General features: G+C 45.5%; 2 protein-coding genes and 1 long non-coding RNA gene across 3 annotated transcripts; 1 reads left to right on the top strand and 2 right to left on the bottom strand.

Moving 5' to 3' along the window:
* Window positions 1-8101: 8101 nt before the first annotated feature.
* Window positions 8102-68279, bottom strand: Osbp (oxysterol binding protein). Its single transcript, XM_075686807.1, has 9 exons — window positions 67842-68279; window positions 67571-67776; window positions 54199-54464; window positions 49011-49652; window positions 36608-36853; window positions 24712-24816; window positions 22030-22415; window positions 15752-15893; window positions 8102-9036 (listed from the first exon to the last, which is right to left on the bottom strand). The coding sequence occupies exons 1-9, from the start codon at window positions 67973-67975 to the stop codon at window positions 8809-8811; spliced, it is 2355 nt and encodes a 784-aa protein (XP_075542922.1). The 5' UTR covers window positions 67976-68279; the 3' UTR covers window positions 8102-8808.
* Window positions 68280-78321: 10042 nt separating this feature from the next.
* Window positions 78322-82810, top strand: LOC142576604 (uncharacterized). Its single transcript, XR_012826882.1, has 3 exons — window positions 78322-78647; window positions 79455-79548; window positions 79743-82810. It is a non-coding gene; the product is annotated as an uncharacterized LOC142576604 (long non-coding RNA).
* Window positions 82811-86503: 3693 nt separating this feature from the next.
* LOC142574405 (meteorin-like protein) lies at window positions 86504-92725 on the bottom strand. The gene is made up of 4 exons (XM_075683496.1): window positions 92451-92725; window positions 90991-91361; window positions 90486-90542; window positions 86504-87006 (listed from the first exon to the last, which is right to left on the bottom strand). The coding sequence occupies exons 1-4, from the start codon at window positions 92600-92602 to the stop codon at window positions 86714-86716; spliced, it is 873 nt and encodes a 290-aa protein (XP_075539611.1). The 5' UTR covers window positions 92603-92725; the 3' UTR covers window positions 86504-86713.
* Window positions 92726-101741: the final 9016 nt, after the last annotated feature.

Raw genomic sequence — 101741 nt, 5'->3', positions numbered from 1 at the left:
TGCTTTCGTAAGCTCAATATGGTTATGCTATACGTGTGCCTTGTGTAGTGATGCAAATTGCTTATGAATGATATATATACCATAAGTTATGCAGGATTTTTAATCTTCTTTATTGATCGTTGTTGGAAACATTGTCTTGTGATTTCTGTACAGCCATAAACACAGATCTCTGTATCGGTAGTATCACTCTCTTCTCCTTCCATGTTGAATGCGCACGCCTGTTCTCTGGCAAGCGGTTATATAGTCGGCTTCCGCGATAAACACGCGCTTGCGGCGAACGTCAAACGACGACGCATAGCGCGCGGCAGTGGCCACCCGCGCCGACTCCGAGCACGCTTACGGAGCCAATTCCTACATACGCCGGCTCGCGCGAAGCGCGGTGTTTACTAGCGAAGCGAAGCTTTTCGTTTCAAAAGCCCAACTCCAGAAAGTGCTTAAAGTGTAGTGGCTATCTGTGTGATGGCACAATAAAGCGCCCTTGGAATTTTTCAAGCTAGAGTTTCATTATCATTTGGTAAAGTGGCGTAAATAAATACGTCAATAACAGAACATTTTTACGATTGTGGCATGCACTGAAATTAAAACCACTCACGTTCTGCCGCGCTCTCAACGGCAAGTCACTTCAGTGAACGTGCCGAATGCAGCAAAGGAACGCGTGGGCCCTGCAAAGCGGTACGTAGTGCGTTCATTGCGTCCGGCTCGGGACTAGCGAAACCTACGGGAGAATGAAGTGCGGGCGCGCTCAGACCGACTAGCGCGGAAAGTGCGCACCAGACCTTATTGGCACCACAGCACTAACCAACGTTTTAGCAGACAATGAGGGGAGAAAAAAAGCTCTAAGGGATTACACTATTTCAATCCTAGCAGCCGCGCGGCCGCGCCTTCAAAGTAGTTTAAAATTTCATTGCACTGCACAGCGAAGATACCAAATATCTGGGGCATGTATCGCATGTATCGACGCGCATTTTTCTAGCCGCACCCTGTCAATAATGTGAAATGCCGAAATGCCGAATTTACTGCAGCTCTGGGAATTTTTACCGTCATCGCCGTACTCCTGAAGGCAGGGCCGGAGCGTTTCGGGCGTTGCTGTGAGAGTGAGCAGTGGCGGCCTCTACCGGCACGCTTGGTCCCTACTCAATGATCACGTGGTATTTCTTCGCCCGCGCGCTGCCGTAGGCGACCACGGGATGCGCAGGTCGCCCTTTATACAGTAGGTCGTGCTCGAAGTCATCGCTCGCAAGTGGTGCAACTTGTAGGCGACAAGCGAACGTGACAGCCATCTCCAGCGTCGCTTGTCGCTGTCGCTTGCAAAATCGCATACATGGGGTTTATACTTAATGCCATGACGGTTTGGTCTATGAACTTGATGCTAGACACTGGCAAGTTCACTGGAACAGGAAAGGGAGCGGTAAGACGCACATTAAAAAAAGGATGGGATGTGGTCATGTTTCTGTTATGAATTTATACACTGGATTACGAACAAGAAGAGGGAATTCGCACGCAGAGAAGTCCGATAAACATAGAGTGCGACGCAACTTGAGAAATAATATTGACATGTCCAAGAACTTAGAAGACAAAATACATTGAATCGTCGCGACGGCATATCACAGTCGCCGTAGGCGTCGAAGTCTCTATAACGTAATTATTTTTGAACAGTTCTGATGGCGTCCACGCAACAATGGTTGCTAGTGTACTGTCAAATGCTCATATGCTGCGGCCTAAAGCTCGGGGCACGGTGCGAAAACGCGCTCACAGCGAAAGCAACGTGCGCGGACATGCCTGCAGACGTGCAGTCGATCGCGTGGACCCGTGTGATTGCTGCAGTGAGGCTTCATTCAGTTATGCTCCTTGTCCGTCTTTCTTGTGTCCGTGGTTTTATTCGCGCTAAGCTACTACTTGAAATATATTATGCTATATTTGGTTATACAGACAACCCACTATAAGAACATATTTACCATGGTTTACTCTCGGCCGTTTACCTACCTTTCATGCCAGAAGTCGGTTCGGGAGACCCCATCGCGCCGACCGCGCGCAGTAGCGTTTAGCTGTACGTATTCGGTTAAGAGATAGCGTCTGTAAATGATTCTGTGCTTTCAGTTTGTCCAAGATTATTATATCGACAGTCAAAAGCTACCCTCGTTTTGAGAGCACTTACATAAATGTCCAGGAGGGCTGCCGCGTGATGTTTTTATTGAGCGCCGTAAGCGAAACCTATCAGCGGGCCGCGTGATCCCTCATACTACTCAAGGGAGGCGCTTCCGACAGATCGCGACTCCGTAACTCCTCGCCGCCAATAGTAAATTGGCAGACAGTTACACTAAGGATCGTAGTTTCATCGGTCGTATAAGCTTGTAATCATTTTCTCACTAAATTACCAACCATTGTGTCGCGCGCACAAGCAAACGTGAACACATCTCACTCGATCACCACGCGCACTCGCTGTCAAAACGCTGGTAGGCGGAAGCACGGCAGCAGCAGCGGGAGAATTGGCTTTCGTGCTGCCTCTCGCTTCAACACGATCTAAGCAGCGAAAACACAGCGCACTCGACGCGTGCACTCTGTCTCCACCGCAGATCGCTTTCATGACAAGATTGCTGCGTCTGGCGCGGCCGCGCCATACGCAGCAGCCGTCAGAGTAGAAGGCCCCATCCTCCTCCCCTCCCCCACTGCCTTGGGCGCGACGGAAGGCTTCGCGCTTTCCTCCTTTGCGCGCGCGAAATTCAGCCGCCATCGTCGGCTCACCCTCGCGCATCCAGCATACGGTGCGCGGCATCGTTATCGTCCTTGGACTTCAACGGAACATCACGGCGACGCCGGCATAAATGCGCCTGGAGTGTCCATATTATTCTTATCACAGTGATAAACCACAGTAGTTCATAACTGGCTTTTCCGTATGGTCTGTTGTTGAAGCGCTTTTCCAGGGTCTTCACCAACACTGTCGAGACATTAAAGAAGAATGTATAAAAAATGTCTTGGGGTACTCTTCGAAATTTCAGACTCCCTGTTGCAGTGCATGCTTTCATGATTGTTGTCACTAATTAAAAACCTACAGGCACTATGATAAAAATTTGCATGCACTAGACGGTTTCAGTATCAGCGTAATCTGCTTCAAAATTCAGCTTAACATGTTGCTCAAGAAAGTTGCAGTACAGCGCTCTTGTTGGTTTATTGTTTTATTGTGGTTTCGAAGTGTACTGCCATATTCCGTGTTCCATTGTACCACCCAAATTCAGATAGGCCTGCTTCAAAATGAAATTTAGTTTGCTCCAAGCTGCTCCAACATAATATTTTGTTTGCTCCAATGTGCTCCAAAATGCAATGTTATTTCCTCCAAGAACTGCTCTAAAATTACTTTGGGCAATCCCACCCCTGCTTTTCAAGTTCTTTTACTGACCGAGGTGCAACTGCAAAATATTAGCTCAACTGAAATGGTCTCATCACTACTCAAAAGTGTCAATGTCAGCCCTGATGACCTTTACCACAAATTGTAATGTACGCAGCACATATATGCTCTATAAATGGCTGACCATACAGCAGCTAGTTGTGTCTATGATCACTGAACTGGTCTCAAATAACTTCGTTAATGCCTAATGTAGTTGTGACATCCTTAGCATAACTCTTGCTACTGTATTTACTCGAATCTAGGCCGACCCCGATTCTAAGCCAACCCCCTAAAGTCAGAAGCCATAAAATATATATATATATATATATATATATATATATATATATATATATATATATATATATATATATATATATATATATATATTATCTCGAATGTAGGCCGAACAAAAAAAAAGCGAGCTCAGCGTTCACAAAATGCAAACAGCATTTATTGAATCTGAACGTGCAGAGCTCATTCAATGTCATCATCGCTGCTACACTCGTTGCTGTGCTCCTTATCAATGTGACCTTCAAACAGTGCACTATCTTCGGTATCGTCAAGTGCATTAGATATGCTGCACTATTTAAAGGCGCGCACGATCAAAGTACCTCGGATGTCGTCTCACGCTGCAGCTACCCAGCCTGCCAGCTGCGATAGCGATGCATGTTTGATGCGGCCCGTTGCTGTTAGCATGTGGTCTTCGTCAGTCAACCAGTCCGTGTAATATTTCTACAGACAATCCTTGAAAGGTTTGTTGATGCAGACATCAAGTGGCTGCAACTGGCCCATCATGCCGCCTGGCATGACAGCGAGGTCTGTGTTCGCTTGGGCGAGCACAGCCTTCACGTTGGCGGTCAAGTGCCCACGGTAAGAGTCGACGACAAGGAGAGAGTTCTTTGTCAAAAGGGCTCCTGGACGCCGTCGCCGCACAATCTTAACTCACTCTTCCCCCATCGCACCCGTCATCCACCTGTTCTCATTTGCCCGCACAATGACATTTCTTGGGAAAGTTTCTCGAGCAGGCAGCGTCTTCCTTTTAAATATCATATGAGGAGGGAGTTTATGTCCATCAGCGGTGCAGCACAGCATCACAGTTGCGCACCGCTTCTCGTAGCCCACAGAGCGCACCTTCACCTCCTTGGCACCCTTGTCATTCACGGTGTACGCCACTGGTATATCAAAATACACAGCTGTCTGGTCGGCGTTGCCGATTTACCCAAGGTTGTAGCCTGCCGCTTCTCTCTTTTGCAGCACGTAGCGCTGAAAAGCTATCAGCTTGTGTTCGAAATCGCTTGGCAGCTTCTGGGTGATTGAAGTGAGACGTCGGAGGCTGAAGCCGAAGCGCTTCATGAATTTCTGAAGCCAGCCCCGGCTGGCTTTGAAATCCATTGGCGTTAGGCCTCGCTCCCTAGCAAATTCCCTAGCTTTCACTTAGAGCACTTCTATTGTCACTGGAAGGGCAGCTGCTCTTTGCGTCCGAACAAAGTCGGCCAAAACTGTCTCCACTTCGTGGTGATGGCCTTTCTTTGGTCCGCTAAATGCCATCCTCGTTGCGGTGCACGCAAGAAGCTGCTGTCGTTGTCCCCTCCAACGACGGACGTTTTTTTTCGTCGACGCCGAAGTCCCGCCCGGCTTGAAGATTCGACGATGCCTCTGCGGCTATCCTAACTTTTCGCTTGAAAGCAGCACTGTAGTGGTATCTCCTGCTTGGTGCCATCCCGATAACACCACACCGATATGGCCGACACGACACAGGTAACAATGGCGACCTCGCTTGTGTACAGTTGGCTACTGACACGGCTAGTAGCGGCTGCGATACTGACTTTTCTAGACTGCGCTAGCTATGCATGATATTTAGCAGTTGCAATGAAAAATTGGCACGTTTTTTTAAGACCCTCGAATCTAAGCCGACCCTAGAGTTTGGAATATGATTATTTGAAAAAAACTATCGGCCTAGATTCGAATAAATACAGTAGTCTGTGTAACTACTAAATATGGCCTACAGGAAGGATCTCATATCTAATAGTGGCTAACATATGTGAACTTTTCAGCTAATTTTGCGTTGATGTGCCTGTGGCCATGGAAGTGAGCTCGCAGCAAGCCTCACGATACTTCTGCAGTGGTCTGAACGCAAGTTTTCTTGCTAGACAAAGTGTATTTGTAAACAGTTGAATTGCTTCACTCTTTCACTGTCCATGGCGCGCCAGAACTTCTAATGGCCGAGCTTGTATGGTGAAACTATTGAGACTTGTTTGCACTGATGTGCTTAACTGAACACTGCTGAGTGCATTTGAAAATTTAACTTGCAATCTTCCTGCAGCTGTTTTATTGAAATAAATGTTGTACATTTAAAGAGATTGTCAAATGATTCAGCAGCCTGCAGAACTTAGTTTGGTAACTTCACTCGTGTTTGCCCAAAGGTTATAGCTTGCATGTCCAGACCGATTATAGTTTATACTGTATGTTCTCATATAATGCATTTTTATCAAGGTCTATGTGATGCATTAGTTTACCATAGCAGAGAATTATGTGAACAGTGCTTAGCTGCACTGCAGCCTTCTTTAGCATGCTTTGAGATGCGGTGCGCTGTATTCCTGGCCCGTCTCCTGGTACTTCAGCTTATGCATGACAAAAATGTTTGGTGGCTTTATTGGAGCGCTGGGATGGATCTTCAAAAGCCATGCAGTTCCTTTTCATACTTCCCCACAAGTCGACACAAAACCAGGCCAAGCTTACTTTGCTAGTGGTATATGGGTAAATACAGCAGGCCTGCTGCACTGCTGAGGTACATTCTGAAGAACGTCCCTATTATGTTAGTTTATAATCAAACTGGAAGTCCTGTGGATGTTCTAAATCCACAGATAAATGTCCTTTGGAAGATTGCAAACACAAAAAGTTCCAGAAGCTTCTCTTACATACTGACACAAATGTCTTTAGGATGCAGTTGGGATTCGTCAGTAAGAATAATCTATATTTAAACATCTACTGGATGTCCCACTATCCCATTACGATGTTCATGGGGAAATTTCTAGGAACATCAATTCGCGTGTATGGGAGGATCCCATAGACATGCAAGGGTGATCAACATTCGAATGTCCCGTTTTGAACATCTGGTAGACATCTGTACGACGTCAGTGGCCTACAAATTTGGTGCCTTTTAGAGACCCGAAGAGAAATTGAAACTTTGAGAGCCGTTTTCGCAAGTTCTTTTTCCTCAGTTGTGGAACTGATTTCTTTGTTACTGTAACATATTTTGACTGCTTTTGCTTTTGTTACATTCCTTGGGCTACAGTGCAGGGCGTGACAGTCTCACTTTTGTATCTCAACTTTTTATAACTGTATGATGTAGCTATTCACTCACCCTGAACGTGTGCTTGTTGTGAAGGTACCATAAAAAAGGACACTAAAAAAATTTGCGATAAAAAAAAAAGAGACAGTCACGCCCTTCAGCACGCATTTGCTATGCAGTCAATACTAAACAAGCCTTCCATCACATTTCTTAAGCTCCTCAGGCCTTCCGAAAAGTTCAAGGTAGAAAAATTCTGCTCAATAAAATGTTCTCAGGGTATCACTCCAAAACTTTTATGGATGCATCAGGAAGACATTATAAGCATTTGTGCCAATTTCAATCCAAATCCATGAAGAAATAAGGAAGTTGATATTAAAAGTAGTGTCCCCCCCAAGTAGAATGAGATACTGGAACTGACAGCTTCATTCATAATATGCACCAAGGAAGCTTGGCTCAACTAGAGGCATGTGATGCAGTTGTGAATACAAACTTGAAAGCAGTTTCAAGATCGCCCTTAAATTTCTCAAATGTTGAAACAGAACATTTAAATGGACTTTTTATCACTATCTACTGAACCATAGGTTGCTTCTGCAGAGCAGGAAGATCAAGCTTATGCAGCATTATCTGGCCCAATGTCTAGAAGGTATGCAAACTGGGATATTCTGTACACTCCAGTATGAACTTGTCTACTTACATGGCTTCAAGCAGGAAAGGCTAGTTGAGTGGTGCAGCAGCAGTGCCCCAACTGATATCACATGCAAAAGGCAGGGCATCACTCAAACTTAAAAAAAAATTCTGGAGCTTTACATGCTCGAATCGCAAAGTGACCATGAGGAATGCTGTAAGGTGGGCCTCCGGATTAATTTCGGACACCTGGAGTTTTTTAACACCCACCTAAATCTAGGCACACAACCTCTTTTGCATTAAAATGCAGCCACCATGGCCAAGGCTGAACCCGTAACCTCAAGCTCAGCAGCACAAGACCCTTAAATTTGTTGAGCCTAGTACCAGAAGTACTTCAAAGTGACAACAGGCAACATTTTCAATTGCACAAGCTTTGAAGTTTTACTATACTGTACAGCTGCAGTCATGTTACTAGCAGCGCTGATTATGCAGAACTAAGTGGGGCAGTCAAACATGTGCTGAAGACTGAAAAACCTTTTTCGCAAGAGCAACAATCTGTACAAGGCTCAGTTGGCACATCGTGACATGCAAAGAGACACGCTGTTGTTCCAATTTTCTGTTAACATTAAACCAGTAATTTTGTGCTGCATGCTAGAAAAGACAGCCGACAAAGCTGATGGACAGCCTTTTCAATGTGCCACATTACAATACACTGTAAATGGACACTAACAGCACACATTTCCAACTGGTAAAAAAATATGGAAGTAATAGATTTGGCTGCAAGCCAACAGAAAGTGCACACATTATAAAACCAAGAATTTTAATTCCCTAAAAAACAAAACATTTAATTTCTCCAAGTGTGTGTTGCAGTTCGTATATGTATGTATACATATATGTATATAGCAGGCTTCTCCAACAACGACCTAAAAAAAAAAGGCATGGAAGCGGTAGCATGTCAACAAGAAGGGGGCCCCCTCCTCTTGCACACTTCCCATCACAACAGTAGTTCGCATCACAGAGCCACCACAGCTCCACAGGCTCACCCGGAAGGCAGGTAGACCACACGTCTCGATCTCTCAGGGGTCTTGCTCCTCCAGTCTATGGCCCGCTCACATCCACGCTGGAGCGGGATATTCAAAACGCATAATTATATAGAAGATTATCTTACTACGTGAACCTCGGCAACCGACATAAGAGACCACGGGCCACCAACTCCTGGCCTGGCCGTACATTTGCTCGTGTGGAGTTGGCTTCATCCCGGGTCTTGCGCGTGAACAATCACCAACAACGCTCGAAAAGTGAACAAGCTGCAGTCTGCACGGTCTGAGTGGGTGGGTGTTTGTCGAGGTGCAGGAAGGGCATGGCTTGCTAGCACCCGAGTGACACCATTCAGTGGAACTTGCCCTTGTCTGATTAGGACACCAGCACTGGCTGGAGGCATGCCGGCTTGCACCAGCCCCAGCAGTCGTGGTACAGGAGGGGAAGGGGGGTAAGCGACATTGCTGGTGGCTCAAGACAGATAGATGGCGGGGCAGCGATCCCACTTGGCCTTCTCCTTGCAGCCCCAGTATTCATTCTGGTAGACGTGGATTGGGTTGCCCGTGACGGGGTCGGTCTCTTTGCGGAACCAGGCCGGCTCGTGGCCTACGTACGGACGACCCTGGGCGGCCGCAGCTTCGGCCTCAGCCTCACGCTGCCGACGTGTTGCACGCTGCTTCTCCTCCAGCTGCAGTTTCACCTGCAAGAACAGACATTTTTTTTTTAAATGCAACTAACAACCTTGGCAATTTTAGACCAGCCTTCTTTCCAACTATGCACAGTGTTTACTCGAATCTAGGCCAGCCCCAATTCTAAGCCGACCCCCAAAAGTCCGACACCAGAAAAAAAAAAAGCTTACCTCGAATGTAGGCTGCACAAAGAAGCAAGAACAGCATTCATGAAATGAAAACAGCATTTATTGAATATGAACATGCCAAGCTCATCCTGCATCATCATCGCTGCTGTGGGCGGTAAATGCCATCCTCGTTGCGGCACATGCAACAAGCATCTTCCATTGCCCCCTCCATGACGGACATTTTTCTCGTCGATGTCGAAGTCCCACGTGGCTTGAATGTTTGACGATACCTTTGCGGCTACCACAACTTTTCATTTCAAAGCGGCACAATAGTGGCATTGCCCGTTTGGTGCCATTTTGATAACGCCACGCCGCATGCTGATATGACACACGTCAAAATGGCGACATTGCTCATATACTTCAGTTGGCTACTGGCTGTGCTAGTAGTGGCTGAGATACTGACTTTTCTAGATGGCGCTACCTGTGCACCATATTAATCAATTTCAATTATAACTGGCCCGTCTTTTTGAACTCCTCGAATCTAAGCCGACCCTAGAGTTTGGCATATGACTATTTGAAAAACAAATACTATCAGCCTAGATTTGAATAAGTACGGCAGCTATCCCACCAAAAGTATCGGCCAAAAAATGTGGCCCAATTCCGAAGATAGTACAATCGAACACCGTTATAACTAAAGTCCAAGACAACGAAATGTTTTTGTAATCCCTGCCGAAGAATGCCCATAGGATTCAATGTATTCCATCTTATGATAGTGAAATGTCACCAAACTGCAATCCCACATTAACAAAATTTGCTGGAGTCCATGTAATACTAACAGAGTACAAAAAGTACACAAATGCATTTACTCTCCAATTGAGTTGTGTAAAATGCTGTCACAGTATGCTTGCCACACCACTACCATTTTTGTTTACAAAGACAGCAAAATGAAGGAAACGATCTGTAGCTCTGGAAGTACATCGAGGCCACCATCACCATCTTGTTTCTTGACCACCCATATCAAATAACACAGCCAGATTGCCGTCGACCTCTAAAGACATACGATGACAACCCTGTGCAGTGAATAATCTGTGGGACAAAACAACATCCTGCAAAAACAAGGAAATCCAGATCCCCGTGAGGTGTACTGCCACGCCTCCGCGTGTGATTGAGATATGAGAATATGAGTCTCCTGCTTCAAGAACGCTGGTTTCGTTGCCACGCAACAGGCACAACATGTGGTTCTGCCGTCGCTGGATGTAGGTTTGCCTGATGGGGTTGCATTCTCGGTTGATCGCTTTCACTGATACAATCACTCTTGCGAGGTTTCACATAACTTGGCACTAGAAGCGTCGACATCTACAAGCAACAGCGTGCACTGGAGGAACGCTGTTGCTAGTAGGGGCTGACCCGTCTGAAATTTCCCAAAAGCAATCAACGCTGTCACCCGTAGATGCCACTGTGTCCGGTGCCAAGTCATTCAAAATCTGGCAAAAGTTACCGCATCAATGCTGTCGCTCGTAGACATCAACATGTCCAGTGTTAAGCTATGCAAAATCTCTGGAAACTGATAGTATCTGCCAAAGCGATAAACCAAGAATATGGCCCCATAGGGCAAATCTTAGTCCGGAACACTTGTTCGGATACACTTAAACCTTCATATAACGAAGTATGTACTTTTTATAACTTTTTGTATACAGTTGAACCCACTTATAACAATATTCAAGTGCCATGAAAATTCCATTGTTATAGCTGATGATTGTTATAACTGGGTTGCATGAAAAAAAGAAATCAGAATTCGAGATCGCATAGCTGTTCGAAGAAAACTACAATGGCGGGGAGGCCAGTTCTCCTCCCTGCCAACTTCCTCCTTCTGGCTCCCGATTGTGTTGACTCGTTCAACTGTAACTCTGCTTCCTGTGTGCTGCGATCGTGTGTTGTTAACAAGCCGCAGCTGTCAGCGTTCAAGAATGGCACTGCCATAACATCTGCAAAGAGGGGTCACGGGCGGTAAGTGACATATGAGCTTCGCCGAGGCGTCGCTTTGGTGGCCCCAAAAGGCGCCTTTTAAATATGCGGGACGGTTGCCGCGGCAGCATGTCAGCTTGAGAAATCCTGAAGAAACGATGGGACGAGATCACCACAAGCATCTCGCCACGTACTTCCCACTGGCTTGCATGAGAAAGCCGCATGTTCGTCAGCCTTGCTTGCTTTACGCGAAGCTTGCCGACATCTTTCTCCAAGGCATCCAGTAGTGCTCCACGTAGTGAAGTGGAAGCTCCCTCATAAAAAAAAACAAGCCCATGAGGGACTTAATCACCTACAGGACTTTCCGTGGGGACAATATTGAGGAAGCCTGGCCTAGCGCATCAGCGCTTCCATCATGGCCGTCACTGTTGCTATCCGATGCAAGCATGTTCACGACGATTGACATTGTAAATTAAAATTAAATTTTTAGTGCCAAAATCACTTCTGATTATGAGGCACACCGTAGTGGGGGACTCCGGAAATTTTGGACCACTTGGGGTAGTTTAACGTGCACGTAAATTCAAGTACACTGGTGTTTTCGCATTTCGCCCCCATCAAAATGCGGCCACCGTGGCCAGGATTCGATCCCACAACCTTGTGCTTAGTATCCCAACACCATAGCCACTAAGCAACCACGACGGGTGATCGACATTGTAGTAAGCGGGTTATTTCTCCATAGAAAACGTACAAAAGTTGACGGTGCAGCAGCTTTTCACTGTTATAACCGATACATTGTTAAAACCAGTATCACTATAAGTAGGTTCGACTGTATAGAACACTGCGCCAATTACGAGATATATTCTGAAAGTTTCGTTTTTTTTTTAAGCTTTTACAAAAGGTGAAACAAACAATCACCGTAAATATCTACGCCCATTGCTAGTTCAACAACACAAGGAGTGTCAGCGGAGGAGCAATGACGCATGCGCAGAAGAGAGAGTAGCAGCAGACTGGCATGCGCAAATCACGATGGCAGCCAGATGTGTGCTGACAACATGGTTGCCAATGGAAGTGAATGCTGTCATCCGGTATGAATGGGCGTCCGTGCCCTGCATTGAAAGCAACACCCTCGGGACGTCACTTTCAAAACAATGCCAAGGTGGAGCAGGCTGTACGACAATTCCTTGCATCGCAGGGCACCGAGTTTTACCAGAGTGGCTTCTTCAAGCTGATTGCACACTATGACAAATGTCTCAATGTCAGTGGCAACTATATGGAAAAATAGTGCTAGATGCATAGTTTATGATGCCATGGTGTATTTTTTTTATTGGAAATAAAGTTTACGTGTGAAAATAAAGGAAACTTATTTTCAGAATGTCCCTCATACAACCTCAATATAATGAAGTGTTTGTACCCGATTTCAATATAATGAAATTTCACGGCTGCCGCGATGAATACCGACATAATAAACCGAAATTTCCACGGAGGCCAATGATGAAGTGCTTTAATTACAAGCAGCTGCTTACGTAAAACAACCACCCAAGCAGAGAAGCATCACATTCCACATAAATCCAAGTGCAATAAGATACTATTGCACCCTGCGCACTGTATGCTTTGGGTGTGAGTGAAACCGTGAGAGGGTGAGTCGAGAACGATGGTGGCTTGAGGAGTGCCGTGTTCCTAGTCAAGCAAAGGGAAAAGGTTGGAGGGGATCGAGCTTGTGGTAAAACTCAAGTGCATGCGAGGGGGAGAACGAGGGTGAGTCGGGGGCAGGTTGGCACACGTCTCCTTTGCTAGCGCGGGCCTGGCTGTGCATGGCTGTCAGCGTGGCTGAGTGCATACGCAGCTTGCGTGCCTTACTTTGGAGGTAATGTGTCGCATGTGCAATGAGCGGGCATGCTGAGATGGCGTAGCATTGTGTGCACAACCTTGCTGCATGTTTAGCACAGGTGGTTGTATTGTCTCGTGTTTCGGAGATGCGTTGAAGCAAGAGGCAGAAAAAGCATTCGCTCCTCCATTGTCAGCGCTCTGCATCATAGTGTCATCCCACTGCGGGCTACACTATCAGCCGAGGAGACAGAGTGGACAGAAAAGTGTGGCTGACTTCGCTTCTTATCGTCCATGTGAAGATATTGACATAGCATGAAACTGCATCTTTCATCACAGACTCTCAAATTCTACAAAACAAATTTTTTTTTTCTCATTCAGATCTGCCTTTTCTGATTGCCCGATAGGTCAGAAAATTTCACAGTCCTTTCGGTGTGAGAAAAATCCATTGGCGAATGTACTTATTCGCATAAAAGGTTAAATTTGAACACAACAAAAATTCCATATAAAGAAGCCAAATTGCTGATCTTATCGACTTCGTTATATAGAGGCTTAACAGTACGCTGACGTGTCTGATGCTCAGTTGCACGAAATCTCACAAAAGTGATCTATCCTTGAAAGTTATCGGGGACACGAGCAGCACACTTTGTGATGTCAGCATCAAAGTGGGCTAACAAAATTTTGACAATAAATCTTCTTTGTTTTGTGCCGCATTACCTGTCTGTGCTGTATCATTTTGCAACAACGAAATTAACATGAAAGCTCACTTTCCCCGCCGGTTTTATTATTGCGGGCTTCAGCTGTAATGCAGCCTAAAATGTGGTCCGTTCACGTGGCTATGTGCCACTCTTCGATGAACCTCTGACGTCAACTTGTGTCACTGGGTGTGGGTCGTTTAGTACGCACAGACCTCACGTTGGCACTGCCAGAAGGCACAGTGTGTTCAGAGGGAAGCGCAAGAGAGGAGCCCAGCAGGACGCACATGCCTCAAAACACGGCACATTTCGGCGACTTGTATACCATAAAAACCCGCGTATAATATGAACCCACATATAGTACGAGGTGAAATATTTGGGATGCAAAATGGAAAAAAAAGTTTTATCCACGTATAATACGAGTTAGGAAAACTCTAGGAAAACATTCATTTAAATTACACTCCACGCTTCAATCACTGTCTTGTCTTCCTCAGCTGCACTCTCTTCGTATAGTTCCTTGTCGGACATATCTTCCCAGAGGTACTCATCCTCTGCGCCATCGAGCGCGTTCGAGATGCCACACTTCTTGAATGCGCAATGCAGACAGTCCTCTGGTATGCTGGCCCATGCGTCCACAACCCACTTGCATAGCGTGGCTGGCGAAGTCCGCTTCAGCCGCCCGGTCAGTGTCACTGCAGGCTCACCTGAGTGCACCCAATCTGCGTAACACCGCTTGACCACGTCCTTGAATGGCTCGTTCACGCAAGCATCTAAAGGCTGCAGCTGAGCCGTCATCCCACCCGGGATCACGATGAGTTCAGTGCCGGATTCGCGCAACAGCCTTTTCACTGAGTCAGCCAAATGGCAACGAAATGCATCCAGCACAAGGATGGACGGGAACGACAACAGTGCGCTGGGCCGCCTACACCAGACGGACTTTATCCAGTCGAGCACAACATTCTCGTTCATCCAGCCTTTCTCATGGCACCTCACGTCCATATTTTTTGGCAGCTCCTCATCTTTAGGCACTGTCTTGCGCTTGAAGACGACATAGGGCGGGAGCTTGCATCCGTCTGCCATGCACCGACAACATGACGTTAACTCGCATGTTCTCGTCGCCAGTGGACTGGACATAAACTTGGTTAAAGCCCTTTCCGTGCACGGTGAGGGGCGATGGCATGTCCAGATAAACCAGCGTTTGGTCAGCATTGCAATTTGCCCTACCTGGAAGTTCTTGGACTTGTGCAGCGAAATAATGTGGCGTAGGAAAGCCACAAGCAGCTCTTCGAACGATTCGGGTAGCTATTGTGAAATTGAAGTTCGGCGGCATAAAGAAAATCGAGCCCGGCACATGTAGCGACAAATCCAGTGCTTGCTCGCTTTCAAGGCGGCGCTCGGTAGCCTTTTTTCTCTTGGAAGCTCCTTAGCTTTTGCCTGCATAAGCTGCATGAGTGTTTCTTCTGGTGTGCTACACACCAGCTAGACAAGCCACAGATTATTAAAACTGATGAGAACTGCCCACAACAGCTTTACACAGCAGGCTACCAGCAGGCTGACCCAAAGGTGTGTTATCATAATGCACAATAACTTTACCACAACTGCACTTGCAATACACGCGTAACTGAAATGAAAGACTCATTACAACTACCATTTCTTTCTCATCTCTGTGAAGATTCATAATATTTATCACTATATCCACATCCTTTACAACAGGCTATAGGTCCCCATCTCCACACATTTCAATGACTACAGTCAGAATTTTGGTACTGTATAATAGCAACCTTTTACCTCAAACAATATTGAATGGAACTTCCTTCCAGGACCCACAGCAGCAAGCGTCAGTCAACATAAGCTACACACTGCTTTAGCGAACATTAGTGACAAAGTCTACCAAGCTTGTCTATTGAGTTTAGCTAAAGCTGGTGTAAATACTGTCATTCACTCTTAGTAAACGATAGACGCAACTGTTGGTTAATGACTGTGTTAATACTGTCATTTATAATTTGGAACACTTGTCTCCACAATGCCTGTAGTGAAAAGACCATTGATAATAAAGAGCTGCTGTTTCCTTTCTGGCTGAGAAGTGGAAGAAGGCAGAAATATCTAAACATGCAAGAATCCAGACGTGAGCTGACCTGGTTGGCCTCGTCCCAATTTCCTTCTTCCATGAGGCGCTGGTCAGGCCGTAGCCGGCTGTCAGTGGGCGCCACACCGTCTTCAGGCTCATTCAGCTGGCAGGCTAGCACCGTAAAGCTGTACATGCGCTCATACTCCTCCCTGCACATGTTATTGAGCAAGGCAATCAAGAGGCCATCCATTTTTAAACACCAAAACATCCCTCTTACAACAACACGCTCAAAACAACCTTCTAGGCAGAGGCAAGCACTGCTTAGAAGATCAGAAAATTGGGCAAGTTGCTTCCAGATGACACTCAGTAAACAGCACTCAACATGCAATATTACTTCTATATTTCAAATGATAATTTTTATAATGTTCTGAAAGCCACTGGATGGTAGGAATCAGGAGCTAAATGAGACGCGCTGGCCACACAAAAGTTTGGCGACAAAACATGAGCTTCAAGACAGTTAATCTAGAAATCCGCCAGGTCATCTGAAGCGAGGAGGACAAAGTGAAGAGGAAACACTACCTCAGCGCCAACTCTCATTTTCCAATTCAAATGCATGGGAAACATTAAAAAGCAGCTGAACAAAGAATGACTTTGAACAAAAAAACTTTTGATGATCAATAGTTTTCAATCACCGGAAACTACCACACAGCTGCTAGTGACTGTCGGATATCTTTGAATGCCAAGCTAAAAGTGAAATACAACAACATTAAGCACTGCGACAAAACCACCGGGGGAGGGGGGGTGAGGCAGAAGACAATAACAGCCTGTTATCAAGTTGCTCGATTACAGAAGCATGGTGTCTAGCAAGTTCATTAATCAGAATTCCCTGACTTTTCCATGTTTTCCACGACTTTTGTAGTAACATTTCAATTACTACAAAAAGAAAACAGACAGCAGCCCTTTTTTCAACATAAATTTTACCCATCCAAGAAATTCAGCAATCCAGAAAAGCAAAACAAGGGGGAAATTTTCAGCTTGCACTGGCAGCAGGGAGAATCTAAGTACAGTAGACTTGCATTAATTTGGTTGTGGTTAAATAAATTTGTCTGGGTTAATTTGATCTTGACTGATGTCCCTGGCCAGCACCCATACAAATTTGTGGGCCCAAACTTTCAGTACCTTAATCCCCAAAATTGGCCTTCGCCGTACAATCCCAACGTGGGCATGCGCATGCCCAACCCTCGTGGTGACCCCAGTCCAAAAGCAGCAGCACGTGCAGTGGCAGCACTTAGGGTGCAGTCAACGTTTCAGGCACACGTCACCTCCAGCCCAAAATGCCCATCTGAGGCCCACATACCTGTGCCAGGCACAAAGACTACAAAATAGGAGCCTTTTGTTTCTAAGTTTCTTCTGTGTGAGTAAGATTATGTGGCTAGCTTATCATTTGCAAAGCCTGTGAACAGATGGTGTCCAATGAGATCAGGAGAAGCCTTGCAGGGCATCCGAAATTTCGCCCATTGTTAAGATTAGATTTATGGGGCGTGTAATCATGTCGTGACAAAATTCGGCTATTAACATGACGGCTGTAGACAAAAAACACTCCTCAAGGAAAAATACCTATTGATGTTGCACAATAGAGCTTCTTCAAAGAAGTCAGCAACCAGTGGCCATAGCACTAACAGCTGAGAACCTGTTTGCCAATTCCAGAGGAAATATTCCTTGTTATTTTTCAGTAAAAGTGCAGAAGGGTTATTTCAAGGCACATGCAACATCCTACAAACTCGACCCACTGCAATTTATAGTTAAGAAGCTGTGGCTAATTACCACACTTAGTGAAGTGCATTGCAAAAATATTTTTGGCAGGAAAAGTTTTTTGTCTAAGTGCAATTACAATTTCACGATGCAAAGCGAAACATTAGCGTGCCAAAAAATTCTTTCCAAAATTATGCCCAATTTCCTGAGTACAGAAATATTTTGTGGGTAATTTAGAGAAGTTGTACTTTCATTCGTGCCCCCTATCATTGGCCATTATATTTTACTTTTGCTGTACATATTGTTGAATCAAGCAGCTTGGGATGGGTCTGAAGTTTATGGAATTTCTACATTCATTTATTATCACTTTATTATCTGATATTGGCAGTCCTAACAAATGATTGGATAAAAATGCACAGTCATGCAATAAACACAATCAGAAGAGAAAAACAAGAGAGCACAACTCTCGTTCCCCTTGGTGCATAGTGTAACTCAGCGTTGTATAAAATTAGAGGAAATGGTACTTTTGCCATGAGTCTTGTTTAAAAGTTCACTTTGCTGTGGGCCATCTAAAAATATCAATGACAGTTCATCGGATGGCAAGACCCGTAATACCTTTTTAAGGGAGTTCAGAGAAAGTATTCTTTTACGCAAGAAAAATAAACGACAATGTTTGGTCCCTACAGTAATCGCTGACTCACAACACATCTGCACTGCAATGCACTCCTTAGTCTGGCGAGCATTGATGTGCTAACAGAGCTTTTTGCTACATGAAAATGCACTGTGCCCTAAGCTGTACCCTTAGCCTAGAAGTTTATGCTGTATAGGGGCATTTCTACAAGAGAATGGACCTTTTTTCAGCAGCAGAAACATACTTCATTGTGGCGGATTTGGTTTGTGACACGTAGCTTCACTATTGAAGACAATGAATACATGTTAATACAAACAAGTTTTAATAGTGCAACAACATGCATCAGTGCAGCCATGACGGCAGCTCTGCTGTTAAGGTCTGTGCTATGTCCAGCCCCTTCCTCCATCTACGGTCTCCGTATGTCATTGCTCCATGTGTGTGACAGCACAACCCACTAGATTTGTTACAGTATTAAAACCTGCCTGTTATAACTGCAAAATTCTACTGGATACAATCCAGCTGCTATGCAGCACGAACTAATCCGTAAAGAAAAATACTACTCCACAGAAAACTAAAGCCTCCGGTTTGTCGTTGGCACATACCCTACGTGCCAGGTTTGCCCATGCCACTATCAATATCCTTTACTGCAACATACAAGATGCTTCCTGCATACGACAAGCCCTGTGTATAAACAATTGTACTGCGGTAGAAGGTCGTGCTGTCTTGGAGGTGTATGCAGGGGCTAAGCATGCGCCTGCACTGAATCAGAAGCCAGTGCCCTGCACGTCATTTTTCACTACTGTAAAATTCTGATCGAGCGCCCCAACCCATACAAGCGCTCCCGATCCACTTTTCCAGAGATTTGAAATTATTGACACAAGCTGCCAAGCAAGCTAGCCTTCCTGTTTTCACCCTGTTTACCACTCGGCTCTCTTTTTACTGTCATTAAATAAATTTCAGGAAACGGTGGAATTTAGTGATGATGAGAAATTTATTGTTTAAGCTAGCACTTCTGGTGAGAAATGTAATGTTTAGCTGCCACTTCTGCTGTGGCCCGGTAATGCCCCCTTCATAACCAAATATTTTTCTGCATTGCTTTTGTCAGTTGCCATTTTCGTCAGATGTATCAGTTGTGGGAGGTGTTGCTTTCCGATGCGGATTTGGTGTGTGGTACTTTGGTGTTACCAGCATTATGCGATGCGACAGCCAGGTGGCACGCATTCCTACAGTGAAAAAAAGAAGCCATTGATGTTGTGGAGTGGCATCGGTGAACCGAGAGTATTGCGCACTGCTGTTGGTGCTGCACAGCCGAAAGATTGTGGGCCCCTTTAGGCCGAGTGCATGGACTCATTTTTGAGTCGATCTCAAAGGAGTCATTTGATGGATCTTCAAGTGATGATGAATAATAAAGGCAGTAAATATACACTAGATAAAGCCTTCGAGTCAAAGGAAGGCTCTGGTTTTTTTGTTGCTGTTGTTGTAATTTCTTCTTGTCATCATCTTTAGCCCTAGAGGGGGCACTTGCTCAGAATTTTATGGTAATTGATGTCTTTTCAAGAACCTGCCTTATGCAACGCGCTGTGCTTTCCGAGTTTCAAAGCTAATAGCGAAGGACCACAAAGACGGAGTCGCATTGCTGACAGTGGCGAATCCTCCCAATTAAAAACACGGCACCGAACGGCAAGAAGCTTAACAGCAAACGTCGAAGCAGCTGGGCCTAGCGCTGCCACGGTGGTGGCTACGGCTGGAAGCGGATCTGCGTGCGAGAGCGCCGCAGCGAGGTAATCAAAATGGCAGCGGTGGTACTTTTTATTAATACCGTTTCAGACCTGTGGTCACGGCAAGAAGTCGGGAAAATTGGACGGTGAATGGTTCTTATGTCCAAAATTTCAGACGTTGACTCAACGGGGTACATGGTGGTGCCACAAAGCTGTCAGAATTATTGGGCGTACGGAAAGTCAGTCGTTGGCTGTACACTGGCACCTCCTCCAGCCGACGACACGGTGTCAAAGTAGATTCGTTACGATTCCTCTTTGTTACTCGAGCCAGCATTACCGCGACTTTTGTTCACTTTCAATAATATTACAGCTAATTTTCCCTGATAGAAGCACGAATTCCCCGAGTTTTTCCTGAGTATTTCCAGACTATTAAAAATCCCTGAAAATTCCCGGTTTTCCCGGTCAGTAGACACCCTGCCACTACTATGTGTGCTGAATGGCTATAAAGAAAAAGTAAGCAAAAAAGTTGTTCCCATGCGCAATTCAATTGGTCGACTGAGCCACATGACCGTAATAGCGCCATGTTATTGGCGGATTTTCACCGTTGTCTGCTCAGGAGTTCGAAACTCGGCAGGGAACGATGTCGAATTCAGTTTTCTACAAACCATGAATTCGGCAAATAGCAGAAGAAAAGAGTTTTAAACTTTTGAAAGTGCACAGTAGCTTTGGAAGATGCTGGCAATAGCAGCACCGGTAATCGGCAAACAAGTTTCCTTTCTTTTTTTCAATAACAAACGTTTCACACTAGGGCATGCACTCGCTAGAGACATACTGGTAACATGTAAATACATACTTCATTATATTCCTGAATAAATCGAGCTGTCTGTTTTTCTCAACACAAACTTTTGCTCAGCCTTCCTGTTTGTGGCAACATCAATACAGCTGTAATTTTTTTCTTCTATATATGAAGTTAAATGCATTAAGCTTGAAGTGCTGCAAGCAGATTACTACGGGGCTTACTAGTCAATTGCGAGTGCAAATATGTAAATACCTTTTGCTGTATATCACTAAGCAATGCCTTGGCATTGCACTGAGCAAAATTTTTCTCAAAACATGGTTTTTCGTCACTTTGCTTGTTCGCTGTATCAATATCTTTGGATCTAGGAGAGCTAGAGCTATTTCTTTTGCAGCACAAAGCTCAATCTATTGAGAATGCAATGCTGAGAGCAGATTTTTTATATTTTCAGCTCCAAAATTTTTTATTTACATTTAAATTTGCTGTTATTATTGACACTGTAAACAAAGAATTTCAATGGGCTGTGAAATGAGAAATAACTGTTAAATTACGAATCTGTTTCCAATGGTACTATCCTTATGCACTCTGGTATCCAACTATATGTTGTGTGCAACTTTCCCTTCAGCAGGTAAATTTTCATTGTTTCAACAAGCAATAGAAGGTAATTATTCATTATCTCAGCAACTACTTTGTAATGCAAAATATAGTTATATATTTAACATAAACACAAAACACTGAACGACCACATGCAGGTTTATCAGATTTGATCAAGAAATAAAGTTATCTCAACACTTTTGGAGACTCTTTTGCTACCACCACTATACATTTGTTCCAAAACAATGATTAGGGGCAGTATTTTGTAAGAGTCCACCTAGTGGACTGTCCATTTCGACCGCAGCTGATTGGCTAGGGCCGCTCGTCTCCTCCTCGCTCGTACAGCTGCAGCCAATCAGCGGCGGCCGAAATGGACAGTCCACTAGGTGGGCTCTTATAGAATACCCCCCCCCCCCCCCAGTTCAAGGTTGACTAGCCATGTTGCCTCACTAACCTGTATTTCAATTCTTTCTGTTTCAAAACACATGCTGACAGGAACTAGCTTCACATGTCCACTGTTTCCATTGTCAATGCCAACAAATTCAGGAACGCTCGTGTTCACTGTTTGTTGTAATGCTACTACACTGCTAAAATGCGTTTTTTTTTTTTTTCCATACCACCCACTCCTTTCTGTAATGTCTCAACCCTGAGAGAAAATAAATGAAATGCAAGCGTTACGTTGTTGTACCTTGTTGGTGCAACATATTTTCTAATGTTTAGAGCAGAAACTTCAAAGAAAATGGACAGCAGACAAGGCACACACAAGCACTCGTGTGTGTCTCATCTGCTGCCCGCCGTGCTTGAAGTTTCCAACCTAAACACTAGAAAATCCAAAATAACATACGCACTCTCACCCAGGCAGGCGACGTTTCCAAACGAGCCTCGGGCTAGCTGACTCAATCACGGGGCGGCTACCCTGGCTGCCTCCGCCGGTGGTAGAAAGGACGCGCGCATACTCCATCTGGCTGTCCCAGGTGCCCTGCAGCACCCAGACCGGGTTGCCATCCGGGTCCGACACAAAGCCCGTCACGCGCCGCGGGGGCTCGCGCGAGAAGTACGAGTACGGCTGGAACTTGAGCCTGGCCACGTGGCCGTGCGTGTGGTTGCGGATCTCCATGTCTCCCTGATGGTCCACCCAGAGCTTGCCCACGATGATGTTGTGCACCACGGTAGTCACCTTGTGCCACGTGAAGTGGCCCCCACGCAGCAGCTCCAAGTGCACCACACCCAGCGGTATCACCTGTGGCCACAACACCATCCAGCCCATCATGCAGGGCACAGTGCAAGCAGGCTAAATTCCCATGCACATCATACTGGCCGCTAGCAAAGACAGGGGAAGAGAACACAAAACGTGCGGTCACGTTGTGTTCTCTTCCCCTGTCTTTATTAGCGGTCAATGTGATGCGCAGTAAATACGAACTAGGCCAAACCGAAGTTCTTCTGAAGCATAAATTTCTACGTGCTGTACCACCAGTGCACTTTTCTGCTTTTTTCTTTTCTTCAGAACACAAGATAAATACATTGTGGCAAAGTTTACAAGAGCTTCTTAGCAAAGATCATCATCCAAAATGGCTATCAGCGCACACAAAGTCACCTGTTCCTCTTACCTGGCTTTACTCTTAGCTCCCTGTGTGACATAGTTGAGTTGCACTCCACAGAAACTCATTCCTGCTCTGCCTTCCAGGGTGCTTTGAGTCCTCATCATCAGAATACGTGCCTTGATACACCGTCAGAGGCAGTAGACATTTTCATGCTACAGGGCACTTTTGACGCTCCTGCCGACACACGCCTTGTTGAATTCCTTCAGTGCGCATATCTGTGTCTGTTCTGCTTACTTTTTAAAATGTAAGAGCATGCCTTTCCTTCCTTATGTGAACTCTTCTTTCAGAATAGGTTCCCTCGGCTTCATATCTCATTTTAATCATTTGTAGCAGCTTGCTAGGCACATAGCTAGGTCAACCTCGCAAATGCAGTCGTTAAGAACTGCTTCACAATTTTCACTATTAAAAATCAAAACTTTCACTCCACATTTGCTACATAATCTCCTACAGATAGTTCTCGTTGGGACATGGTGATCTACTCGCCAATGTCTCAAGATTAGAAAACAAAGCTAAGGCACTTCCAGCCTATCAGTGGATCTGATTTTTCTCATACTTTCATTTTATTATTTCTATTATTTTTATTATATTTGGACAAATAATAACGCAAGCTTTATTTTTAGCAATATTCACGTTCAAGATGTGCCTGCCATAATGTTTGGCTCCTGCACACAAATATAGCTTGCCTCTTCTTCCCCATGCTAACAGAGAGCTCAACCACTAGCCATCTGGCCTATGTAAAAAAAACCAGCCCTACTTCGCCAAGCAACCCAGACAATCACATTGTCCGATGAGACAGGAAACTCAAGTGCAGCATAGCATCACGAACTCACCTTGTCTTCTAAGCTTTAAAAAAATTTACATCCTTTGGGTTGTATTTTGTACCCAAACTATAATCGTCTTCTGTCTTCCAGCATTTCTTTTCTTTAATGCTGCAAGCCCGGTACATCCTAGTTATGAATGGCTTGTGCGTTATCAGCTTGACACAGCATTCTCAACAGGAAAGTAGTGAGCCCCGAGTTTTCAAGAGAGGAAATACAAGCAAGACTGATGACGATTATTGTTCGGGGACAAGATAAGCCCCAAAGGGTGTAAACTTTTTTTAGAGTGTATTGCACTTGTCTTTTATGCATTGTTCGACCTTATTTGGGATGGCAGCTCAGAGCAACGGCGAATAAGAACCCTGAAGTTATTTACCTTTCATGCACAATTTTCAGTTCTTCCGTGACTCTCCAAGTTAAAAAAGACTCATCATTTCTAGTGCGGCCATTTCAACTTTTCTGTTCATTTACTCCCAACCAAGATCCTGGCTGACACCCATACAATTCTATGGGCTAAAGCTTTCATTATCTTTATCCTGAAATTCGCAACTGCCGGATAATCAAAACTTAACTGGTCAACAGCACAAATGTGCCTGACCCTAATGATGACCTTAATCACAACCCCATTGGCTGCAATGTCTGTCTCTGTGGCAAAAGTGAATGCATCAATGTATCTCCCGCCGGAAATTCTGCCATTGATTTAGTTTCCCTCCATAAAGTGAAAATGGCAGCTCAGAAGGTAGAATTACTATATTTACTTAATTCTAAAGCGCATCTATTTCTTTTTCTCAGGAAAATTGGTCCTATATTTGCCTGCAGAGACAGACCAAAACTGGGTACACAAAAGCATCTGGTGTCATAGCAGCATAATTGCAAAAGTAGCTACAGAACAAGTTTTCACACAGCAAGGCGACGACAATGCATCACTTTCAGTCTCCGAGGAAGCCGAACCCTTAGAAACGATAGTGGCCCGAGCCAAGTCTATCACCGTCCCTGTCTCTGGGCACAGTTATGCAGGTTTTACAAAATGTAAATCTTGCATAACAACACACAGAGGCTTGTTCTGGATGGAATCAAGTCAAGACGCAGCACGTCAAAATAACCCAGTACTTCTTACCTGCAGGTACTTGCCACGGAATTTGCTGGACATGGAGAATTCCTGCCAGCATCGCCAGCCTCGCCCCTCGCAGTGTTGGGCCAACATCGGCGGGTGGTGACTCACCTGCGTCACAGCAGGACTCACCTCCATAACTGTGGGACACACAACTGGTGGCACATGGGGGCGTGCCATGCTTCACTTGTGGACAGTCATTGCTTTTCCCCAAGGAGTCTTTTTACTACAGTCAAACCCGGCTATATCGAACTCGCAAAAAAACACCTATCAGCTCGATATGGAGCATAATTCGATATAAGTCTCCTAAATAATCGGATATCACAAAAGCACACACCATTTATAAAATCACTTTATTGATGAACCTAGCTTAGTTTCGCACGAAATAGTCCTGTATATTCCTCTGCTTGGGCAATCTCGCTGCCTGCAACACATGCACTTCACCACATTGTCTAAAGAGTCGGAGCAGCTGAGGCCGCAACCTTTCATATTCGGGCAGAAGCACAGGACTAGCGCGAGTGCACCAATCACTTCGGAGGATGTGCGCAAAGGACCGTCGTTGTTTTCCTCCCTCTGCCCAATTTCACTTACGATGTCAGCAATGTAGTCTTCGTTTTCGGGCCCTCCCGTGGTCGCGAAACCATCATCTGCACTCACAAACTCGTGGACCATTGATTTGTCAACAGCTTCCGAAAATTCTGAAAGCTCGCTCCAAATTTGGTAACACTGGCAACGGCTTCTTCGCATCCATCAGAATTTTACAGTTATCACTGAACACGCGGAAGCCAGCAAGGCTGAAGCAATTTCGAGTGAGCTATTTGTACACAGCCGTGCGTACGCGTCGGGCGCCACGGGCACCGGGTCACGAGTTTGGCCGCTTTAGGCCTAACCTCCCCCTTATTCTTCAAAATTGTGCTGAGAGTGCTCCTCGGAATCTTGCACATTGCGGGCACATCCGACTTCTCAATGCGTTTGACCCGATTTATGATTTCGAGCTTCATGACAAAAGGCAAATTCTGCCGCTTCATCACGGCAACACTGTGGGAGAAGGCCCACAAGACGCAAACACAACAAACCAGAAAAACAGCGAGACAACTTGCACTTGCGCCCGCTTGCGCCACCTTGCACGACGAGGGCACAAGAGCCTCTGATTGGCTGTCTGAGCAAGCGCTGCGGGCGGGTCAGGATAATTTTTTGCAGGGGGGTGTCGACAACTCGCTCGAGGCAGCGCGGTCACGGTAGGGAGAGCGGTTGAATGGAGCCACGCCAACTAGTTTTCCCGCCAACGCAAGGGAAAGCCAACTTCTGGAGGCACTTTTCCGCTGCTTGACATTCAATATATCAGCAGTTGCTGCTATTTTTGTTCAATGTAAGCATAACTTTTGCTATATATACTCAATGTAACTATGCCGTGTTCAGAAATAGTTCGATATATGGGATAATTCGATGTAATCGGGTTCGATATAGTTGGGTTCCAACTGTATATATATTACCAAGAGGGAAAACTGACGCTACGCCACTGTTGTACACATGGGAATGCCGGGATGTGGTGGCTTCCGATTGGTATCGTTCTCAGACAGCCAGGACACCTAAAGGGGGGACGTGGCCCTCAAAAACCGGAAAATCGCCAGAAAGTCGATTTTTAAAAAACAATATTGTTGGGTTGTATGTCTCATAAACTACCTATTCTGTAATTATCAGCCCTTAATTCAACCGTAAAGTACAAAAAAAAAAAAAACACTACTTTTGAGGCCACTGCGGCCCACAAAACACGCTCAAATGCCGAAATTAAGTCAAACTTCGCGCGCGCCGTTCCCGGCCTATGCTGCCTGCTCGTGCCATCTTGGTGTCGTTCTGACCATGAATTCTTTGTCTCTGTTTTGCCGCTTTGCAAAATGGCATCGTCGGCGTGGTTGAGGCACTAATGGCGTTTTCCCGTGATGCGATGCGGAGCGCTGATTGGCCAGAGCAGCGCATTCAAATCCCGCAGGCTAAAGCGAGTCTGCCACTGGCTGCTGTGCGGGCGGCGCGGGCGGCTGCTCCCTTTGATGGCACGCCCTGCGCACTCGCGTCGTTGTTGCCGCTTGTTCCGTTCGCCTCAACAGACGCCTGCTTGCAAGCTGCTCATCACTGTGCGCTATCTTTTAGATTATTGTCTCAGCTTTTTCTTTTTCGCTAGTTCTTTGCTGCACGCAACACCGGCAATGAAGTCCAAGACGCTGCAGATGTTCAGTGCACGGAAGCGCGATATACGACTTGTACGAGCATCGAACTTCCGATCTGACGCAGCGAGTGACGACTGCGTAGACGCTTTCAGCAGCGGAACAGTGCTGTCGGCTGTCGCCAGTCGAAAATCGGACACATTGAGTGTGCCTGGAGCCGCAAGGGCTAATTAGAAGCTCCGCAGGGGCTAATAAAAAACACATGTTCAACTTTAAGGCTCGTTTCCTCAGAATTGATTTTTTCGCTAGTAGTGGTGCTGGAGAAGGCAATATCTCAAGAACTGCTCTTCAGATTTGTGTGCCGTTTTTGTTATTCTGTTCCTGAATGACTTTGCCAGGGGGCAACAGGCTTCTTTTTTTGAAAGCTAGTGCAGTTAATTTAAAATAAGCAATTAATTTTTGATGAATGTGGTTATTATTGGCTACATCAAATTCAAAGTTGTGTTAAAAGTTTTTGGAGGGGAAATTAAAGAAAAGGGCTTTGTAGACCCCTGGGATATCTACCAAGGGATCATCACAGTGAATTTCAGCTTCGTACGATTTACTGGCATTTCTACAGGCTCTTCCTCAGGCATATATATGAACCACCTAGTTATACCTCAATAACTCTGGAACTAATAAACACATCTTCATGAAACTTTGCAGTTTCTCATTGTTCAGTGGTGTGAACATTCCCTGAAAGTTTCATCCGGATACCTTAAAGAATAAGAAAGTTCGGTCTCCAGGGTAGCCTGGCCCCTTAAAGGCAGGTCTGGCAAGCATCATCCCCCATGTTACCCCGGTTTAGTTACCAGTAAAACAGCCCATAAAGGTCTGTTTGTTATTTACTTTTATGCAAAATGGTGTTTTATTCAATCACGAGGACTTGTGCTTTATAGTACAATCACCCCTTTATTTTGCTATATTTAAATTTTGTTATATTGAAATTCTCCCTTTCATGCAAATAAGTACCGTCACCAACGAAATTTTCTTATGGGAAGTAATAATTTCCAGATTATTAGGCAATTAGAAAAACAAATTTCAACGACCAATAAAAGCGTTCATATTTTTTTTTTTTTTTTGTCTGAAAATTGGCGACCAAACATAAGGTTTCATGCCATGTCGCTCGTATTTTGACATTGGTGGTGTAAAGCGAAACTTTTGCATCCACTCCGCCGTCACAGCTGATAGTGTCGCCTGTAGTGGAGCAACGCTATCGGCAGACCGATCTGCACACAGTCCGACCAATGCAGCATCAAAATCTGTCGAACACTGTAAAGAAAGCTTCACTTTAAAATCGTATGAAATCAGGGAATCAGGGTGACAGGCGACAACCCATTGTTGTTTGCAAATTTGTTGTTTGCAAAGTTGTAAATTTGCAACATTGCACATGTGTGTTATGTCCAAGAAATTAAGCAAGATCAGGTATGGTGTTTGAAATTTTGGTAGCTCTTATACATTGTTTCTAATGGTGGTTTGATAAACAAAGAAGCCACAGTTTTGCTTGAAAGGTGAGGCACTAATAATGATAGTGAACTATTCGATAACTAACAAAGGTTCATAGTTTTATTGGCCCTATGAAGTACAGTAAATATTCAGTCACTAATTAAATTAACAAGCATGGCAGCACGTGTACTCAGGAAGACATGAACAAATCTCAGTTGATGACTGGAAACACTCGCTACCACAATGCCGGCGTGACGAGAGCAGGCAGAGGGGAGCGAACGCTTGACCGCATCTCCTTTCTCACTTGACCGCATCTCCAAAACTCAAGATTATGTGACCTCTAGCACATAATGCACGGGAAGACAGCGCAACACCTCCAAGATAGGATGCGGAGGCCATGCCATGTGTAGCGACAGCTGGGTTACAGGAGAGAAGTGTGCTTCCTTGCTCTCCCCCCTTCAACCTCCCCCATCCCTCCCTTCAGCATGCACTTAATCACGTTACCGCACGCTTGCTCACACCCCCCAATCCTGAGTAGGAAGGTGGCGGGTGTTAAGCCACAATCCTTCTCAGCTCACCCTGGCACATTTTCCCTCCCAACACAAAGCATGTTGCATGGGGCACAATAGGGTATTACAGGAAACATCCGCTCATTCAACTCCCGTTAATTCGATTTTTCGGTTAATTCAATCCCGGCCAAAGGTACTGGCCAGTGCCCATGCACTTCTATTGCCCCGAACTTTCGTTATTTTGATCTTACGATTGGCTTTCGCTAAATAATTCGAGCTTGACCAGTCAGCATGCACGTGCCTAATCCGTATGATGACTGCAATAGTGACCCCTTTAGTGGCAGCATCTATCTCGGCAAAGCTTAGCGGACAGTGAATACATTGAACACGCCTCAAATCTCCTGCCAAAAACAACTATTTTCGGCCTGCCCTAGGAAGGTTTCAAGCAATAACCGCAACTCAATGTTTAATCACGGTATTTAACCGATTCTAGCAGGTGCCACTCCTCCGTTCTTTTTTTCAAGAAAATTGGGCCGAAGTTTGCCAGGGAGAATGCGGTCGGACATGATACCAAAGCTGCCTTTACTCCGTTTGTATGCTTTACCGCATAAAGGCCAACCTCAATGGAGCGAAAAGGCGACAAACTTTCGGCGGCCGCCGCTTGGCGACGGCCGCCCACTGCCCAACGTCCAAAAACAGGACGTTTGTCACCAGTCCACCTTTCCCAGATATTCGGCGCCCAGCAAACTGGCGCCACCGAAAGTTGTTGCGTGTAGCGGAGAGCGTGGACCAATCAGACCATAGCACAGCGGTTGGCTTCCGTCGGTCGCCCGTCAGAGGGCGTTTTGGTTGTTGATGACGCTTGGCTACCATTGGTGACCCTTGACTACGATTGCTATGTCCATCGTAACATAAAAAGCTTTCCATTTCCTCGACTGCAGGGCAGGCTCGAAGGCAGATGTAGACAGGAGAAACTCACCTGCTTGCATACAGGGTCATATATGGTCACACAGGGTCACAGACAAGGGGGATAGTATTGGCTAAATACCAACATGTCGCATAGAAAAAAAAAAGAAAAAAAAAGAACATCAACCTAAGTCCCATCTAAAAGCGAACACTTAAGTACACACTTTTTAAAGTCAGTTGTTTTATTTTCGTTATAAAAAACATTGGTTTAGGTCCATTTGTACCTTCTGGTTTCATTTGCAGACGTCGCTCTCGTAATCTAGCTCGTCTGGCCACAATGACTCCTCGCGGGCTGTCGACTGCATGATCGGCAGTGTTAGCCCTCTCTTGGTTGCATGGAGTGTGGTGACAAATATGCAACGGCGCTTTGTGCTGTATTTTTAGCCACGTGAGATTCATCACAAAAATTCGCTCCATGGAAGTTGGCCTTAACACGGATGTATTGCGGCAAATTTAACTTTAAGAAACTGGTACAACCCATTTTAGACCCTTGCCCATTTTTCTTGCTACAAAATTGGGTGCACATTAAATTTATACATTGTTTAGGAACTTTAATTACATTTTTAAATTAGTTTTCTACTTCGGGCACATAAAAAATGGGCACACAGTTTATTTGGGGGCCCTTTAGAGTCAGGAAGATACTGCCAATTTAATCAGTAGTGTGTGTTGACATTCTTTCTGCATCTTGTTTAATTCAACCCGCAGGATAATTTGATAAATTTTGTTTGTCCCATCAGGTCGGAATTAACGGAAGTCGACTGTATTGCACTTAGCCTTTAGACAGAACATGACGGTGAGAGGATCTTGCATTTAGTACCATAGTATGGCTACTCATGTTTACCAGGCACTGCTCCACTTAGGCAGCTCTCTGTCGAGCGGCGAGAAATTTTAGAGGTGCATTCTGAAGCAACTACATGTAACAATTTGACCATGCTTCCCGTGACAGTTTTCATTTGTTGACTTGGTATCCCTTCATGGTGTCAGTGAAATTTAGTTATCTTATAAACACACTTCGTTACATTGGGGTTCAAAATACATGATGTTATATGAAGAATTTCATTATATCTAGGTTTGTTATAGCAAGGTTTAATTGTATATGAAATGCAAAAAGTATCGGTGGGCTGCTATAGTTAAAGGACTGACATTAAGGTCCGCGCTCGCTTCGCAACAGCTTGTCATCTATTTTTACTTTTCATTGCTTGCTGACGCATGGCTGGTGAGTAACCGAGCCTCAGACGTGTGAGAATACAGCTAAACCTTGATAAAACGATGTTGATTGCATTGAAATATAACCTTTTATGCACATAAATACAGTCGCCGATGGATCTTTCTCATATGGAAGGGGCCGCAACGTTTTACGAATTATCAGGCAATTGGAAAAAGCTAATTTCAATGACAAAGAAATCATTTTGGAGTTGGTGACGAAAGAGTTTCATGCCGTGCTGAATAGTATCTTTACATCTGCAGTGCAAAACAAAGCCAGCGACGATTTTGCATCCACTACGACCCCACGCAGGTCATGTGGGCTTTGTGTGCACTATGCCATGCTGTCAACCATGCACCGCCACAGCCATGCTAGAGAAGGAGACGCATGCCAACCTCAGTATTCTTCTGCAGTGGCAGTGAAATTTTGTTATATTGAAATCATGTATACAGTGTAGCCCACTTATAACCATCCGACATATAACGATATATCGGTTATAACGATGAATCAACTTAAGAGCATCAGTTTATGCATTAGGGCTATATATATAAAAAAAAGCATATACAGTCCAAACTTGCGATAACGAAATCCCGCGACAATGAAATATTTTCGCATCCCGGCAAATGCCCATAGGTTTCAATGCATTTCGTACCTGTTGACAACGAAATGTCGCTGTGCGACAATCTTGCATTAATGAAATTTGCCGGAATATAACTTCGCATATTACCTACTCGCACAAGGCAAGCAGGCTCCAAAACTAGTTCAAATGCGATTGCTTTGCCCTAAAATTGCATAAAATACCACCGCATTACACTTGTGTGGGCGCCGACATTTTTGTTTACAAAAACAACCAAGCGCTGGAAGCAATCACATGCGCTGGAAACACATCATGGCCGCCATCTTGTTTAGTGATTGCCCGTATAAAGTGGCATGCATGTTGCTACCGGCATGCGATGACAGTTCTTGCACACCTAGTGTGGTGCGTCATGTGCACTTCGGTGAAAAAAATGCAGCAAAAACAAGGAAATCCACACCCATTGACGTGGAATTGTTTATGGTGCTTGAGATGACGGTTGCAGCATGGAGTGTGATGCATCAGGCAGTGATTGAGCGATCATTCGGGAATACGCATCCCTTGCTTCAAGAACGCTGGTTTTGGTGCCACCCGACATGCATTGCGTGCGGATGCGGCACTGGGCGTAGAGATGCGCAAAGGGGCCGTAATATCGATCGACTGCCTTCGGGTATGCGAGATACCATCAGTTTCGCACTCAGCACCAGATGTGTAGACATCTTCAGGGGACAGCATGCACTGGAGAAATGCTGCTGCATGCTTGGAATACTGTTACTCTGCGTCCGGTGCTGAGTTCCGCAAAATCTCATAGAAGCGTTTGTATCTCCAAAAGCAGATGACCGAGGATACTGCTCCAGGGCAGTGCCAACACTGCTGATTGACACATGCAGCACACTTTGAACTGTCAGAAATGCGGTTCTATATCTTCAAGCAAGCTTGCCAAAGCAGGCTAACGTAATTTTGGCAGTAAAGTTCCATTCTGCGACGAATTACCTGTCTGTGCTTTTATTTTGCACCAAAATTCTTGGAAAGCGAATTTTTTCCCATTGATTGTCAATTTCGTTATTGCAAGGTTCAACTGTATAGTAATATTTTATTCACACCATGTGAGATAAACCAATCAAAATTTTGCCTTCTGGATGCCATTTTCCCAGCAGAATAACCATGACATTTATGTTGCTAAGTTCCCTTTCAACGAATGATGCTGGGATGGGGCAAAAAGTCTGCCTATGCGATTTCGTATATGCCACCCGAACCATGCAGCACGACCCGCCCGCGTGCCAATTGCGAAATCCACAGAGAGCATCACGAGTTGACACAGTACACTTCAAGATGACGCCAGCCATTTTGCATCCGCATTGCCCGCGATCACACTCAACTACGCTATGAAACTATGCTCCATGCATAGAGAGAGAGAAAGAAAAGAAAAAAAATTATGCAGATACCACACACTGTGGGAATCGATGTAAGCGAAGCTTTCTATGCTGATTGTTTTTATTGACAATAATTAGCGGTTATGTTGATGACGAAAGCTTAATTTCCTCAAGGTTTAGTCTAACACGAAAGTGGTGAGTTGATGTTAAACATTACCTTTCATGCACCACTGCTCTTTGTCTGCGTAGTACACAGAACACACAGGGAGAGATGTTTGCTTGAGGCCTTGTTCTGCGTTATTTCATAACTTCCGAGAGGGTTGAGCATTGTCATAGCCTCAACATGGCACATCGCATTGTGGCAGAAGTATTAAACTTGAATTGAATTATGGGGCTGTACATGCCAAAACCACAACTGGATTATGAGACACACAGTAGTGGTGCACTCCGCATTAACTTTGACACCACGATGTTCTTTAAAAGGTCCAAAACTCTAAGTACCGTGCATTTCCTATTTCGCCCCCATCGAAATGCAGCTGCCATGGTCGGGATAAAATCCGCAAGCTCTAGCAATGTCATAGCACAAAGCTACCAAGGTGGGCACAGATGTGGTGATTTGACAGTGGACCGTTTCCGTGGTGTCGCCTAGATCCTTCAGTGCACTTTAATGTGGCTCTGTTTCTGCACGCCCTGCGTAATTTATGCACTCAACATATTTGCATGGTGTTTATTTTTCAGAAATAGCAGGAACGTGTTGTATTGTACCTTGAACTTGGGCATATCCACTTTCCCGCAACAGCTCTTGTATTGTAGTAGGGTTTCCTTGCCTTCTCAAGTCACCTTCCCCTTCCTCCCCCCCCCCTCCCCCGGTATGGGAACTGCCACTTCTCCCCCCTCTTCTCTACAGTTCTATCTACGTCCTCTCTGGACTCGCACGTTAGTAGAAAGGGAAGTACTGCAGCTTCTGCAATGCTTTTGAGGAGAGTCACGGATAATTACAGCTGCCAAGAAGCTGGGAAGCTCCAGAGGGCATTGTGCACATTCGACGCAGTTGGGCCCAAACGAGTTTGCCACATTGCCTTTCCCCTCTGACTCGCTCCTGTCATGTAAACACGCGCTCTGAAACTAGAAGCTAGAAGCGCATACGAGGCGCCCATTTTTCGAATGCCTAAGGCGATATGGTAACGTGGATTTAGGGTCGTACTTGATTCAACCGCACATGCAAATTTTGGATCGGTTTTACTGAAAAGAAGGTGCACATTAGATTCAAGTAAATATGGTAATGATCTTAAAAATCCTTCTGTGCCTTCGTGCTGCTGAAAAAAGTTCACTAGCGTGTTAAAGCAGGCATCTGCGGCCTCACAGGTCATCGGTGCACACTCCATGCTAGCTAAAGCACAAAGGAATGCACTAAGCACGTGGCAAAGCAACGCAACCTAGAGGACAGTCTAGGTGACCTTGACCAAAGTGGGCGAGGAGAGAAACAAGACAAAGCGTCACGGAGTAGGAAGGTAGGTAGAGGCTCGCTGGGTTGACATCCTGTGGCAGTTGCTACAGGTTTCACTTGCGATACGGATGTACCAGGTTCATCTCATGATAACATTGTCCCGTGATAACAAATCCAGAACTTCGAGCTTTTTAACGATACTAGGATGACGCCTTTCGGTGGCAGGAAAAAGACAAGAGGCAACTATGCAAAGTTTGGTGTTATTGTGCTATATTGAGCTCCTTTCTGGCCATCTGCACTGACAAAATAATTTTATTTTGGACACGTGTTGCGCATTTTCAGCTAAATCATCTTGATACACCGCAGATTAGGAATTGCAGATGCAGAAACAAGTGGTTTGCTAAAATCGTTCTTTTTCATGACTTTCGTGACGTCATCATCACTTTCCTCCTTAAATTCATACTGCAATGTAAAAGTCTGTCCAAGTGTATGTTGTGGTAGGATTTGCTTTCGCTGTTAGTGGAATCCTAAACTGCCATTCGCAGAGAGCCCTAGCCTACAAGACAACAACCGCGGCGGTGCAGCATCTCCAGTGCAGCATCCCATGCCCGGCGCCCCTCAGTGAAAAGAGTGACGTCCACACTTTCTTGTGGAACGCATATCGAACTGGGAGGTGTTTCGCGTTCTTTAGGCCCAGTGGTAACTTGCTGTTGCCGATAATGGATGACCAATTTGCACAAGCCATTCATATGCACAGCAAGCACCTGCTCAGGTTTCTTCCATAGCGTTTACTGCTCTTCAGATTCAATCTCACGTTTTACAGCATCTGAAACAACAAATATTTCCGACAGCGCAAAGTAGTGATCATGTCTCCATTAGGAAAAGCACATTTGCAGGGGCACAGCGCCATACTAAATATATGGAATGTGTTGTTGAATGGGAGTTCAACGTATGCATAGTACATTGCTATACTTTAACATGGACTTTTCAAGGGAATTTTACAACTGTTTGATGTCGCGAAGTTTGATATATTCATGATTCATTGTATTGAAGTTCCTTATATCCAGATTTATCTGTACATTCATGTTTCTGACAATAATCTACAGTTTCTATTCTGCACTTGTACCTTTGCCGTCGCTTGTTTGTCGTGCTATTATTCGTCAGTATGGAGTGCCAGCCCGCCCCGCGTTCAGTGCTTCTAAGTATCAAGTCTCACGTCTTGCGCTGCTTCCAGCAAACAAGCTATATTGGTAGCCTTAAAGAATACCGTACTTATTCGAATCTAGGCGGAGAGTCTTTTTCAAATAATCATATACCAAACTCTAGGGTCGGTTTAGATCCGAGGATTTTAATAAAGGCACCAATTTGTAATAAGATATATATGGTGCATAGCTAGTGCCATCTAGAAAAGGGAGTATCGCAGCCACTATTGACCGCGCCAGTAGCCAACTGAAGTACACGAGTGACCTCGCCATTTTGACCTGTGTCGTATCGGCGTGCTGTGTGGCATAATCAGAAAGGCACTAAACAGACGATGTTGCTATAGTGCCGCTTTCAAACGAAAATTTGTGCTAGCCGCAGAGGCATCGTTGAACGTTCAAGCCAGGCAGGACATTAGCATTGATGAGAAAAGCGTCCGTCGTTGGGTGGGGCAACGGAAGACTCTTTTTGCCTGTGCTGCAACGAGGAGATGACAGCAATAAGGAAGATAAGCACGCGATAATGGAGAGGAGCTGTTCACCGTGACTGCACCGAGTTTTTATGCGTATGAGCCATGCCACACTGTCTGCACATGCGTGGGCACACGGATGTGAGCTTGCACGCGTCCGCAATCGCACGAGGCTAGCAGTGATGACAATGTAGAGTGAACTCGGCATGTTCATATTAAATAAATGCTATTTTCATTATGTTAACGCTGTCCTGACTTTTTTGCTCGGCTTACATTCGAGCTAAGTTTTTTATATTTTTGGGGGCTTTGGACATTTGGCAGTGGGCCTAGAATCGGAGCCGTCCTAGGTTCGACTATATACGGTAGCTGCCAGCTGGGTGTGTTGGTAAACATTCATAATGGAAAAGCACTGCTAAAATGGAGACTTAGGAAGAACACAGGACAAAGCACTACTAGCAACTGGAAATTTTTCCATTTGCTAGTAGCACTTTGGGAGAAGAGAAGCCAACTCACTTGCTCGGAGATGGCCCGCCAGCCAAGGTCGTCACGGCGATCACACTCGTAGGTCTCCCCAAGGAGTGGATTGAAAGGCTTGCCAGTACGATTGGATGTGGTCGCATACGACGACACCGCAAAGGCTGCTATGTACACCAGCTGCAAGGAAGGATCATCGCACTGTGCAGCTCGATCCAGCAGGTCTGCATACTCATAGTCCTCTGTCAGCCGCTGTAGCGTTGACAGTGGCTCATTGAAGTTCACCTGCACACACAGCACGACTCAAGTCTCTTACCAATGCCATTCCATGGCTTTAGCAGTATCAAACAAAAGGGTGTCAAGAGGTATTTCTGTGTTGTGGTGAAATTTCTATGGTATGAATTACATGTCATATGTTTATGACACAAAATTTACAGAAGAAAAGTGAAATCCAAATACTAGAGCAGCCTGCATAAACACATGTCTGAAATTGACTAGTGGAAGGCCCCACAGAGTCCCTAACCGATATTTTTAACACAGGGTGGGCCATAAAGATGCCCAAATAATTTAAATATCCAAAAGTGTGAACTTAAGAAAAAAAACATTATTTTTCCACATGTGGTAAGCGCTGCCAGGCACAATAGCCACAGTCTTAATGAAAGAATAAACTAACATGATTGTAATGTCAGGCACACTCACAATAGCTGGCTGCCAGCCTGTAGTGGCCAGTGTAGCTGCCAGGCTTTGTTAAAGGAATGCACCCTTCTTAACACAGTGATTGCCTAACGAAACCATTAAGCCAAAAATAAAGTGCACTCGGGAGACCTCTGTGTTAGCACTCTTTCAAGTGCTTTATCAGAGAAGTTATGATGCCTTAGACACAGGCATATACTTCGAAATAAGTGTCATACCTAGGCTTTTGCCACTTTTCCCGATAAACTACACAGCTAGACAGATATAAGCAGCAAAAAAAAAAGAACTCTGCAACAATTTTGTAAGTTACCTATAACGCACTAATTAACTTTCTGATTATACACTTCAGGGCGCACATTGCAACTGTGAAATTGATGCCAACAAAAAGTGAAGTCGTCTGCTTAGCCGAAATTTGAAGACTAGTGCCCCTTTCGAGATTTTCAACATTAAAATGTGCTACGAAATACGTCGGTGTTCCGGTTAACAGCTTCCCAATAGCGTCCATCGAACCATATAGGATGACCTTAACTGGAATGCCAAAGCATTTTTCAGCAGATAATGGGGGCAAATATCTCTAGAGTGATGCCCATCTTAGGATTTCTGCTAACTGGACAGGACTTTTAATACTCCCTGGCTTCAATTTCACAATTACAACGCCTGCCATAAAATGAAATTAATATGTTAATTAGCATATTTATTGCAATCAGCAAAGCTACAGTGGAAAATTTTTATGCAATAAGCGTTCTTAGCCTACTCTGCCTAATTTGGTGTGCTGCTGCTGTTTGCTATCTAGCACCTGAAACAGTCTCTCAAGTGAAACAAAAAATGCAGAAACTCCACTGGAGTTCTCTAAGTATGCATAAGCATGCCCCCAAATTTCAAGTTGGCCCACCCTCAAATTTAAGTTTGCCAACCACTAAATTTGAGTTGGCCCACCCCCAAATTTGAGTTGGCCCACTCACAAATTTATCTCTGCCCCACCCCATATTTAACTTGGCCCAAGCCCAGACTTCAAGTTGACCCAACCCCAAATTTCAAGTTGACCCACTCCCAAACTTCAGTTGGCCCACTCCCAAACTTCAGTTTGCCCACCTCTATTGTAAGCTTTCCCATGCATTTTTTAAGGAGAGTGTTTGCAACTGATCCATTGTCCCTGATAGCCTTTCTTGCACTAACCAGTACAGAAAGAAGTGGCCCCTAAGTATACTCAAATAGGCTTATTTATTTATTTATTTATTTATTTATTTATTTATTTATTTATTTATTTATTTATTTATTTATTTATTCATTCATTTATTTATTTATACATACTGCAGCCCTTTTATGGAGCTATTGAAGGAGTGGGTTAGACAAAAAGAAGTCATACAAAAAAATAAGTAAACAATAACATTAAAAATTCACAAGAAATAAGACAGATGACAAATGAAACTCAAAATAACAGCAACAATGAGAGTCAGTACAAAAATGAGAATGAGTCAATACACTGTAACAACAAGAAAATGCATAAAATCAGGTGTGGTTAACTTTTAACAGGAAATTGTTTAATGGCAGTGACCTAATTGTTATGGGAATTAAGTTCCAGAATTCAATAGTACTTGGGAAAAAGCTGTATTTAAATTTGTTAGATCGAGCAAAGTAAGGCTTAATATTAAGGCTATGGTGACTCCTACCTGACCGAGGAATGTCTGAAGGAATATATATGGGATGTGAGACACGATAAGAAAAATTGACGATGCCATGCAGAAACTTCAATGACTCAATGTGACAGCGTATGGGTAAAGGAGTTAGGTTCAAAGAAGATAAGGCTTGAGAGGGTGAAAAATAGTGATCATAGCGACAATATATGAACGTAATAGATTTTTGTTGTATGCTCTCAATGGAGTTAATGTCGCACTGCTTATGAGGGTTCCAGACAGGAGAAGCATAATCTAGGATTGGGCGAATTAAAGTTTAGTTTCTGTAAATATATGCATCTGCGTTTAACTAGCCGATATTTAATACTTACTATTTGTATATGATTTGTACTAGAAAAAAATTATATTCACCCACTAAAAGTTTTTGTGAAAGCAGATGTCATATGCAACACTGATTGCAAATCTCTGACAGTTCAAGTCGCATTGCGTGAATTCAATTGGGAGTATTTTGCCTAACAAACCTCCTCTGTTATGTCTCTTGAGCATACTAAAGTACTTTAACAAGCAAGCCGTAATAAATGTTCAGGCCAGTTTACCACAGGCCTACCACTTCTGGTAAGTGGCTGCCAGTGAAGTCTGTGCATCACTTTTGCTTGATTGCCAAATGCAACAATGATGGCCTCTAAAGAGCTGAAAAGTTGGCACAGTTGTAGCTAGCATGTTCACTGTCTCGACGCTTCTACCCATTCACCAAGCTTAAATGCCAGACGTATTTCAGAAGTTCCTAGAAATGTGTTGCACAGCACCCCACAATGTTGATATACTACCAGCCACAAGCAGATCAGAGGTCAACGTGCTTCCAGCTTGTAATCTGAAGGTGCAGTTGCGAGTAGAGGAACAATTTTGAATCAAGTGATGCAATTAAGATGCCAAAGAGTTACAAATGCATGTTCACTGACACTGGTACTGAGTGGGCTTGGCAGCACACCGATCTCTTTCTGGTCTCGCATATGCTGCTGGTAAAGGCTCAGGTGCTCCTTCTCTGGGAAACACAGATGCTCACAGTTCCACCCACTGCTACTTGAGAAACATTGGGACGCTCTGATGATCAATGCCTATTGCTCCACCAATGCTGCGCAGAGCCCTCATCCTACCTGCCGTACTTGCTTTTCCTGTAGCCCACTCTGACACGTCACCCAGTCAATCATGACGTCATCATGCATGGACAAAAGGCTAGACACCAGCCACATGCACTACAGTGGGCTCTGGGGTACAGTGACCATGAATGGCAGTTACCCGCATCGCCTGTTATATTAACACGTAAAAAATCCCTACTTGCCTTATGCGCAGCATACTCGTTACATGGCACTGATTGTGCTGCTGAGCCCCGGCTGTCATGCTATTATGATATGTGACTGTGCATTTATAATCATTAAACTTCGAGGGCAATATTGAAAAGAACTCCGGTCCTCCTATCCATTCTACATATCAGAAACCATTGTCGAAAATTCTAACTGCCTTTCAAGAGCTGCCAATCGGTCAATCAGCAATTTTCGATCGGTAAATCAAAGCCAAAACATCAGAGCACTGGATGCCATTAGCAGAGGTGGAACAGCCATTTGACCTTTCGGCACAAGTCTTGGTACAGGGAGAAATCTTATTTGGCACAGCGACAAGCACTTTCAGCATAGTGTCCAATAGTATACATTTATATGCCACATATGGTCTCAGCATTAACTAAAATCGTGACCATTGAGTAGTCGACATATTTAGCAGAGCCGACTTTATGTGCATGAATGAGGCATTCAGGCTAAAAATGACATGCTAGTTTCATTATCTTTTCATAGAATGGCTTAACCTCCACATAAATATTACGTAATAAAGTTGCTCCTACGATTTAGACTTTCTACAGGCATTGCGCATTAGGTGTGCTTCAAACAAGCGACAACAAAAAAGTTTGCGGAACTAGAGCATGTCCACAAGACCATGCCCTACGATGCGCACGGCTAAACTGAAGCTACAGGGAAGACATCCACAGGCTTTTCCTAATGTGCACAATTTCTCCTGCCTAACCATGCTGTGGAGCATGTGAAAGGTGATTAACTACAACCATAGAAACTGCTTTTCCAATTCTGCAGGTTTGCAAAGAAGGTCCCCAGACATAAGCAAATTATACAATTAAACCTCGATATAACAAACTTCAATATAACGAAATTCTCGATATAATGAAGTATTTAACTTTTTATAACCTCTTGTCCATAGAACGCCATGCATTTAAAACCTCAATATAACGAAGTGCGTTTGTATGCGATTTCAATGTGACAAAATTAAGACGATAAATGGAAACTTCCGCTGACGCAGATGGCCAAATGACTGAGTGACAAACAGCTGCTTGCAAATGCATCTCTCAAATGGCCTGTGGCTCGACAAGAGTGACTGCCAAAACAGAGCTGCATCAAGTTTCGTATAAAGTCTAAGGGAAATAAGATCCTATCCCCGCAAACTTTGTGCTTTAGATGCGAGTAAAGGTGTGCGAGGGTGACAAGAAATATGGCGACTTCACGAGTGCCGCCTTTCCACACGAGCAGAGGGAAATACGGGAAATGGAGCGAGCTCGCGGGAACGCGATCAAGTGCGCATGAGGGGTGCGGGGGGGAGGGCAAATTAGTGTGCTCACGATTTCTGCCACGCGTCTCGGCCGTGGCTGTGCATGGCTGTAAGTGTGGCTGAGCATATACGCAACCGCACCTCCTGCTGCTTTAAAGGTAATCTGCTGCGTATGGAAAGAGTGGCAATGCTGAGACAGTGTAGAATCATGTAAGCTGTCTTCCCACGCATTTAGCGTTGCAGGTTCTGTAATCTCGAGTTTCGGTGACTTGTTGGAGCGAGAAGCAGATGAAGCATTTGCTCCCCTCTGCCGGTGCTTTTCATTATAGTGTCATCCCAGTGCAGGCAATGCTATCAGCCATGGGGGCAGAGTGCACACGAAAGCGTGACTGGCTTCACTTAATTCGTACCATTGATGTAAAGATTTAGTCGATGTGGCATGAAACCTTATCATTTGTCGCAGACTCCCAAATTCATCAAAAGGAATGGTTTTCTCATTCAAACGTGCTTTTTTCGATTGCCCAATAATTCGGAAAATTCTTCGGCCCCTTTTTGTGCAAGTAAAATCAACTGGTGATTGTACTTATTTGCATAAAAGGTCAAATTTCAATGTAACGAAATTTCGATATAACAAAGCAAATTGCAGATTTTACCTACTTCGTTATATCGCGATTTAACTGTATATCAGCAGTTGAGTAGATGTATTACAAAATTTTTAGAGTCACACCACCAACAACTGTGGTAAAAAATGTGTGGCCGGATATTATCCACGGCTCCTTTTTGATCCGACATCCTCCTGAAGTGATCTCCGAGCCACACTAGTAGAGGAACACTATGCTGCAGCAAAACCAGCACAAACGAGATTGGAGGACGCTTAAGCTTCGCCTTCAAGAGTGGAACGCGAAAGCATTCCCGTCGATCCACCAAGGGGTGTAACACAATGCGCTACAGCGCAGCGATCACTTACGAGGCGCCCCACATCAGACTTTGCACCCCACCAATCATGCAGTGAGCTCCAAGCAATGCAGCGTTCAGCGTGGCAACAAAACGTGCGCCTGAGCAAGTGTAACGAACAAAAGAACTCGGTGTCTCGGAGGGGGAAACGATCTACGCGAGCCAAACGTCGTGATCGGCACAGAGAGCCGAGCCGCGACGCGCCAAGCACCGGTCCCCGCACAGCCCCAATGCACTCAAACGAGACGAAGGCGAGAAGCGGGCAAATGGCACGCCACCTGTCGGAGCAGCGCCGTACATTGCAAGGAGGGGGTCTTCTGCGTCTGCCGCAAGATGGCTCTACTGTGTGGCAAGCGCAGAAGAAATCTAGTGAAAACGTACTTCGCTATGCGTTTAACTGCGACTTCTGTAATTTACATGCTCATAATTACCGATATACACAGCAGTATAACTTTCTACGGCACGTTTCTAAGGCAACACCGCATTCACTAGAGGCGCTTTTGTCCCACTTTGAACCATTGAACTCATGGCTGAGTGGTAGCGTCTCCGTCTCACACTCCAGAGACCCTAGTTCGATTCCCAGCCAGCCCACCTTGCAAGTTGTTTTTATTTATGAATTGCCTTCCGGGATTTTTCGCTCATGGCTAACGCCGACGACACCGACACCACCGGCTTTTCTGCAACACGAGCTCCTTAACGCTGTTGCGTTAAAACAGCTGCAGTACACTGCGGTACATTGGAACATTCACAGGAGAGATTGCAAAAAAACAACTGCGAATTGAGAATTCACAGCATCAGCTACATCTGTGGCTGTGGCTGCTCCAGTGAGTTTCACGATGATGAGTCCTTTCGGTTTATGATTCAATTTTCCTACCGAGGCAGCATCAACAGAAGGCGGCTCTTATTCTTATGCTTCATTTCATGCTAACGTGGCACAATTTCGTGCTAGAAATGCTGTCTTGAGCAAGATGACACAAAGGACCGCTCTTGGTGCATTTAGGCACAATTGATGCAGCTGTGTTTGCCACTGCATTATGAAAAGACTACCTAAAATTGAATCATACCGTTTGACCCTTATTTCATTCCAAAGCGAAATAGAAAGCATTCACGCAACACCGTCACATAATTTCAAGTTAATCTCTACCCTTAAGGCAGAATAAATAATACCAAAGATCGCACCTCCCAATCAAATATAGTGTTTCTTGTCCTAAAGGATAGCACTACTGAATTATGGATAGAAACTGAAAAGTTAACTATCGATACCTCTCATGAAAACGTATATGTATTGATCGACCCAAGAGAAACTAATAGAGCACACCATAGAGGCCAGTCAAACGATGTAGGTCGGTCGAACAATTATAGTTCCTGCTTCATATTTCAAAGATAAAGAGCACATTCTATCATGCACAAGGAAGCTAAAAGCAACAGGCCACAGGGCAAGTGAAGATTATTTGAAAAATGTTTTACTGAATTAGTGAAATCACAAAAAACGTTCAAACTCTGTCACAGTAAGCTACTCATTGATAAAGCCACATAACTGTATGATCACAGTGCCCAGAAAGTCATTTCAGTTTCCCCATAGCCATCACCTTGTTGCCCTGAACACCCCTATTTTGACTACACCCCTATTTTGACTACACCCCTATTTTCGTTATTTACACAATCATCAGAAACTTCATACATAAGCACGACCAACTGTGTGTCTTGCCGAATCTACTGAATGTAAACTTGGCCTTTTTGCAGAGACATGGTCGAACTCCTCCATCTCTGACATGAGTTCGCATCCCGTTTTCCAGAGTTTAACATCTTTTATCGGGACCACAACACCATGGCGTGGCGACGCCGTGCTCATAGCTGCTAGCAAAGAATTACAATGATCTGTTATTGATATTCCATCAACGCTTAAGTTACTATTCGTATGATGCGACACACTTCAACCCCTCGCGCTTGCCAGCATGTGCTACTGCACTCCTGAAGCTGACCTGTCCTTCGCTGCATAATTTCACGATGTTCTAAACACAATTTCTAACACCGACCCTAAGGTTTCAGTCATCCTTTATTTTTGAGGGATTTCAATCCTACTAGCATATTGTGTCCTGACCCATCATTATTACTTTCTAACTTTAATAAATAAAGTGATTTCATTGATACCTGTTTGACATTTTGGCTGTCATAACATGATTCGACACTAAGAAGAGTGACCAAACAATTGTCAAGCATCCTCAAGCTCCTGCTTGCATCTCACCCCAAGCATTTATTGATGCAAAAGCGTCGAATGGCCCAAAAATGCCAGCGTCTGTCGCCTAAACAGCAGATAAATTCCCATTGGATGCGACGGTTTGTCATGAGCGTGCCTTGACAGAGTAGGGCGGGCAGAAGAGAACATTGCTACCACGGTGGTGTGCCAGGTGTCGCGTGAAGGGAGAAGGCATAGCTGCGATGCCACGTCACCCTTGCTCTCACAAGCCGGTGCACAGTCCACATCTCTCTCTTTTACCCCCAATGGGCTTAGCTGCTGCATGTGCCTTCCGGCCTTGGTGGCCACTGCTGCTTGCTCAGTCTCTCGTCGCGCAGAATGTTGGTGGCATGCGGCGTTAGCACCACAGCCTGCCGCTGCTTGCTGGCTTGGGCAGAATGTAGCCTTAGCGTACATTACTCACACAGCAAAACGTGAAGGACAGCTCGGCGGCGTTCAACTGGGCAATAAAGGAGTACTGGCACGATCTTCTATCTTGTTTCTTTTGCTATAATAAGTAGCTAATGACCCAGTAATCACGGCACGAAACCTCATTTACTTCAGAGCACAACAGGTAATTATTTGGAGTCCTGTCTACAGTGACATGCCCAAGTTTCGATTTCGAAGAGCAACCAGATCGGATAATAGGTTTGTAAACACCGCGGGGTACGTGATCACAGAAAAGTGTGACGTGCATGCCAGCACGCTCATCGGTATGAGCTTTGTGTTGCTAGTTGGCCTGCTACACCTGCACATGCTTTGCAATGTCCTAGCCATCATCATCGTCCTCGTTCTCGTTCTGTAGCGCTGACGATTTCCTGCAGGCAGGAACGTCACCGTATTAGACGTGGCCACTACAAAGCAGCAAATGGGAAAGTGCAGCCAGTGGCAGCTATCAATATGCGTACACACTGCTACAAGTGGTACGAAACTGTCATCTGGGACGCTTTGGGAATGAAGCATATTCCGGAGCAGGAAACAAGGCAGGGTAAATAGTTGACGTAGTGCCAGGCTTGGGATTGGGAGTCTTGGTGGAAAATCATTGGACTGTGCTAAGCTCGGCAAGTTTTGTTTATATCAGGCACGCTCGATATGAAACAAGCAAAGCTGGCTGCTCTTCGACGGGGTCCATAAGTGTCCAGTGGCGTGAACTCGGTCCACTTTTGCTGCTTATTGTTGCCGATAGTAGCAAGTAAAGCAAGCTGGAGATTGATGTGGGAAATAGCATAGGTCTACTAGCATGCTGGCCGCCGGGCCTGACTGCCCTTGTGATTCGTCCGCAGCTCATAATAAAGCACCTACAATTGTCAACACAATAAACGTCTGGACATTTATGTTGCTAATAAGTGACAATACAATTAGCTTTCCCAACGCCATCGGTAGCAATGAGAAAACATGCTAGCCAGGCGAGCTGCTTCGCATAGACGATTGCTGCGGCGGTTGCGCTGACCCTTTGAGAGTCGAAATCGTACCAACAATTTAGTATTTCACGCAACATCATACAGTTAAACCTGGATGTAACGAACCTTTATGTAACAAATTCTTGAATTTAACAGAATTCTTTCTTTCACCGACCCCCATAGAAGCCCATGTATTTCTGACCTCCATGTAACGAAGGTACTGTGGCAATTGACTTTGTTGTAACGAATTTTCGACGCTCATTATTTACTGTACTTACTTGCATAATGAATGCACTTGCACAATGAACGAAGCCCCCACTTTTCCAATCAAATGTGTGTTTTTTTCCTCTTCTCGCATAATTATCGCACCCTGAACTTGCTGCCGTGAAGTAGGAGATACACGGTACGATTCGGCGTCTGATATGGCGCTCACCGGGTGCGATTGTGTCCCACGCCGTGTCAGATACTGAATCGTAGCGCGTCTTCTACTTTTATTGCAGTTGAAATAATATGGATGCTCCAGACACATTTCTGCCGTCATTGTCATCGCCACCACTGCATGGTGTAGGTGTGAGTGAAAGCGCACGAAGGAAGCCGACGATCTTGGTTCAATATCGCGTGCCGTCTTTCATTGCGCTGAAGGCCCTGGGGGGAGGGTAGAGAGGGATGGTGGCGTTGCACTTTGGCAGCAACTAACTGCGTGTTGCACAACCGCGCCGATGATCGCAGGTCTATCTCCCGTCTACATGGGAGGAAAGTGGGAAGGAAACACACTGTCTTCCATCCTGCGTATGGGGTCAGGGGAGGGAAGGGAGAGGGGGGTGGCGAGGCGTTTTACTCCGGCAGCAACTGCGCATTCCATTGCCGTGACATGCCCTATCTTCAAAGCAATCTGCGTCGGGGGCTGAGTTGGTGGCCGCACATACCTTTGTACATGTTGCGTTCTGGCCGCTCAGTTTCCGTTGAAGCGAATGTTTGGAAGTTTATAGTGCCGATAAAACTACTATCTTTACTTCGTGTAGTTGTCTACATTTGTGATTGCAATCAATGGTTAGCATTTCAGGCAAAACTGACCATTTCAGAGGTGGCCGCGGTAAAAACAAACACCCAAATTTTACCCCTCATAATGAACGCACCCCCCAACCTTGTGCATATTTTTCTGGAAAGAAAGTGCATTCATTATTGGAGTAAATACGGTATTATCGTGAGCAGCAGCTCTACCAAAAAATTGGGTAAATAATGTGCAACTTTGTAATTGATAAATAAGAGAAGTGGCCGATTGTGAGGAACGCATCTGATCGCAGCGAGCCAGAGCAATCGATCTCGTGTCCCACAATGATGATGATGATGTAAGCCGCTAGCTCCCCTAGCGTCGCTCGGTGACAAGTGAATCAGTCTGCATTTTTCACTTATGCATCATGACACCAGGTGTCACTACCGTGCCTGCCTATTTTAGTTTCATATTTTTATTTTTTGGGCTTACGCGTGTTGGCAACTTGGCAATGCACAGTGGAAGGTGCAGAATGTGGGAGCAGACGCAACACGAGTGTCCACTTCAGCAGTGTATCGCATATTGAGAGAAAAAGGCCATGATATCGCTCTTAAATGGATACCAGGTCATTCCGGTATCATAGGAAATGATGACGCAGATAAGGCAGCCTGGACGTCAAACCATGAAGACCCCTGGGTACCCATTCCTCTTTCAAGGACAGACGCTGCAAGATAGCTTTGCATTCTAGCACGCACACTATCGTTAGCTGAGTGGAACACTGTACATACAAAGTGCACCAGACTGCACAGACTCAACCCTTCGCTGCGACTCAGACCTCCGACCAAACTGCACTGATGCGAAGCATCTCTTCTGTGTCGGTTGTGGTTGGGAGTTGCCTTCACGAAAGCTTATTCAGCACTCACTGGAATGGTTGACGGTCCTGCATGCGATGCCTGCGGCTGCGAGGAGAACACTGACCACCTAATGTGCCACTGTCCTCAGTTTGAAGCACCAAGACAATCTATAACCAACGTAATCAGAAAACCAGATGATCGTCTTCCGAGTGAACAGAGCGTACAAGAACACCGTCCACACTGATAATCGGCTCAGAAGGCACTAAAGGCTCTTTTGTGCTTTCTGAGAATATCGGCCTTGTGCGAGCATCTTTGACTTTGTAGTGCTGTTTGTTCAAGTCTCCTTAATCCCACCTCTTTGTTTCTCTCCCTTCTTTCCATTCCCTTTCACTCTTTCCTCAGTGCAGGGAAGCCAACTGGACTCTTGACTGCTTAACACCCCTGCCTTCCTTTTATCTCTCTCTTTCTCTACACAACTTAATCAAACCTTATATTTTAATCATAGCAGTACTTGAACAATCCCATTCCATATTGTTTATAACAACATTAAGGTGGCTTAATAGCAAAAAGAAATAGCAATTCCGGCACACAAATGCTGCAGATGCATCAAGTGCTTGGGAGAGCTATCGTGCTGCTGAAAAGCTGGCAATGAGTGCGGCAATGTGAGCATCTGCAAAACAGTGACCAATCTTGTCCAACACTTCCAGCATGTAGCTTCTGCCAAGAACATCTTTGATAGTGTTAGCAGTAAATTAAGGTTAAGTGTTCTTTACATCTGCATTTACATAAGATGGGTTGCTTGAATGCTAAATTTATGACCAGGCAACAACAGTATTTTATGTGCACACACTTGCCTCATTCGTTATGAGATTTCAAGCGAGCAAATGGCTAAAAATGAACTGTGGTAATGCATGTTATAACTCAATCATAAGGTTAATCACTAGATCACCTAGCTACAGCCATGAACGCTGAGCGCAGATATCATCCCCCCATTCTTTATGCTCTCACGCGGCATGCACATACTAAGCACGATGACTATCAATGCGAATTCCTTCAAACGGCAGAGCACTCACAGGCATTGGGATCTTGGTGAGCTCCTTGCCGATGCAGTTCTTCATGATAGACCAGAGCGAGAGGCTGCACGATGGCTTTTCTGGAATGCGCATGCGACGTTTCCGGACACTGCCACCACTGCCTCCCTCAGCAGATGGCATCAGAGCCATGCTGTTGCCCTCGGAATATGGTGGATCAACCACTGGCGGCGGGTCGCTGCCACCACCAGACGACGGTGACGACACAGCTGGCAGCAGCGGCGGAGACGACAGGGGCTCCAACTCAGAGTCAGAGTCAGAGTTTCGCGAGTCCGAGAGCCCGCTCAGTCCGCTGGCGGAGCGACGATGCTTGGCGCGTGACGTAGAGTCTGTCGACGGCATCGAGACAAGAAAGTGGTGCTCGAGGCCCGTAGCGCCGGCGGGAGAGTGCTCGGGTGCGTCGAAGAACTCTTCGTCATCCGAGTGGGCTCCTCCTCCACCACCACCAGCGCCGCCTGAGGAAGGCCCGCTGGCCTCCTGCGCTGCACGCTCTAGCGACGAATGCTGCTTGGCGAGCTGCTCAACCATCTCCTGGAGGCGGAGGCACTGCTCGTGCTCATGCTGCAGCATGCGCACCCACTTGCGGCCCTGACTTTGAGCCAGCTGGACGTACTCGTTGCATGCCTGCACACACAAACGCATGAAAATACAGCAGCTACACATAGTAGCACTTGCTCCACCATTGGGTTTGGAGGAAGTAACCAGTACACTGGGCCTCACTAATATCTTAGCCAATGACACGGTAAAATAACAAAGGTAATGGAACAACGTAGAGCGCAGACAAAGAAAGACAGACACAACAAAGTGCCTGCCCATCATCTCTTGTGTTTGTTTCATCCTCACTCAACTTATTGCATCATGAATACCACCTACTAGCCTGAAGTAAATAGATGCCCTTTTTTACAACACCACTGCAATAGCACCTTGCTAAGGCACTGCTTTTCCTTGTATGTTATGCTCCCACATGTGCAATATGCACGAATAGCCTTCAAAATGGGCGCACTCTTCCAGACACCTTCCACAGATGGCCTGCAAGATTGCGGTTTCTTTCCCTCCTCTGCGAACTCAAAGTATTCATAGTGACCATCGACATTAAAAATTAATTAAGGGGGACCACGGTATCTGGAGGTTGCTCAATATATTTATTAGTAAGCAAATTCAACCTAAATACACAGATATATGTATTTTCTTGTGCTGAATCAGAACGGAAAGTTGGGCCAGTTGGTTAGGATTCATGGTAAGGTTTGTAACAGTGCACCGAAGACAAGGGCAACACTAACACATATATAGGTGCCATTTGATAGCCATGACATGCACAAGATACAGAGATGCGTCAAGGCAACTGTTTACAAACTGAAGCATAATAAAAATTGACATAGGTAACGCAGTTCCTAGTCATGAAGTGTGATAGATGGAACAGCGGTACTTCCATCAAATATCGACATCCCCCCATAAGTGTTGTGTCATTGGTTGTGTGCGCTGTAAAACTCTGAAAAATGTTGAAATACCCTTCTGAAAAGCAAACAAATGCGCGGGATAGCGAAAAATACAGGTAGGGCCATAGAGCAAACATAAAATTGCAACTACATTGTAGCTCCCCTGATATCTCATTGGTCTCGCTCTTTTGGCGGTGCCATGTTTTGGTTTCAATTTTAAGTCAACCCCCCCCCCCCCCCCACTTCAGATTTTCAAATTTTAAAGAATGGGTCGACTTATAATCGTGTAAATACGGCATATGGCTTTATTCCCGTGAGCATTTTCAAGGCTAGTAACAGCATACTGAACTTTACAGAGCTTGTATCTTCACTTACTGCGACGTTCATGCAGTGTGGCGGGCCCTTGATTGCGCTCGTCTGCAGGCAGAGCGATTCGACGCTGACCTCGGTGTCTGCTATGGACTTGATGCCGCAGCATATGACGTGACCGGCGTTGAACGTAGCTGCACCTTCACTTACGTACCCTTGTGTCTTTTTAGTGAGAGAAAGTATGGTTTGCAGCGAAACTAGGGGGCCTGGACGTGCTTTGGTGCTCGAGATGCACACGCTTGCAAGATCGCCTTATCACCGTCTCGGCAGCCATTTCTACCTACCGTCGCACCGCCTATAATCGCTGGAATGACCGAATACAAAGCGCGCCGCGTTATCCCTCAGACTACGCAAGTGAAGCGCTTCTGACAGATGGCAACTCCGTAAGTCCTTGCCCCCATAGTTGTATGAAATTCTATGCTTGCCCCCAATATCGACATCGTTATAGTGACGGCCCCGTCGCTACAGTGTTGTTGTTAAAGTGACGGGCCCCGTCACTGTAGTGCTGATGTTAAAGTACCGGGCCCCGTCACTGTAGTCACTACCATTACGTTAAACAAACAAACGCAGAATGGCGGTATGCTATCCAAAAGGCATACTCATCAAACTGAATGGCGAGAGCACGCCATGTGCAGGGTTGCCGGAAGAGGCAAAAGAGGATGTTATGACCACAATGCTGATGAGACCTATAATTCAGGCAGATCGGCATTTGCAGTTAAATCTTTGAAATGTAGGGCTCCGACCAAGACAAGGCCTCAGAGATTGCCCGTCTAGCATGTAATCTCTGAGGCCATACTTGATGCTTTGCCCCTCTGAGGCCATACTTTATGTCTCATCAGGGTTGCCAGAAAAGATAATAGCGGCAGAGTCGGAGTACGCTACGGCCATGGATGGAGTCCGGATAATCGAATGTAGAGCTGGCGGCTGTCCAAAACATTGGTCGTCTTTACACATTAAGTCTATGGGGCCTTTGGCAGCGTCACAAAGCTGTCCGAATTACCAAGCATGTCTGGATTATTGGTGCCTAATTTATCAGTCGGCGACTGTATTGAATTACCTGCAGTGGATATAACGGATGTCTACTGTATCGCAAAGAAAACACCTACCCAGACATTTGAAAAATATGCTTGACGTAAAATATTGTGAAAAAAAGTAAACCTGGGAATAACATAAAACTATTCCACTTTCTTTCTATTCCAAATCGGACATTAGCCCTGCATCATATGTCAGAATGGTTCAAGTCCAGCGCATATGGGCAGGTGCCACAACCATATAGGCAGAGCCCAAAACATTTTGACCTGTCACGAAGGGCTCATGGCCAATTTAGAATAAAAACAGATTGGAATAGCTTTACGCTATACCAGCCCTGCTACGCAGACGTGCAACACCTACGGGAAACACACAGTCGTTTACCTTCCAACTCATTCTTCTGAACATCTCACAAAATTACTAAAACTTCCAGTAAAAGTCAAATGCGAGCTTTTCAAGGCGAATGTGACACATTTTAATTACTGACACGTGTCCGTGCTTATATCATCAGCTAGCAATTTTTCTGGATTACGGTCAGTGGCTAACAAATGTGAAATATTATCGCCTGATGCAAGCCCCACCTGCGTGTGTTAGAATGTTCTCTATTGTTGTAGCCAATTTGTCTAAGCTGTTGCTGAACCTTGTGCAATCAGATTTCATCCACAACACGAACTGTGTTGTACATTCTGGAAGGCACCAGCGATTACACTGGAAGCTTTGGCGAGTCACGTACAGTCGAACCCGTTTACATCGAATTATTCTATATATTGAACAATTTGTGGACACGGTATAGTGACATTGAGTATATATAGCAAAAATTACGCTTACATCAAACAAAAATAGCAGCGACTCCCGATATATATCGAATGTCAAGCAGCGAAAAAGTGCCCCCAGAAGTTGGTTTTCCCTTGTGGCAGCGGGGAAACACGGCAGCGCGGCTCCATTCAACCGCTCTCTCTATTGTGACCATGCTGCCTCAGACGAGCCGTCGACCCCCCCCCTGCAAAATATGATCCTGGCCCGCTCGCAGCGCTTGCTCAGACGGCCAATCAGAGGCTCTTGTGCCCTCGTGCATGATGGCGAAAGTGCGAGTTGTCTCGCTGATTTTCTGGTTCATTGTGTGTGCACCTTGTGGGCCTTCTCCCACAGTGTTGCCATGATGAAGCGGCAGAATTCTCCCTTCGCCGTGAAGCTCGAAATCATAAATCGGGTCGAACGCAGTGAGAAGTCAGATGACCCCGCAGCGAGCAAGATTCCGAGGAGCACACTCAGCATGATCTTGAAGAATAAGGGGGAGATTTGGACTAAAGCGGCCAAACTCGTGACCCGGTGCTCGTGGTGCCGTATACGCACGGCCGTGTATGAGTGGTTCATCCGAAATTGCTTCAGCTGTGCCAGCTTCCGCATGCTCGGTGATGACTGTACATTCTGTTGAACGCGACAAAGCCGTTGCCGGTGTTGCCAAAGTTTGGAGCCAGCTGTCGAAATTTCCGCAAGCTGTTGATGAATCAACTGTGGACGAATTTGTGAGTGCAAATGATGGTGTCGCGACCACGGGAGAGCCCAAAAATGAAGACTACATTGCCGAAATTGTACCGAGCAAAAGTGAAAGTGGGCACAATGAGGAAAGCAACAACGGTCCTTTGCCCACATCCTCCGAAGTGACTGGTGTGCCTGCACTAGTCCGGTGCTTCTGCATGAATGCGGAAGGTTGCGGCCTCAGCTGCTCCGACTCCTTAGACAATGTGGAGAAGTGCGTGCGTCGCAGGCAGCGAAATTGCCCAAACAGAAGAAAATGCAGGACTATTTGATGCGAAACTAAGCTAGTTTCATCAATAAAGTGATTTTATAAATGGTATGTGCTTTTATGACGTCCGATTATTTAGCAGGCTTATATCGAATTATGCTCGATATCGTACTGATAGGCATTTTTTTGCGAGTTCGATATAGCCGGGTTCGACTGCATAACATAACCGACGGGCTTGACCTGCAGATCAGATTTCCATGATAACGCATGCTCGTCAGTGTCTTTCTACCCGAGCGTAACTTGCATTTGTGGGCACGCCCAATAAAGAGTTAGTTTTGCGACTCGCCATTATGCCATGGTCTAATTCTTCACCATCACAACTAGGTGACAAGATATTTTTCAATAATTTTGATGCACTATTTTGGTATTCATAATGACACACACAGTTCCCAAAGCAGATAATTTACAAAATGTCTCATAAGGGTGCACAAAACCTCAGTTGTAACCAGTATATTAGGGCTTTAGTAAAATTATAACCAATACAGTCAATTTCATTCCGGCTCGCATTAAATCAACAATGTTCACTTACATTCATCATTGCAGTGGAGGTGATACGGAAGAGCGTGGCACGCTCATTGACAGCGCGCACACGTGCGGCCAACTCCGGCCCTCCGCCCGCAGCCGCCGCGTCAAGCTGTTCCAGGTCGGACAGGGAGCGCTGCAGTGCAGCACCATGCTTCCCAATGAGCTCGCTGCACATGGACAGGTCCTCGAGCTTTACATGCAGAAGCCTCAGCACCGTCAGCAGCTCGCATTTATCCAGCTGTGAGGGCATGTCCAGCTCCTCGTCTTCCTCTGAAAAGCGACAGGCATTCTCAGCATCAACTGTTCAATCTGCTAAACGTGTGTTTGGTCACAAATCGCAAGAGTCCGTAGACCAAGCTGTCATACAGTAAGGCAAAAGGCATAGAAAAATATTCTTGTCAAATAGCACATGGCAACCGTGAAAAGAGACATCTATAGCTCACAAGGTTACTGTAAGACCATGGCTGACAAGTTAAAGGAGGGTATGTTTAGTGCTGATGACAAAGTAGGCCCATTTTCTGGTTCTTAGCACAGAAATGTGAGATGAAACAGATAGAAATCGAGACAAGACTTTGTCATACCAACAAAGCCAAATCCCAATCCTTGCAAAGCAGGCAGGTTTATCAATGAAAGCAAAGTAAATTTTGCCACGCATTAGGAACTGCCATGAAACGGTCTGTAACGTTACTCTGTCTAAAACAAACTGGAGATGTAAATACTACATGAATGTCCAGACCCCCCTCCTACAATTTTTATTTTCAGTTTTAATTCACCCTTATGAAACAAACAGCCTGGCACATCAACACTGGTGCCACAAGCCTAAGTGTAGCACTGGGTTTTGATGCTATTGCTGCAGCTCTAATGTAGAATGCACATCAGGCAAGAGAAAATTTATTCCTAACAGTGTTCAAGGGGGACACGATAAATATTGTAAATGCTGATCAGCTAAAAACCATAATAAAGGCAAAGCACTTCTGGTTGTCTGTTATTCAGCAGCAGTTGTCTGCAGCTTCCTCCATAGTGGTCAATGCTGGCGGCCTCAGCTTATCTTGTTTGCCTAAAGAGGCACTTCATCTTCATCTGTCTACTTTGACGGGAATGGTGAACTTGGAGAGGGGGCAGCTGGTGGAGCTGCAGGTAATTAACTATGACGTTCGCTAATTAAGCTTCTGTGTCTTGCTTACCTTGTCATGCATTTACATGATTGTGTGCCCAGCCAGAAATTGATTCCACTGCTTTACCACGCTCAACATTAGAAAGAACAACGAGGCTGGTGCACCACCACGACTGATGCAAGATGCATTTGTTTTATTTCGGATGATGCAGCTGCATTTCCCACCCAATCAGTTTGGCGGTTTACCATTTTCTTTGTACTAACTGCTCACATAATTGAAGATCACATGCGCGTTAAGTCAAAGTCTGTTTATCACATAGCTTATTATCGCTGAATATAGGAGAAGAAACACTGCACACTTTTCTGACTAACAAAACGCTCGCGAAAATTTTGCAGGCAAATTTTCTCAGAAATATGCAGGTTCTTCAGGAAATTTTGACAGGAACACATTGAAAACAAGTGGGAGAAAACAAGAGAGGTAGCATTTTCAGTGAATGTACAATGTTGTTGTAACCCAGGAGATCATGCAAGAGGCTCTTTGCAGGTGTATTAGGCACTTCCTGTCCCTGGCCCAACTTGTGTGTAAAATATGTTCAATACTGTCAAAATTTGAAGGTGTTAAGATAGCGTAAAGTGAAGTGCAGATGTATGCTACAAGTCCAGAAAGAGCATGAAAAGCTTCTTTGCTTGTATTGGGTGCAATCGTTTACCTTTAAACTCATTTGCAAGGTCTAGAATCTGTCTTCTATTTTCGGAGCCCGGCATGTGCTTTTGTCAGCCTACATGCATACCAGCGTGAGCGCTGGCTAAGGTTCAGCTGGAAACTGCCCGACTGCCCGTTCAGATAATCTGTTCACTGACACTGGTTGAACACAATACATGTTGAACACCAAGTGACAGAGATGACCACCTTTAGAGGTCAGTGTCCTCAAAGAAGACGCTGCCATGCTCTCAGCTCGCACTATCTTTTCAATGTAGCCATTGTTCAGTGTGAAGGGCTAGTAAGACAAGTGCCCTTTTCAGTTGCTTCCTATAATCTACGCTACACAATTTATCCTCTTTGTCCTGCAAAGATCTGTGTGTGCATGCATGTGTGTTTGTGTGCCTGTACATACACGCACATACAGTGGGAAAATCCTAGCCAACAAATCCTCTGCCACAAGTTATCTTGCTTCAGTCATGGGCATGGCGAAAGAAGTACTTTGGGAGGGAAATCTGCCCTGTGGTAACAGCATGCACGAGCGGCGCGATAGCATCACGATTTGGCGAGGAGAAAATGCAGCTTCTGTCGCAGCACAGCAGATGGCGTGGCAGGTGGGGTTTCCACAATTTACATGCTCTTCTGTGGGCACGACATACTTTGTAAATGTTCACTGATTTCAATCGATCATGTCAAAAAACGGAAGTGACGGACATTTTAGCAGCACTGATTTCATAGTACTGCTCAAATATGTGCTGCACTGCCCTTGAAACGAGCTACCAGCAATATCCCTGATCAGACGACATCTGCCAGCCACACGAATTCACTTGCTCGCATGAGGTGCACATGTGTATGCGCGTAGGTGACCTTGGGAGGCAAAGCTCGGATTAGTGAGGGTGCGATGTGCTCCAACAAGCAAGCTGTTGTGGGTTTTTTTTTCGGGAGTTTCCAGGCTCTCTGTCTCTCTTGTTCTCGTGAGCGTCCGTATTGTGCTGCCGCCGGCGGTTTCTCTGATGTGCGCATGCGCTTTCGATGTTACTGCAAAAGAGAGCAGTTTCCATCCAAGCCATTTGAGAATGCGGAGGAAATGTGCCGGGCTGAACTGCAGCAGTGGCTTTGCATCTAGCAAGGAAAAGGTACTAATTGCCTTGAAGGTTATTAGTGACTCAGTACGGTTGCAACTGTGGGCTAGTTCAATTCCAAGGAAAGGTTGAGAGCTAACATTTCATGACTATGTTTGCAAGCACTTCTCGGTGAGTGTCATAAGCAGTAGGGCATGTTGCGGTGAACCAGGGGGTAAAGGCCTTTTAGACAAGCAAGAACCGCCCGTTTTGTTGCCACACCATGGGCTGCCAATATTTCCGGACTGCCACATCTACTTGTCTTCAGTTTGCAAAATAAAGAAAGCCAACTGAATGCAACAAGAAATACATGAAGCATGCTAAGACGAAGATTTCGGTGGGCCATGATACGAGGATTCACACTGCTTGCAACTTGCTGCTGAGGATTCACACTGCCTGAGCAAGATGAGATGATGACTCAAGGCTTTGAACCTCTGCAGTGAGCGTGCCTTGCACATACCCATGAGCGGACTAGGACAACAGAGGGCGTGTCCTTCGACGTGGCTTTTTGGTCGCCAGAGCAAGCATCGTTTCACCTCCTAAAAAAATTCCTGTTCCTTGATCATGGGTCTTACAAGAGTTGCCTCTACTAATTTGATCAGTTCAATATCTGAAACCATCATTGCTTGGCTGCTCAAAAAATGCACTTCATCTAATCTTTCTGCCTCTAAGCAATTTCATGACCCACAAGACTACCTCATGATGCATAATGGGGGTATGCCACTGCCTGCACATGAAATACTCTTTCAAGTTTTCCCAGGGAGTCCACATTTCAAGGCACAATGACAATCCCTGAAAAGTTTACATTTTCCCCCCTTGTCCTATAGTTGTCTGAGCCTAATGAAGCTGAAACTACGGGATATGTAGTGAAACCAAATTTCCAGAAGCCAGAATTATTGCACAAACAGAATTAATACCAACAAATTAGGGAAGAGCTGCATATGCAGCAATGCACAATAAAGAAGCATCACCACTATATCCCCACATATGACGTCCATCAATGAAAGTCAATGCTTTCCAAGAGTCAGTTTGATGTTAGGGAGTTGGCCTTGCAGTTGTTGCGTGGCCCTGTTTACCGACTACAGCAAAGCGCCGGACAATTCCACATGCTGCTGTATCGGCCAATAACCGGAAACGAAAGACGCAGGTGGGTTCCGCGAAGAGGGGACGTGGGAAACACCCACGCGTGGAAAGAAATCGGATTAGTGGCTGTGCCGTAGAAGAGGCACCAGACCTGCACCCTCGCTCGGAACAAAAGGTAGCCGGTCCGACCTGAAGGGGAGCATTCAGGGAGACGGGTGTGAAGACAAAAGGTAGGGGGTGCTTAAGGTCACCGCCACCGCTAATGCCCATGTGCTTCCCACATGTCCCGCTGACCGTTTCGGTCACAGAAATTGGGCGACACAACACTGCCCAACCGGTTCAATTCGGTGTCAATGTTTGGCATCCGCGTGCGCCTTCTAAATGCCTGTGAAAACGGCAGTAGCTTTACCACCACTTAACCGGCTATGACTGATGGGTGCTTTTGCATGCGATCGCCATCAAGTTCCAATTATGGTGTTTTACTTTCAAGCCAACTGGCCCACAGCTGCATGGGGGCAGAGTTTTCTCAGTGCTGGCAGGGCAGCCCACTGTCCAGCACTGAGAAAACTTGCACTCAATAAGCCATAGTTTTATGGAAACATTCTCGCAGCTTGCGTGGCAGCCGCTTGCAGGAGAAAAGCAGAGGACATCAAGGGCCGATACTCAGAGCTTAACGTAGGGGAGAGGGAGATGACACACGTCTTTGAGCAATCCTATCCCCTGGCGTATTGTAAAGTTTGACACTGTTTCCGCCAATGCCGTGTGCGGCACGAAGGTGGTTGTGCTGTTGGTTGCAATGATACGAACTCGCATGTGTGATTCGCTGGTTTGCGACGCCTTTGTGCAACTGAGGGCTTAAAAAGTAACGTTTTGGTTGTGTGGGGAGAGCAGAGTTCGGGCTTGGACTCGGACAGACGTTTCTGCATTTGAATAAAGCGTCACTTTATCGGACAACGGCTCTTCCTTCGCACTGCCACCGTGCACTGAAATCATCGAGGGGCACCAACTTCGGACCTTAAACACCTTCCCTCCTTAACTAGTGTTGAAGCTACCAGAGGATAAAGGGAAAGGTAATTAACTTCAAGGTACACATTCTGAGAATGCAAGAATATTACAACCAGGTCAGTATGAGAAGCAACCATGGCTTCAAAAGGGGTAACGGTGTGTCAGTTTTATTATAAAAACATTATAAAAACCATACCTTGCTAGGACGAAGCAGTTTCCGAAACCTTTCTTTTCCCTTATACTTACTACTGAGCAATGAAATTGTCTGCCTTATTTTGTTATTGAATGTCCAAATACAACTGCATTTGAAGTTGCTCTATTAATGCACCGTATGTAACCTATCCTGCTTGGGTAGCCCAGCTGTCTGCAGTACTGTTAAATAAATAAATAAATAAATAAATAAATAAATAAATAAATAAATAAATAAATAAATAAATAAAAGGTATAAGAAGGACCGCTTGAAGTGTGACCATAACTTAAAGACACTCTGTGCACATTGCAGGATATCATTTTCATGTAGTTGTTACTACTGCGCTCTGGCAGCAAGGTCACCTAGGCTTGTCACATTGCCTACATACAGTGTTCTGCATTATCATTGTCACGTAAGTGTGCAGCAGCAGTATTTATTTTATATTTACCAAAACACGTCAAGCAGGTTTCTTTACTCACATTTGCCAACAAAACATATGCCGTGCAACCTGTAAATCACAGAGTTTCCTTTGGGCTCAAGCAATGGGTCCCATGCTTTATGATCATGATGGCAAATGCAGTTTTCTTATGGATATGCTTAAAGGCCTCAGCAGATTGGCAAGAAGAGCTCACACTTTTCTACAGGTGTGAATTGTGATAAGTGTTTATTCATCGATTTTATTATGTTTACTACATATGTACAAATTTTAGTTACTGTATTTACATGATTGTAAGTCAACCACTTTTTTAAAATTTGAAAACCTGAAGTGGGGGGTTGACTTACAATCAAAACCAAAACATGGCACCACCAAAAAAGCGAGACCAACGGGAGCTACAGCGTAGTTACAATTTTATGTTTGCTCTATGGCCCTACCCGTAGCTTTTCGCTATCCTGCGTGTTTGTTCGCTTTTCGGAAGGGTTTTTCAACATTTTTGAGAGTCTTACAGTGCACACAACACTAATGAGGGGGTATCGATAGTTGATGGAAGCGCTGCTGATCCATTCGCGGGGGCACCCTCAGAACGGCGGTACATGCGGGGAGCATGGGTAGTTCATGAAAGAGCAGACACCGCTCACGGGTTTCGCTTTGCTTGTTGCACTTAGCTTTCTCTATAGTTTGATAAAAGGCATTGGTTTGACGCATTCCACTTGACTGCCAGCTACGTGCTACTTCTATGCTTCCTCAGTCGTCATGAGTGCTCCAGGCCTACTAATCGTTCGGCACTTGTTCACAGCAGCGTTCAAGAGTGCTGCCATCCTTTAGGCCGAAGAAACAAACCTCTGCACAGCGGGCCGCAAGTTCGATGTTTCTGGACGGGTGGTGCGAGTAGCGACTGCAGCGAAGCGAAATTTTTGCCTGTGACGGCAAGTGACGAATTTCCCACATGCAAAAGTCAGGACGCTTTCCGGAGCTGTAGGCTAAGCTTGCGGCGTACATCGGTGAAATGCGTGATTGGTCCCTGCCAGTGAAGTGCAACATGGTCATGAAACAAGCCTGGATCTTCGCCTTTTAAAGGGACATTAAAGTGAAAAATGATTTCTTTTGCATCAGTAAATTACCATTCTACAACACCAAAAACATCACTCTTACAACGATAAGACGTTTCGTAAGCCAGAAAAAGTGCAACGAAATACGGGTGGCGATGCCTACTGAAGTTCCCGCACCTGGGAGCTGTGACATCTTGGATTTTGATGGCATCTTCTAGGGCCTACTAATTATGTATAGCGATACAGATTGACTACATTGTGTTTTAAAGGAACCAAATATTAAACATGGCAAGTTTCGGGAACCTTTATTCAGCCAGCGGGGCCCAAATGTGAAAACATACTTTGGCATCTTTGACGTCACGCTGACGTACCGGCGTGAAATTCAAATACTAATACTTGGGCCTTCATTTTCTCATCTATTAATCAAACTATTTTTTTTTAAATGACTGCCTACAGGCTTCTCAAACAATGCTTCATTAGTCTAGACTGATTTATTGTTTCGCTTTAGTGTCCTTTTAAGGACTTGCTCCGACGTGAGTAGAACGAGTGGCTGGCGGCAGAAGACTGCGAAATTACGTCAACCGGACCTGTCAAAATTGCCTCCCTGACGGCTGCGTGTGGTTGGGTGCATTCGCCGGGGGCTGCTGTTCCACAAGATGTGGTGGCACGGTCGTTTGCCAAATGTGAAATTTCGCGAGGCGACGACGCGCTGTGGGACCGTAGCAACAATGACGACGGCAGCACTAGTGAAGATGAGTAGTCCAGTGACCACGTCAGCTACTAATATATTTTCATTATCGAATGCGCCCTCGGGTATGCTCTCCCTTTGTTTTTTTTCCCGTCACGCGATATGGGAGGTCGACTTGCATTCGAGTCGACTTAAAATCATGTAAATACGGTACTAATGCCTCTATACACTAATTTTATGCTTGCACACAGCTTCAATCATTGTTAATCAGAATTTCTAACAAGATAATTTTCCAATGCACCTATAAACTTTTCTCAAGGGACTCCATGGCCTCGATTACCCTTGCACAATAAAACCCACTAATCATGAGGCCTTATATGACACATGAAAGACTACTTTTTTGAAAACTGGGAAAGAGCCACAAGTTCGAACTGAATTATGCCATAACTCAAGAAAATGCAGCCCAAAATGCAACAAAGTAATGACATACCCTATGTATGTTTTGTTCATTTTTGAACTATTCTTGCACCAGTACTCTACCCTTTCTCTAGAGCAGCGAAATTCATTTTGGTGAAACTTGCACGGCCCATATTCAAGCCTTCCCTGCCGATTAAACAAAGACTACGCACAAATGTGCTTCGCAATCAGAATGGGAAAATTAAAGCAACCTAGCCAGGTTACAAAAGCCCCTGAAAAAAAAAGAGGCCTGTTCCTGCTGCTACCGAACCACATCATTTTTGCGATTATCCTGCGATACACAAATTGACACATATTGCACCAGAAAGGTTCATAAAAAAAATTTGTACTGCAACAAAAACATACTGGAAACTAGCCTAAGAGTCAATTACTGCTTTATTTTGCAAACTGACCATCCAGTTGTAGTCACTGTCCAACATCTTTGCATGGGTGCATGGTGTCTTTTGCCCACAAACCTGCCTGCATTGTCTACCAATATCAGCTGTATTTTATGCATCTTTGATGTGTTCATTCTGTATTGCGCTGTACTATGGCATGCTATGTGCTGTGCTGCTGTCTGTATATATTCATTTTGTCTTGGTCTAATATTGCTGCACTACTGAAAAAGCAGGTTTCCTGGACATTTTCAAAGCTGCCAAGTGTAGAAGTAGTGCATTCCAGTCTTTCCATACCTTGGAGGCATAAAACTGAACCGAACAAAAGTGGCCCCACACTAGCTTCCCTGAATACTCACAGCTGCCCCAAGGTAAATCTCACCTCTACAAGTCTATCACTTTTGCTGTCATTCACCTTTATGCCCTGCTGTGATGGATTCAAGTATCCCATGGCTGCCAGAATCATTTGATGTCACTCTCCTCTAGGTAATGTCAGTGTGTTTCAAAAGACCACTGTATCATCTAGAACGACACCAGCAACACTTGAAAAAGTAAATGTTGTTATTGGAGGGCATGGGCAGTTTTGCAGTTTTTTACTATAATCTGCAATCCCCCATAAAATACTAGAATTGAATTACCCCTTCCATATGCTACACACGCTGCTATTCTGCACTAAAAGATTATTTACAATGTACTCACACGTGTGCCTGCATGCATGCATGTGTTTGGGTAAGTCCATGTTGAAAGACAACAAATTTATTTCACCTTTAGGCTGAGCACTACTGAAATAAATTTGTTGTTTTTCAACACGGACTTACTCGAGTACCAAGAGAGTAGACAGGAAAATTTACCTTTAAACTACATGTATACATATGCATATAATGCTGTCTAATAAGAGTCCTTTAGGCTTACACACTACACAACTGATAAGGCAAAAGCCCTCCGTGTCAGGGTGAACTAGGCCTTGGGGCTGGTGGAGGATGACAAAATTTACAGGGTCACAAAGAGCACAGCCATAGCAAAGGCTTGTTCTCATAAGCAGCCCAAGCTAAACACCCTTGCACCAAGTGCTCGGCCTTCCAATCTCCTCTTACTTCCTGTGGAAATACTGAAACTGTTAGCGCTTCAATGGCAGCACCCTTTCTTGCCCGCTAGTGCACTGGAACTGGGCTGTGTCGACAGTTTCCCATATTTCATCTGCACATGACCATTTCACATCCCGAGTTACACCTATGAACTTCAATTTAAAGGAATAATGAAATCACACACTTAGCTTGGCATCTTCTTTAACTAAATGAAAGCCCACACTCTCTAATCGCAAGATAATATACAGCTGACTCCCATTAATTTAACATCAGTTTATGTGCGAGGCCATATTAAAATTTTCTTGCACAAGATTGATTTTTTTTATTTTTACATTATATGTGTGCCCCAACTTTCAGAAACATGTTTCAAAAAAATTATCTTCCTACCGTTGTTAGTTCGGAAGTTACAGCGAGTTTTTCCAACCCATACCCTCGTATTGCGAAACCAAAACTATGTTGCATTGGTTCCAAAATTCGGTACTATTTCTTTCATATAAACATCATTCAAGATACTTTCTCCATTTTACGGTGTCACAGAGCAGCCACACGAACAAAAAGAAGGCTCTACTAGTGCCCCTTGTGGGGGACCCCAGCTGTGAAGCTGGTTGCACGTTAGGCGCCTGTGCAGTTCTGACACCTTTCACGTGATTGGAAACATTTGTGTATGTTTCTCTCAACACAAGATTTTGCTCCACCTCATGTTACATAATCTTTGATAATTTTGCTGAATGAATTTTTTTTCAATGTTGCACACTCATTTCTTACAGAGATGTGTGCAGCGAACTAGGACAAAAGAATTGATGCAATATTTTTTTTATTTAGTGCTCATTTTGCAAATAAACTTGGTCCAAATAGGCAATTTTTTTGCTTTGCTTATCTTTTTCAGACCATTACTTGCTTAATATTTACCCCGTTACATTTATCCTAGTTCACTGCATAGGTCCCATACTTGGCCACATAAATACCAAAGCTTAAGTCAATTCGGAAATTTATTTGTTACTTATCAATGATGATGCGACTAGTACTTCTAACACATTTTATGACAAAAATTACTTGCCAGAATATAAAATTAACCACTTTTCTGCACTGTATATAGTTGCGTAATTAAGTAAGACAATCTTGTACAGGAAAAAATGCTATTGTATCCTTGCTTCCGATTTAAAGGTTTCTTTTCTTTTTTTGTGGCCTCCCACCTTAATTCAACATTTTGCTTAATTCGAACAGTGAAATGTCCCGGCGAGGAACCATGGAAGGAAAACTCATTTAGTCTGAACTCGGCAGCATGCCACATTAGTTAATTTTATCCCTAACGACTGACACCAACGCCCCCTCAGGCATGCAGCAGCTACTATAAGCTTGAAAACACAAGAAATTCAGCTGACTATGCTAGTGCATCCTTAGGAGTAAAATTGTTTCGTATAACTTTAGTTTTGTTTTTTAGTAGTCGACGCTACTTCTACCTGCACTGCCACTTGTTTGTGCACTGTCGCACTGAGCCAATTTGTTAAAACAAGTCGGCGTCCTTCGCTTGATGCTGCTCGAGTCATGCTTGAAGAGCAAGAAACAAAATAAAGTTACAGACTACTTAAAGCAATAAAAAAAAGATCCAAGATTGTTCTTTTGGCTGCCATTGTTGCTACTGACCAAGCCTTGCAGTCTGGCAAGGGTCTAACTGAAGGGAATACTAGCTAACGGCAGAGAATCCCAGATGTTTCGACGACCCAGTTTCATTTTCGGCACTCAAGAGGCGAATGTGCTATGATGTCTTGAGACAATGGATCACTCTGTTCCGACGATTGCAGCCACTGCCACACGCTGCATACAGCCAGAAAATGTGCACACAGAACTCTTGCTAATTTTAAAAATTTTCATAAGCAACATGATCACATCTAGTCTTATCGCAACACAATAGGAGCAAGTTTTCCTTTGTGTGATGATAATGTAGATGATGTAAGGTCCAGCATTAAAAGATTACCTGTATTATCACATTAAAGTAAGCTTGATACTCGCTAAGTGTCATCCTTTCATATGTGCGTGAGGCGTGCATAGACTTCCCGCAACCTCAAAAATGTGCATCAGTAGTACTCCCCTAGATAGGCTCGTTAAGCTCGATTGCTAAATGACACTTCCAACATACCAGAAATATCAGTCTAGTGAGAGCACGATCGTAGCAGGCCAGAAAAGATGCACAAGTGAAAGACAGGCTTGCAGACCCCCCACTAGTTCTTCGCAGCATCTGCTCAGGAATAAAGTTTAGTGATAATGAAAAATTACAGTGCGTGCTTAAAAATATAGAATTAAAAACTAAACACAGGGACTTTGAAGAACTCCTTCGAAACAAAACAATGAATAATGTGACGGTCTTTAAAATCCCCCCATCACCTCTTTCTGCTTTCTTCCACAAAAGCTGACATTTTTATGCAAACAGTAGAATGCTTTCAGTACTCAATTGTTACCTTGTCTAATGATCTGATCTGCAATACTCACATTACTGCTGACATTCATTCAGCAAACAAAACACTTGGTTTCCCTAGGCACCCACGTGTGCCACATTCCGCAAATTTTAAGACTGGTAGTCACAAACAGCATACTACACATAAAGACGAAAAAATGCCTGCTACCCAAGATATATTATTATTATTGCTGTTGTTGTTGTATACAAAAACAAGCAAAAAATAGGAAAATCAGGCTAGCTGTTGTCTGCTGAAAGGTACATCACGCCCATCTACTTGAAGAGGAGAAAGGAAAATGAAATATAGAGTATGAGGTATAACATCACACAAGGACGGAGGAGGGTCACTACAGATGGTAACCAAGTCCACCTGCTGAAGAGAATTCCACAACCTTATATTGTCTTGAAGTACCGCCTTATAGAGGACCTTAACCAGCCTTGTCAACATACACGTCTGTCCAATATTGTGCCACAAGGATGCATTCACTGCAATTCACATGACTTAAGTGTATGATCTCTAAATGCAAAATTTCATACACCACTGAGGTAGCCAGAAATTTTTTTCGAAGGGGGTGCACACTTGACTGGGGACTCCATGGGTTGAGTGCTCCCTCCCTGGGTGTGCCTCTTTCCCCTTACCACTACAGTTACCACTAGCCTTTGTCTTCTTTATAAATTCTTGCCCACTTCCCACAACACTATGTATCACATCACCCGCAAGATAATAACACTGGTAACCTTGAATCCCTAGGCAGTGTTCACGTACTACTACCTTCTCAGCTTCATTTCTTTCTTTTCCCAAGCAGACAGAGAACAAAATGCCCTTCCCCATCATATTGCTGACATTGCCAGATTCCACATATTATTTGATAGTGCCGCTTGTTGAAGATGTGTTCTCCATCTACCTTTGTATGTTCACTGTTATAATACACTCATTCTGGAAATATAATTGTACCATCGTAGTGCCTACAGTGTAAACGAAAGCCCCAAACGCTATTTTATTTATGCTTTGTGCAATGCAGCTGCCTAGAAAGGGGTGTTTCAGGAAATAAAACAGCACTCAGAAAGGCTACTCTGCAAGTGACATTAACTGCTTGTAGACGGTCTATACAATTTTACATTGCCGTTGAGACCTGGAGAGGGAGGAAGCTGGTCAAACTTAAGTAAGCTGCACTGTTGTGACATCTGAGTGCCTCAGGAAGTTACTGGTGGGTCGTAACGGCACACCAATAAGTTGAAATCTCAGCCAAATGTATCCACTTGTTTGTGCACAGTTTCAAGTATGAAAATTCAAAACATGCATGCAAAAAATTGACGAACACGGCTACTCGCAACTTTTCCACGCTGAGGTCTGCTGTATGCGACCAGTAAGTGCGTCTGTCTCATTTTCGAAGTAGTCAGTGAAACTAACAATATACGGCTCCGAGCTTCATTCTCGAGATGACCCCCGTTCAACAGGCGGGATACACCACAGCAGAGGTTCTACGGAGCGAGACCGCTGCTGCGGTCGGTGTCCTTGATTTCTTTGATCGCACCTACGATCGAGCTACAATTATCACCGCCGCCCAACGGAGCGACGGTCACAGCAGCTGAGCTCACCGGACTCCATCATGCGCACGGCACGGGCCTTGGCCAGCTCCAGCGCGGTGACCCATTTCTGGCGCTCGATCTCGTTGCTGGCCTTGAGGTGGAAGGTCTGCGTGCCCCCGTTGGAGATGACGAAGTTGCAGGAGTCCTCGGTGTGGATCACCGCGCTCACCAGGCTGATGGTGCCGCGACACGTGTGCGCCATCTCCGCCTGGTTCCTGCGTGTCGTCGCACGACGCGGTCAGCAGCTGCCGCCGCCACTGCGCGCACCACTGCCACTCGCCTGTAGTATGAGAGCAGCCCGTTGGAGAGCACGAACCAGCGCTTCTGGTAGCCCTTGAGGTAGTTGGTCCACTTGGCGAGCCATCCCTTCATCTCCGGCTCGCCCTGCTGCTGGCCCGCCTCGCTGCTGCTCATGGCTGTTCAAGCGCCGCCGGCGCTACTCAGCGACACGACGCGCAGTGTCCTCCGCCGGCTCGAGTCCCCGCTTACCATACGCTGGCGGCGGCGACTCCGTCAGCTACCGGCGGCCCTGCACTCGATGCGGGAAAAACAATCACGCAACGTCGGCCATGTTTCGCTGCGCCTCTCCCGGCGCCTCTGCCTGTACTCGCGGGGGCGGCTCCACGCCCCCGCGTGGTAACCGTTTCTCCCGGTGCGTACTGGCCACCGGCCACTGACGTCGCGCCGTCACAGGACACACGCAGAGGATTTCGCGCCAGTCCTCACGTGCGTCGGGCAACGTGTTGATATTTTATGGCCCGAACGTCGTGTTGCAGCTCTCTCTTGCTGCATTCCCAATGACATCGACACGAATTAGCGCGACGTTCAACCGCACACTTTAAGTAGGGACTTCCTGAGCGCACTTGCCATGTTCGGGCTAAAGTCCCTAGATTTTCTAAAAAAGCAAAAAATATATGCGGGCTGTAGTTCGGACACGCGCTAATCATATACCGCTTCCGTTCAATATCGGTTTCTGATAGCGCGGCTCACACGTTTACACCACCACCATGCAGTATGTCACGTCTTGCTTCCTCATATCGGGGAAGTATAATGCGTGCCTCGTAGAACGTATTAAAATATGCAGAAAAAGGCGATGGTTTGGTAATATTTATTGCGAAAGCTATTGCACGGACGTTCGAGGTGCATTCTCGCCGTCCCGCTATCGACGGAGCATGCGTGATCCAGGCGCGGAGGATTACGGTGTTTCCAGAAACGCTAACTGCGTTTTACTGTAAAAACGACGGAGCAAAGTGGTTTTCATAGTAAAAGAAGCGAAAAAAAGTGACATCCACTGAAGTATTAGGTGATTTGAATGCGAAAGCATTGTGACTTCTCTCTTTAATTTGTTCTGTTCATGATACGTGGCATTATACATTTTCACTTGCATTTCACAACTCTACCTTAATCCACCTTGCTCTGACTTTTGCCAACCTTAATCAAATTTAATTCACATATTACTCCACCTTAAGTCACCTTACTCTAACTTTCTCTAACATAAATTAATTCACTTTGCTTCACTCCAAACAACCTTAATTCGCTTTGATTCACAGTAATTAACCTTAATCACTACAAATTAGCATTGCTATACCATTTACTACATTCTGTATTATTACTGACATCATACAAGACGCTGATGAGGTCACATTGATTTTTGGCACCACTCCTTGCAGACAGCAACGCCAGGTTTTCTGCCTCATGGGACATATAATGCTTTCGCATTAATAATGGCAAAACAAAGCATTGAAGTACGCAGGAAAGGCACTGAATTAACAATTTGAGAGCAGCGCATGTCCTCTGTACTTCTCCGTCTTGTGTGGCACTTCTTGCACTACCTTTGCTCTGAAGATCAACCAACTCGACGAGTTTCACACTCTAGAGCAAAGTGGACCGTCAACGTGCTCCGATCAATCGGTTGACTCAGGATAGCTTTGTCTTCTACTGCTGACATCACCCAGTAAAAAAAAATGGTAGGCAACCCTAATGTTTGGCTTAGCTGTCTCATTGTGGCACTCGCACCGCGGCACTGGTGTTTGTAAGGTTAACTTTAGGTGAACGCAATGCATGAACCGAACTCTGAGTCCACTGTTTTCTATTAATTAGTTAGTTAAATATCACGCCACCGTCTTGTGTGATAGATAATTACTTCCGCTTTCTACATCTGGGTTTCCAGGAATTTCGCCAAAGTCGTGCTCACATGGCGGGTCTCTAAGGTCTATGATTCTGTGCTTTGGTGTATGGTAATCATCATCATCAGCCTATTTTATGTCCACTGCAGGACGAAGGCCTCTCGCTGCAATCTCTAATTACCCCTGTCCTGCGCCAACTAATTCCAACTACCACCCGCGAATTTCCTAATTTCCTCGCACCATCTAGTCTTCTGCCGTTCTTTACTGCGCTTCCCTTCTCTTGGTATCCATTCTATAACCCTAATGGCCCAGCGGTTATCTAACTTGCGCATTACATGACCTGCCCAACTCCATTTTTTTCTCTTAATGTCAATTAGAATATCGGCTATACCCGTTTGCTCTCTGATCCAAACCGCTCTCTTTCTGTCTATTAACGTTGTGTCTAGCATTTTTCGTCCCATTGCTCTTTGAGTGGTCCTTAACTTGTTCTTTTGCTTCTTTGTCAGTCTCCAAGTCTCTGCCCCATATGTCAGCACCAGTGAAATGCACTGATTACACACCTTTCTTTTCAATTATAATGGTAAGCTCCCAGTCAGGAACTGACAATGTCTACCGTCTGTGATCCAACCCATTTTTATTCTTCTACGGATTTCCTTCTCATGATCAGTGTTCCCTGTGATTAATTGACCTAGGTAAACGTACTCCTTCACAGACTCTAGAGGCTGACTGGCAATCCCGAACTCTTGTTCACTTGCCTGGTTATTCATCATTATCTTTGTCTTCTGCATATTAATCTTCAACCCCACTCTTACACTCTCTCTGTTAAGGTCCTCAATAATTTGTTGTCACCCGTCTACATTGTTGCTGAATAAAACAATGTCATCGGCAAACCGAAGGTTGATAAGGTATTCGGCGTCGATCCTTACTCATAAGCCTTCCCGTTTTAATACCTTGAATATTTCTTCCAAACACGCAGGGAATGGCATTGGAGAAATTGTGTCTCCTTGTCTGACCCCTTTCTTTATAGGTATCTTCCTACTTTTCTTGTGAAGAATTAAGGTCGCTGTGGAATCTCTGTACATATTTTCCAAGATATTTACGTAAGCGGTCTGTACTCCTTGATTTTGTAATGCCTCTATCACTACTGGTATCTCTATACTGAATCAAATACCTTTTCGTAATCTATGAAAGCCATATATAGAAGCTGATTGCACTGGATTTCTCGATTACCTGATTGATGACATGTATGTGATCCATTGTAGAGCATCCCTTCCTGAAACCTGCCTGTTCCCTTGGTTGACTAAAGTCCAATGTTGCCTTTATTCTATAGGAGATTACCTTGGCAAACATTTTATATAATAATGGGAGTTAGCTAATGGGCCTATAATTTTTCAATTGTTTAACATCTCCCTTTTTGTGGATTAGTATATGGTTTGCATTCTTCCAGTTTTCTGGGTCCCTTGCAGTCGATAGACACTTTGTATAGAGATCCACCAATTTTCCAAGCATTATGTCTCCTTCATCTTTGATTAAACCAACAGTTATTCCTTCTTCTCCTGCCGCTCCTCCCCATCTCATATCTTGCAATGACCTTCTGATCTATTCGTTAGTTATAGGAGGAGCTTCTGTATTCTATTCATTACTGTTTAGAATGGAATCATCCCGAGTCCCCTGGGTACTATACAGGTCAGTATAGAATTCTTCCACTGCTTTTACTATACCTTCGAGATTGCTGATGATATTACCCTGCTTATCTTTCAGTGCATACATCTTGGTTTGTCCTATGCGAAGTTTCCTTCTCACTGATTTCAGGCAGCGTCCATTTCTTACGGCTTCTTCGATCTTTCTCTTGTTACAATTTCGAATACCGCTTATTTCCACCTTGTTGATCAGTTTTGACAGCTCCGCGAATTCTATCTTATCTCTTGAGTTGGACACTTTCAATCTTTGTCATTTCTTTATTAGTTCCTTTGTTATTTGGAAGAGCATGCCTACTGGTTGCCTTGGTGCCTTGCCTCCCACTTCAATTGCTGCCTTTGAAGCCAGCCTAGTTACAGTTTTATTCACTAACTCTATGTCATCTTCATCTCTCTATTCTAAGGCTGCATATTTGTTTGAAAGTAGCAGCCTGAATTTGTCTGCTTTTACCCTTACTGCCTCTAGGTTGGCCTGTTTCTTCTTGACCAATTTTACTTTTTCTCTCTTCAAATTGAGGTGAATCCTAGCCCTCACTAACCTATGATCAGTACATTTTACCCTACCTATCACTTCTACATCCTGCACTATACTGGGATCGGCAGAAAGTATGAAATCAATTTCATTTCTTGTTTCACCATAAGAGCTTTTCCAGGTCCACTTTCTGTTGCTACCGTTCTTGAGAAAGGTGTTCCTTATTCTCAGCTTATTCCTTTCTGCAAATTCTATCAGCATCTCTCCTCTAGCGTTCCTAGAATCGACGCTGTAGTTGCCGATTGCTTGTTCACCAGCCTGCTTTTCCCCCACTTTTTCATTGAAGTAGCCCATTACTACAGTATACATACTGAGTTTGCACTTTTCTCATCACTAGTTCAACACCTTCATAAAATGTGATCAACTTTATCATCATTGTGACTGGATGCTGGAGCGTAGGCTTGTACTACCTTTTATCTATACATTTTATTAAGTTTCTAAATAATCCAATTTTCCAACTACCACCAACTGGTGCTGACCCAATCCGTCTTCTTCACGGTACGAAGGCGCATGCGCCCTGCCCCAGCGGATTAGTCGCGAAACGTTTTGGAACGGCCGCACGCGAGGCCACAGTGCTTAACCTCAGGCGGAAAGTCCCCCGAAAAGAAAAAAAGAAAGAAACGAAGAAGTGACCCCTCTAATTTTTATTGGGCTCAGGCACCCCTCGGCAGGTCAACTGTAGCACTGCGGCACCCATTGAAAAGGGCCGGGGGTGGTTTTATTGCCAGTGGTGCCTTGTACAGGCCAATTATAACTCTTCAATTTTTCTATTAATAATTTTGTTGCGATTAATTGGTTCATGCGGCATAAACAAAAACAAGAAGGCAGGTGTTGTCGTACTGCTCCTTGTATTTCCCCAATGCACGCACATCATTCTCACCACCCTGCTTCGACTAAACATGGCACAGCATACTGTTACATGAACTGCCTGAGCGTGAAGCTACCTGCTTGTGAAGTAGTGAAGTTTCACCTTGGTTTCGTTAGGTTACCAGTTAATTTTCATTTGATGAGTTGTGTGTTACAATTGCTGTGGTATACCAAAGGCGCACGCATTTTGTACACTTTTGTAGGTAAGTAGGTGTGAAACGTTAATATATATTGTTGTAGTGCCTGAGATGGCAAATTAGGCCAGGCAACTATTGTTCTGTGTTGGAGCCAGACTTACTAGCTATTAAGTTCACACGTCTTAAACCCTTTAACTCCCGAGTTATTTTCGAAAAAAAAAAGTTTCCGAAATTCTATTTTTTAAAGTGTCTGGTGGAATCGACACATTAAATAACTGGCTGAAGTACACTCAGAATAATAAATTATTTACAGAACACCCATAAAGATTTATCTGATTCTAGAGAAAGTTGTCTTCACTGCAAAGCTTGAAAGTGCCGGCGGCGGTGCACGTGGGGACAGAATAGCCTCAGATACTTAAGAGGAAGCTTTAGCTCGAGTGCTCCTATCTAAATACATGTAAAAGGAGAATTCGTTTTTCTCGGCAACCACTGCACCAAATTTGACAAGGTTTGTGGCATTTAAAAGAAAAACTTAAAATCTAGTGACTGTTGGTTTCGAATTTTTGAGTTAGGTCGTCAATTTTTTATAAAAAATTGGCGAAAATCAAAAATTTTCAAAAAACGAACCTATCAAGTTTACAACTCTGTAACTCAACCACTAAGAATGATAATACAATTCTGTAAATTGAATCTAAAAGTACATCCATAGCGGACAAAATTAATATGTTACACATGAATATAAAAAAATTTAATCTTAGGGAAATACAACTTTTGTAAAACCGTTGTAACCAACGTAACAAATTCATGTAAGATGTAAGATGACATATTGAATTTGTCCGCTTTGAATGATCTAATGGATGCCGTTTACAGAACTGCGATATCAGTTCTTGATGCATAGCTATCAACTTGTAAACTTCGTGCTACTATTTTTTTCAAACGGTCAAATATTTGAAAATCGTTTTAAGAAAATTCAAGCCCTAAATCGAAATTCCGCTTCCAACAGTCACTAGAATTTAACTTTCTCTTTCAAATGCAACAAATTTCATCAAAATCGGTCCAGGGATTATTTCATAAAAACGTTTTTGCGTTTTACATGTATTTGAATAGGCCGCGTCGGAGTTGGGCCCGAGCTAAAGCTTTCTCTTAATTGCTCCTGTATCATATTTGTCGCAGGTTTCGAGTCCAAGATGGCGTAGAGCTTGGAACGGCACTGAGTAGAGACAGGTGCTCAGCGACTTCGGCCTGAAGGAAAAGTTGATCTCGCAGAGCAGGGGGCCGTAATCGGGAACTACGGCTAAGCTTGATACAGAGGCATCTTGCGTGGGAGAACGCCGGGTCAGGATCGAGACGTTGTCGGCGGAGTTCATCATAACTCTGACAAAGATCAGTGACTTCGACGACGGTCTGCGGGTTTTTCGATAAGAGCATTTGAAAGGCGTCGTCTTGGACGCCCTTCAAGAGATGGCGGATCTTATCGGATTTGGTCATTAGTGCATGGACAGGCTTGGAAAGGTCAACTACGTCTCCTATGTAGTTGGTGAAGTTCTCACCGCGTGCTACTGGGAACGGCTGCGCAGGCGCTCTTCGGCACAAAGCTTCGGCACCACGGGGCGACCGAAAACTCGCGTGAAGCTTGTCTTGAAGTCTGAGCAGGTGCGAAAATCAGATTAGTGGTTGCGGAACCACACGTTCGTGACGCCCGGCCGTGAGGCAGAAGACCACTTAGTTCAACGTACTTAGGAGTATCGTCCCACTTGTTGTGGCCGCTCACGCGTTCGACGTTGCGGGCAGCCAGGCCAGAGGAAAACGGTCAGCATCCCGACTCAAGGTGCCCCAGCAGGAACAACAGCCGACAAGAAAGAAGGAGGCCCTACGAAGCAAGACGCCAGGGGTCCTACTGGCATGCCGCACCCCTCAAAATAAAAAGGTGAGCTGGGCACAAGTCGCATCTCCCACTGACAATGCTAAGAATACGCAAACACCAATCACACAAAACCCACAGTAGGAGAAAATAGTAGAAGCTACGAACTACTTCTAACAATTTAGCCGAGATACGAGCCGAGTTTGAAGCTTTGAAGCGCATGGTAAATAACAACACATCACAGCAACCCATACAAATTGCGGTCCGCACTTACAAATTTGCTTGTATTTGAACCATAGACTTTTTCTGCCGGTATATTTCCCATTTACTGGTTACGTCATCCTGCGGCAACTGCGCCTTCTTTGCTTGCCGGTGCCATAGCCTCCTATATTAAATATAGGAGGCTATGCCTGTGCTCTCGGGAGGCTTTTTGTTGTTCGGTGATCGCTTCTTGCATCTCCCTGTTCCACCAGCTTATCGGTTTCTTTTTTTTCCTTTCCAACGAATATGTTGTTTCTCTTTCCGTATTTCTGCCGTTATTGCAGCTACAAGCTCACTATATTCCCACTCTTTATTTGGCCATTTGTCAAGTTCTTTCTCGACTCTAGTGACGATATTTGTTATTTGTTCAGTGTTCAAATTTGGACTGGCCATTTTGCACTCCTTGCTCTCTTTCCCAACTACATATTCCATTTTCAAAATGATGCGTTTATGGTCACTCCCTATGCTGCTGTACCCTTCCTCATCAATGACCATTTCTATCAACTGATCATGAATTCCTTCTGTCATCAGACAGTAATCAATGGTTGGTGAGAGCACGTTGTTGGGCGAGTCGGTCGTACATACTTAAAGAAGGGAATTGCGCTAAAAAAAGACACGGACGAGTAAGGACATGGACGGGCGCAAACTCGCGACTGATTTTATTCAGAAAGCACATACATATATATACCTAAATTTTCATTCAATCATTGCCTAAGCGCACATGCCAAGAACGTTTTCTCTTTCTTATACAGATTGATACTAGAATCGCTTACGCATTTATCACCTGACTTATCAATGTAGAAAGCCTCTGCGAGTTCACGTGCTACCTGGTTACGACTGCGCCTTAAGATTTTGGTTCTAGCCAGCAAAGGCTGGCATGCTTTATCAGGCGTAGCCAAAGGGCATGCGCCGCAATGTAAGGGCAAATTTGACCCTTTTTCGTTAACCATAGAAAGCTTATGAAGTGGGAAACCGGCATAGAAAGCCGGTTTCTCACTTCCCACTTTCTGGATGGATGGATGGATGTTATGAGCGTCCCCTTTGGAACGGTGCGGGGCAGTGGGTTGCGCCACCAAGCTCTTACTATTATACTGCCCAATGTCCTAGATAGGTTAAAAAAAAAAACACTATGAACTACCACACCCAAATTTTCTGATCCCCTATTTCGAACTGTGCTTTTGTACGTCTCCGTTTTTTGTCGTTTCCCTAGTTTTACTCCACCAATCCTCCAATCGCCTCTTACTAATGCCTATTGCGGACATGTTTGCTTTTCCACTGCTGTCGCTGAACCCAAGTGCTTCAAGGAGGCCAGTGGCGCCTAAATCAACCGCTGGGTAGACGTCTTCATATTCTAATAAAACATGCTCCACAGTCTCCCTAGCTTTACAGCAGCAAGCACAGGCTTCTTATTCCGTCTTATATCTCGCTTTATAGGTGCGTGTTCTGAGGCATCCCGATCTCGCTTCGAAAAGTAATGAGCTTCCCTCTGAGTTATCATAAACATCCTGGATGAATGGATGGATGTTATGAGCGTCCCCTTTGGAACGGGGCGGTGGGTTGCGCCACCAAGCTCTTGCTAGTATGCTGCCTAATATCCTACCTAGGTTAACCAATGAAAGAAGAAAAAAAAAGCACTATGAACTACCACGTCCAAATTTTCTGATCCCCTATTGCGAACTGTGCTTTTATATGTCTCCGTCTTTTGTCGTTTCCCTACTTTTCTTCCACCAATCCTCCAATCGCCTCTTACTAATGTCTATTGCGGACCTGTTTGCTTTACCAGTGCTCCCGCTAAACCCAAGGGCTTCAAGGAGGCCAGTGGTGCCTAAATCGACCGCTGGGTAGACGTCTTCACATTCTAATAAAATATGCTCCGTCGTTTCCCTAGCTTTACCGTTTTCTTCAGTGTTCCTGTATATGCTCCCGCAGGGAGCAGAGTTGCGCATACCTTTTCCGGCGCCGCTCGCACAGCTATTGGCCGAGCGCGAAAAATGACGTCAAATGATCCGCGCCGCTGCGAAGCCAACTTTACGGGCGCATCGCCGACTCATGCGAACTCGTCGTTTCCGTCAGTGCCATCGCCATTGCAATCAGCGGACCGTCGATCGTGCGTTGAGAGGAGCAGCTGCGGGTTTCAGGTACGGTATTCGACGATGTGAAGTCAAGGACCTTGGTGAAGTGATACGAAACACATCGTACTGGCACTTGTATTGTGCCATTACGATGCCAAAAATGTGTTGTCAGATTACAGTCTGCACTGTGTGAATAATTACTCTGCAAGTTTGCCATCTTGATGTGATTAGTGCAATAAAAATAACCTGTTGTTACTCTTAATAGCTTGTTGCCTTCCCATTTTCTTTGAATTCTGCCCCCAAGGTTCCAAGAACCAGCACACTTGGCCTGCTGCCAGCAGCCGTTCATGCATTCCCTTGTATGAAATAAATTTGATCTAGAAGCTCTTGCATCTTGAATCTTTTTCCACTTGCAGATTTGCTGATACTATATAGCTGATTAGTCTGCGGTGTGAATGAATCGTAAAAGTAAGCTTTGCTTAAAATGTGCGCATGTGAACATTTGAAATGCGCTTAAATCTGTGTCTGCACCGCATGTATCGAAAACGTGCAGCTGTTTTGAGCGATGGTTAGTGATAAATGACGCTCTGTTAACGGTCACTGACATAACTGCAGGCACGATAGCTCTCTTGGCGACGGTCATTAATCGGCTGGTTTCGGCAGCCAATATGCGCTAAGTGTCCAGCTTACGTGTGTGAAGTTTTAAACACTCTCTAAAACATTTCTTGCTTTCTGACAATGATAAGACAACTTCATATGCATGAAAATCATTGCACCGCCTTTTGTGGCAACGTACTGCGCGTTTGCGAGCGAACTTTGGAGCTGTTCGAGCCACGGGAGTATTTTATTTTGGGGAACTGAAGGCGGTGCTACCCCCTATTTGTACGTTCATGTGTGTGTTTGTATATGCGTGTTTACATAGGTACATACAAAGTTTCGGTTGGTTGGAAGCCCACCCCCTCCGACTGCACGAATGACTCATTCGAGTGTAGCCTGTATTAAGAATTGCCCTTTGCTAAGCGCCTGCGAACAATTGGCGCTTGTAGCTCGCGACCACTAGAGAGAAAGGCGGAACACCGCGTGGCATTTGGCTCCTGCGCGCGCGAGGAGGGGCTTCGATGCAGAGCTGGATCACGACGGCGGACCTATGCGCAACTCTGCTCCCTGCGGGAGCATATACAGGAACACTAGTTTTCTTTAGGGTGCCTCGATGCGCGCGCCCCCGCTTAGGGTGAGGTCACCCTTTGAACCAGCCGGCGCCGCCTAAACCTGTTTTCGCGCGCTCCCTCCGCCATTGCGTTGCCCGCGTCGACTTCGCCGCGCTGCTGTGCGGGCGTCCTCGAAACGCTGCTGCGTTCGCGCGGCTTTCATCGGCGTAGAATGCCTGGATGTTGTGTTCCTCAGTGCTCCAACCATTCGAGAAATGGTTGGAGGATGTTCCATTTTCCAAGGGACCCAAAAAGGCGGCTTCTGTGGCTGGTGCGAGTCAAGCGTGACAAGTGGCAACCGACGAACTCCTCGTGTGTCTGCAGCGTAAGTGCCACATGTTGGTTCAGTGCTGTTTTTGTTGCGATTTATTTGTATTTTGTTGCGTTTGGGCAGCTAAGTGTCGTTCAATATTCTTCTTGCTCGGCTTAAAAAAGCTGCGTGAAACACTAAAACAAAGTAAATGAGTTTCACTACAGCGCGGTACAGGCCATTGTCTGCCGCTTGCTTGTTCGCATCCGAAATTGCACGACACGTGTCCGCTGGGGAATACGTACCACGCGTGCTTTCGCCGCTTCTTTTCATTCAAAGGTAATTGCCTTTACTAGGCGCTTGCCAGCGAATTGCGGTCTGGGCCCAAACATTGCATCAAGGCACAGAGCATGAGGACAAGCAAGGGCACATAAGCTGTGGCAATTACTGTGCAAATGGATGGTCCAGGAACCAATTTTGATTAATTCACTCACGATTTCTGAAGTTGTTTTTGACATGTGTGCGGCGTTGGGTAGCTTCCGCTGCCTATTAACCGGACGCTTCGTCCTACGACGCCGCATTATGTCAGTAAATGAGATTAACAGAGATCGTTGTTATGTGCAGATTGAGGCGCTCATTCGAGTAATTCGCCTGATATTTCGACTAATTTGTTCTTTGGCCTGTTAACCCGACGCTTCGTTCTGCGATGGCGGATTAAGTCAGTGAATGAGATAGACAGGATATGTTATGTGCAGATTGAGGCTCTCATTCGAGTAATTCGACTGATATTTGGACTACTGTGTTCTCTTGCGTGCTGCCTTCATTGTTTTCATTATCGAGCCGGAAATGCGCCGCTAATTTCAATATCAAATTCATCTGCAGGCTCATTTCGAAGCCAGCAGCTTCGAACAGAACCGCGCGGATGGGTGGAAGAAGCTCAAGCCTAATGCTGTACCAACGGTGTTCCCATTCAAAGGTGAGATGCCTCCTGACCCTGGTATTTGTTACCACGTTGCTTATCGGCTCATTATCTACATTTGAAAAAGTTATGTGAGGAAACGATTCATGCGCATACATATTAAATTTTCTGGCGCGCCTTCTATTCTGCTTTTAGTTAACACAATCTTAAATATATGTAATGGGCATTTTTTCTTATTTATCTGTTTCCAGAACTTCCTAAAGAGCGAAGGCCACCAAGGGAACGAAATGCACACGTGCCTGCATTATTCAGTGACGACGCAGCCGCACACAATTCTTCACGAGAAGTGAGAAACGTTCTTCCCTCAACTACGCAGGAATTTTCTCCCGCTGATTCTTCGTCAGACGGGGAGATAAATGAGAGATTGGCGGCTACGGAAACCAACAATGCTAATGGGCAACTTACTTCGACCCCCAGGGATGCACGGCTTCAAGAAACTGCAATAGTTACTGCGACCCAACCCCTCGATTCTGAGGCAGCTGAGCTTAGGAAGAAGATTGCAGATCTCACAGCAGCCAATAATAAGCTTAGACAACATCATAACGAATCTAAGAACACTGTCAAAAAACTACAGATGCAGGTACGCAAGCTGCAGAAAGAGGCAACTAATTTCTCACGAAATACGAAGTTTTTAAATGAAGACCAAATTCGTGCTCTTTCTCGGAACAACAATCATGGTAATTCGTGGTCAGCGCAAACAGTAAAGCAAGGTCTAAAAATTAAATTTGCTTGTGGAACCACCGGGTATGAAACACTCAGAAAGATTGGCTACCCTCTTCCATCCAGCAGAACGTTAGCAAGAAGAATTCAGGGCCTGAAGTTTCTGCCAGGTATCCTGCATGAAGTGATCGACGTCATGAGGTCGAAAGCAGAGGGAATGGAGGACGTGGAGAAAGACTGCGTTCTCTTTTTAGATGAAATGGAGATAGCACCCGGATTTGAACTCGACCGTGGCGAAGACGTGCTTCTGGGAGGAACGACGTTGCCCTCAAAGCCTGAAGAGCCAGCCAATCATGCTTTGGTGTTTATGCTAGGTGGGGTAAACCAGAGATGGAAGCAAGTGATAGCCTATGAATTCACTGGTAGGCACGTGGACGGCTCTGTACTCAAGGCATATGTCCTGGAAATAGTGCAGATATGCAGCCAGATTTCTCTAAGAGTCCGTGTTATCACATGTGACATGGGTGCAGCAAACCGCGCTATGTGGAGAGAATTTGGCTTTTCGAGCCACCGCCATTCGACAACTTCGTGCTCAATACCTCACCCAACCTTAAAAGGGAAGGAACTTTTTTTCATCTCGGACCCGGCACATGTCCTTAAGAACCTGAAAGGACAGCTTCTAAGCTCAAAAGTTTTCACACTCAGTGATACTACAGTAAGCAGGAACGGACTGACGGCCTCGAAGGTGAAATTGGAGCATGTACAGGCCGTCTTGGATTATGACGCAGCCAACGAACTTAAGGTAGCACCAAATTTGTCAGAAACCCACATTAGTTGTGGGCACTTCACCAAAATGAAAGTAGGAGTCGCTGTCCAGCTCTTCCGTGAAGCCCCACCAGCTATTCGGTTCCTAATAAAAGAAGGAGTGATTGAGCCAGAGGCCGAAACAACAGCGTGGTTTATGGACCTCGTTTCTAGGTGGTATGCCCTCATGTCATCGCGTCATCCCACTATGGCGCTAAGCCGCAGGAACATTACTAAATATCATGCCGCCTTGGACACACTACGCACGGCAACAGACACCATCAGAGAACTGAAAATGGGCACTGGATCTCAGTGGAAGCCATCGCAAGCAGGGGTCCTAATTGCGACAACGGCTGTCCTTCGCCTTCAAGAAGTGCTTCTTGGCAGTGAAGGGTATGAATTCCTCCTCACGAGCAGGCTGTTGCAAGACTGCCTAGAAAACCTTTTTTCTGTGGTGCGGCTCATGAAGCCAGTGCCCACTGCGTATGACTTGAAGTGTGCACTCCGACTCGTCAGCGTCAGCCACTTTCTTCACACTCCGAGATCAACAAGCTACGAACTTGACGACCGCGAATACCTTGTCGATCTGCTTGCACATAGCAAGAAGGAATGTGCAGAAAGCGAAGTCGATGAAATCAACGACACGGAAATTCTGTTCATTGAAGAGCTCACGTCAACCGAGTGCCGCATCTTGTTTTACCTTGGCGGTTTTATTTTGAAAGGAATTTTGAAATCTATAACTTGTCCGCAGTGCAAGGCTGCTCTCCTTGGCAAGCCTGACGATCAGTATGCTTCCCTGACTGCACTCAAGGAATACGTCAGGGATGGGCAAAACCTCGTATATCCAAGCGCTGATGTCATGAAAACTTTAAAAAACTACGAGGAACATTTCACCGCTGTCAACTCATGGTGCACAGGCAAATTTTTCACCATGAAGTCGCCACTTCGTTCTCTGATAGCCTATCTCGAAGGCATAGACAAACCCTCAGTGAACACATGCATGGCTCACAAAGAACGAATAAGCAAAATGCTGACTGCTGCATATGCCAGAGTGAGGCTCCGAATTCATCTCCGACAAATTCCGAGCACTCATCCTAGTGGCCACGGAAGCAAGACTTGTGCAGGGGTCAGCCTTGCGTAAGCAAGCTGGAATCTGCAGTTCTGCGAGCCTTTTCCTTCAAAGTCTGAAGTCTGCATCTATATATATAGTGATCACAACTATTTTATCAATTACGGTCTATTTAACATAAATGTCGACTTTTAAAAAGTGCAATAATGTTCAGTGTTCACGTTCCCATTAAACACAAATCTCTAACTTTGTGTGTTTTCATAAGCACTGAATAAATGATTTCATGTTTGCTTGGGTAACAGCTTTTGTATTCATCTGGCTGTTACCAGACGAAAAGGGGACTTTATATTTTATTACCGTTGCTGATGCTGTTTCTTCAAAGCGTGCAGAACCAAGACGTTGTTGCATTGACCGCGTCGGCTGAATTTTCTTACCGATCAAATTCACTCACTTGCATTGGGACATCAGTGAGGTTTCCCATGCAATCCTGTTTACCGCGCCTCCGTTCACGAAGAAAAATGCCCATTCAGCCTTTTAACGCCCTCCGCATAACAGCGCGGGAGAAAGGGGGTTAGCCCCAGTCGCTGCCGAGCGTGAGATAGGGAGCCGGAAAGCGGAGGAGTCCGTTCTCCGCGAGAACGAGCATGCAGTGGGAACGAGAATGGCGGCCGCCGTAGCAGACGACGCAGATGTCCTCACCCTAAGCGGGGGCGCGCGCATCGAGGCACCCTAGTTTTCTTCAGCTGTTAGCGGCATCTGTCGGACCGCGCAGTAACTATACAGTTTAGTAATTTGAAGCCTCTCTAGGTGGCGCTAAGCGCGTTTTTATTGTTTAACTTAGGTAGGACATTAGGCAGTATACACTCTAAGAACAGTTTACACCCTTTGGCGTGCCCGTTCTGCCACACAAGAGTAATCGTCATCTGCCTTGATGCGTTTCCTTTCTTGAAAACGCCGCGCCCGCTACTTTCCTGTCGAGAATGCTTTCATGCTGATAACGCGCATGCCGTTCGTTAGTGGAAAGTACCGGGCTTGCAGCGTTAAAGATAGGAAACGCATCAAGGCAGATGACGATTATCGTTGTGTGGCAGAAGGGGCACTCCAAAGGGTGTAAACTCTTCTTAGAGTGTAATAGCAAGAGCTTGGTGGCGCAACCCACCGCCCCTTTCGAAAGGGGACGCCCATAACATTTATCTATCCATGCACATAATTAAGCGTGTGTGTGTGTGCGACGGATTGATCTATGTATATCCCTATCTTCTAGCGATCTCATTCCTTCTCGCACTTCAACAGTGGTTAGAGATGGGTTAAAGCGAAGCTCCGCCCGCGTTGTCAACATGATCAGCCGGCCGTCAACGGTGGGTGATAAGCGGTGCAGTCGAGCGGAAGGTATCGCTACAAAATTGTGTCGTACTTGCCCTGGTTTCTTGTACACGCCATGATAAGCTTAGCGAGAGTTCTTTTTTACTTTTTTTTTCTAAATATCAGTAACGTACACTATGCTTATGACGCGTACGTTTTTTTCCAGCTGCGAACTAGCACAGTTCGTAGGCCTAGTCTCATCCATCGCTTCGCTTGCTTGGAGTCGGCCATGTTGGTTTTGGAGAGGGAGGAACCTTTGTTCCCATGCATGAGGGGGGAAACTTGCTCCATTTAAAGACGAACATAGGGGATATCGCCGTTTCTTCCTTAATGGAGCAAGTGTCGCTCCTTTTTTCTTAGAGTGTACAATAGTCAATACTTGCTTTTTTTTCCGATACAGGGGTCCCGTTCACAAAGTTTTTAGTTCGTTTAAATGTAAAAACGCAAAGATTAATCCCGACTTCATCATCATATCGCGATTGTTGTGCGTAAAATCCCAGAGAAAAAGAATATGCAGATCCTACGCACTGTGAGAATAGATTTAAGCGTAGCTTTCCGTGCTGGATGCTTTGATTGACGATAATTAGCGGCAATGTTGACGGCTAAAGTTTAATTTCTTCAACGTTTCGGCTAACACGAGAGTGGTGAGTTGATGTTAAACGTTATCTTGCGTGCACCACTGCTGTTTGTCTGCGTTGTACACAGAACACGCAGGGGGTGGTTTTTGCTTGAGGCGTTGTTGTGCGCCATATTTTATAACCTCATAGGCTTTGGCGTTGTCATTTCCTGACATGGCACATCCCATTGTGGCAAAAGTGTTAACGTTGAGTTGGATTATGGGGTTGTACGTGCCAAAACCAGACTCGGATTATGAGGTAAGCCGTAGTGGCGGACTCGGGGTTAATTTTGACACCGGGATGTTCTTTAACGTGTCCCAAAATCTAAGTGCACGTGCGTTTTATCTTTCGCCCCGTCGAAATGCGGCTGCCGCAATTGGGATCAAATCCGCGACCTCTAGCAATGCCATAGCTGCAAAGCTAACGCGGCGGGTGCAGAAGTGTTGCTTTGACGGTCGACCGCTTCCGTAGTGCCTCCTGGACCCTGCGGAGCGCTTTAATTAATGCGGCTCTGCTTCTGCACGCCCTGCTTAATGTGTTTTCTTGACATATTTGCATGACGCTTATTTTTCCAAAAGAGCAGCAATGTACTGTACCGTACCTTGAACTTAAGCTTATCCTGTTTGATCCCAGCAACCGCTGTCGTATAGTAGTGGAGATTTCTTGCCTTCTTACGTCACCTCTCCCCTCTCTTATATGGAGACTGCCTCTTTTCCTCCCTCTCCTTCTTGTCATCTTCACCACTCTACAGTTCTATTTGCGTCCTCTCTGGCCTCTCACGTTAGTAGAAAGGGAAGCGCCGCAGTTTCTGCAATGCTTCTGGGGGGAGTGACGGATAATTACAGCTGTTAAGCGGCTAATGTGACGACGGCCAGGGAGCTCTAGAGGGCATTGTGCACATTCGACGTGGTGGCGTGAACACGAGTTTCTCCCGTCGCCCTTCCTCTCTTACTTGCGCCTGTCATCTATATACACTCTCTGAACAACCACGTGGCGCGGTGTGCGCGACAGCAGCAGCCGCAGCAGCAGCAGCAGCAGCAGTGGGGAAGTCGAAGGAAGAGGGAAAGAAAGCTTCGCTTTAAAAACTGCGGGACCCAGTTGAAACTCCGTAGCAACCCCGTCTATTCCTAGTACCTTGGCGGCAACATCACTGCAGTATCCCATGTTGTCCCCAGTGGACCATGTTGTGTGCTCACCAGGATAGCAGCCAGCACATACCTGTTGGCCCAATATGGTATAGATAACTTGGGTCACTGAATATGTGAAAGAGGCTAGATACATACCGCATACTGGGTGAAGTTCCCGAAGAGTACTAATCGCATTAAATTGTGTACCAGTACTCCTTGTGTACCAGTAACCGCTGAATACCATACTCATTAAAATATTCGACATGTTTTCTTTTAAACATAACTCCGGCGTGCTATATATTAGACTAGAACATTGTCACGATGGTAGCTTCTATGACCTGCCGCAGTGGTACAGCGGTTAGAGTGTACTAATTCTGAACGCAGTGGCTCTGGATTGAAGCCTTGATGCAATGGCTCCACTGAACGGTGCGAAGCGCAAGTGCTTACGCCGAGGGTTCAATGAGAAGTAACCAATTCACAGTGGTCATATTTAGAAGCCCTGCAGTATAATGCCCGACGTAACATTAACAGATAAGCAGTGATGGTAGTGGGATAGAATCTGTTCAATAATCGTCACATAAAACTTGAGATGTATGGCATGAAAACATTTGATGGCAGCGCAGCTAATACCGATGTCACGCAGGCACTTTCGATGGCGATATACAGTTTTATTAGGATCGAATTTCTCGGTCTTGGTTCACTATTTTCCGCAAGCTGCGGAAGGTAGTCAATGTCTTTCGAGAAATTCGATTCTTATCGAACTCAATTGCGATGTGAAGTTCCCGTGCAACACCGGTACACGACTTTGTTCTCTTAATGACAACACGGACATTGCCACGTTGTTTCTTCCTTCTGCCCGTGTTCTCCCTTTGTGCTGTGCACCCACTAGTAGTTAAAAATTTCACTCTGTCTGGCACAAGCAACTAATGACTGTCAGTCTCACGCTTTCTTCATTTGAAACAAACTTGTGTTTTCACGCGATTATGTACCACGTAATAAAGTGCAATTATGCGTAATAGCGATGGTCACTTCGGACGTGTTCTCTTACAATGTGTCACAAAGTGGGCGAAAATCTCTTAACAAGACGTAACTCTAAGAAGCACTTACATAGATCTTTCTTGCTTATCAACAAAATTACACAGTATTGAATCTCTAAAACAGTGCACTGCCCTTTGGCAGCTTTGAAATTGTCTGGCGCACTCCACCGCCAGGCAGGACATACGACAGTAGACACACAGCTAAGCCACCATCACTGTGACTTTGTTTTCTGGCTCACGAGAGTTTATGAAAACAATATTTATTTTTTGATCTCATGCCACCGCCTGTAGAGTTTCCGCAGATGACTAGAGGAGGAGCCGGGTTGAAATGCAGCTTATAGCTGCTGCGAAGCTTCACTTCCAGGACGACAACGCCGTCACGGTTGTTGAGATCACAGATATCTGCTTTTGAATGCGGCCATACTACGCAAACTGTACTTTGAGCGGGCCGTATGGTATCCACAGCGAGAGCGGTTGTTCCCACGGTCACCTCACCAGATGACTAGAACCGTTGGTTTCGTAATTGCACTGCACCCTGTCCTGCTCCGCGAGCCTTTTCCACTGCCGCAGTTTCGGGGCACACGTGACAATGGGGCGGCCCAGGTGCCACGTGGCCAGTATTAGACGAGGCTCCTGCGTGTCACGAGGAAAGCCGCACCTTGCAGGCCTCGTGACGTAGTCGGGCATGCGCCCACGGTGGGTTCGCGTGACGGACAGCCACCAGTAGATGGCCTGCCCGTCTGAGTGGAGCGTGGCATTCCGCACTGTAGCTTCTGCAACTGAGATGAGATCCTTTTGTAAATCAACACATGTAAAAAAGTGCGCATGATTTTTCTGGCAAGATTACTTTCATCTCTGCACCACAGCGATCTACAATCGAAAAATGTCCTACCATATAAAATGGAAACTTGGAGCCCACGTTAAGGAACGACAAAGCTATGAGGAAAACAGCCTCCACATCACAAATATTCATAGTTAAAATGTGCTCCTCCTGGCGTAGAAACCAAACATGGTCTGCGCCAGGAGGTCCGCTGAGCCGGTTGCGTAACGACTAAGCTAGCTGGCAAAAGATGCTAGTGCATGATAGTGCGAGAGCGAAATAACTGAAAACATGAAGCACTGTAAAAGTAAGTACAGGAATCTATTTCGTGGACTAGAAATATGCAGAAAGGTTAAAAAATTTAAAACTTCGCATTAGCCTGTATCTAGAAGGGAGTTAAGAAAGAAGGCGGGCATACGGGTTTTTCGGAAGCAGAGCACCTGGATTCTAGAGATCTCCGTTGAAGGGCTTTCGTTCTAATTTCACCTGAATTCCAACTTTCTTTTTCCAGAATATTCCGACTTGTTAGGGATGTTTGCAAAACAAATTCATCTAATCAATTTTGTGATCTTCGAGTATTCGTAATACATCATCACCCCGACCGCGACCTGATATTTTCTTTAATCGGTAGCTCATGTTAGCCCAGTGATTGCAACACAAAAGTTTCTATCTCGGGATTAGAACGAACCCCACCGGCTGAGTATATTAGAACATATATGGACATAACAAAACTATAAATACTGGCATCTCATCCTGAAATCCCCTTCATTCACGCAGATTGTAACTGAAAGCACTCAATATACTTGCTTCTCAACTTTCCGCAAACTTTGTTACTTAAAACACAAACTTCAAGATTATCCTCCTAATGTTGAACTTCTTGGCTACCTCACATTAATACGACGTAAGTTTGAATATTTTTTTATTGTATGAGATCCTTATAATAAATTTAACATTGAAAAACTCGAATGGATTCAGCAAGAAGCTGTTAGGTTTATCTATGTTAAATATAAACACTGATTCTGCTACTTAACTAATGAATACTAACAAAATTTAACTGCTTGAATTAAGAAGAAAATGTTGTTTACAGGTCTTGAGCTAATTTCTTAACGGTAAATTCACCACTCCTCATGCACGGTACTTTTCCCCGTGGTCCACAACACCTATATACGCGACATTTGAAAGCGCAGTTTCCAAAGCCGCATTTTACCAGAGCTAATATTTATGTTTTCATACTTGGCACTTTCTGCATCCAACTGAAACAACCTAGCTGAATACAGACAATGTAGCGCGAAGGCACGATTAGAAAGAAGAGACACAGAACACGTCACAGGCGCTACTAACAATTTTAATTGAAAGACAGGGAGAAGCGTACATATACAGCTCCCAACACGCAGACGCACCTACCACTACCGAGCGCGATTGTCAGGGCTGGCAAAATCACTTGGCAAATCTACAGAAAGTAAGCTCCGCGTTGTACAAAACAGCAGAAGTCTGGCTTACAGAAGCACTACCTTTTTCTTTTATGTAAAAGCATCTAATAGCTCACTCGCCGTTTTATCTTTACTTCTGCCCAGGATTTTCACATCATGAAATACCGGCTTACAAGGACAGGCTTTTACAGTGCGCTGAAAGATGCGCAGTCATGTTCTTCGGTTTATTCGCATGCTCCCTCATTCGGCCATTGACGCAGCGGCCTCTTTGTCCTAGATGGGACTTTCCACAAGACAGGGGGATTTCATGAAATACCCCGGTGGCGCAACGCACGTCGGGTTTGGCGTGTTTTACTTTGGCAGCTTAGCATTGAGCTGCCAATTATACACAGTTGGGCCAGCCTGTTCGGAGCGGATAACACGACAGGCACTCCGTACCTATTCGCCGCTTTCTTTTTAAATTGTGGCTCATCTTGTGCACGCAGGGCACAATTTCCGGCCTTAGGCCACTCCGCTCAGCGGCTCTTGCCTCATTCACTAGTGTGCCCGCTTTTAGCTTCTGTAGCAGGGATTCGGCCACTGATGTCAGGACCAAGCGAGGGTAGCCGGCTTTTGAATGGCTAGTGAACTGCTTGTCAAAACTGTCCTGCATCTTGTGTTCGCAGGACTTCTCGGGTGCTGACCCCAGGCAGAGTGAAGCCATACCTCTTTTGACAATAACAAAATTTGTTGCTGAGCTATTGTTCATGCTTAACAACTGAATACTGGTAAGAGCAATTCTAAGACTGGACAGATGATAGACACAGAAGAACAGGACAAGCACTAACTCGCAACTAAATTGAAACTTGGATGCCGCAAAGCTGTAAGGCAGAAGCTCATTTTTTTTGCTCGTGGTGAATAGCACCAGCAAACATGATCATTAGAGAACGTGACGCTAAACTCTCACAACTGGAGGGTATTGTCTACGGAGAGTTCAAATGTGAATGACAGGCCCTTGCCGTGAAGTTTGAAATTTAAAATCTTTATAACATGAAATCAGTTAATGGTACTTCCTTGGTTCATCGCAACGAAACAATCGTCAACGTATCAAAATACTTTAAAAACATGCGAACCGTGAACACTGTTGTGAAGGTTTTTGTATATTTCCGACAGGAATATGTCACACAGTAGAGGTGCTACGCATGATCTTACGCATATGCCATTCTTTTGCACAAAAAAACCGGTTATTAAAATTATTAGAGATATTAGAAGCGTTTTACATAAAAGAAGAAAGTAGTGCTTGTGTAAGCCAGACTTGTTTTCTACAACGCGAAGCTTACTTTCTTTAGATGTCTTGAATTATCTTGTTAGTCCTGATAATCACCCCAGTAGTGGCAGGTGCGCCTGCGCGTTGGGAGCACGCTTCTCGCTGGCCTTCGAATAAAGTTGTTAGTAGCGCCTGTCACGTGTTCCATGTCTCTTCTTTGTAACTGTGCCTTCGCGCTACATTATGTCGGTAAGCAAACACCAACTAGCCCACAACAAGTCCTTCTACAATCTAACTGAAGTTTATGACAAAATGCACGAATAAATTCTGATTAAAGTTCCTTTACTGTTTTTTTTTCTTTTTCATAGCACACCGTTTTCTCTATAATACAAATGCTTTTTATTTGTGTGGCCCATCCTGCTTGGACCTGCTTGGTGTGGAGTACGTTAAAAAAATAAATAAATGGCACCGTTGCTTGGCGCTGTGACGTCCTCGTATAATGAATCTGTACATAGAGCCATTGGGCGTTTTAGATAAAATCGAATTATGACGCCTATGCAGTACGAGTAGTATAATAGACGCATCGTATCAATTTTAATCGCCTCAGGTTCGTTAACATGCACCTAAATTTAAGTACTCTAAACTAGCATGGTTTCTGCGTTGTGCTCTACGGGAACGCCGCAGCCGGAACGGAACTTGGCGCTCGGCGGCAGACCGCGCCATAGCCGCCGCGGTGTTGCTTAGTGGGCACGTGGCGCTCACCTAGATCGCCAAGGCAGTAACTTTCACGCAGCTCTGTTTCCGTGCAGGGTCGGCAGTCTGAAAAGAAGAAATAAAAGCAATCGATACAGGGCCTGTGCTAGAGGAAATTGTCGTTGCGCTGATTATGACCCATAACTAATATCACGAGAACGTCGACCCGCGGTTTGGTCCCAGTAGTAAGTATAATAAAGCACGTGTTTCGGCAGAAAATATATTCGTGTGCAAAAAAGGAAGAAAAAGAAACGCACCACTGGTGGGGCTATATTATGTTGAAAGATAAACAAGATGCATTCCTAAAATTTGACGCTTACTGTATGAGCATCTCAAAGACCGGCAGTGTTGGCTGTCAACGAAATACATCGGAAATATGCTTCGTTTTCCTTTTTTTTAAAAGAAAAATGCAATACGTGTAGTGTTCTGGGCACAAACGAGGAAAAACGCAAGGAATTAGCAGCAAAGCAGGAAATGTGTATCGTTCGTAGTCAGACGATGCGCTCATACGCACCTTCCCATCCTTCGAGCCTCTCGAACGACGCCACGGGCTGGCTCGTGGTGTACGTCAAGGTTAGCTTAGCCCTCTTGCCCGTTCGAGCAGCCGAGGCCACGGCGTAGACGACCGCGGAGCCTCGGTTGGAGAGCACGCACTTGGCCCGTACGCCAGGTCCCGGAACGAGGCCGCCCTGAGCGGTCTCCGCGTACACCAACGCCCCAGAACTGTCAGCTGCGACCCGGAAGCAGGCTTGGAACTCAGGCTGCGATGGTGGACCGCGTATCACGATGCGCAGAGCCCCGCGAGGGTAGCTCCAGCGGACCGTGCCGGAATCGCACGAGCTCAGGTAGACAGGGAGCACGTCTTCGGAGGACTGCGCTAGGCCACTGTTTTCGAAAGTCAAGGTGAGCTTTAGGCTACAGAAGTGACAACTTTATCACATCTATACACAGTATACCGGGGGTCCCACGCAGCTTGAGCCAAACTTTAAAAATATGCGACTAGCACGGTAACCAAGGTAATGTTGTTTGCCGTCGCTCGGAGGTACTCAGATTATTTTTCGCATTCCGCCTAATTATATAATTAGTCTTTATTAATTAGTCAACTTCTCAAATATTATATTTAGATGAAAGGTGTCTATGAAAAAATTGTAGAGCAACATGAAAATCTCCCGATAGAGCCTTTTGTTGCTGCATACGTTCTACGTAAAAGTGTTTTTCAAAGCATGAGAGATGGCCGCGTATATACGCAAAGTGCTTCGAGCGGCCAGTCGCGCGGCAATTTTTCGTGTATTCTCGAGCTTCTTTCATGCTTGGAAAAACATTCTTATGTAGCCTGCATTGAGTAACAGAAAGCTGTATCGGGGGTTTTTCATGTTGCTGTACAATTTTCTCATTGACGGTTTTCATGTAATGATAATATTTGAGAAGTTGATTACTTAAGGCTAATTATGTAATTAGGCGGAATGCAAAAAATAATGTGAGTATCTCCGAGCGATGGCAAACAACCTTGCCTTTTGGTTCTGTCAAGCTACATGGCATCTGCATGTTTTGAAAATTTTGCTCAAGTTACGTGGGGCATCCTGTAAACACATATCTACGTCCAAGCCCCACCGTCAATTAAGTTGGAGGTCTCGGGACTGTATCAATATAGCATTCATTTGCATAACACAGCTCGAACAAGCAAATAACGAACAGAAAACGAATGATGCAAACACAGAAGACATGCAAAAAGCGACAATACGAGCGCTCGCTAACGACTGATCGTTTATTCAGGACACACTCCTCTTGTACGCTTGTCGGAGAATACGGCTGCTGATCAGGACGAAAACTCCCGTTCAGCACGCTTTATGTACACTGTAACTCGCGTATTCGCAAAATTTACCGCGTTCTCGGAGACCTTCCACTTACGCGCACAAAACCTTGCGCCGTTTATGTAACCCGGTGAGGTGCAAGCGCATGTGCTTCGAGGCGTACCTTTGCGTCCAGTCGCAGGACATGTGGCGACGGCTCTCCTTCGGGGAACCACGGATAGCAGCGTTCTGGACCACCGGTAGCATTACCGCCGCTGCCAGCAGCCCGACTACGTGCGTCATCCCGGCGATCCGCTGGTAACGCACTGTTCTCATCCTCGCAGGCCAAGCATCGGCGAAGTTCGACGGCGACTCGCGCAGGCAGCGCCGACGAACAGCGGCTGTCGGCGTGCGCCCGTGGCGCGACCGAGACTGTGAGCGCCGGGTCGCGCTCGCGGCGCGTTTTGTAGTTCGGGCCCCCGGTGTCCCGAGGGAGCTCGTGGGCCGCCGATCGTGGGAACCCGCGAGGGCGGCTCGGGAGCTACGCGCTTGCCGTTCCCACGGTTTTTCAATGGGCGCGTGGCGCACCGGCTGCTTCACCGCACCGCTGACGCTTGCTGCGGGGAAGCCGCCTTTTCGCGTTCCTGCTGCTCGCTCCGCCGAACCGTATTGGCAACGGTCGGGGAAGCGTTCAGAAACGAGCTCGCCTCTATGCATTGGGGATTGGCTTCTTTTCGGGCGCGGGCGCCACGGGAGTGTACGGTCTAATTGGGTTATAACTCGAGGTCGTGGAGCGTGGGAGCTCAGAGTGAAGCTTGGTTATAGGTACCCACTCCGCGTGGGAACGTCGCTGCAGAGAGGTTGTTACGGAAATTTCCAGCATCACAAATGAAGTGGGAGAATCGCGAGAATTTCTGCTAGCCATATTCCGGAGAAACTTAAGAGATCTCCCTTTCATGTCTAATTTTGTCATACTTCGTTTATATTTTCATTGTATATGCATAATTTGAGTATGCTACTGATATTTTCATTCTTGTATTTACTATTTTGCCACAGTTCTTACTAGCTACTATTCAGCTGATTAATCTTTCCATACGCTCATCGTAACTTTTGTTGGTGCATAGATTATGTGCATTAATTTTTATTGTATTCCATTGTCGATAACTATTGCGTAATCTGCGCTTTGTGAGCAGTATGTAAACGCATTCCCACTTTACTTAAGAACTGCTGTCCGGCATGTCCACGTTTTCTGTAAGGGGTGCAGGCCTGTGTTAAAGCCTTCGCATAGGCTTTTTGGCTAAGTGCCGAGACATCCGCGTGATGCTCAACAATCTTGATTCGAAATTTAAAAAAAGAACGTTAATCTGCCTGGCACAACATTTAAAGCATAAATCACGAGCACATAATTATAGGTTCAAGTTAGCAGACAACATGGTCCCCTGGGTTGACATAAGTTCTTGTCATGGTAATTTAATGTCGTGCATGCACGTATGTCATGAATTTCTGTCATTTTCGACGTGCATGTTATCACATTCATGGGAATCATGTCATGACTTGATATACAGATCATGGAATTCATGCCGATCATTTAATGGCATACATCGCATGACACGTCATTAATGCCATACATGCATGTAGGGACAAGCACATCCAAAATGTATAGTCAGAGAAATGCACGGCATGCCATCCAATCCATTATAGTAATTTTATTTATGACATTCATGTCATGACATGCGTGACTTGATTATCATTCATTTTACTTCCACTTTATGACAAGCTATACATCAGAGTTCCATGACATGAATGAAATGACATGACATGCTTGTGATGATGTGATTGTCGCGAATGACGTAAAGGACATGAGGTGATGGCGTCGTGGTTATGAATTTCTCTAACTGGATATCTATCACGATATTTGTACCTGCCGTGGTTGCTTAGTGGCTATGGTGTTGGGTTGCTAAGCACAAGGTAGCGGGATCGAATCCCGGCCACGGCGGCCGCATTTCGATGGGGTCAAAAACACCTGTGTACTTGGATTTACGTGCACGTTAAGGAACCCCAGGCGCTCGAACTTTGCGGAGACCTCCACTACGGCGTGCCTCATAATAACATCCCAGTTTTAGCATGCGAACCCCATAATTCTTTTTGGATATGTGTGGCGAGACATGCGTGCATGACGCTACAAGAATGGCACGGGAAGGACATGCTCATACATGTATTGTCATTAACGTCATGCAATTCATGACACGCATGTAATTCATGAGATGACCTTTAGATCATGTCAGGTCGTGCACATCCGTGCATGATCTGACATGAATCGATCGATAGATAGATACGAGGCCGGATTAGAAAGTCTTTGCCCCAATTTGTTGAGGCAAATCGCGGCTGTAAATGCGAAGTCAACATAACCATTCCCAGCGGTGAACCTTTCTTGGACCGACTCGGCCGGTAGCTTCGGGGCACGACGCTGCTGTCATCGTTGAAGACGCAGCAGTTCCTAGGTTTGTTTTATGCGGATGACATTGTTTTGCTAGCTAAAAAGCAAAGTGATTTCCAACGTCTGGCTAATATCTGTGGACAGGAAGGCGAGAATTTAGGTTTGAAATTTCGTGTTAGAAAATCAGGTGTTATAGTATTCAATGAAAACAGTGAACAGATCGAAAGTGACAATACAGAGCCACACAATACCTCGGGTAAAAGTATATAAATACCTAGGTATATGGATAAAAGAAGGCGATAGATATATGGAGACACAGGAAAAATCAATAACAGTGAAGGGGAACAAAAATGCGGCCATAATGAAGCCCAGAGCGCTCCGGGGTATGTGGAAAGGTGTAATGGTTCCAGTACTTACTTTTGGAAATGCGGTTGTTTGTTTGAAATCAGGGGTACAAACAGGACTCGATGAGAAACAGAGGCCAGTGGTACGCCTCGCATTGCAATTGGGCGCTCACGGGAAGACTACAAATGCAGGTGTGCAGGGTGATACGGGCTAGACAAGCTTTGAAGTGAGAGAAGGTCATAGTAAAATTGATTATGAATAGCGACTGAGGAATATGGAAGAAAGTAAACGGGCTGGGAGAGCGTTGAGGTATTTGTACACGAAAAAACATTGATTCACAGTGGAGGAAAATAATTAAGAAGCTTACCAGCAAGTATGGGGCCTGTATATGGTGAGCAACACAGAAACAAAGAACGTCAAAGCGGAAAGTCAGAGATGCTGAGATTATCTCATGGGTGGCGGCAATGGAAAAGAAACCTGCCATGGGTTAGCTATACTTAAAAGAAAAAAAAAACGTCATCAGGAAAGAAACATTTATAAAGAACTCAAAGGGAAGCGCATTACTCTTGGAAGCGAGATCAGCATGCCTTAGAACACGGACTTATAAAGTCAGATATAAGAAGGAAGAGGAAGCATGTGCTTGCTGCGGTAAGGCTAGGGAAGCGGTGGAGCATGTTTTACTAGAATGTGAAGATACCTGCCCAGCAATCGATTTAGGCATCTCTGGCTTCCTTGAAGCCCTTGGGTTCAGCGAGAGCAGGATGGAATTAAACACGTTCGCAGTAGAGATTAGTAAGCGGTGATTGGTGGAAGAAGTGATTATAGGAAGAAAAGTAGGGAAACGACAAACACACGGAGGCGTGCAAGAACAAAGTTCACAATAGGGTTTCAGAAAGTTTGCTTATGGGAATTCATCGTGGGTATTTCTTACTTTCCTTTATTTTCCTAACATAGGTGAGAGATTTGGCAATATATATACAGGGTGTTTCTTTCTCTAGCTCTACCAAATTTTTAATGTTAGAAAAATATAAATCATGGTAACTTTAGGTTTACCATTTGGGTGTACGGATAGGCGGCCACTAGATACAGAGCAATTTCCGCAATTACGTTCCTAATTAGTGAAGTTGCAGTAAATAACTTTCTAATTATCAACAATACGTGGCTACAGCAAATGAGTACTTTGGTTTCCTTCCTCGACACTACCTATCCCAACGATCAATTTTGAATAGCGGATTTCATATGGGAGCTGCGCGAACAATTAGTTATCCTTGGCAGGCTCCTTCAAACCGAAACTGGCTGGAAAAAGAGCGTCTGTGTTGTCAATGTCTCCGCACCCCTGGTCCGTCCGTCCGTCCGTCCGTCCGTCCGTCCGTCCGTCCATCCATCCATCCATCCATCCATCCTAGATATCGGTTGTGCTTCACCATCATAGAATGCTTCGCACTTGCACGGCGTACGAGCAACGAAATTCACAGGGAAATGCAGCCCACGTATGGGGAAAGGTGTCTCGGTTTGAGAAGTGTGAGGTGGTGGTGTTGTGAGCTCGCAAAAGGCCGTGAAGACTTGCATGACAGCGAGCGCTCGGGGAGCCCGCGTGCGTCGCTGACTGACGACATTTCCCGCGTGGATGCAACGGTGAAAGCGGATCGGCGTGCGCACCTTGTATCGGCACGACTGTCGTATCGAGAGCTGGTGAAGCAGATGTGCTCACGTGCATGTGACGCGAGAATAGAACACGCTAGCCTACTCGGCCTGAGCGACCGAGGTGTCGGCCACTCCCGAGATCGCACGGCACCATGGCTGGCCGACCTAAATAAACCGTCGCTACGGGGGCTACCTCTTCGGGCCACCTCCCACAAATTGGTTACACCGGACGACCGAGTTCAGCAGTGCCAGCGTCAACGCACTGACCCTACCAAGGCGACAGTGGCGCGGCCTCACGCGGTCCGGCAGACATCCCACGGCTGTAGGGTGTCCGAGAATTCTACATCGACATGTCGGACATCTAGTTCATCCAGCTGGACACCCATTTGCTTGTCAACAAGGTTCCTGGCTGCGGCTGCATTCCAGGCTCCGGCGGCCACCCTCCGGCCCGGACTTCTACGAGGACTTGCGGGCAGCCGTCCTTGCTCACTACGCCACCTCGAGCGCTCAATCACAACAGCTCTTGCCATTTGAACTGTCGCGTCATTGTGTCTTGCCATCCCACATCGCCTGCGTCCACCCGTGCTGGCCGTCAGCACGCGCCGGCCCCATATCAAACCTCTACTCTGTCCGTAAGGCTCCTCCCAAACTCAAAGGGAGCTGCGCGACGACTCTTCTCAAGGAACTGACTGGGCCAAACGTAAGCGCCTTCGGCTATTCTACGGCCCGCCGCTCTCCTTACTTGGACGTTCCTGCAAGCTGTCCGCTTTCCGTTCAAGGGCACCTCACTCATCAACGATCCAGAGGCTCACCCACCGACTCCACTAGGCGCAAATTTCACTCTCGCAGGCACAGTGACGCCACAGGCACAACCTTCGCAATTCCTTCAGCGACCACCGCAACTCTGATGCTATCAGCATGCGAGATTTCACCGGTAGCAGCAGCAGGCGAGCCTTCCAATGTTGTGTGCGCCCACCTTCTGCGGATGCGTGACCTACCGAAGTTGCACAGGTGCAAAAGTGTAGCAGTTTGAACGAGTTGGTATGTCATGACTTTTTTAGGCTTGTAGCGCCGCTCAGTACGAGCAAAAAGGAAGGTGGAAGGGGTAATGAAAAGGAACGGAGAACAGGGTGAGCGCTAACTTCCAACTGATGGTTTATTTCGTGACTCACAAGGCTACTTATGCGCTCAGCGAACCATGTGACATGAAAAGACAAAAACACAAAACCAAGCAACAAACCCAAACGTAACCACGTAAAAAAAGACATATTCAGACAGCCTGTGGCGGCAGTCCGAGATACGCCAATTCATTGCGTGATAACGATAATGAAGGGGAGCTTACATATGCGTGGCCAAGAACTATGATAGCTTTTGCTTCAATGATTTCTCTTGTAAGCTGATTATGACTACGACCTAAAATGCCGCATTCTTCTAAAGAAGGTTCGCAACTGGCTATGGTGTTGGGCTGCTGAGCACGAGGTCGCGGGATCGAATCCCGGCCACGGCGGCCGCATTTCGATGGGGGCGAAATGCGAAAACACCCGTGTGCTTAGATTTAGGTGCACGTTAAAGAACCCCAGGTGGTCAAAAATTTCCGGAGTCCTCCACTACGGTGTGCCTCATAATCAGAAAGTGGTTTTGGCACGTAAAACGCCAAATATTAGAAGGTTCGCAACCCCACGTTTTGCAGCGCTGCGCAAGAAACCCCACAGCTGTAATGCACTTCTCAGCATTGCAACTATGTTCGCGAAGCCTATCATTCAGACATCGGCCAGTTTGGCCGACGTAACGTTTTCTGCCTTTGAGTTGAAAACAATAAACAACACAATGTGTGCAATTAACGAACTTTTTTGTTATGATTCTTATCACAGCTAGGAGGAGCCTCCTTATTCGGATTAGTGATGCTTGCAAATCCTCATAAGCTTCTCAGGGGCAGAAAACACCGCACGAATATTCGCTCGCTTAGCGATTTTCTTAGGATTATGTGAGACGGTGTGGATATAAGGAATAATACTTGTCCTACCCTGAGTAGTTGTAGGATTTTCTTTGTGCTGGTTGTCTTTTCTAAACTCTCTTAGAATCTGTTCTGCTACTGACACTTGTAAGGACATGGGATAACCAGCCTGCGAAAACTGTTCGCACTGAGAAGCAAAGCTAGACAAAACGGTATGGTGGCACGATTTTTTGAAAGCATTATTTAGGCAAAGGTTAAAAATGACTCTCTTGACCAACTTAGAATTAGCAAAAAAAAAACAAAAAGAAAACGGAAGAAGTATTTTGTTGGCACGACGTTCATAGTACCAAAACGTGTGAATACCGGAACAAGCTAAGCGCAGATCCAAAAGCCGGATCGCATAACTATGTGGGAGATCGTGGGTAACGTCAAGAGAGGCATGGCACTCTTTAACTACTAGCACCAAAATGGCAACCTCAGCCTCAAGATCAGCCGGAGAACACTGAATACGAAACAAAAAATTGTCCACATAACGAAATATTTTAAAAACATTAGTCTGATTGAGGTTCACTGACATGGCAACATCTAGGCGAGCTAAAAATAAATCACTGAGGAGCGGGGCAATGCAAGAACCGATGCGCACTCCGGTTTTCTGCAAACAGATGGTGTCATTTCATGTAATGAACGTTGATGACAAATAGAAGCTCAAAAGTTCTAAAAATTGGTTACTTGACAGCCCAACATTATTCTGAAAACGGGTAGCACCAAATTCATCAGTCGTCTGCGAAATAGCTGACAGCCGGTCATTGTGGGGAATAGAATACTATATGTCTTTCACATCGACGGAGAAGACTTGGAAGCCTCGATCGGAGTTGCCCTTTAAGAAGTTAACCGCTTCGTCGGAGTTAAGTATTAAAAACGGGTCATTCACGGGTACAACGGCTAGGTTGGCTCGCAGAAACAGCGCGATAGACTTCTGGGAAGTGTCCTTCTCCGAAACAACAACCCTCAATGGTAGGTAAGGTATGTGCGTTCCAACGTAACTAGACAAGATTCAGTTGTAAAACTCTCCGCCCGCGTCTTTACAGCCGCTGTCGCCACTTCTGTGACAGCCGCCAGATGGCAGCGCCGTTCCATCGAGCTCTACTGCAGACGCCTCGTCGCAGCCTTGAGCTCGTGCGGACAGGCAGTCTGCGCATGTTTCACGCTCGCTGGCGTTCTCCCTTGCCCGAATTAGTGATACCATGAGAAAGCGGTATCCACCTACAGCAATAAGATTTATCGGGCCATTTGGTTCATACTGAAAGAAGGGTAAACTGCACGAAAGGAAGAAACGCATACAGCGAAGCGCAGAAGCTGCGTTTCTAAATGTCGTGTGTAGATCCTGTCGTCTTCACGTTTCGCACAGTTTCTTAACGTTTCGCGCAGTTTAGGCTCAGTAGCCTGAAGATCTGACCAAAGTGCGTGATTGTAGGATGATCTTCATCCCCACAGAAGCTTCTCACCACGCCAAAGAAGCGCTACAAGGAAATGAGGTCAGTCTTTGAACACACAAGACACAAGAACAAAAAAAGAAATCGTCGGCTCTTCCACTCCGTGAAGATGGTTAACCAGCGAAGTTGAAACGTGCGGCCGCTATGTTTATCACTGGGTTAATTACGAGAGTTCATTACAGCATTTCTCAATTATGAGGTTACACACACAATCGGCTGCGACGGAGAGAAAGACGTCACTGACGGTATGCCCGCAGTCCGCCGTTGTCGCTTGCGTTCGATGTCTCGAGTTTGCTCCGCGGCGTGGTTAGCAGCCTTCGCCCACCATTTTCAGCTTGTGATTCTCCGAAATTAAATTTATTCAAAATTAAATCTGTCCGTTACGTAAGACAATGAGTGGCCCATACTCCCTTATTCAATGGCTCATACCCCCGTAAACGCGGCCTCCCCATTACGACGACAGAAGAGAAATTCTACGCTGGAATGATGAACGGCAACGCGGCCAGCTGTGGAAGACAAAGACAAACGCGGAAGCAGTGGCACGAGCGCGTGCCGTGGATTTTGCAGAGAGTTACCGGCCAGCACGAGGAATCGCTCTGTTCCACGCCGAGCGAAGCGCCGCATTGCTGGGAGCACAGAAAAAGTGGCGCGCCGAACTGTCGACATTATCCCGAGAGCCAGGTACGCAGCACGTCACCATCACCTGCTGATATTCTTAACAAACTTGGCGAAGGCTACAGTTTCGCGGATGACATGCTTGCTGAAATTCGCCGTCAACAACGAACCACAGAACACACCAACGCTGCACCGCGTACTTCCCGCCCGCGTCCCGCGTAGCCGGCTAGTGAGGAAGTGAAGCTGGGCGCGACTGCAGCGCCACGAAGGCGTGGGCGGGTGGCGGTTCCGAAACTGAAGCTAGTCTAGTAACGTTGGTGCGTTCTCGCGCTAAAAGACACCTCTAGGCGATCTCGTTTGCTGCTGGCAATGTTTCTCAACATTTTGTCCAAGTTATATTCTTTATAAAGTTTCTTAGTATTAGATTTACCTTACTTAAGGACACTGTGTCCTGTCGCCTAAGAATGCCGGGAACTGCCTGACCAGCGCTTGCATGAAAATTCCCTTCCGAGAGTACTCAGAACCCGCCTTCTTTATCTGCCGGTAACACGCAAATTGAACTGTCACGCAGATAGATAGCTACACGTTTAGCTGCACCATATCCCGCTCTAGACAGACACTTCTGAATTTTTCGTTAAAACTCCTACTCACGCACCAGGTCTGCTACCTGCTGGCCTGTCGACCGCCTTCCCCTGTTTCTGATCTAGTAAAGCAAACAGGCACGTTAAAAAAATTTGGCCGAAGCGTGTTAGCTTAGGTATCGACGAGTAATAAAGGTCCGGAACACTTCTTTTCTCCTGTTTTTCGTGTTCTCCCGCAAGAACTGCGCCAGCAGGGGATCCAATCTCTCCTTAGGGCTCCGGACGTTCCGCGCCACTTGGGTGAGGTCGCCGAGTTTTCCCGTGGCCTTCACCCACATTGCGGCATCGTCTTAGGGGCAGAGCGATAGAGAGAGAGAGAGAGAAACTTTATTTAGTCGCCTGCAGA

The sequence above is a fragment of the Dermacentor variabilis genome, chromosome 3, assembly GCF_050947875.1.
Source record: "Dermacentor variabilis isolate Ectoservices chromosome 3, ASM5094787v1, whole genome shotgun sequence".
Lineage (NCBI taxonomy): Eukaryota > Metazoa > Arthropoda > Arachnida > Ixodida > Ixodidae > Dermacentor > Dermacentor variabilis.
The sequence above is the reverse complement of the archived record's forward strand: the minus strand, read 5'-3'. Positions and strand labels throughout refer to the sequence as shown.

What these genes read in the sequence shown, in the direction of transcription:
- Osbp (XM_075686807.1), bottom strand. Translation starts at nt 67,975, where the DNA reads ATGAGCAGCAGCGAGGCGGGCCAGCAGCAGGGCGAGCCGGAGATGAAG. An exon ending in CCTCCACTGCAATGATGAAT is followed by an intron (nt 49,653 to 54,198) that starts GTAAGTGAACAT and finishes TTGTGTGTGCAG; the next exon opens with GCATGCAACGAGTACGTCCA. An exon ending in ATTGGGACGAGGCCAACCAG is followed by an intron (nt 9,037 to 15,751) that starts GTCAGCTCACGT and finishes CTGTTCTTGCAG; the next exon opens with GTGAAACTGCAGCTGGAGGA.
- LOC142574405 (XM_075683496.1), bottom strand. Translation starts at nt 92,602, where the DNA reads ATGAGAACAGTGCGTTACCAGCGGATCGCCGGGATGACGCACGTAGTC. An exon ending in GAGGCTCGAAGGATGGGAAG is followed by an intron (nt 90,543 to 90,990) that starts GTGCGTATGAGC and finishes TCTTCTTTTCAG; the next exon opens with ACTGCCGACCCTGCACGGAA. An exon ending in TTACTGCCTTGGCGATCTAG is followed by an intron (nt 87,007 to 90,485) that starts GTGAGCGCCACG and finishes ATCTCATCTCAG; the next exon opens with TTGCAGAAGCTACAGTGCGG.